The 121,653-nt window shown below is 41.4% G+C and overlaps 4 protein-coding genes and 2 pseudogenes across 6 annotated transcripts; 3 read left to right on the top strand and 3 right to left on the bottom strand.

Annotated features, from left to right (window-relative positions):
- The first annotated feature begins 4,613 nt into the window (after nucleotides 1–4,613).
- LOC137297795 (uncharacterized) lies at nucleotides 4,614–7,271 on the top strand. The gene is made up of 4 exons (XM_067829743.1): nucleotides 4,614–4,618; nucleotides 5,284–5,423; nucleotides 6,827–6,910; nucleotides 7,174–7,271. Exons 1-4 carry the CDS (start codon nucleotides 4,614–4,616, stop codon nucleotides 7,269–7,271), a joined length of 327 nt encoding a protein of 108 aa, XP_067685844.1.
- Nucleotides 7,272–8,839: 1,568 nt separating this feature from the next.
- Nucleotides 8,840–20,800, bottom strand: LOC137298232 (D-serine dehydratase-like). Its single transcript, XM_067830404.1, has 8 exons — nucleotides 20,636–20,800; nucleotides 16,444–16,581; nucleotides 16,207–16,349; nucleotides 15,628–15,808; nucleotides 15,322–15,443; nucleotides 13,311–13,500; nucleotides 10,459–10,564; nucleotides 8,840–9,173 (listed from the first exon to the last, which is right to left on the bottom strand). The coding sequence occupies exons 1-8, from the start codon at nucleotides 20,791–20,793 to the stop codon at nucleotides 9,084–9,086; spliced, it is 1,128 nt and encodes a 375-aa protein (XP_067686505.1). The 5' UTR covers nucleotides 20,794–20,800; the 3' UTR covers nucleotides 8,840–9,083.
- A 1,790-nt stretch (nucleotides 20,801–22,590) lies between these two features.
- On the bottom strand, nucleotides 22,591–46,288 carry LOC137298231 (D-serine dehydratase-like). Its single transcript, XM_067830403.1, has 9 exons — nucleotides 46,136–46,288; nucleotides 38,994–39,164; nucleotides 38,258–38,395; nucleotides 36,361–36,503; nucleotides 33,433–33,613; nucleotides 33,111–33,232; nucleotides 32,680–32,869; nucleotides 24,044–24,149; nucleotides 22,591–23,439 (listed from the first exon to the last, which is right to left on the bottom strand). The coding sequence occupies exons 2-9, from the start codon at nucleotides 39,149–39,151 to the stop codon at nucleotides 23,350–23,352; spliced, it is 1,128 nt and encodes a 375-aa protein (XP_067686504.1). The 5' UTR covers nucleotides 39,152–39,164; nucleotides 46,136–46,288; the 3' UTR covers nucleotides 22,591–23,349.
- Nucleotides 46,289–48,058: 1,770 nt separating this feature from the next.
- LOC137297794 (insulin-like growth factor-binding protein complex acid labile subunit) lies at nucleotides 48,059–49,093 on the top strand (annotated as a pseudogene).
- A 339-nt stretch (nucleotides 49,094–49,432) lies between these two features.
- On the top strand, nucleotides 49,433–50,057 carry LOC137297793 (toll-like receptor 2 type-2; annotated as a pseudogene).
- Nucleotides 50,058–55,950: 5,893 nt separating this feature from the next.
- LOC137298140 (uncharacterized) lies at nucleotides 55,951–90,569 on the bottom strand. Of its 3 annotated transcripts, XM_067830250.1 has the most exons (23): nucleotides 90,309–90,548; nucleotides 85,022–85,219; nucleotides 84,476–84,559; nucleotides 84,135–84,223; nucleotides 83,590–83,697; nucleotides 81,619–81,784; nucleotides 75,467–75,651; nucleotides 74,194–74,423; nucleotides 73,424–73,595; nucleotides 72,667–72,792; nucleotides 72,386–72,535; nucleotides 71,859–72,015; nucleotides 71,378–71,591; nucleotides 70,899–70,946; nucleotides 68,388–68,491; nucleotides 63,105–63,268; nucleotides 62,691–62,874; nucleotides 62,353–62,552; nucleotides 62,137–62,207; nucleotides 61,328–61,507; nucleotides 60,067–60,262; nucleotides 59,389–59,464; nucleotides 57,642–57,701 (listed from the first exon to the last, which is right to left on the bottom strand). In XM_067830250.1, coding segments are annotated over exons 2-23 (3,021 nt in total). In that variant the 5' UTR covers nucleotides 85,137–85,219; nucleotides 90,309–90,548; the 3' UTR covers nucleotides 57,642–57,699. The 3 variants fall into 3 exon arrangements, with proteins under 3 accessions (XP_067686349.1, XP_067686350.1, XP_067686351.1); XM_067830248.1 differs by lacking the exon at nucleotides 59,389–59,464 and having other exon boundaries at nucleotides 55,951–57,701; XM_067830249.1 differs by lacking the exons at nucleotides 59,389–59,464; nucleotides 70,899–70,946 and having other exon boundaries at nucleotides 55,951–57,701; nucleotides 90,309–90,569.
- Nucleotides 90,570–121,653: the final 31,084 nt, after the last annotated feature.

The raw sequence follows: 121,653 nt of genomic DNA, 5'->3' as shown, positions 1-121,653 counted from the left end.
CCACTGCTTGGCATGTTTTGTGGTGTGTTTAGGATCATTATCTTGCTGCAAAATCCAGTCATTTCCATAAAACACATGTGCACTTGGAAGGAGAAAATTATCTAATATGTTAGTGTAGCGTTGACTTGTCAGATTTCCCTCAAACACACACAGCGGGGTCGTTCCTAATAAGGATATCCCTCCCCATACATGAAACTTTGGGCTGTATTTAGGTCGTCGATACAACGGTGCTGACGCAGACTTTGTCCATATTTTCACATTATTGGGATATACCCATATTGAGCTTTCATCAGTAAAAATCACATTTTCCCAGTCAAAGTTTTCATGTGCCAAACACCACTCAACACGCCTGTCTTTATGTTCTTGTTTCATGAGAGGAGAAGGAATTCCAGTCTTTTTCTCCCATCCAAGATCAATCAAATTTCTTCTAACTGTAGATTTTGATAGAACTGTTGATCCCCTTTCTATCATTTCATACCTGATGTTGGAGATGCTTGCCCCTTGCTTTTTAGACGCTAAAATTCCCAGCCGGACGCGATCTGAGAAGTCCAATTTTCTGGGTCTCCCTGCTCCTTTCTGGTGCCCAAAATCCTTTCCCTCTCTAAAATTCTTCCTAATCCTATACACAGTAGAAAGAGGAGTTCCTGTTCTCTCTGCCAATGTATTTACATCATCAATTCCTTGATTACAAAACTCAAAAATCAACCTTCTTTTATCTTCAGCAGACAATGTTGACAGTGCTGAGGGAAATGACGTCGGCTACAAATTCAGGGGAGGTAACTCTAATTGTACTATACTCAGTAGGCCAAGATGAGTTACCTCCCTTATACCATTACTTAGTTTCAAGTATCAGTGAATCAGTTGAGGTGTTAGGATAGCTCAAAGTAAGAAGAAAAATTCTCAATAATTATGAACCAGACTATATGCACACACGTGCTAGCTATACATAGGCATGCATTGTATGTGTCTGATTTGTATTTTAGAAACATGCATGGTAAGTATATGCATTTCATGCATATGCATATTATCTATGTGATGAGCAAGTAATGTTTGATACAGTCATCATACAAACTTTAAGAAATAAAATTACATGTACCCATCAGCCACAGCAGGGTTGTAGTCGGAGAAAACACTCGCCAAATGTCTGTTTGTCAGGTATTTTTGCACAATTATTACATTTCCGACAAAACAGGATTACCTGAAATTACCAATGAAATGAAGCCATATGTAACTGAAAACAAGACAAGGAGCACCTATCAACTTAGGAGATAAACATCATGTGTTGGCCAATTTCCGGGTGTTATTGAGTATTTGAAGCACGGGAATGCATTTGGAACCGACGGCGTCAGCCGGAGGTTTCAAACGAAATATTCCCGTGCTTCAAATACTCAATAACACCCGGAAATTGGCCAACACATGATGTTTATCGACATTGTAAACACAAAAGTAAACCAAAGGGGTTTTAGTGTCTGCACTCGTTTAAATCGAATACGGACACAGCAGTGAAGTGTCATCAGATGGCCGTTTCAGCTGGTTCCCATGGTAGCATCTGGAGTTGCTCATTTGTGACGTCATTCTAACTTTACGTCACAATATGATTTGAATGACGTCACCACTGTTGATGACACAACAAAACAATTGTTTACGTGTCAATACGCGGTGAATAGTCTTTCAGTTTCCGGGAATCTAATACCATTTAATCATGTTTTTCAACCAATCAGAATACACAACACAGTAACTTTTGGTTTACAATATTTCATATGACTGCACTATTGTGGGGACATCATCACTGTCGTCACATGAAGACTGAGTGTTATTCATTTTTTTGAGTGGCATAACTTTAAGTCGCGTAAAAACTACTTTCACTGACAAACACTCATCTTTGAACCAAGTCTCTCCAACATCCAAAGGATTATACACGTGAGGTGTTCTCTGTCAACTTCCACCTGGTTTTGTTAAACTTTATTGACGCTTGTTTCTATGCATGAATGTCCAGTTTGACGCCAGTGTCTCTGGAGGAAGTGTGTGAGCTACTGATCCTAACAAATCTTGTCCTGCTAGAGTCGGGTGTTGAGGTGTATATACGAGATCAGGTGGAACATGTAACGTGAACGAAGTCCTGCTGAAACGTGGTATTGCTGACATGGATGAAGCAATTCACACTCACTACATAACACATGAAACGTAATCTTCCAAGATAAGTCAATAACATGTTCATGAAGGTAAGCCATATTCTGGATATACTGAGAGTTAAAACGTTTGCCTCTGAAAATCCTCTGGCCACCTTTACTGTGCTCTTGGTGCCCTGTTTGAAGAATATAGCATAAAGTAATAGGCCTTTATTAACTCAAAGCAACTATCAAGTAAACGGCGTATTGCCTGCATATTGTCCACTGTTTTCTTCCACTATTGGAAAAGCAAGCAAACTACTTTCTTATAGGGCTAATGACACCACAGTATTCTTAAATAGATGCATTCAGTTGATACATTATATTTACATCAACCAACCACAGATAACTGCCATGTTCGTCAACAAGATCACGAATTTGAGAGAAATTTTCTCATCAGTAACATTTCTATTATAAAATATATGATCAGACAAGAAATCATTATAATTATCAGGTTTAATTTTACTTAAAAAGCACAAAAGACATTGAAACAATCTAGAAGGGAATTCTTAGATTTCTGACAATCTTTTTCAAAACGTCTTTGCCATGCCTACCACGTTCACTACAGGTACAACATCTAGCACTTATAATATATTTCCAGTTGGGATCTGTAGTAACTAGCTTTCTCATCACATTCAAAGATATGACATACATTATTCAAATATATTAATCATACCCAGTCCACTCTCCTTAAGTAGTCTACACATTGTTTCTCTCTTTATCCTGTCACGTCTTTGATTCCATACAAATTAAATAACCTTTTGGTTATCTTCTTTAAGAAATATACCATGAGTACTAAGAAAGTGAAATCCCAGATATGACATATGTTGTATACCATGAGGATTAGGTAGAGTTGAACTAGGATAAGTATGTTTAGAAATAAGCAACGACTTGATCAAAGCAGCCTCTCCACCTTGGGCTGAGACTCTGATTATCCAGTTATGCATTATCTGTTTTAATTCAAAACGTTTTCACCTGAAATTAACCTGAACAATATATGAAATATTTGTGCTTAAAGTACAAAAATTGAAAAAGAACCACCAAAAAGAACATGACATGATTGAACAAACTGCAAATTTAAAAACTCAGTCTCAACTTCTCAAGATGTAGAAATTCTTGATGCTAAGAAAAAAGAGCTGGACTATAAAAAAGGTATTTTTGTAACTGAGAAAACAGAAATTGTGTCAGTAAGACTATGAATGGAATCTGGTGGATTTCGTATCGAGTAGTCGACACAAAGTAGTCTTTTCACGAACCGAGGACTCTGGGTCTAATTTAGACATTTGTGATGTGTTATGTAAGGATTTGCCTGTCTTGGACAGAGCTAGAAAGGTACAATAACTCGCTGACAAGTATTTTAAAACAACAACAACAACAACAACAAAAGTCCCGGTACAGATGGGTTTACTGAAGAATTCTTCAAGAAGTTTCGGATTGCTTTGGGTTATTTTGGGTTGCGGACAATCAATAGTGCTGTCGGCATTGATGACTTATCCATTCCTAAGGGAATCAACCTAAGCGTTTTCTTACACAATGGAGGCCCATTTCCTTGCTTAATGTAGTTTACAAAATGGCTTCTTGTATTGCAGAAATTCTGATAACAAAATTATTAGTGACAACACAGGAAATGGTTATGAGACGTTGGTTTTCACAGAATTGCTCACTATTCCAGGTATGTTAGTAAGAGTTGACTTTGCTAAAGCATTTGATTCTGTTTTATGGACATTTATACAGGTATCTGGTTTTGGTCTTGCGCCTCTCAAAAGGAAATGATTGAAGTATTTTTATAAATATATTATTAAATCTTGTATTACTGTAAATGGCAAAATGGCCACCTTTGAAGTTTGAAGGGGTTGTAGGCGGGGAGAACGCTTGTGCGTGAAAGCAAGGATATAAAGGATATAAACGCTCTTACATGTAGGCGATACAGAGTGTTTAGTTTCACAGTATGCAGATTGCACTGACTGTCTCCTTGACAGGAGCAAACGTTTTCTTGAAATGTTTTGTTCTGATACATCCCAGGTGATATAGATTGGCAGCATGAAAAACCGACATAAAACGATATTTATCTCATATAAAATTCAATGGAACTGTGTGCGTATCTGTATCCGTAAACTGTATACTTGAATCATACGATCAGGGATATTCCGTAGGAATGAATCCGGATCGATTGTCGGATTCTCGAAACTGTCAAACGAAATTTGGCTGTGAACTAAATTGAAAATACCCCTCTAAAAATCACTTATCTACTGCCAGATAAGTCGACAGCAGACCAAGTGTTCATAGAACTCCATGTTAATCAATAAAAGGTATGCAATAAAAAAGCGAACATGAGAATTTAGCTGTGACATAGCCCTGGAACCCCATCTAGCCTGTCAAAGTCATACTGCCGCCCCGATCAACAGATCCATTTATAGGTGACATAAGGTCACATGATACGTAAACATGACGTCAGAAAATTCAAGATTGTAAACATATGACGTTACTTGTCCTGGAATTTACTGTTATACTTGATACTGTAGGTTGGAAGCAGACTGTTCAAAGGTATGTCACCATAACAAAATCCAGTTTGAGGCTGGAATCACCTTGATGGCTGTGAGCTTGATTATCTCTGTATTTGAAGCCAAGATAAGACATGACTTTTTGCTACAGTAAACACCATTTCACGAACAAAGTCACCACCGTCTTATTGATGCCTGGTGCCACCTGGTGTATAATAAAATGAGTCCAGATATTTCTTCTCGCTAAAACTCCAAGATCTTCCGCCGTTCAACGGCTCCTCACGTGTACGATGGTAGGCCTACGGATTGGTGTGGTTCAGGTGTATTATGGTACTGGTTGGTGTGGTGGTTCAGGTGTACAATGGTACTGGTTGGTGTGGTTCAGGTGTACTATAGTACTGGTTGGTGTGGTGGTTCAGGTGTACAGAGATACTGGTTGGTGTGGTTCAGGTGTATTATGGTACTGGTTGGTGTGGTGGTTTAGTTGTACAATGGTACTGGTTGGTGTGGTTCAGGTGTATTATGGTACTGGTTGGTGTGGTGGTTCAGGTGTACAGAGGTACTGGTTGGTGTGGTTCAGGTGTACTATAGTACTGGTTGGTGTGGTGGTTCAGGTGTACAGAGATACTGGTTGGTGTGGTTCAGGTGTATTATGGTACTGGTTGGTGTGGTGGTTTAGTTGTACAATGGTACTGGTTGGTGTGGTTCAGGTGTATAAAGGTACTGGTTGGTGTGGTGGTTCAGGTGTACAGAGGTACTGGTTGGTGTGGTTCAGGTGTATTATGGTACTGGTTGGTGTGGTGGTTCAGGTGTACAGAGATACTGGTTGGTGTGGTTCAGGTGTATTATGGTATTGGTTGGTGGTTGGTAAGATTTTACATCCCACCGCTGCCACCAAAATGTCACATACTAGAGTAAAAACCAAACCCCAGATTTAAAAGTTAATGCCATTTATTAACTAAATATACCTGATTTACAATAAACCATCTAAGTTTGCCTTCACACCTGCATTATCACCTCATCAAACACCCTCGTACTCTTTCCCTGCATACTCACGCATGCCCATCATACTTCACTCAAATATACACACATACAGTCATACCAACACTCCCATCAACTCACAATATCACAACACTACAAATATCTTTAAGGAAATACAGCACAAATCATATACTTATATTATTCACACTAAAGATGGAATCGACAATAACCATTCATTGAAAGCACAAATCAGTCTATTATGGTTCACTGTTCCCATCACAATCGATGTTGTTGTCCTGTCACCATATGTAGGGGTTCAAACAGTTTAGGATATCGGTGGTATATTAGGGGTCCTTCCCCTGCGTGTTACTCTTCACACACTTGGTTGGCATGTCACTTTGATCCCTAATGATCAAACGGTGCAGCCTTACTGGCGGGGCACGGCACGCTCCCCAGACACCCAGGTCAGTTCAGCTATACACAGGCGGCATATCGATCTCTCACGATCGGCGAGACAGCCTTACGGGGTGTAACACCTACCCCGGACACTGAATACAAAAAGCACACCATGTACATGGTATCTTTACACATACACAACCTATGGGTTTTACACATACAAAATGTGTTTACAGGGCTGTTTTACAGCACTTAATATACCACACAATCACTGTACTTTACACATAACTGTTGTCTGAACATCATTATTACCCCATCATACTAGCTTAGGAACATTCTAAATGCTTTCATTATAAATCACAATTCTTTCACATTCCAAACTTCAACAATAATATGGCACATATTACATATTATAAGGTGAAAGCTAAACTTCAATACATATACAAACAATTCAATCACAAGATAACACAAAATCATAATACTCACACCAGCTGAATATATAGGGAAAACAGCCAATCTCACACACATACACTTTCCAACTGGTTGCCAACTCACAATCTTCAAATCAAACCTTATATACCCCCCAAGCTACATGATTGACCCCAAGCCTACTACCCAGCCACATACAATAGTCTTTCCTACTGCACACCTCAGATCCGAACAATAGCTCAACGCTTGCATCACTGCCCTCGCTCACAAGTCCTCACTCCACACTTATCACCCTTCAAATTTAACACTCAACATCTACTGTATACATTATAATAATTGTGATCTTGACAGGTGGTTCAGGTGTACAGAGGTACTGGTTGGTGTGGTTCAGGTGTATTATGGTACTGGTTGGTGTGGTGGTTCAGGTGTACAGAGGTACTGGTTGGTGTGGTTCAGGTGTATTATGGTACTGGTTGGTGTGGTGGTTCAGGTGTACAGAGGTACTGGTTGGTGTGGTTCAGGTGCATTATGGTACTGGTTGGTGTGGTGGTTTAGTTGTGCAATGGTACTGGTTGGTGTGGTTCAGGTGTATTATGGTACTGGTTGGTGTGGTGGTTCAGGTGTACAATGGTACTGGTTGGTGTGGTGGTTCAGGTTTCAGGTGTACCATGGTACTGTTTGGTGTGGTTCAGGTGTATAATGGTACTGGTTGGTGTGGTTCAGGTGTACCATGGTACTGGTTTGTGTGGTTCAGGTGTATAAAGGTACTGGTTGGTGTGGTGGTTCAGGTGTATAATGGTACTGGTTGGTGTGGTTCAGGTGTACAATGGTACTGGTTGGTGTGGTGGCTCAGGTGTACAATCTTGTGCAGATATACATACATGTACATGAAATATCTGGACTCATATTTTATATATCTATTGCTTATACACCTGCAGAAATCAATTATTACCTATTACTATTGACTTACCGTATGACCCCGTGGATACCTGATGCCAGTCATCTCTGATGTTTCAGTGAAATATTACTCTTCTGTTAATCACTAGCAATGGAATCGGTTTCAGTAGTTCATGGAGATCAGCTACTCTCGACATGTGTAGTGAGGTAATCTGTTAAGTTGATTACCAGTGTTCTCAGGCAGTTCAGTAGTTCATGGAGATCAGCTACTCTCGACATGTGTAGTGAGGTAATCTGTTAAGTTGATTACCAGTGTTCTCAGGCAGTTCAGTAGTTCATGGAGAACAGCTACTCTCGACATGTGTAGTGAGGTAATCTGTTAGGTTGATTACCAGTGTTCTCAGGCAGTTCAGTAGTTCATGGAGAACAGCTTCTCTCGACATGTGTAGTGAGGTAATCTGTTAGGTTGATTACCAGTGTTCTCAGGCAGTTCAGTAGTTCATGGAGATCAGCTACTCTCGACATGTGTAGTGAGGTAATCTGTTAGGTTGATTACCAGTGTTCTCAGTCAGTTCAGTAGTTCATGGAGAACAGCTTCTCTCGACATGTGTAGTGAGGTAATCTGTTAGGTTGATTACCAGTGTTCTCAGGCAGTTCAGTAGTTCATGGAGATCAGCTACTCTCGACATGTGTAGTGAGGTAATCTGTTAGGTTGATTACCTGTGACATAAACCACGAGTATTCATGAGCACTAGTAAAATGTTATAGATATTTCCAAGTTCACCTGGTGTCAGTGAAGAGGACACAGGTCCCAGGTCTTGGAATCCAAGTCTCATGTCCCCATCACCACTAGTTTCCCTATAAAGATATTATCCCTTTCAGTGAAGAAGGTTTTTTTTGTACATAACAGTTGAATTCTTAAAAAGCGAGGGACAAAACAAACGGCACTTCTCAAATGATTTTATCACTGGCTTCCTATGGAAAATATCTCGTTACATATTTACCCAACTGAACTGTTCTACATGGTTATAGGGGTTTAAAAATGTGATTTTAAACTCTCACAATTTGAAAGTATTTGCATATTACATGGTGTGGGTCATTTTGGGGGTACCTCGCTGTGCCCCCTGCCGTTGTTTGAAGGTGTGAATCACTTTTCATCAGTCTTCATGGAACCGGTATATTGTTTATACACAAAAGTGCCAATCTCGAGGTTTTGTTAACATCCTGTAGCGGGATGAACCATGGCTAAATACTGAGTAGATATATTTTTTTCACTACAAAATTTGAAATCATGTATGCAGTACAGGGCGTGTGTTTTAATCCAACAACGTACAGGTGTACCTGGATATCCAGCCGCCATCAAACTTAGGCCGGGATATACTATGTACATCATGGATGTTTACCCAGTGTATGCCTGCATGGCTTGTATGTCCGGCAGGTACAGATATTAATAACAAACAGTGGGAATTGTCATTAACTCATTTACTTTAATTTCTTTGAGTACAGTTTGTCTCAGTGTGTATGGTTCACAGGCTCATCCTGACCCATAAATGTGTATCCTGACCCATACTGTTCCCGCACGTTTCACCGGACCGGTACATTGTAAATATTGTCTGATCTGTTCATCCACACCCCTGATCTTCTCCATCATTCTTGCTAATTACCACCCCGGTCAGGACGACACACCCGTGATCTCCTCTGCTGCTGCTAATTACCACCCCCGGGTGGGGCGCCACATACCCACAATCTTCTCCCCAGAGTGGACATAATACACGGGGTGGTGGGCAGCTGTCACACACGACTGAAACATGGAATCGCATCTCAGATTTTGTGGAGTTACAACAACAGGCACTATACATCGTTAACGGTAGTGTATGGTACAGTCCCTCTGGATTCCGCGATTCCGCGGTTACAGAAAAAATAGCGGAATTTACTTTACATGCAGAAAACACGTCTGGTCCGCGGAAAACGCCTTTTCGTACAGAATCCGTGCAGAATTTGTCACTTTTCTGCCGCGGAATTTGCTTATCTTAAAACCTGAGTGAAAACTAACTGTCAGCCGAAACGAAAAGCAGAGTTAATGTCAAAAGTAGGATTGGTTACGCATAAAAAGCACTGCCATATTTGTTGTGACAACATTTTCAAAATAATCATGAATAAAGATACTTTGTTTATAAAGCAAGTTTTAGGCATCTTTCAAATAATATGAGATGAATTTGGCACTGCAATTACATTCTCAAAATCGATCATTTTGAAAATTGAAATTATTTCAGATTTCTGTTAGGTATAACATTGTTGTTTGCATGAAACCGTTAGTTGTTTGCATCAAAGTTACGACTGAGAGAGAAATTACTTTCAGCGAGTGTTTAATTGAATTTCTCAAACACAGAAAAAGGTGAGAATGCTTTGTCATCAAACTTACTCAAGATGTGATGTGTACTGTCGACTTAACTTTATATCTGTGTAATGTGTTTGTTGCTTTTTCCTAAATGTTTTAACCGGAGAAAGCTTTGCAGAATATTGAAAAATAGGGTGCAGAATTAGCTTAAATTTGCCGCGGAACTCTTAAAAATTTGCCGCGGAATCCAGGAGGGACTGATGGTAGTGGCCCACTCCTTGGTAAATGATTAAACATGTTGGAAACAGTAAGAAAGGATTATATTAACCTAGGACAGTCATGTATGCAGCAAAAACTTCCACGGCCATTACTTACAGAAGGCTGGCTATACTTCATTCAGTAAAGCTGCTTTACGAGAACCGTAATTATTAGCGTAGCTGGGTTTCACTCGGTTTCATTGGGTTTAACCCATATCTGTGCATCAAGGTCAGTTCTCACTTGGAACCTCGTTATGTGAGCTGATGTGTGGATTTAAAGCCACGTCGGTCTACAAACATATTCATCAAATGGGCTTCACAATGCTTTGATTCTCAGCATATATATGATACGTGATTTAGTGAATATTGGTAAACGCCGCCTGAGCAATGTTGCAGCTATTCGAGGCGATATATGTATCATACATAAAAGAATATGAGGTATTACACACACCGCAGACAAATGGTGCCACAGTTCTGTTTGCATCACTTACCTGGTACGGATACAGATAGAGCATAGTTCCTAGCGGGTGGTCATCGAAGTCAATATCGCCCGTGACAGGTTGGATCATGCCATGTTCTTGACACAACCTGACCAGTCTGGAACACAAGAGTCTTCCCTTCACTTCAACCTCATACACACCAGCATTAACTAAACATTACTGGTGTTGTCCAAACAGACAGAATGTGCTACCATCATAGCATACTTTCAAAATACACAAGTACCTCACATAAATGTCACATGGGCCAGACTTTTTGGCATGTAAGAGATGTCTTGTTGCAACATCTGTGACAACTCGACCATTACCACAAAGTTATTTGACGCCACGTGACCCGAAAGACCGAGGTAAATCATCATCATCATCATCATCTTTATTATGCATGAAGGGCACAGGTCCATATACATATCAATATGCACCTTCGAAACGGTTTGAAAAACAGGGAACAATTTCTTTAAAAAATTAGCATTTACCCATCTACCAGAGTAATTTTTCTTACACCCCCAATAAGAAATATCACTGTACATGCATAGCATTGTAAATCAATGACCGTGACAACGGAGTATGCCATTACGCAATCACGAGACTAGAATTGCGCAGGTAATGGGGAGAGGGAGTCAGACTCTCTCCACGGGTTCCGTCAGGTAATGGAGAGATGGAGTCAGACTCTCCACGGGTTACGTCAGGTAATGGGGAGAGGGAGTCAGACTCTCCACGGGTTCCGTCATGAATGGGGAGAGGGGAGTCAGACTCTCCATGGGTTCCGTCAGGTAAATGGGAGAGGGAGTCAGACTCTCCACGGGTTCCGTCAGGCAATGGGGAGAGGGAGTCAGGCTCTCCACGGGTTCCGTCAGGTAGTGGAGAGAGGGAGTCAGGGGTTCCGTCAGGTAATGGGGAGAGGGAGTCAGACTCTCCACGGGTTCCGTCAGGTAATGGAGAGAGGGAGTCATACTCTCCACGGGTTACGTCAGGTAATGGGGAGAGAGAGTCAGACTCTCCATGGGTTCCGTCAGGTAATGGGGAGAGGGAGTCAGACTCTCCACGGGTTCCGTCAGGTAATGGAGAGAGGGAGTCAGACTCTCCACGGGTTCCGTCAGGTAATGGGGAGAGAGAGTCAGACTCTCCATGGGTTCCGTCAGGTAATAGGGAGAGGGAGTCAGACTCTCCACGGGTTCCGTCAGGTAATGGAGAGAGGGAGTCAGGGGCTCCGTCAGGTAATGGGGAGAGGGAGTCAGACTCTCCACGGGTTCCGTCAGGTAATGGAGAGAGGGAGTCAGACTCTCCACGGGTTCCATTAGGTAGTGGAGAGAGGGAGTCTGGGGTTCCGTCAGGTAATAGAGAGAGGGAGTCAGACTCTCCACGGGTTCCGTCAGGCAATGAAAAGAGGGAGTCAGACTCTCCACGGGTTCCGTTGGGTAGTGGAGAGAGGGAGTCTGGGGTTCCGTCAGGTAATGGGGAGAGGGAGTCAGACTCTCCACGGGTTCCGTTGGGTAGTGGAGAGAGGGAGTTTGGGGTTCCGTCAGGTAATGGGGAGAGGGAGTCAGACTCTCCACGGGGTCCATCAAGCAATGAGGAGAGGGAGTCAGACTCTCCACGGGTTCCGTTAGGTAATGGAGAGAGGGAGTCTGGGGTTCCGTCAGGTAATGGGGAGAGGGAGTCAGACTCTCCACGGGTTCCATCGGGTAATGGAGAGAGGGAGTCAGACTCTCCACAGGTTCCGTCAGGTACTGGGGAGAGGGAGTCAGACTCTCCACGGGGTCCATCAGGCAATGAGGAGAGGGAGTCAGAGTCTCCACGGGTTCCGTTAGGTAGTGGAGAGAGGGAGTTTGGGGTTCCGTCAGGTAATGGGGAGAGGGAGTCAGACTCTCCACGGGTTCCATCGGGTAATGGAGAGAGGGAGTCAGACTCTCCACAGGTTCCGTCAGGCAATGGGGAGAGGGAGTCAGACTCTCCACGGGGTCCATCAGGCAATGAGGAGAGGGAGTCAGACTCTCCACGGGTTCCGTCAGGTAATGGAGAGAGGGAGTCTGGGGTTCCGTCAGGTAATGGGGAGAGGGAGTCAGACTCTCCACGGGTTCCATCGGGTAATGGAGAGAGGGAGTCAGACTCTCCACAGGTTCCGTCAGGTAATGGAGAGAGGGAGTCAGACTCTCCACGGGTTCCGTCAAGTAATGGAGAGAGGGAGTCAGACTCTCCACGGGTTCCATCGGGTAATGGAGAGAGGGAGTCAGACTCTCCACGGGTTCCGTCAGGCAATGGGGAGAGGGAGTCAGACTCTCCACGGGTTCCGTCAGGCAATGGAGAGAGGGAGTCATACTCTCCACGGGTTCCGTCAAGTAATGGAGAGAGGGAGTCAGACTCTCCACGGGTTCCGTCAGGTAATAGAAAGAGGGAGTCAGACTATCCACGGGTTCCGTTAGGTAGTGGAGAGAGGGAGTCAAACTCTCCACAGGCAATGGAGAGAGGGAGTGAGACTCTCCACGGATGACGTCAGAAGTAGACCGCTGGTCACAGGCTTCCCTTCCTCACAGAAAGGTACGCGGTGTTTGTGTGTTTGTTTTGTTGTGCTATTTATTTGTTTTATACCAATTTGCTTTACGTAAAGATATCTGTCTCAGGATCTCGACGTACAAACGTATATTGCCAATCGCCAGTCGGGGGAACAAACAACCATCATATTCAATACATTTGGGAAGGACGCGACAGGCGACCGTGCCCACTACACCAAGGCTGGTCACTGATTTATTGACCATACAGTGCCGGCCTGTGGTAAGGTAACTAACTCACCGTGACAAGGTATCCCCAAATCTTCACCCCCAGGGACTGGGACATATAACTGACTGTACCTTAGATTGGGGTGGCCTTGCACCACACAAAACTCGTCGCCGGCTTCTTTCTGCCCACAGTACGAGAGTGCTGTGTGGCCACAGTTGGTCACCAGCTGCTTCTTGGAGGGCTTGTGGCTGATGACACGGGTAGCTACACGTAGTGCCACGTCATCAAGGGTGCACGCCCCTATTCTCACTTGCTCGTTGTCTGAAACAATGGTCCACCCAAGAAGCGTTAAACATGTAGCAATACATGACAATTAATAGATGTTTTCGCCAACATGAACGGAACGAACGCATACTAGTAACTGTTCTGACTGCTTGACATTCTTTCGCATGCTTGAACGTGTTGTCGCAAATTCACATTATTCAAATAGTTCATCAGAAAATACCTGTTGTTCAAAATAAAATCATCTCCCAAATAACACATCTTTCACTGCAGGAAGCGCCGATCCACACATTTCAGTACTTTTTAAAGAGTGTAGGACCTATCCCCATCAGGACAATTCCCTACTGAGACAATTCCCCAGATGACATTTCCCCACTCCTGTTTTGTAACCAATGGGACAGTTCCCCACACCTGTTTTGTAACCAATGGGACAATTCCCCACACCCATCACAAATAATGAACAAACACAGGCCAAGACTGTATACGTCACAGTTTTAATTGTTTATACAATGTGTAGCACGGCACCCCTGGCACATTTCACAATTTTTGCCCCTAACAGGTTGCCATACAGATGAGCTGGCTGTGGCAGGTTCATCCTGAGATCTGGCACATGCTGCTCCAGCCGTCTGTGCACTTGCGGGATCGGGTGGTATGAAAACTGCATGTGCCACGTACCTGTCACACACCATGCTGGCAGTGGCAGCCCGGAATGTGATTTCATAACAGGTTTATGGCTCGCTCGCGTTTGTGCATGCCAAATAAACAAATGGGACACCAGGGCAGTGGTCGTGTTTTATACGTGCGACATATATTTTGTATTAATATAGTTAAGATGTTGACCGGATTTCATTGCGGGCCATGTTAGAGCTTACAGACGTTTTACCGCCAAAGGCCATCCTGTTGGAACACTCCCATCTGATACAAGTTGTTGTTTTCCTAGTTTAGCGCATAGTTTACATATACCTCTCGAAACAGACATTCAGACCTCCACAGTTATTTGGAATGAAGTCCATTTTAGAATTTGTGATCTCACAGTATTTTACCAGAATATTTATACATATTTCTAAATCTCATTTGATCTTGGAGAAAGTAATCTAGGAGAATGTTAAGAAAAATGCACAAAATCCATCTTTCTCAAATTGCTGTAAAACGTTTTAGTGCGTCCTTAACTTAATCCCATCGCCCCTAACAAGTGAATACACATAACGCACAGATTAGTTAATCCCATCGCCCCTAACAAGTGAATACACATAATGCACAGATTAATTAATCCTGTTGCAATTTTTGCACTACAGAACAGAACAGAACAGAACATTTTTGTTCTCTAAAAACCCATCCACGGAGGTACATGAGAATATAATGATATACAATTTAACATAAACACACAAGTAAGATGGCGGATACCAGATAAGTTAGACAAATTATTATTATCACAATTCGTTACACTTGCATTATATTTCACAAGGCGTTTAGAAATTTAGCGAGGTTTTTCAAATGTTTTGTTGTCTTGATTGAGAATAGCCGTTTAAACAGATTCGGCCATTCATAGAAATATTTTGGGATGTACAACGTGGAGAGCTTCACGTTTAAAAGGGTAGTGAAATTCGTCCCCAACAGACGGGGAATCACAAAGTTTACATCGCCAATAGAGTGCACTACAATTCTTCTGATTACAAAACAGGGGTGAGGAAATGTCAAGATGGGCAAATATCACGAAGGGAATTGTTCCGAGGGGGAATTGTCCGCACACCTTTTTCAAAATGTGATGGAACTGTAGGACGTTGAGGGGCTTAAAATTCTCTATTTCTGTGTTTGTATGCCTTTTGTATCATCCTATAGTGAAAACAGTGAATTCCCTACCATAGAAGAAGTAGGTTCCCGGATGGAACTCCGTCAGGGCGGCCATATTGTCTGCAGGATGACTGCAGGAAGGGGTGGAGCCCGTCCCAACTATCTCACAGGCGATGCCCGCCGACTGCAGCCTGGAGGATATTAACAGAGACGTCATATCACATGACAAGGGAAATTCGCAACTGGACTGCACAACAACAAATACGTGCGACAGATAAATGGGGCACCAAGATGAGTTCATCCTAGCTGTGGAGTTGTTTCATCCCCTCCGGTGTTTTGTTGATCCCTGAATGCCTCTTTAAGAGAGATACCTACTTGTCTCTTACAGTTGTCACTCTGTCTGTGTTGATAGCGCCAAACTCCTTCAGTTCTTCCACCCCCTTGCAGTCGTATGAACCCCCACAGTGGGCGTAGATGCCGCGGAACCTGACGTTGTCGGCATCAACCGCAGCTTTAGCGACGGTGACGACGTCATCACTATCCCACAACACTCCAGCTGAAACGTTTGAGAACATTGAAAAAGTATCTCAACAGAATAACTGAAACCTGTAGAGAAGAGACTGGAGTTGTTGCCGCCAATGCCATCGCCTTCATTTCACCAGTGAATATAAAAAATAAAAAATCCACATCACTAAGTCGAAATGTGAAGTTCAGACGGATCTTAATCCGAGCCTTGCTTGTCACTGTGGTTTGGCAGTACGCCGTCTCATCAAAAACTCTAACCATCGGCGATTTAATAAATGAGTCCTAAATAACACCAGATTCATCAAATGGCTGCTATATATGTAGATAAGTGTTGTCCAGAATAGCATGAGAAACTCATTACCAAACTAAGTACACGTAGTACTTTGTGTTCCCTATAGTTTATTCTGTCCTAAACAACTGGACACACACCTCGCCCATATCCCGTGTCAATCTTCAGGATCACTGACCACTGCTTGCCAGGGTTGAGCGGGGCGTCTTGTACCCACTGCATGGCTTCAGCGCTATCATACAGGATGTGGAACTCGGACAGCTGATTGGCCAGCCTCTGACACCTGTGGCCATAGAAACAAGAAAATGACACATCGAGTTGTGTCCTACAGGATCTCTACATGGACCCCGGATAGGTTTTAAGGCTAGTTATCTCACCTTGGGATTTTTTCCTTCGATATCGGGAAACCATATAGAATGTCATCGTAGCCATTGGCAGCGAAGAATTCCGCTTCATTCAGGGTGGAAACAACGATCTTCCTCCGGGTGCCGGCCGTGGCGATGTCCGCGCCTTCACTGAAGGATAAGGTGAATTATGTAGAGCACAGGGAAATAATACATTATTTACAACTGCCCATTTCTGCGTGAAATGTAAGGCTACTTTCATTGTACATGTAACTAACACTTTATCGGAACTTTGAAAGAAGCATTATGTTGTCCTTCGCAAATGTCAGAAAACAGATAACAATCATCTGTAATGACTGGTGATTGGTGAATAACTGGACATGTTGTGCCTAACTTAAAACCGTCTTCTGTCAGTTAATTTGAATGGATCGACGTTTCAACTTTCTATGTCAAACAATGGCTATGATAAAACCGATGCCACATTTGTTAAACAGATTTAGATATAATCCGTGGACATCTCTAACCATGACCACGCGACAGACCTTCGGAGTACAGCTGGTTTTAACGTAATAGCTATTTCCCGTTGTTAGTTACTCCCTTGGGCCAATGATGACTTGTGTTTTTAATTGAGAAACTGGAAGTACTTCGCTCTGCATACGTGTGAAGATTATGCCATCATTAGTTTGGTCACCGTCTTCCAATGTGGGACCGGAAATCGTGTATCACAGTGAAACCGGTATAAACCGCAAAATACGATTTCATATCGTTTTCTCTTACTGGAGCAAGAACACTTTCAGCTATCCTTGCCACATAATTGTGTAGGCTGTTCACCAAGTTTTAACATGCTAAATAATTATGTAGGCTGTTTACCAGGTATTAACATTCTAAATAATTGTGTAGGCTGTTTACCAAGTTTTAACATGCCCTGTTCAAATTCAAAATACGATTTCATTAAAATACTATTTCATATCACTTGGGTATCCTTGAACAAGAATTCTCTGAACCATGCATTTATGTGATTGTTACACTCGAGTATGCCAGCAAATATGAGTGGATTTCTTAATGAACAAAACAACTGTAGCGTGTACTAGAGGTTCAGCATCCAATAGTATTCTACAATCTGTCCACTGACTTAAAACTGTTGACGACACATTTTAATATATATATTGAAAAAGCAAAGTCATCAATGGTAATAAACATTGTTTAGATAAGGTACGCGCTGAGCACCTCCGAAACTAATTATTAACGATCTTTGTTCAAAGCGTTCTAAAGAGATGAGACGTGGAGTCTGAGTACATTTCAGTACAACACGAGACATTTTACTAGCATCTCACCATTTGGACAAAGTAAAAAAAAACTTAAAGAAGTATTTGAAAGATGACGTACAAACGCCACTTAGAGTGGGTTATGAGAAACAACTAAACAAAATATATTTGAAGTGGTAGAGACTAGGATTTGTGAAGCGATAAGAAATACATTATATATAAGCACAATGTGGTCAGCCAATTCTTCATTTAAAAGAAAATAAACCGTCATGCTGAATTATAATATATGCATTCACACAGATGGGAATATGGCATAAATGATTTTATTAATCTATAAAAATGATAGATAAATACATTGTAGAGCGTTTAAATATATATTAAAGTATCCTTGAAATGAAATATAAATAATCATTGTGATCCTTTATTACGTATAGAGGTTCATGTGGCCAACAGCACAGCGTGTACAACGGCTAGTAAGGTAACAACAGCCATTTGATGTCCACGGAGATTTTTTTGTTTCGATCGATTGATACACGTTTTAAAGAAACTTTAAAGATACAGAGTATTAAGTGTGTATGAACTGTTTCCTTCCCACTATTGTCACTGCACCTCTGAGCATCTCTATGGTGGATATTAAGCGCTCTATTAACATATTGTTATATATTCTTATCGCTTGTTCTAGTCAGTGGTATGGTTGTCATTTAAAGAAGGTTGATAGTTTCGTTTTACGTATATCTTCTTATGGGAGCTGTGGAGGACAAAATGGGTTTCATCTTCAACACAGTTTGGACAGAATTTACAAAATCGTTGATTTAATGGGATTTGAATTTGAGAGTTAAAAAGCCTACTGCTCTCGAAGCTGAATCACCAAGATCTGTGACGGGGTGACGTTGTTCAGGGTATCAACAATCCAGGATAATGGCACCTGTCTTGGTAGTCAAGTTATTTCTTTCTAATATCTGCGTATAGTGCGCATTCCAGCAAAACATGATATTCATCCTCACTGGCATTTACATTATACTTTTTGCAGTAGCTACACAGCCTTAGATGTCTGTCAGTATCAGTGTATCTTCCTGTTTGTATGGCTGAATGTTTTACAAACTTTTATAACAGTGTAGAAAGCAACATCAAGACGTTGTCACTACTTCGTTCTCCAACGTCCGATACATTCTGTTACAAATGGCACATTTTTATTCACATTGTGAATCTGGAAATCCACCGGCCACGTAATGTCAATGATTTGCACCGTCGTTCACTGCTCAGTCACCTGTTTGAAAGCGCAGTTCAAAATATCACATGCTTTACACTCGCTTGAAGAGGTCAGACTATTGGCCTTGCACTATATGAAAGGAAAGGGATGATTTTGGAAAAATGCCCGCTTTCTATATGCAGATGTTGCAATAGGTTTTTGGACCCGTGGAAAAGTGATGCCGATCGAAACTAGCCCTTGACAGGTGCTGTCAGCGTGACTGAAATTAATAAACAAATTTAAAAATTGAGTTTTCACTGTCTTGGGTGATCCATAATTTTGGTGTGGAATTGGGGAGGTAGCTATTTTCGAAGTCGTGGAATATACGGTAATATACACTCTAAAACAAGAAGCTGACAGGCGTTCTCAGCAGGTGATGTCGATATATTTGGACAGCAGTTGTCATTACGACATTTCCTATGTTTGAATCGTGTCGTGGTTGTGGTGTATTGCGTGAATGCGTTTGTAAAGTTGTGTTATAAAAATGAAAAGGGTACATGAAAAGTGCATGCAGAAACAGTTTATGTACGGGCACATGTTCGACGGACACATGGCTAGCGACATCGATATAACAGGCCAAACAAAATTCATAATTTCATTACGAAATCTACAACGTAAACGAAGATAAAAATGCGAAGAATGAATACTACCGACTACTGACGTTATACATGTGCACAGACCCATTTCATATATATATATGCCGTTCCGGTATCAGGCAGCATATTGCTTGCTCACATTTCCCGTAAAGATGCCAATAAAGAAATCGTCGCTCAGTGCGGCCTTTATCGGGGTAAGATAGAATTCCCTGTATTTTGAACGCTTAACGACATTTCTGACAACACTTAGCAATAACTACTTTTCTAACCGCCCAAGTATTTGAACTTGAGTTTACATCATTGGATAGGAAATATAATATTCGTCATTTCTGTGTAATTTCATTGAAGTAAGTAGTTCCGATACCTCGCGAACGAGTTTCTCAAATATTTCCAGTTCTTTTTAAAATGTACTTTAGGAATTACTCACGACTGTCTCCGAGATCTAATTGATAAGAGTCGATTAGTTCTGCACATGCTCATCAATTTCACCTGTGGGTTAAATGTAGGTAAAACGAGATATGTTCCGGATTGGGCTGTAATGGACTGTAATTGTAGAGTATCATACTCCATGAGGAACTGAAACTAATCGTGACAAGTTAATATTATGTCAATAATTAGTCAAACAAAAGGTACATTATACGTCAGGTCTGTATTACTTGCAAATAGGAATGATCATATTGTCACGTTGGCATTGGCTTTTTTTGACAATACAAATGCCAAGTACAATATCAGTGCAGATATTCTTTGTTGTTTGGATTCATCCCTGACTGTTACACTACCAAGACATGAGGCTGCCCTTGGGAAAACAACCTACTTCTTAATAGTACCCGCGGGTCATGCTTTACTGAACTCTTGCTTGCCGCGACGACTGATAAAGCCACTTGTCCGTGACTCGTATCACGGTTGTCGAGAGCTGCAATGTGGCCAGACTTCATTTAAGGTAATGTCCTGACTGAATATATCTAGCCTTTAAGGCTCATTTAGGTCTTTAACATTGCAGGACGGACTGGACAGAAAGGAAATACTGTCGTTTAGGCACTGACAATGTACTGAGTCGCCAGACAATGGCACAGGGTGGATACCGACTATATAAGTAAGATGGTGGTGTTACGTACATTGTCTTGTGAGTCTTGACGTGCGGCCTTAGCTGCACGCCCATGTTCCTGGCTGTGTCAAGCATTCTCTGACAGTTCCTCTTTATCTTGTCGATGTCTACCAGGAGACATGGAGTAGGGACGTCGGCAACGGTGGCGGGAAGTGCGGCGTCAGACATGGCACAATCTCAGCTGTAGACGATTGAAATGAAAGCTTAAGTCATGTCACATGGCTCAGTGCCACGTTACGATGCACTCCAACACACACGTTTCTCCGTTAAGGTTGAGTAGAGCTTTTCACGATCTGGGTACTGGCAAATCAAGGGTTATATCAACAGCTTTTGTCCATGTACAAAATATCTGCCTCCCCTAAAATATCTGTACAAAACAGCTGATCCCCCCTATATTCTGTGGACAAAATGAATGCCCCAAGTGATAAATAATGAACGGTCCCTAGGTAGGTAGGTAGGTAGGTAGATAGGTAGGTACGTACGTAGGTTAAATGTGTGACTGTAAGTCTCATGGGATGTGCTCAGAATAAAATGTTCACCGCATAATGCAATATGTCCAATAAAATCCGAGGCACGGTTTGTCAAAAGGGGAACTTGACATGGTTTATATTTCTCTTCCGAATTTTGATGACAATTGGTTCATATTTTTTTATCCTGCCATCACAATTATATATTTTGTTCAAAATAAATTGATTGTGTCATACAAAATAGGACGAGTAAAACGTGAAGTGTCGATAAATTGAACAGAAGACAGTACTGTTACTGTTGTTTGGTATAAGCACATATGCTCTCTGCCTTATAGCATTCATTCACATGAGGAAGGAGCGGGTAGTGGTCATGGTACCACGTGGCCATTAGCGATATTCCAGCAATATCACGTCCGGGGTCACCAGAAAGAGGTTTCACATATTGTACCATGGGTGGAAACGAACTCGGGTGTTCGCCGTCACGATGTAGGCTACACCATCGCCCCATCCACCACATGAAGGAGTCAGGACTGTGCTCCTCGTAGCTGACATCCATAAACTTTTCATGTGCATCTCTTCTTAATAGCATTCAAGAACCAGCACAAGTCGTTTGTTTGGTTCCTAGCGCCGTGTTGTGTCCGAGAAAATAACGGTATAATTGGTGAACCGTATCATGAGGATAATAATGTATGATGATAATCCAAAGTACACTGTCGCCAGTTCATAGATATAACATGTTCATGATCCATTGCTATTGAACAGCTATGTCTCAAAATGCTTCTTCAACTGTGAGAGCATTCAACTGCAGCACTATATGCAAAGGATCTGCCGCGAAATGTCTTGAGCTTGAAGTTGCGGACCTGAGTGAAGTTGCGGACCTCAGGCAGCATTTGATCGCTGGACCGGAGAGTTTTTGCCGGGACATAGTCTTCTATTATACCACACAGAAAACTTGGAGATGTATTTTAACGGCTTTCTCTAAGACTTCGGACAAAATAATGTCCTGTTTGATACCGGCCTGTAACTTTGTCACCTGTTGTGATCAAGATTAGGCGTTTTGATCAGTGATTTTAGAAACAACAGATTTCATGTAATTTGGAACTTATCCTGAAGTCAAACTAAGGCTTACGATATCTGTAATAATAGCAAGAGACAGTCAAGAACTTCCGGTAACAACTTAGTAGGTATGCGATCAAGCTGACAGGATGCTGGTTTTGAACTCTGGATCAACTTCAGTTCTTCACTGTAGTGCAATGGAGTGAATACACCCTTGATTGCTGGAGCTCTGTCTGTGTGAGGCAAAGGTTAGCAGCAAAAGAACAAAACCTCACAGGAGAGTTGACAGCAGACCAGACCACACTCCACTGTGCCCTAGACGACCCAGCACGTGCAGCATATGTATCATTGTAAACAACCACGTGACCTGTTTAACACCTCCAGACACGTGCTCAGGACCATTCAGTGGTTTGATTTGTACAGTGTAAAGACGAACACGCAATGTTTTTATATCAATTTTATTCCTATTTATGTGTCCCAAGGAAACCAAAGTATGTTTGTTTGTAAAGTTGAAATAAAGAACCCTAAATCGATGATCGATAAAATGCTATCCCATGGTAATATTCCATTGTTTCTCTTGTATCACGCGGTGTGTTCTAGTACCACCAGTCGAGCTGGGAGTAGTGATGTATTTTAAACAACCCATAAACAAAAATCAAAACATCATTGTGGTAAACGTTATTGTGGTTCATTTTAGTATTCGTTGGATATGCTTGAACAAGGCCTATAAATATACATCATTTAGAGAGTGGTTAAATGTAACATGTGCTATATATTGTGATTAAAAGCACAAAATCTAGTACTTTTATTAGGTTGAGCCTAATTGGTGATTCAAATCCACGCCCTCAGAGTACAGTACTTAATCGCCAGTACACAAAGTCAGCCATCTAACCCGCTCAGCCACCGCGGCTTCCGAGTGTTAGTGCAGCTGTACCAAGCGCTAGATTAGACTATCGGTCAGTCTCGGAATAGATATAGTGAAAAGGAGACCCAGGGAGACCAGAGATTCAGAAACTGAGGAAATCTAGACTTGCTTTATTGTGCGCTTTAGCTTTGCAGAGAGGGCTTGACAGCATGGACAATGTGGTTCAGGGGCTGAGAGACAGACGAGCCCTGGATATATATTAGTTCCCTAAATCGACCCCTAGTATGTATTTTAATCCCGGGTGGTACACAGACAGTGATCTTCTCCCCTCATTGACTACCATCCCCGGGTAGGACGCCACACCCCAACGATCTTCTCTCCAGAGTGCACGTAATAGAAAGGGTGGTTGTAGGCTGTGGAGCATGCCTGAAACAGAGTAGCAGGTGCTGGCAGTGCAGGTGGTAAAGCTGTAAACCTCCTACACCGAGCCCTTGAACCTCATCCCTCGCCCATCTTACCCCACATGGTCTTCTATTATTTTCAATGTATCCCTCTTACGAGTAACATTATGTAACCCGTTGGAAATGCCAGAAAATACATATGGAATTACCGATGTATGAAATTACCGATGTTTTGCGAATGCAAGTCGATGGAAGGGAGATAACTCTAAATGTATTTTTCTCTTCTTCAAACTCTATAGTGATGGCTACCAAACGTTTTGTACTCGTGCCTCAAACACTTCAAAATTAACACGGAGGTATTAAGTAAGACAAATTCGTTGTTCACTGGGGCTCATGGGTTCATGCATCCTCGATGTTTCAACCTATTCCCCCCCCCCAACCATCAATCAATCTATCTGCACCTCGACTCTCAAACAATACACAGGCGCACGTATATATGCGCATAAGGAATTGTTAATGAAATTTAAAAATATGTAGTAATAGTTTTATTGCGTACTTCTTTGATGACGATAGTTAATGTTGATTAAATAGATATAGGTTGTGGAGATCATACCGATAGGTCAACTTACATGGTATGGATACAGAAACAGCAGGCTTCCAAGTGGATAGTCTGTAAAGTCGATATCACCCGTGGCAGGCCGGATCTTTCCATGCTCCTGGCTCATCTCGACAAGTCTACAAGTAGAAGCCAGAGGCGTGTTCAGAACCGCGAGCGCTCGCATGGGTCCTCAGTGGATACATTAAACCAGTCGTGACCAACTTGTGTTATTATTAAGCCGAGTAGCTTTCCGTCTTCTTGTTTGAGGTTACGGAAAGATGATTGGTGACGATTGGCATTAAACATGTACATGACAAGATGCTATGGATGTCAACTTCGTCTTTATTGTTCACAGTATTTCGGTATTTATCCCTCGCCCCATCGTCAGGTGGATGATGACTAATGATGCTGATTTGATTTTTTTCATTAAGTATGGTCGCCATATTTGGTCGCTTGGCGAGGCAGCTGTGAGGCTACACTATATCAATATCACATGCTCCCCGAGCGAGGACTGTATGAACTCAAATGGACAGAGGCCCGTGACTGCTGTGATTGGATGAAACAGTGTAAGATGTTTATGTGTTTTAAAAGCACATCCAGCCTATTATTAAAACTGACCACAATTTTAAGCATTTAGTGTTGTCATTTTTACCACCATGGGTTATGCTTATGTGTGTACATATATTTTGAAGTAGGTGACATTTGGTGCGGAGATGGGGGTTGATGTGTTCCGCTTCCTGTGCTGGGAAAAATAGCAGGACAAGGTGGCCACAACTTTTGTTTTATTGTAGCTTAGAGGCCAGACTGTGCCCATGTGTGCATGGATTGGCTGTTGATAGCCTGTATGATTTTTAAGAAAATATAACGTTACAATAGAAGTCTATGGGAAAACATTTGGTGTCGTGTAACCGTGAGGATGGTTCACGGGCGCTCGCGGGTGCTCGTCCGGGCACAGGCGTTCAGGATCGGGCGTTTGTCGGCGCTCGCGATTCTGAACACGCTTCTGGACACTGTGTAACATAACAACCAAGCACGGCTATGTTATTGTATTCAAGTGTGGTTTCACTTGTCCTTGTCCACTGACCACTGACCACTTATCAACTACATGAGCCATGATGCTGACAACTCTCGGTCGAGAGGGAGGGTCTGGATCAGAGAAATGTCCTGGGACTTGACTAATCACCCCGCCTGAGATTAGCAGAATCGTGGCTGTGTCGCATGCAGTGACATATCACCTCATCCTGGACTATTCCAGGTCAACCACAGATACACTTGGTCAGTCAGTGGACAGGCGAGAGACAGGACATGTCGTATGCAGTGACATATCACCTCATCCTGGACTATTCCAGATCAACCACAGATACACTTGGTCAGTCAGTGGACAGGCGAGAGACAGGACATGTCGTATGCAGTGACATATCACCTCATCCTGGACTATTCCAGATCAACCACAGATACACTTGGTCAGTCAGTGGACAGGCGAGAGACAGGACATGTCGTATGCAGTGACATATCACCTCATCATGGATAATCCCGGATCAACTGCGGATACACTTGGTCAGTCAGTGTACAGGCAAAGGACAGAACAGATTAATGAGAATGTCACTAGCTCCCTTTAAAGGAGCAGGGGGACTGAGGGGAAGTCAGACTTGTTCTAAGCAGCACTCGGGACGCATCGAGTGTACAGCAAGCGGCCCAGGGAGGAGAGGGGTTGTATTGTACCTGTAATAAAGTCAGTATAACCAAGACCAACTCTCTGTCCTTTTCTGCTAAAGGCAAAGTGCTACACACTGTCATTACGTGAGGTGGTAGTCATAGCATCAAGCGGTCGTAACTTTGAGGTTATCGTTACTCTCATATGAAACACTTGTGGTTAGTCTTAAGCGGAACACCAAATTCATTCTTTAAAAAAATGCGGTTAATTAATAACTATAGGGATTAAAAGTTGTCAAAACGTTATCTGCTTCACTTTCCTATAAAGCTGTTATAGGGGATTATTGTCTGACGACTGATCCACTGTACACCTTCTCCGGATTCATAAACAAGTTGCAAACAAGTAACAAAACTTATCGCTTCAGCTTACGAGGGGATGTCAATAAGTTTTGAGCCTTGAGCATTTGTCATACCCAGGTGTCACAGCCTATGGTACGACATTGAACCGTGGGGTGTAGCTGATGTGATATATAAGTTTTGGTATCCTGCTCTCAGAAGTTATTGAACAGCTCACATTGACAGAAAGAGATCCCCCTCACGGCAGTGAAAATGAATAAAATTGAGTATAGAGCAGTAGTTAAGTTTTTAGTTCTTGAAGGAAACTCGGCGAAGAACATTGAAGAAAGGCTTTCAGCAGTTTATGGGAAGTCTTCCCCTTCATCTGCTACCATCAAACGATGTGTCAATGAATATAAGCATGGTAGAGAGAGTCTTGAAGATGACCCCCGTCCAGGTCGCCCAACAAGAAGCACAAGCCAGGAAAACATTGACAGAGTGCATAGAGTTGTGCTGGAAAATCGTCGAATCACACTCCACGAGTTAGAGGAGACCACAGGCATTTCACACGGATCCATCGAGACAATTCTTCATGAACATCTCGTCATGTCTAAGGTGTGCGCAAGATGGGTGCCAAGAATGCTTACAGATGAAATGAAGCAAACAAGGGTCACCATAAGCAACTCCATGCTAACCAGATACAACAAGAATCCAGAAGATTTTCACTTTAGGATAGTAACCTGTGATAAAACCTGGATCCACTATGATCCTGAGAGCAAACAAGAATCCATGGAATGGAAACATGTCACTTCTCCCAGGACCAAAACGTTCAAAGCCTCCAGATCAGTGCAGAAGGTAATGGCGACAGTCTTCTGGGATAGCAAGAAGGCGTCATCCACATAGATTACTTTCCAAAAGGAAGAACAATGAACGGGGAATGTTACGCTAACTTGTTGAGGCAAGTGCGACAGTCAATCAAGGAGAAGCACCGGGGCAATATCAGACGTGGTATTCTTCTATATCAAGACAATGCTCCAGTACACACCTCTCGCGTTGCAGCCGCTGCTGTCCAGGAATGCGGGTACGAAATCTTGCCGCATCCCCTTACTCTCCAGACCTGGCACCAAGTGATTACCATTTGTTCCCAAATCTCAAGAAACACTTGCGTGGTCGTAGATTTCAAGATGATAATGAGCTTATTGCTGCTACTGAGGCTTGGTTTTAGGACCAAAATGGCGCCTTTTACAGAGATGGCATCAGCGCCTGGCAGAAAAGATGGAACAAGTGTCTTGACTCACAAGGGGACTATGTTGAAAAATAAATGTGGTTCATACCAGTATTTTGTGTTTTTCTATGCAAGGCTCAAAACTTATTGACATCCCCTCGTATCTTTAGAACAAGATTATATATCTGTCTGCGTTGGAGATACACCAGGAACATGCATGGTCACTTATCGACATTGTCTTGTTGCCTAACGCCACACACCAGCATTATGAGCCTGGAGTGGATTAGACTCTCCAGTGATTGATGTTACGCTCAACGATCCATGCAAAGACAGTTGGACGTACTCTAACATGGAATGAGCATCCTAGAGAACACTCTGAGAACTATCACAAACTAATTATTTGACAGTATATGCGGGTTTTCAGTATAGGTCGCACTGATTTTTAAGACCATAAGAGTACATGAACCAGGTGCATCAGCTTGTAAACTGTGGAAAAGAAAACATTCATATAAGCTTCTCATGAGGTCCTTGCGTCATCATTTTATCACTGTCTAGTATTTACATATAGGGTTTTAAATGTTTGTTGGGAAAAAAAACAAAGTAGAAAACCTTTCCTTGAGAATACTCTCAAAAATGAGTTTGACCTCAGCAGTTCAGCCTGTTACAACTGCTAAGTCCCAGATATGAGTCAACCTAGCTTGGTATCAAACGGTAAATGTAAAATGGCTCGATCAACTCCTGAAAACACTTGCCGGAATCTCTTACTAAAACCTATATGACTATCTTCTCCTTGGCTTTTGACAAAATCGAAATTAACAATTAACAGTAAACGTACTGACTAGGGTTTAACACGACATTGAACAGGGCCCCGCTTCAACAAAGCTCTTGTAGCGCTACGAGTATCGTAAGTCAATGTTACAGTATAGGAAGTACGAACGCTTAGAGAAACATTGTGAGATCTTAGGCTTTCGAGAGTTTTGTGAAACCGGGCTCCAGAAAGTTACTTCACTGAGTGACAGTCTGTGGGACAAAAGCTCAATGCGTTGCAGATGTTTGGTGAAAGCTACAATCACATGCACGGTGCCACACACAGGATCGTGGCAAGTCGGAGTTCTATCCCACAAAAATAGATTGTTCAAGGGACGCAATTCTGCAGAGCAACAAACTTTAGATCACCTACCGTCCTTCCAACAAAAGTATATTAATCACACAGCCATGTAGGCAGGATTCAAAGATGTCGATGGACACAGTGAGAACAATAGTAACCATTGTGGATTCATAAACCGCTACTGTAAAAGTAGGTCCAGCGTTTGCCGAGCTCGTCACACCATAAAATTACACGGAATTTTGAGTGATTCCGACTGATCGCACCGCATCGCATCACACCATACGACATCGCATCACATCGCACCACATCACACCGCATCGCAAGTATCACATGCCATCTCATCATACCACAGAACAGCACACCACAGCACACATCGCATCGCATCACCTCGCATCACATCGCTCTACATCACTCCACATCACTCCACATCACACCACAAAGCATCACATCGCATCACATCACTCCACATCACACCACAAAGCATCACATCGTATCACACAGCATCACATCACATGGCATCACATTACATCAGACCTCATTGCACAACACCACAACACATCGCATCACATCAGACCACATGTCAACACATTGTACAACATCGCATCATATCCCATCGCATCGCACCACATCACACCACATTGCACCACATCGCCCCATATCACACCATATCGCATCACATCACACATCGCATCACATCACACCACATCACATCACTTCGCACCACATCACACCACATCGCAAAACATCACACCACATCGCATCAAATCGCAAGACATCGCATCACGACGCTGCTCATACTATCAGTCACTGGATTGTCTGGTCCAGTCTCAAGTTCGTGGCCACGCCACCGTGACTGAAGTGGGTTTGGAAGACCACGGCATTAAAAAACAAAATGAAAATGCTTTTTAATATCATGGAACATTTCTAAAAATGAGTTTAGTTTTACGCCGCACTCAGCAATATTCCAGCTATATGGCGATGGTCTGTAAATAATTGAGTCTGGACCAGACAATCCAGTGCATGAGCATCGATGAACCGAAGCAAGTCAGCGAGTCTGACCACCCGATCCTGTTAGTCGCCTCTCACGACAAACATGGTCGACCTTTATGGCAAACATGGGTTGCTGAAGACCTCTTCTACCCTGGACATTCATGGGTCAAATGTCAAAGGAAGACCAAAGCGTATTGATACTTTGTATCAATCTCTAGCACTGCACTACCCCATATCACTTGAATAAGAGGCTGAGAAACACGTATCTATATAAGTTGTGCCAGATAACACTGTGGTATATTTAAATGATAGTTTAATATTCTAAATCAGACTGCTGTATGGGGAGAGCAAAGGGACACAGAATGACGCAAACTGCATCATGATGACTCTCTCTCTCTCTCTCTCTCTCTCTCTCTCTCTCTATCTATCTATCTATCTAAACTCAGCAAAATCTTGACACTCATTATTTTTTAAATAGTGTTTGAAACTTTTCTTGAAAGAGTTCTTGTGATTATGGTTAAATGCATTTTCAAGGGCATTACGTCACACATTCATTCTACAGGTCGGGCCTATGTAGCAAGGGGGAAAATCACGTTTCCACGTGCCACAAGTTACGTTACCTATTGATACACATGCAACTGATCTCACGGTAGCAGAGAGAGTGTCATCTCAGAAAAACACGGTTTTATGGTTAATTATTCGTTAATTTGCAATGCCACAACTGTCAAACATTCAGCGTCAACGTGCCATCGACATGTTGAATACGCGAACGTCCGTCACTGATGTTGCGAAGGTTATGGGATGCAGTCGACAGACCATCCATAATCTCCAGTCACGTGTCCACCAAACTGGCACCACAGTTGATCGCCCCAATCTTGGTCGGCCACGTGTGACGTCACACGCAGAAGACCGACAAATTGTATGACGTCATTTGCGTAATCGGTTTGTCACTGCCACATCCACTAGGAATGTATTGTTTGGAGGTCGAGTGACTGTCCAAACCATTAGAAATCGCCTGCGCTCTGCTCGTCTTCATGCACGGCGACCATATCGTGTATGAATTCTAACCCGTTTCCATCGACGCCATCATCTCTGGGCACGACATCACTTGAGTTGGTCCCAACGAGATTGGAATAGGGTTGTGTTTAGTGATGAATCAAGGTTCACATTAACCTTTGCTGATGGAAGGGTTAGAGTTTGGAGAAGAAGAGGAGAACGCAATGCCCGATGTTGCGTACAGGAAGTGGATCGATTTTGTGGGGGGGGGGGGGGGGGGGGGGTTAGGGGGGGAAGCGTTATGGTTTTGGGTGTTATCAACGGTCATGCTCAATCCCGACTCATTGTCACCCAGGGAAACCTAAATGCGGCAGCATACAGGGATCAGGTGCTCGTTCCAGAGGTTTTGCCATTCATGACAGCTCATGGCCCAGGTCTGACTTTCCAACAGGATAACGCCAGACCTCATACGGCCAATTACCTCAGGAACGCTTTGTATCAATATCATAGAGTGGTCTTCAAGATCTCCCGACCTCAACCCTATAGAGCATGTGTGGGATGTGTTAGGCAGGCGGCTCTGTCAAGCAAGGAACCCTCCACAGAACTTGCAGGAGCTTGGTGCCATGTTGGTACAAATATGCCGGCGCATTCCTCAAGCTGTGTTCTGACGCATCATCCAATCCATGAGGAGACGTTGTATCGCAGTTGTGAACGCCCATGGAGGACACACCCGATATTGACATGATTTCATAAAGTTGTGACGCACAGTTTTTGATCATTGACATTGTAGTCGCATTTCCGGTGGAACCGATTCCATGACAAACATGACAAACGTGTGTGTGTGTGTGTGTGTGTTTAACTAATACGTGTTTCACTTAGTGTGTTTAATTGACGTAGAGATGTATTGGCATACTCATACACGTCACACCCCCAGCCCCTACATTTCAGCCCCCAGCCCCAACACGGGGCATCCCCCAGCCCCTACACGTCACACCCCCAGCCCCTACATTTCAGCCCCCAGCCCCAACACGGGGCACCCCCCAGCCCCTACACGTCACACCCCCAGCCCCTACATTTCAGCCCCCAGCCCCAACACGGGACATCCCCCAGCCCCTACACGTCACACCCCCAGCCCCTACATTTCACCCCCCAGCCCCAACACGGGGCATCCCCCAGCCCCTACACGTCACACCCCCAGCCCCTACATTTCAGCCCCCAGCCCCAACACGGGGCATCCCCCAGCCCCTACACGTCACACCCCCAGCCCCTACATTTCAGCCCCCAGCCCCAACACGTCACCCCCAGCCCCTACACGTCACACCCCAGCCCCAACACGGGGCATCCCCCAGCCCCTACACGTCACACCCCCAGCCCCTACATTTCAGCCCCCAGCCCCAACACGTCACCCCCAGCCCCTACACGTCACACCCCAGCCCCAACACGGGGCATCCCCCAGCCCCTACACGTCACACCCCCAGCCCCTACATTTTCACCCCCCAGCCCCAACACGGGGCATCCCCCAGCCCCTACACGTCACACCCCCAGCCCCTACATTTCAGCCCCCAGCCCCAACACGGGGCATCCCCCAGCCCCTACACGTCACACCCCCAGCCCCTACATTTCAGCCCCCAGCCCCAACACGGGGCACCCCCCAGCCCCTACACGTCACACCCCCAGCCCCTACATTTCAGCCCCCAGCCCCAACACGGGACATCCCCCAGCCCCTACACGTCACACCCCCAGCCCCTACATTTCACCCCCCAGCCCCAACACGGGGCATCCCCCAGCCCCTACACGTCACACCCCCAGCCCCTACACGTCACACCCCAGCCCCAACACGGGGCATCCCCCAGCCCCTACACGTCACACCCCCAGCCCCTACATTTCAGCCCCCAGCCCCAACACGGGGCACCCCCCAGCCCCTACACGTCACACCCCCAGCCCCTACATTTCAGCCCCCAGCCCCAACACGGGACATCCCCCAGCCCCTACACGTCACACCCCCAGCCCCTACATTTCACCCCCCAGGCCCAAGACGGGGCACTCCCCAGCCCCTACACATCACTCCCCAGCCTCAACATGTCACACCCCCAGCCCCTACACGTCACTCCCCATGACCGTACATGTCAAGCCCCCAGCCCCTACATCTCTCTCTCTCTCTCTCTCACACACACACACACACACACACACACACACACACACACACACACACACACACACACACACACACACACACACACACACACACACACACACACACACACACACACACACACACACACACACACACACACACACACACACACACACACACACACACACACACAGCCCCAAAGCTCCAGTAACAGCTCATCTGTACCTGAGATTAGGATGATCCTGGATCACACAGAACTCGTCGCCAACCTGTTTCAAACCATCCTGAGACATTGAAGTGAAGCCACTGTTGGTCACCAGCTGCTTCTTGGAGGGCTTGTGGCTGATGACACGGGTAGCTACACGTACTGCCACGTCATCAAGGGTGCACGCCCCTATTCTCACGTGTTCGTAGTCTGAAACAGTTCAAGTCACGTTGTCATGCCAGGTGTTGTATATTGTACAGCGAAAGCTTCTACATACACATTGGTGCATCATTTGTGCCCAACAACTTACGCTGGGATTTATCCACCAACGATGTGTGCGGATAACAAATGTTTGTGTGAGGACTACAGTTCATCAGTGGGCGTGTAATGCTTCCGGGAATATGGCTGCATCGGTGTCTTATAATGGAATTGTGAAAGCGTAAGCCCCTACCATAAAAAATGTAATTGCCCGGATGGAACTCTGTCAGGGCGGCCATGTTGTCTGCAGGTTTACTACAGGAAGGAGTGGAGCCTGTCCCCACTGTCTCACAGGCGATACCCGCCGACTTCAGCCTGGAAGCCATCAACATGCATGGTTTCATGAAACTGTGTCCTACATATTATTAGTACCGGAGGAACTTTATACCAAATGTTGTGAAGACACCCACCTGGGATCCTGTTACTCAACAATTAACATAGATATGCTTACGTATTTTGTAAACCATATTTAGTATTAAATCACCAATACAGGAACACTACTTGAAGACACCCACTTGTCTCTCACTGTGATCAGTCTGTCTGTGTTAGTGGTGCCAAACGTCTTAAGTTCTTCCACCCCGGTACAGTCGTAGGAGCTTCCGCAGTGGGTGTAGATGCCGTGGAACCTGACGTTGTCGGTGTCAACTGCCGCTTTAGCAACGGTGATGACGTCATCGCTGTCCCACACCACTCCAGCTGAAACATTAGTGAGGTAACCCAAATAGACGTAAATATAAAGTTTTACTCTGAAGTCATCAAAGAAAACTCTCAGATCCGCGTGCTCCCTTTAAACTCTCCATATCAACACGCCCCCTTTAAGCTCTCAGTATTTCAAGCTGTCTGTTTTTATACAGTTGCCGTTTTATACCAGCCATTCTTTAGAGCTTATACGTTGATCTACTATACGCTAGATATACACGAGCTAATTAAGCACCACCAAAAATAATTGCCGATTGTAACAAAAAGGGATCATAACAGAGAAGTCAACCAGTTATATCTAAATACACATGTAGTTAGATTGAAATTCACGTGCTGACTCAAATGCATGCTTTCATGTTAAAGTTCTGTCATGGTACAAACGACTGAGGGGTATAAAAAGGCGAAATGAAGTATTCTCATTGCTTTATTATCGACGCATCAATACGTGAACAGTGTTGAAATTGAACTTTTCTGGACGCACCGACGTGTAGGTTTTCTGAAAATACCAGATGGCAGATTATTGGTAAGCATGAAGCTGGTTTGTCCTGTCACAGCATTGGGCCAAGATTGAATATCATTCACACTGTCATTGGTCGCCTTGTAAGGAAACATGCGGCCACTGGTTACGTCAAGGGTCGTCCACGATCAGGAATGCCGAGAAAGACCACTCCCCGTGATGACCACGTGCCCTAGTTCGCCCAGTGAGACGCAGGCCCATGACCAATGCCTAAGATCACAGAGAACAATGGAGAGTGGGTGTTCGTCTCTCAACCAGCACCATCCCAAGGAGGCTCAGGTCCGATGGACTCCGTGCACGTCGTCCAATCAGACGTCCCTTATTCACTGAAAGACACATCGTTCCAGAGCTGTTATAGAATACTTGCAGAACAACGCAATTGACAGATTACCTTGACCTGCGAGAGCCCTGATATCAACCCAATTAAGCATTTGGGGCGTCAAGTTCAAGTAAGGGATCCACCTGTTCAAAATCTACAGGAATTAGCCCAGGCTCTTCATGAGGAATGGTAGAGGATTCCAATGATGCGCACTCGGCGTTTGATTTCCAGCATGAGGAGGAGGGTTGCAGCAGATATCTGTGCGAGGGGAGGATACACCAATTACTGATGTCACCATTACTGTTGGCTTAGGATTGAACAGTGAACTGTGTGTACATTGGACCACAGACATTGTCTGTGTGACCATAGTTTTGGACATGGTTACTGACAACGTTTTTAGTGCCCCCATATGACCGTCAATAAATTACAGCCGAAAGTAGTAGCTATGTTGGTAGTTGCTGGGTTGACACTTCAGATGATTCAGTTAACGAAATTATAACCATGTGTTTGGTTTCCTCATCATGAATGACCAGTGTGTTGTGGTAAACAAAACCGTATAGCATGAAAATGTGTGGTGCATAATTCATGCTCATGTGTATATTTTAGAGCTCTGCGAACGTCCAGCATTCGCTACCTATCTCATAGCTTTACGTAGGTCCACTACATGCTATCAAACAGCCGAGTCACACTGTTCCGATTAACTCTCCACACAACAAGCCCATATAAGCTCTCGATTTTGACATTCGTGAAGTTGTCGGTAAGAACTGATCTTCAGTAAACCATGCCTGTCGTAAAAGACGACTAACGGGATCGAGTGGCCATGTTCACTGTTTGGTTAACAAATGTCAAGAATTGCATAGTTCGATACTCATGGGTTCTTGTTCACTGGATTGTTCTTGTCCAGACTCAATTATTTACACACCCGACCATGGAAGCGTAATGGGTGAGTGCGGCGTAAATCTCCCTCCTCCCTTCATCATGGTGTTTACACAGATTACACGGTGATTAAAACGGACAACTCCATGCACACCTCGACATTATCCTGTGTTAACACACTGGCCATTTTTCTTGGAAGTGTTTTATCGGTATAACAGATTAACTGACCTAGGGGAAATGTTTCTACTAAAAAACATACAGTTGTACTAATTTTGATAAACTTCATCATGTCTGCAACATTACAGGCGTAATAAAACAAAATATACCCTTGTGGTGTAAGGTGTTTAATCACCCTCACTACGGTAGTTACTTAAATAAGGTCTGTTCAGAAAAGGCCCTCGTAAAGTGTATTTTCAATAACTACCGTAGTGAGGGTGATCGATGCATAACCTAGTTATTTTATGCAAAACAACTAGAAACACCTCGACATTATAAATTAATTGTTCCCTGTATTAAAGTGAAGTATAAAAAATAAAGATATCTCGACAAATTAAGTTAATTTAGTTATTTAATATACACAACATACACACACGCCTCGACATTATCCCGAGAAAACCTATATAGAGAATTTCACCCATGTGTCTACTGATATCAAATACATCAACACGAGTTGATAAAGTAACAAGGATACTTGCCGAGGATATTTTTACCTTTATCAACGAATGTTGATATAATTGATATTAGTAGACACGAGGATCAGATTCTACTTATCGTACGAAATCATTTGTAATTTGTTTTCAATGAAAAATGTACGTCTCTGAACACAGCGCTGGCATTAGATTTGCAGAGCAACGATGTCATAGCATTGTGACGTTATCAAGTTCATGACATCATAACATTGTCAGGGCATTGTGCAAAAACTACACTCAAAGCGATATCTCCTAGGAGATATCGTATGATCTCACACAAGCAATATCTCCTTTGGTTGATAAAGTTATTTCATGTACTCATAAAGTTATTTTCTCCACACACCTCGCCCATATCCCGTGTCAATCTTCAGGATCACTGACCACTGCTTGCCAGGGTTGAGCGGGGCGTCTTGTACCCACTGCATGGCTTCAGCGCTGTCATACAGGATGTGGAACTCGGACAGCTGATTGGCCAGCCTCTGACACCTGTACATTGGACCATCCAGACAAACACAGATCAGCTGGAGACAGCAATAGGTCAAAATCAACATATAGCATGGCGATCGGTCCGCAACAATAAGTGTTGTCCAGTATAAAGGATATTCTGGATGAATACATAAAAGCTTTGATTTTCGGAATTGTAATAGTAGCTCTGTGTTTTTAACATTATCGTATAGAAATCTAGGATTGTGTCATACATCCCAGGCAGACGTAATGCACGTACATATAGGTCAACCGTACGTTGCTAGTGTGACAAGTGCTCTGACATAAAAAAGCCTTAATTCGCCAGAGTATGTCGGTATATGATAAAATTTAAATTAGGTACATGTTATTTGCTATTTGTGGAGCTCGTTATCCCAAATTGAAGGGGTTTGTACGAACCCTGTTTCAGGATTCATAACGTGAACAATTCCGGGAAATATTTTCTGTGAAAAAAGATATAACAGAAGTAATCACCTTTGAATCAAAGAAGTGCAAAGATAATAATATTTGTTCATTATGTGTTACAGAGTAAACCAGGAAGAGAATTTGGGTTTTATAAGTAATTGTTTACTAATTTATGCAATTCTAATTGTGTTGTGTATTCTGTCCAGGGGGTTCTTTCACAAAGCTTTGAGGTGCTCGTAAGTCACTTAGGTGACCTTAGTGCAATGTTAAAGAATGGGAGTTGAGCTTAATCTTAGTGAAGGTTGCTTTGCGAAAGTTCTCCGTCCCTGACCCTAAAATCTTAATACGTGTTAGAAAGCGTGTCACAACAATGTAACGGGCACATTGAAACGTGTGCGGAATGCTGCCTAACCTGCATTTCGATGCAGCATAACATTTTTTGTGAAAGAGAACGTTGTACTGTCGTATTTTTAACGTAACAATGCAAGGTTCTGGTTTATACATGATAGTATACACAAACGTATGTGAGGACGGCTGCGTGGTAGCCTAGTGGTTAAAGCGTCTGTCCGTCACCCTGAACACCTGCATGGGTAAAACGTATATTGACACACGTGACCTTTGTCAGAAAGATAATAACTATTATGGCCGTTCACGACACGCATACGAGCCTGTGCCTAACGCGACCATGTGGTCTCAACAGGCTGCTGCGGCCACTTAGTGGGGGAGATACCGTGTTTATTAAACTCAGTTCGTGTATAAAGCAGATAATCACAAAGTAGTCGAGACTGGGCGTATTTTCCAAAACAGGGAATGGAGTGAATTCTGTATTCCTTACATTATTTTAAGCATGAAAGAGTTGGTTAAATATTTCTGGGAAAGTCTCTTACCGTACACTTAATGTGTTCGCAATAACATTGAAGATACAACACTGTTAGTGTCCAGTTGAAGTTTTCCTGTACCAGTTGTTAATTTTAAAGCATGAAATTCTCAAATTACCAGCTGAGGTAGTTTAGATACATCCGTGCATGTATACAGTGACACCTACTAGTATGTTATTAAATCTTGGACGTTAGTGTTTATCTACACATTGATCTATCCCGATTTATTGCAGCTGTCATTAGGTCTACAGCAGCTGCCAGCAACATATGTGTGTGGATGCTGGAGGGGAGGAGGTTCGCCATCCTTCATTAGTGTAGAATAACGACTTACCAATCACTAATCAATCTAGAATACAAAGAAACAAATCCAACCTTATTCCGGAAAGTAATGACTAAGAAATGTATTATGTGTAATCAACAATTCTTGGACTGACTGCTAGTCTTCTCTCATGTCTAGAGCCTAGTCACTCTCACCTTGGGATTTTTTCCTTCGATATCGGGAAACCATACAGAATGTCATCGTAGCCATTGGCAGCGAAGAATTCCGCTTCATTCAGAGTGGAGACAACGATCTTCCTCCGGGTGCCGGCCGTGCAGATGTCCGCGCCTTCACTGAAGTACAAACAAGGGCGAGTATTTACATGTCCTTAAACACTGAGAAAGAGGACCCGGGGTGTTGAGATCTTGTGGGTTTGGTTTTCCGCCGATTATTAGCAATATCCCAGCAACATCAAGGCGGGGGACACCAGGAATGGGCTCCAAACATTGTACCTATGTGGGGAATCGAACCTGGGCGGAATGCTGAGACGGCCGGTTGATTAAACTGCGTATTGTACTGTTTGAAACAGTATTGTGATGTAAGATTCATGTTTGACACACAATGTGGTTTTTCAAAATCAAAGGATCCAATTCTGAAATATCCCATTTCATAAACTAGCTTTTCCGACTCTGCACTTAGTCTGGATTTGAGATCATATATATATCGATTAGATCACGAAAACATTCCACATCAGTTTGATTGTTCGGGGCGGCGTGTTGCCTTAACAGAACAAGCACCCGGCGTCTTCTGTCGGTACCCGTCTGTCATTATCCTTGTTAAGATGATACAGAAGACCATGTCAGTCTAACTGCCAAGAAGTGCGATACTGACAAATCGCACACTCACCATGGTGGATACCGACTATGTAAGTAAGATGGTGGTGTTACGTACATTGTCTTGTGAGTCTTGACATGCGGCCTCAGCTGCACGCCCATGTTCCTGGCTGTGTCAGTCATTCTCTGACAGTTCCTCTTTACCTTGTCGATGTCTACCAGGAGACACGGGGTAGGGACGTCGGCAACGGTGGCGGGAAGTGCGGCGTCAGACATGGCACGATCTCAGCTGTATGCAGAGGGGAGTGTTGTTAGAGATGTCAGCATAGAGTTACGTCCCTTCAATATACACGCCCCCGTTCCGGGCAGCCGCATTGATAATACATTATAACGCAACTCCGCACCAAGGCACAACAGCCTTTTGTCCGTGGTCTGTCTGAGGCCGGGCTGGTACAGCTGGTGACAAATTGTGAATACACCCATGCAATGCACTGCAACAATCACGGAACACCTAGAAAGCTGTGTTGGAGAGTCGACTTCAATATGGAGGAGAGATAGAAGGGTAGGGGTGGCGGGTTGTGGGTTGTTGGGGGAGGGGGAGGGTTGGGAAGGGGTGGGGGAGGGTGGTTATAGGGTAAGGGTCTCGACATATACGATGAGAAATAAGAATCACGTCCAAGAGCTATCACGGATGAGAGGCAGTGTAATACAAATCCGGTTTTTGCATGCACGTCACACATAAATGCTATTCATTCTTTACTACTTAACACTTCACTCAGTGCACGGAGAGTATTATATTCCCCTGTTTCACTTATTCTGCTATCAGTTGGTTTGTTTAGTTCCAGAATATTTATTTTTAAAGTTTACAGTTCAGCCCACACTCCACACTCACTATTGTACATAAAACTGATTCAGTGAACCTCAGCAGTGATGTGAATTGAAAGTCCTATCAATAGTCCAGTGATTCTGTGCCTTCCGTGGAGCACCAGATAAAACCATCCTGATTTCCTTAGAGGCGACTATTTGGTATTTGGTAGCTCTTGAAATTATTCGGGATGTCGGGTGTATCTGGATGGCAGGTGTGTCTGGATGTCAGGTGTATCTGGATGGCAGGTATATCTGGATCGCAGGTATATCTGGATGGCAGGTGTATCTGGATGGCAGGTGTGTCTGGATGGTAGGTGTGTCTGGATGGCAGGCGTATCTGGATGGCAGGTATATCTGGATGGCAGGTGTATCTGGATGGTAGGTGTATCTGGATGGCAGGCGTATCTGGATGGCAGGTGTATCTGGATGGCAGGCGTATCTGGATGTCAGGTGTATCTGGATGGCAGGTGTATCTGATGGCATTTGTATCTGGATGGCAGGTGTATCTGGATGGTAGGTGTATCTGGATGGCAGGCGTATCTGGATGGCAGGTGTATCTGGATGTCAGGTGTATCTGATGGCAGGTGTATCTGGATGGCAGGTGTATCTGGATGGCAGGCGTATCTGGATGGCATGTATATCTGGATGGCAGGTGTATCTGGATGTCAGGTGTATCTGATGGCATTTGTATCTGGATGGCAGGTGTATCTGATGGCATTTGTATCTGGATGGCAGGTGTATCTGGATGGTAGGTGTATCTGGATGGCAGGTGTGTCTGGATGGTAGGTGTATCTGGATGGCAGGCGTATCTGGATGGCAGGTGTATCTGGATGGCAGGTGTATCTGGATGGCAGGTGTATCTGGATGTCAGGTGTATCTGATGGCATTTGTATCTGGATGGCAGGTGTATCTGGATGGTAGGTGTATCTGGATGGCAGGCGTATCTGGATGGCAGGTGTATCTGGATGTCAGGTGTATCTGATGGCAGGTGTATCTGGATGGCAGGTGTATCTGGATGGCAGGTGTATCTGGATGTCAGGTGTATCTGGATGGCAGGCGTATCTGGATGGCAGGTGTATCTGGATGGCAGGTGTATCTGATGGCATTTGTATCTGGATGGCAGGTGTATCTGGATGGCAGGTGTATCTGGATGGCAGGTGTATCTGGCATTCTTCGTTTACCTTGAGTAATACTACTAAATATAAACAAGGGTTAGAATTTGCCAAAGCCTCACCCGCAGTTGTACTAAACAGAATGTGTATGCTCGTCATAAAGTAAGTTGCATATTCCAGGTAGTACAGTGTTCCCAGAAATTATTGAGAAAATCTTTGTTTTTTTTCTAATGATGCTAAGAGTGGAAAAAGGGCTTTCACTATGCACTAAGCATACTAAATAAGGGAGACAACTCTTGAAGGCTTAGAAGGCAGCTCATTACGTCAAGAGTTATCTCCCTTGTCGGAGCAGACGGCTTCCTGTGTTGACATGGCAGAATTTACAGCAAGAGAGAAAAGAAAGCTCATTCTAGATGATTTTGAAAGGGGTGAGGCTGATGCTAAAGTGTTAGCTTGTAGACATGGTATTCCTCTGTCTACAGTATACAGAACTTTGAAGAATATTCAAACAGGAACCGGGATAGAGCACAAAGCAGGGGCAGGTCGGCTTAGGAAATTCAGTGTTGTGGATCGCCGAAGACTTGGGCAGATTGTGAGTAGGGGCAAATTGAAAAGTGTTGAGAACATCAGAAATGAAATGATTAGCAGCGGAAGTCCTCAGGTATGCAATGAAACAGTCAGGCAGGAATTACAGAGACTTAATTGGGTGAAAAAACGTGGAATTCCCTCGCCGTTGATGAAAGATGCACAAAAGGAAAAACGTTTAAACTGGTGTTGGGCTCATGAAAATCAAGATTGGGATAATGTTTTCTTTTCGGATGAAAGTTCTGTTTGGTTTTTCCCTAATTGTGTGAAAATTTGGACCAAAGATACTGTCAAACCTATCTACCAGCGACCAAAACATAGCCCGAAGTTTCACATGTGGGGTGGCATATCGGCTCGCGGAGTGACGCCATTGTGTGTTTTCACGGGAAACTTGACAAAAGAAAGATACGTTGACAATCTAAATGGTCACCTTCTTCCGACAGCACAAACATTGTATGAAGATGATTGGATTTTCCAACATGATAATGACCCAAAACACTGCGCGCTACACAAAACAGTGGTTGTCGGGCGAAAATGTTCAAGTTTTAGACTGGCCCAGTTACAGCCCAGACCTAAACCCAATTGAGAATGTGTGGGGAGTCATGAAGAACAGAATAAACCAAAAGGGACTGAGAAATATTGAAGATATGAAGGCCGAGGTGGTCCAATATTGGGATACCCTGTCACACGATTACCTACAAACTTTGATGGGTAGTGTGCCTAGGCGTATTCAGGCATGCATTGCTGAGCGAGGAGGTCGAACAAAGTACTAAAACAAGACTGAGACTGTAAAAGGGTGATGTTTTAACATGTTTATATAAGTAAAACGCCAGAAGTTAATAAACGTGATGAGTTACATGACGCAACATGATTCTCAATAATTTCTGGGAATACTATATTTCCCCGGCAGTAGGCTGTAGTTATATTTTTGTTTTCAGTGTGTACAAACGGAGGGGTGGCTGGCGCTTAGTGTGTACTCGTGCTGAGTCTTGCACTACAATATCACAAAGATCATATATTCATTTGGGGGATGGGGGGTAGGGGATGGGGGTGTGAATGATCAGCGATGCTGTGCTTTCAGCCATGATAATCATAGAGTTGACTGTATCTTGTCCTGTGATATAAAGTATTAATTGGGCAGTATATCTAATCAGTCCACCATACTAGAAAACCAGTACATTCGTTGTTTGACAGCGGGTGGTTAGTAGAAAAGGAACAAGCGCAGGCCCCCGTGTCTTCACGAGGATTAAAGATGTTAACCCCCTGGATGCCACAGGGACATATATGTCCTTCCTCTACATACCTCACTTGGAAGTCCAATAAAATTCTAGATATACCACGCATATATAAATACTACACAGTTTTGAATTCTGCGGAAAATTCCCAGTTTATTGATACCATCCACTATCATCTCAGACCAAGCTAAAGTGCTGAAAATCGCCTTTCAAAATAGGCTTCATCGTAAATGTCGCCATTTTTCAAACTGTACAAAATCGAGATTAACAGCGTTATTTGCAGTATGTTTTGAAATGTGAAAATCGGATAATTACTGGGAGTAATGAATTTCAAAAATAGCATATTAATGATCACTGATATCAAGTTTTCATGTAACCAGGAATGATAATTCTGAAACGTCACCGATGTACCCAGAATCGGTTGGGATGTTTTCGAAAATACACTTACACGAACGCCGAAGTGCGCTTTCCGCCATATTGGATAGTGTTTACAAAATCACGTTTCGAGAAGGCCGGTATTGAGAAGCCCATTACATCATGTATACTTCATAGTTAGCTGCGACAAATGCATCATTGAATTCCCCATATATCTTAGAATCAAATTACAAATGGTCTTTGTCACCAATACCAACTGTCTAGACAAAACGAAACGAAATATATTTAGTATGAAAACGAACGCTGTGCTCGAAAGACAGCGCTGGACTGAAATGTAAACAAAGAAAAATTCCAATTTTACACTGCGTAGCATTTTCGGATATTTCCCAACATCCAGCCCTCTAATCATTGCTTAAAATGGCTCAATACGCTTAGTATATTCAGGGGAAGAGTATCGTGGCAAAAAAATAGCAAATTGAAAATAGATACAAGGAAATAATTTGGTAATTCATAAGAAACTGTCAAACTTTTAGGGCAGCGTGACGCCATGACTGACGCAAAATCACGCAGAACGACAACGGTACTTATCGGCATTTCTGGCTTGTTCCGTCATTTACAATGTAAACGATAAGAACATATCACAATACACAAATAGTCAGAATAATTCTGATTACTTACATCTCACATTTATATACAAAAGATCCCTGAATCAAGCAAAACGTCGTCGCAAAATCCCGTGTACCCTTCTCAGCGAAGCCGCCATTTTGAAAGAAATCGGTCATCGGTAGTGATGTCACACGTCAACATTGTTGCACATATTAGGCAATTTCTTTGAGGTGAAGGTCGGTTGAACAAGAGTAAACACAATGCCCATACCATTCCGATTGCACTTATAGTATTGTGATGTATATTTTGCGCATCGTTCAGATATTTTTTCATGAAACTGATTTCAGTATCTATATATATCCATGTTCAGCACCATATCATGTGTGGATATAAGGTTTCCGTTTTTATTCTTTGAAAGCTTTTGATTGTTTGAATAATATCTACATGGGAAATTGACTCAGTAAGTGTATTATACCACATTTTAAGCCTCTACACAAGTGTTGGAAGATCACACGTAGCCATTACTGCAACATGTGCTTTAGTTCACGTGATGTGCAATATTCAATACGTTGGGACAAATATTGCAGTTACATATGAACAGGTTAATAAACAGCGATTTAATTCCAACTTAGAAGTAAAACGGATAATATTAACGAAAATGATTTGTACATTTTATCAAATGTAGGGGCACACATACTACTGTTTAAAGGATTTGTCTTGTTCATTGTATTGGTTTGTGTCGTTTTTATAGACAACACTATTATGAATATTAATTGACCAGGTGCGACTTTGTCAAAACGTTTCATGATTCATTATCATTGTTTTTCGATAATAAAGTCAATTCAAATGCGATTAAAATATATCTGATGGCAGAATGTCTAACTCAAACAATATTTATATGGAAATTGTTAAAAATATATACATCAGGTCAAGTCTGAATTTCGATAAGCATTACGTCCATTTTCTAATACTTCTTTACTGAAAAAGCGATCTCTTTGTACCTTTCATTGCATACTTATGAAGGGAACTGATTTCATAATCATGAGAAGAAAAGTCTTTTTCCTAAATGAATACTCAATGAATATTCAGGTGTTGTGAAATTTTCATTCAAGCTAAATTGATGCTAGGCAGGTGCGCGTGTTGCTCACAATAAGATATGTAGTAAAACCGTGTAATTGTTGATATATTCAGGACACTATTTCAGTGATAAAACCATTCATTTTATATTTTGGCTAAAAAGTGTTGAATTCTGACACAGAAGCCGATATCTTTTACACATTGAATGGAAATTAGGTTAGATATATACTAATCAGCAACCAGAGTAGTCTTTTTCCGACGTCACAAAATGTACAAAACATGCTGTGACGTCAACTAAAATGTCGCATTATTTTCAGTTATTTCATTACGTTTGAAAATGTGGCTGTTACTCCGTTAATAATGATGGAAAATTAATAAAAATACATATACACAAACAGGAGAATATGGGAATCTAAGAACTAAAATATGTATCGGATAGGGACATCCAAATCGCTATTGCCTGATTTTTGATGTAGTACATTTGCATCTTTTCTTACAAATTTTGAAACTACCAAAAGGTATCCTCTCACATTGGGGAAATTTGTATTGGAATAGTTTGGTTCACTGTGAACAAAACATCACGAAAATATACTGTCCATATCCACAGCAAATTCTCTCCATGTGATCGGAGTTACATTGACCTAATGTAAACCATAGCTGAGTTATGCCCCCTTATCTTTATACGTGCATGACCTCTCTGTCGACGTTTGACGTCATAGTAGAAAATCGATTTTTGACATTTATTGCGGTCATTTTTGATTTTGTGAGTATGACGTTATGCATTAGCACATACATCCATTTCATATACACTCATGTCGTTCAGATATCAAGCTGTATTTTCTTCGCTGACACTTCCCGTAAAGATGCCAAATTAAAAAATTCGTAGCAGAGTGCTTTTATTGGTGCACGATAAAAAACTGAGAAATTTACTGTTTTTGAACACACACAAAGGTTTTGAACAACTTTTAGCAGTGTCTATTTCTCAAACCCCTGAGGTAGCCGCAATTATATTTATACCAACGAATAGGAAATCAAATATTCTACATGTCTGTGCAATTTCATAGCCGTACGCAGAACCTGGGCCACGCGATCGCAAATCTCGCACAACGTTCACTTTTCAAACTTTATGAAAATGTGCGCCTGAAAAAAAACTCGGCATCCAGGGGGTTAAACAAATGTATTAAAGTTTGAGATGACCCTCTGCTCCCATTGCCTCACAGTACAATACATACTGATCTAAAATATTGTCCTGCAAAGCATAACGAGTCGGGGTCATCTAAAAAAATACACATTTTTTGTAACTTTTATTTTTTGCAAAGACACGAGGGCCTGTGAATGGGAACAAGTGCCAACAAATCAGTTTGCTGCTACTATAGTACCGATTATAAAATTAATCAACATACCGCTCGCCTCTAACTGTCACAAATCGTCACGCTACCAACACCACAACATCCTTGCGATGCCATGGCCTGCAATGGGCCCAGACCTTTCCCCCGGTGAATACGCTAAGGACATACTGAGGGCACGTGTGTAGGGTACACCCTACAGACTACTTTGTTGGAAGTTGACTTAGCGCTGGGAGAGGTGGGGTTAGTTTCCTTAAACCGCAAATGAGCCATATTGTCTGTAGTATACGTCGGCGAGTAAATGCGTGTCTGATACTTTATTTATACTTTAGTTATTTTAGACTGTCCAGTGGTGTATTTTAAGAGTATATTTCCTCCTAGCTCCAGTCTCTATAAACAGGGCAGCGAGTTAAAGCCTCAGGCAAACAGTTAAATACTGTTCGGTTTCATAGCCAGGTGATTACACAGGAGCTGACCTTGAATCTCGATGCATAAACTAGATCTTCCTACAAGGAAAACGATGCGTTACTGAAACTTAAAAATTGTCACTTTTGTTGCGAAAGGGTAAACTTGAATTGTCAGAAAATAAAGCTATGCAGATTCATGTAGTATTGAGGACGTTAGTTAGTGAATATCACTTATAGTGTTGAGGACGTCAGTTGGTGAATATCATGTATAGTGTTGAGGACGTTAGTTGGTGAATATCATGTATAGTGTTGAGGACGTCAGTTGGTGAATATCACTTATAGTGTTGAGGACGTCAGTTGGTGAATATCACTTATAGTGTTGAGGACGTTATTTGGTGAATATCACGTACAGTGTTGAGGACGTCAGTTGGTGAATATCACTTATAGTATTGAGGACGTTAGTTGGTGAATATCATGTATAGTGTTGAGGACGTCAGTTGGTGAATATCATGTATAGTATTGAGGACGTTAGTTGGTGAATATCATGTATAGTGTTGAGGACGTCAGTTGGTGAATATCATGTATAGTGTTGAGGACGTCAGTTGGTGAATATCATGTATAGTGTTGAGGACGTCAGTTGGTGAATATCACTTATAGTGTTGAGGACGTCAGTTGGTGAATATCACTTATAGTGTTGAGGACGTCAGTTGGTGAATATCACGTACAGTGTTGAGGACGTCAGTTGGTGAATATCATGTATAGTGTTGAGGACGTTAGTTGGTGAATATCATGTATAGTGTTGAGGACGTCAGTTGGTGAATATCATGTATAGTGTTGAGGACGTCAGTTGGTGAATATCATGTATAGTGTTGAGGACGGTAGTTGGTGAATATCATGTATAGTGTTGAGGACGTCAGTTGGTGAATATCACTTATAGTGTTGAGGACGTCAGTTGGTGAATATCATGTATAGTATTGAGGACGTCAGTTGATGAATACCATGTATAATATTGAGGACGTCAGTTGGTGAATATCACCTACAGTGTTGAGGATGAACATCCAAACATACAAGGTAAAGTCCATATGGATTGCATCACCGCGAGTGAATTTTGACACTGTTAAAAAAATTCAAACCGGATGTCTCTGACTCAATGTTATCATGGCAGTTAATTTTGTTGCACTTTCCATGTGGTTATCGACAGCTCATTCCATATTTTAGAATGAAGGGTATATTGTAAATGTATACTGGGGATTTCTGGAAACCAATTAGAACACAGGTGTATCTTGAAACAAGATGCAATTTCGGCCTGTACAGGATAGGCTACGAACTTCTTAAGCCCATTCTTAAGACTTTGGCTACGATCAAAGTTACGGATTCTTAGAGCTACGAACGTTTCGAGAAGACGGGTCCAGGTATTACTGACCACCACTGGATAAACCTGTGGTTTCCTGTAATGTTGTAATTCTAGCTGTTCCTTTTTCAGAAGCAGGAATGTAATGTGGGACCGAGAATGGTAGCAGTGCCGGGAGGTGCCAGCATGATCCTTTGGTGACTGTGTATTGGGATTCTGGTGATGTGTTTCGCTCTTCCGAAGGTTCCTGCAGGTCACGATACTCTGACTGAGGAGAGCCGGATGTCTCCATGCTGTTGTATATCAGACAGTAACCTTACCTATATCCCAGCAATTAACATAACACACCACTGCTTGAACTTCTCACACAATGCCTTACGAAATATAACGGTTACCGATGAAACATTCAACAATATAACCTTCATAAGAAAACTGATACCTAGTCATGATAACATTCGGAGTATATCTCGGCTTGCCTTCAAGAATCTTTCATCTTTAGAATACCTCGATCTTCAGTACAACTCCATCAATCCATATGACCTTGCGGGGGCATTCGAAGGTTTGCCCGAGAATATTCAAATCATCAATATGTCGGGAAACAGGCTTTTCTATTAGAGTGGATTGCCTCATTGACGCGCTTGTTGGATCAAACATTTCAACATTCACCCTGGAGAACTGTCTTATCGCAAACACCTTTAACTTTTCCAGACTGACATTGCATGAGCCACTACGTGTTTTATCGGTGGGATATAACCACCTGTACGGTACCAGGGCTTATGGCCCCTTACACCTGACCAGCATCTCTTTACGTGACATTTTAATAGACAGCTACCTAAATTCTGTAAAAATCACTGCAACGACTCCCACCTAAGATATATCGACTTATACAGCAACCGTATATCCCGAAGCAATATTAAATGTCTTACCAACCTCGAATATCTCTATATCACGAACAATCGAGTGGAATTGATTGATCCAACACGTTTACAGAACTTCCACGACTTACTGTAATCTACCTCAACAACGTCTTCGGAAATGTCAAAGGAACTGTTCATGCTTTTAATAGTAGTGCTATTGCCAACCTGAGTCTCAACAGCCTCAATGACAATGGTGTTTTCTCGGATCATATGGACCCTCACTGTTTAGGAGGGTGTCGGGGATTGCTGGAACTCTTTTTGTTCCGTAATGACATGTCGGATGCAAATAATACTCTTTTTGATAAACTTTTTGCTAGTCTCACTGCCCTCGAGACCTTGAAATTGGCCAACTGTCAGTTGTATTTTCGACCAAAGGTGATATGCAGTCTCTTCCGGTTGTCGAAACCTGACCTCCACGGAAACAGTATAGTGATGTTAGAAGCTGGGTTGTTTGTTAATTTGAATTTGAATTTGAATTTGAAGAATCTGAAAAACATCGATATTTCCAGAAATGCGTTGGAAATAGTGTCTGAATCGGTATTAAACATTCGAACCCAACTGGTAACAGTAAAATTAGAATACAATACTTACATGTGCACGTGCGTAAATCTGTGGTTTATTCAGTGGGTTTCCTTCTCCGGAACGTTTCCGTCTCCAATCGCGATTCATACAGGTGTGCATGCCAATCCAACCTGCAATCCCTCTCCATCTTCAACGCCGGCGTAACAGAACAACACTGCTGGATGTCCCCCCGATGATCCTCGGACTCTCGATAACAACATCCGTGCTACTGGTTCTCATCTCCCTTGCCTATAGGTGGCGCTGGCACATCCGGTATTATGTGTTTTTGTTACGATAGAAGCAGAAGAAGAATGAAAACGTGCATATGACCTTGACATTTGCCGCGTTTGTTCTGTATTGTGATGAAGACTCCAAGTGAGTCACACATCATCTTCTTCCAAGTATTGAAGCAGACGACCATCTGCATTCACGAGAGGAACTTCACGCCTGGCGCTACATTGTCGACAATATCATGGACAATATGAAAAAGAGCAGAAAGGTTGTCTTGGTGTTGTCGAACCACTTCAGCCAAAGTCCATGGTGTCAGTTTGAGTTGACCTTGGTCCAGACACGTGCCCTGGAGCGAGAATTCTACTTGGTCGTGATTGTTCTGGAAGAGATTGACGACCGCTACATGACCGGATCACTGTACGCTCTGCTTCAGACCACAACCTACATCAGGTGGCCGGAGGAGGAGGAACGCAGGTGCATGTTCTGGACTCAAACAGTGTCTCCAGCAGTGAACCCTTTTCTTCATCTGATATATGCCCCGTCTTTAGAGTATCTGGGCTACCTAGGTGTGGTATATTGGTCTTCGTGTGTAATATTTGAGGCTGCTAAGGTAGACTAGTGGTTAAAGCTTTCGCTCGTCACGCCGAAGACCCGCGTTCGATTCCTCACATGGGTACAATGTGTGAAGCCCATTTCAGGTCCCCCGCCGTGATAATGCTGGATTATTGCTAAAAGCTAAAAACGTAACTCGCTCACTCACTCACTCGTATCATGCAATGAAACATGACAACACTTGGCTAAGATATGTTTGCAGTGCGTCACTGGAAGGTTAAGACTGCGATATTGTGTATATTGATGTTACATGTCTGGGGCAATGTGGTAGCTGCATGTGAAGTTCATATCTTGCTGATTGTGTATCAGCAAAAAAGAAAATGATATAATCAGTGTGTTAGGGCTTTGAGCATGCTTGCATGGAGATTAGAGCATTATAAGACCACATTATTCTTATGTTTTACAGATTGAGATAGATATGCAGCAGAGAGGGTAGGGTGATCCTGGCACAGTCAGGCCGGTAAGGCTCATCATCAGCTCAGGGCCTTCGCCCCCTCTACACGCAGCCCAGACAGCGAGAGGGATTTTTCCCACTGCCTAGTCGAACCCACCAAGAACCTTCCGGAGAATATGAAGGCTCCCCAACACTGCAGCCTCCTACATTACCCAGATTGTCAGAAGGGCTGTGCTCCCGGTGGAGAACCCGGGCACTCTCCTGATCTACGCCATGAGATCAGGAGGTACCAAACCAAGGGCACCGAGAACAATGGGGAGCCTGACGACAGTGTACTTTGGATGCAAGCGAGACATTACAAAGGCTCGAACACATATTTATCATGCTTTTCCTGAATCTTGTCAATCACGTTGCTGTCAAAAGGGACAGAAAATTCGATGATATAAATAATTTTATTGGTTTTGTCAAAAAGGACAAGGTTTCTTGACTGGAATTTGTCTCAGAGAAGTTTAAAAGCATCATTTTCCAGGACGCCCTGGACATGTTCAGGGTCGTACCATGGGTGAACCTCGGGGTCAAAGCCACAGCATGGCGGAGACGATAGTAAAAGCAGCGAGCCATGCCATCATGTCTTTTAAGATATGCTGTTTGTGCCAAGGAAGGGCATCCACTAACAAGGTGTCGGACAGTTTCTGTAAATTCATTGCAAAGACGCCATTTCATGTTCACATTCTGGCGATTGCGAGTGGGAAGTGACTGGTCCTGAGCAGCAAAAAGGAAGCCCTCAGTTTCACATTTGAGACCAGCCGACTTCATCCAGGCAAAGGAGTCGGTTGGATTGCTATTCTGTTCCACACACTGCATGTACACACGATGCAATGGCTTCTCAGACAGCTTCTCTACAAAGGACCGACTCTGTGCAGACTTGGTAAAGGACTTCACCTGGTTTACTCCCATCGCTGTACCGTCCAGAAGTACATCGCCATCAACAATATCAAACTCAAATTTCAGATTGTGTCCAACACCCTTAGCACACTTCAAATAGCTGTGGAATTCCTTACTTTCATCGTGAGTCTTGACATTCATCACCAGTGGATCATTCGACAAATAAATATGTGCAAAAGTACACAACAAAATTCTATCATGAAGAACCTCCACATTAATCAAACCTCGACCTCCAGAATTGATTGGCATGTATAAACGATTAAGAGAGGAACGAGGGTGGTGTGCTCTGTTATCAGATATGATCCTTCTGGTCAGGCGGTCAAGACTCATGGATGTCATGTTTGGTCCAATCCACTACTCCAAAGGAATAGGAGAGGACTGGCATAGCAAACGTATTGGTGGCTCTGACCTTGTTTCGGGGCATTTAGCTCTGAACTCCAGATTTTCTTTAAACGAGATTTATACTCGGCCCGAAGTTTATCTTGAATCTTTGCATTATGGAGCTTTATCTATTATGTGTTACAATGTGTAACATCGGACAAATTGTAAATTCATTTTAGCAGTAGTTGATTTATTTCACAGTTTGACTGAAACGTGTTTCAGTATGTATTGTCAGTGTATAACAACTTTTAGAGAAAACCTAAGACATAGACAGTCCATGGACATCTCTTTAGATATGTAACAAAATATCAAACTGTAAAATACATTGGGTGACATTGTTTACTCAAGTTTTGTTCGCACAGTAGAGTCTTTCGTGGTACCTGCTGTTGCAGTTTAATGCAGTTTTAAACTACTTCCATTTGATGGTTGCACATAGCACTTAAAACAGCTGCCTTTTGTGAAACCCTGCACACAACATTTTGATTATCTTTGAACGGCCTGTCGTTGACCAATTTCCCTCTCACGAGAGAACGTCTGAAAGTGTGTAGGAAGGCAATGCCTAGCTGGACTACCCTGTTTGAGATGTACAGCCTAACAACTGCTTTGCTTACAGACACTGACACAACGTTACCGCTCAACAGGGAATATTTTGCAGTAGGAAATAAACTCCAGATCATGATAACAGTTTACTAGAAGTTCCTGCTGTGGGCATTGACGTAATGTAAACATCGATAACACTTGTATGATGGCGCTGGTTTCAGCAGTGTATCTGATAGCCTGGCTGGCTATTCTCGAAACGTTCGTATCACTACGAACTTCGTAAGCCCATTCTCAAGACATTGGCTACGATCAAATCAAAGTTAAGGATTCTTAGGGCTGCGAACGTTTCGAGAATAAGGCCCTGGGGGAAGTTATACACAGGGAATGCAGCAGGACGTTTACCGGGTCACCAGCATGTTGGTATAACTAGGCCACCACGCCATTAAAAACCAAGGATCACAGATCCCGCCAGCCAAGGGATACAACTCTACACATTACGTCGTGTCCATTTAGAACAATGGGACACTCTTCATCCAGCATATCTTTGTAGATATGGGCTGGTCAGTCACCTGAGGAACCATAACTAGTTGGTGTGAAAGAAACCTTTGAATGTGGGTTTCAAATCCAAGATTCAGCTTTGTTATGTTTCTATTGAGATTTGTTTTTTTTAATAATTTTATTATTTTTGTTTTTTGGTATATCTGCTTGTTTAGGAAAGGTAGGCAAGTCTGTTCTGGTAATAAACACACTGTTCCTGTAATACACGCTTGTCGTCTGAAGGTCTGTTGTTCGTAGGACAAACGCTTCAAAAACTTACACATACTCCATTATTACCTCTGACTCGTTCAGCTACACATCGGTTAAACTAAGACGTCCATACCCGCAGTGCTCAGCGCCCGTACTCTGGCTGAAGGAATACAGATGGTTTCAGATGGTGCCTATTTCACTACAGACATCCGCCCACACCTGCGATTCCACCCTCTAACAAACCTTGTACACGATGTGACCCCTAATCCTATAACTGATCTGGTATCCATGAGCAATCAAACACCTCCAATGAGGATTTTGTCCAAACTTTTGAAGGGTGATAAAACAGACTGCACGGTGTTGTCTGCTGCTGTTCGGCTACCACCAGTATTGTTGGCATAATGACATGACCCCACCAGCTGGTGACATAACTCCACTCCCAGGTAATGTTGTCTGTGTTGCAACACAGTAGAAAAATGTAATATAACACGAAAATGTGTATTGGATAAGTACTTAAGATTCTTTTTTGTTCAGAATATCAACTGCGAATGCAACATTGCTTTTATAACAAAGCGAAGTTACCGCGTAAAATTTTGTGTCTAATTAAAAATGTGTTTCTTTCTAAAACAGCATTGTCACCCTGTCGTCGGTACAGTAGAATTTGAGGTACTTGTTTCAGTGCTGATTTTCTAAAACCCGGCACTGCAAACACGGAACACAAAAACGAAAGCACTGGGCGAAAGATGACCGATGAAATGAAGATGACTAGAATTTGTCCTCATTTAATGCATTATTTCCTTATTTCACGTCGAGACGATTGGTGCAAGGGTTTAAAGTCTGTAAAGAAATACAATTCCACACGCCACGGGGTAAAGCTAAACACAGCTAACATATTATATTGTCAGATTACGCGTTCGTGACTGCTGTGGGTGTTTAATCTGAGGAGTATACACGTTGATGGGTATGATCAGTGGCGAATATGTCTAACTACGCGTGACCTGTAACTTCCGTCAAAAGAACAAAATGCTGTTTGCAGATATGAAATAGAAGGAAGTTAAAATGTATAATAACTAAGAAACCCAGCAGTCGTCAAACTCACGTCAGCCACCGCGATTCGGCCACGTAAACACACCGATGTTGTCGTAGGCGTCGCCAGAACTGGTGAAGACTTTGTCGAGGATGATGTTGACGCTTTGTTTGAACTCAAGATTGTAGACCCTGCGCAGAATACAACAACGGACACCTAAGTTCGTTTGTTCAGGAGTTCTGTTAGGTCTGGATTAGCAAACAAACAAACAAACACGTGACCTAATGTTGTTTCACTCTCCCTATCCAGCGCCAATAACGGAGGACCGTTTCTTACATCAACGACTGGGCAATGTGCTCGTCTGTACAAGGTCATGGGACTAGTTTAACACAGCTCTGAAACAGTAAACAACCGAGGTATTGAAGAACTGAATCAGTTGCCACTGTTTTGGTTGGGGCAGTTATTTGTGGAACGTAAATATATTAGGTATTAACATAAAGAAAAGCTGCTAAAGTTTCTTTGTTTGTTTTCGCAATGGCGCGCTGATGGCCAGCAAAAGGTGATTGATTAATTTTGGGTGAGAAAAAGATTGCGACTACATTCAGCAATTTCTATGTGGCGGTAAATAACAAACAAATCAGCAAAGGTTAAAGGCAGTGGTCTAGTCACCAAACCAGTGGACTTCTGTATCAGCTGGTTCCGACAACTGCTAAGATCCTGAAAGAATGGTGAACCCCCAGGTGCTAGTGCTGCCATGCCAAGTAAGCCACCCCGAACTAATAGTTCGTTCACAGCAAATGAATGCATAGGGAATACACACTGTCCATAATTTTATGGTTCCAGTATGTTACCATAGCGAAGGAACTTATCCTACCTGTTAAATTCAAACAATAATTACATGGCAAATCTAAATGCAAAAAGAACAGATCAGTAGTATTATTGATAAACACGATAAAATATTGACTCTCTGGTTACTGTAGTCGTATATATTTGCGGTAATTTTGAAGATTCTCAAGATCCTCAAGAAATCCCAATCCCAGCCCAGCCCTCATTGACTGTACACACGTTGAATCTGGCCTTGAGGCATAGGCTCCATTCTTGATGGAGGCGTTCTTGCATTAGATCACATTTTGTACAAATTTTGGGTTTTCTGGTGTACCCTGCAACCCAAACGTAGAATTCTATGGAACTGAGATCTCCTAGGTGGCCAAGGTAGATATGCTACCTCATCTTCACATAAGAAATCACCAACGGTGCACGATCTGGACACTATCTTCCACGAAGACCGTTCTGGACATTATCTTCCATGAAGACTGTTCTGGGGATGGCCATAGTAATGTGGTACAACACTGTCTAGCATGTCAGTGATGATGTACCATTGTCTGACGTTTGTGTCAGACCAGTTTTAAATCCGTAAATATAATGTTATTCATCATTGCATTCACAGGAGGGCGCCAGCTGAGTTGGGCTCCTGCACGAAGAATGCTGGACTTGTGTAATCGATGGTTCCACTCCAGGTTTGCTCAACATGAGCTACAAGACACATAGGTTCTGACTGAAGCTGTTACCTTCTGTAGGCTTTCCTCCATCCACGAGCTGATTCCACGTAATTACAACTCACTCACTCACACATACAGCAAACACCATGACATTCCCATGTCTTGTTAGTGTTGATGGGAGATGCCATTCTATTGTTAGTGTTGATGGGAGATGCCATTTCTGTTGTTAGGTACGTGGACAAACAAGAGAATACATGAACTGATCACTGCAAATATTTAATGTTATTATTTCAGATATAGATCTATCACAGATATTAACAGTATCACAGTCTTGTATACATGCAGTCTGGATGACCTGATGCTAACTCACTGGCTGAGGCAACTACGAGTCAAACGAGGGAAGTACATCACCTAACAGTTTCAATATCAGTGGCTTATGCAGATATAGTTTGTACTTACACTGAAGAGCTTATATCAGTTAAAGCAAGAAGTGCCTTTTTGTTACCATGGTAACATCACATGGTTTACATTTCAAATCTGGATAAGAAATTAGCAACAACCTGAACCTGGAAGTGAATTGGATTAAAAGTATTGTTTATTTGCAGGTACAAATCAGAAATGTGAAAATATGATCCAGTGTATTGTATGGATGTCTATATGTTGAAGGCTACATGTTGTTTTCCATGAGTTTCTCTTGCTATATCCAGGGAACCCTGAGATCCACATAATGTATTGCACGATGTTGTGACTGGTAACTGAATACCATACAGATTACTCATTACGTAATGTGAGGCATTATTGAAAACATTACCAGTGATGATATATTCAGAAGACTTAATATAGTGAACAAAATTTAAGGTTGAAATTCATGTTTATACCAATGGAGAATTAGCACATTCTTTCACTATAATTGTGAACACAATTTATATCATATCAAAATATCATAGCGAAACAGGCGAAACATGTGAATTTTGATATGACTAAAAATGTCAACAATTTGATTTAGCCCTAGCTGTCATCAATAAATATTTCAAAACACAAAGCTTCATTAAATTTTAACTTCTATCACGATTTGTCTCAAATGTGTGAATACAGAATGTAATTTTAGAAGGTTGTCAAATGTAACATATGTTCTCTCAAATCATTGAAAAATAATCATGATTTATGAAAAAAGTGTGAAATAATGATTATTAATCAAAAACAAACGGGAGGTAATGATTATCTGCAGTATCATGAAATTCTCATCGTATATCTCAATTAATTATGAAGTAATCATGCTTTTCTTAGCATATAAAATAGGACAGCAGCTCGAAAACTTGGAGAATGAACAATAAATAGTTCCTTGTTGAAACTAGTCACATTTACAGTATGGAAATATCAGTAGGAAAGCACAGCCTAAGGCACTGGGACTGAATCGGAGCGAAGTCTGTGGTCTGGTGGATACCCTCAGCAGTAGCACAGATCCTCCAGAAGTCCATCACAGCAACTACATAGGTTTCTTAATGCCTATCACACTTTCATTTCAGCTGATTGAATGGACTAGGAATTGACATTTGCAAGTAAACATGTATCCAAGCAACACAAAATGGTAAACTAATCACAATACATCTCCAAACTCTAAAGACTTCATCAAGTGCATGTATAAACCTCGTTTTTTCAACACAGATGAAAATATCAAATACAGGAATTTTGAGTGTGTAAAAAGATTCTGCTGAAGAAAACATTATACAGAAAAATATATTATACATGAAGGCAAGCCTGTATTGTGATACTTGTCACTGATAATTAGCTTTAGTAATTCTGCAACAAAACTGTAATAAATGATCAACACAAACTGTAGCAGGTCTGTAAAAGACTAGGCATCCACTTTGATGCAATCCATAAGCATCCCCAGCTGTAGGGGCGGTAAAGTTGCATGACGGACATATTTGGATTTGTTGAGACTAGGAAGGTGAAGGTCATGGAGGCTGGATCTTTGAGCTTCATATGGGAACTGACGCGGAGACTTGCTCTGGAAGAGATAGCCCAAAACATGTAACTGATGCACAAGCCTAGAGCATCATTCACAAACACAGATTATTAAAATACATATAAACTATTTCAAAATAAAGTTAATGATACTGTCAAGTGCATGTCTTTTGTTATCTGTTGTATACTGAAGAATACTGAGACACATATAGATCTTAATATTCTGTGGTAACAACATTTATGGAAACAATTCCCATCAAGAATATGGTATTGGGTTGACCTGCTGTGAGCATGGTCTGCATATCATGTTTGTCACTGGAAACAGTCACCATATATATGATCTCTGTTAGAGACAGCCAAACAAATTAACCCAGATGTTATATCTTCACTTTGACTTCCAATTATGCCTTCAGGATCACACCCTGCACACCCTACCCTCAAACCCCATGTACCAACCTTTACTGCAACCTCACCTAAAACATGTGCCAACCTTTATTGCACCCTGTTCTCAAATATTATGAGCCAGCCTTTATTAAACCCTGACCTCAAACATTATGTGCTAACCTTTATTGTGTCCTGACCTCGAACATTATGAGCCAGCTTTTATTGTGTCCTGACCTCAAACATTTTGTACCAATCTTTACTGCATCCTACTCTGAAACATTATGTACCAGCCTTCACTGCACCCTACCCTCAAACCCCATGTACCCATCTTCACTGCACCCTACCCTCAAACCCCATGTACCCACCTTCACTGAACCCTACCCTCAAACCCCATGTACCCATCTTCACTGCACCCTACCCTCAAGTCCCATGTACCCAACTTCACTGCACCCTACCCTCAAGCCCCATGTATCCACCTTCACTGAACCCTACCCTCAAACCCCATGTACCCATCTTCACTGCACCCTACCCTCAAACCCCATGTACCCACCTTCACTGCACCCTACCCTCAAGTCCCATGTATCCACCTTCACTGAACCCTACCCTCAAACCCCATGTATCCACCTTCACTGAACCCTACCCTCAAACCCCATGTATCCACCTTCACTGCATCCTACCCTCAAACCCCATGTATCCACCTTCACTGCATCCTACCCTCAAACCCCATGTACCCACCTTCACCGCACCCTACCCTCAAACCCCATGTATCCACCTTCACTGAACCCTACCCTCAAACCCCATGTATCCAGCTTCACTGAACCCTACCCTCAAACCCCATGTACCCACCTTCACTGCATCGTCTGACACTGTATGCTAAATAGCAGTCGAAAAAATGGGCCTCCATTTTAAAAAGCAAAATGAACAACCTGTTGTGGTGAAATAAAAGATACATACTACGAAAAGAATACTACGAAAAGGGAAGCTATGCTGCTAGAGAAAGTGTCGTCACACAGGTTAATATGGCATGCAGATGGTATGGGCGAGACAGTTGCCCTTCTAATGGAAACCATACAGGACAATTTGAAACTGTAGGTTGAAAAAGGAGTTGGGGTGGTCCACATGAATACATGTTCCGTCAAAGGGGTTGGGATGTTAGAATGTTAGAAATGGATGATTTCAAATGGAGTGTTGTGAGGTGTGTGGGTGGTGGTAACACTCCATGTCTCCATCACTAACAAGAGAAACAACAGGAATCACTCCAAGCTACAGTACAAACAAACAGTGAGTAAGAGAAAACTGAAATGCTATAAGACAGTACAACATCTCACTAGACGTACAGCACTCACATATAGCCATACCATTCCTGTTCATGGTTGGTAGTATATTTTCAGCTAAATCCACATTAGCTAAATACTTGGTTATCTTTTAGGTAAGCATTAAAAAAATCATTAAAACACATGTGAGTAAATGTTACATGTGACAATGATTCTCACTATTTCATCCCATCATGTAGTAATACAGGAGGTCAGCCTGCAACATGGTGGAACAACACTGAGTCGTGGAAATATTATTCCTGGCATTGCTAGAGAGTGAAGGAGTGAGATATAAACACAACAGTGTGTGGAACTGGTCTTGCTCATTATCTACCAGTGTTCTCAGATATTTCTAAGTAGCAAGCAAACCCTTCACTGTGTATGGGTGGACTATTTATACCAGGTGTTTATATGAGCTTAAGCAAATAGTGTTAAAGTAAACAAATGTCCATGTATTGGAAATTGATCTGATAATTTGAAGCATGAACTGTTCAAAACCTACAGACATCATTACAGTATGCCTCCTTACTGAACAGTAACAAAAATATTTCTTACTGAACTTAAATGCTGATTGTACATTCAAATATTAGTTTCTGTAAATATAAACACAATATTATTTTGTAAAATACTAATATGTCAGGTACGAAAACCTTGACATACAAGTGTATACATTCTGTAATCAATACAGAGTTACTTTCCATCAATACTTACAGATATGTAATGATGCAGCTTCTTCTTGGCTAGTTTGTAATGGCGACACATGTGGTCATGTGCAATCTTGCGGACAGGGGAGATCACTGTGCGAGACTTGGTAATGGGTGGAGGTGGCAGGGGCTTCTCCCAGACATAGTCACTCTCCACCGCCGACTGAACCATTGGGAACCTGGTCTCATCCATGTAGGACAAACTGGAACCAAGACCAACATCATTACGATTAGCTGTACATTAGCTGCAGAAACAACAGTCATCTCCAACGTGAGCCCTTGTTTATCTATCAGCAATTATTCAACTCCTAGGTTCCGTGGTCAGTTCTCACCCACCGTCCTCACAGGATGTCTAACTGTTACAGCTGCTGCAGCAAGAACTAAGCTGATCTGTCGGAATGAACACAAGAGCACAAGCAGAATCTCATCAGTGAAAAACAACATTGGAGCTGCTGGCCAAAATACAGATTACCACTGAATCCTTGATTCAAACATTATCAAGATGAACACAGTCACTGATGCAAACTTGAAGTCCAAACCATAACTGTAACACCCATAAAAACTAAACTTGCATGTTTTAGTAAACATCAAACAGGTATTTATATTGTTTTTGCCCATCAGTTAAATCCTATGCACTTGATATATATTTAGTGGTGATTGGGCAGAATGTGCAAATGTCAAACAGATCTATGACTAAATTATCTGTGGATTATATCCAAGAAATTAATAAAGGTCACCACATGAAACAACACTCCTTCACAAATATTCCAATCCATCTCACACTTGCTTGTTAACAATTGATTCCAAAATGCAGCCATACTTTCCCTGACATCTGCATCTGTGATTAAGTCACAGCCTTCTCCACTGATAAACCTCAACAATATCAATGGTTGGGCTACTTACTGCGGTCTATGTAGGACGTTCATGGACATGTCCACTGATACACCTCAACAATATCAATGATTGGGCTACTTACTGCGGTCTGTGTAGGATGTTCCCAGACTTGTCCACTGATAAACCTCAACAATATCAACAATTGGGCTACTTACTGGGGTTTGTGGTGGATGTTCCCAGACTTGTCCATTGATAAACCTCAACAATACCAACGACTGGGCTACTTACTGGGGTTTGTGGTGGATGTTCCTAGACATGTCCACTGATACACCTCAACAATATCAATGATTGGGCTACTTACTGGGGTCTGTGTAGGATGTTCCCAGACTTGTCCACTGATAAACCTCAACAATATCAACGATTGGGCTACTTACTGGGGTTTGTGGTGGATGTTCCCAGTTTTGTCCAGTGGAGGCAGGGTAAGGTCAGGGTTGTACGACCTTGTCATATGACTAGACTTCTTCCTGCGCTGACGACCACCAGACACAGGAACGACAGGAACATTGGTTGTCCATTGCATCTGAAGGACACCGAAATTACTTCTCCCAGAGTCTCTGGAACATATGAAGCAGTGTGGTGAACATCAGGCGTGTGTTGCATCCATTACTGAGATATTTCTGAGAGGATGCTTAACTTACTTCAGGTAGATACACACACCAGGATTAAAACATACTGAATACATTTATCTTACCTCAAACATAAATGTTGTTTTCTGACTCGCTGAGTGCTCTTCTATTATTTTTAATGTATCCCATGTACAAACGAGTAACATTTCAACCCACTGGGAAAGCCAAACTCATTTGGTACTTTGTGAAAGTAATTCTTTATCTTGAGTAACATTGAATCATGTATGAAATATGGAAATTACCGATGTTTCGCATATGTTTTACCGATGCTTTTCACAATTCAAAATTAACATTGAGGTGTTCTGTAAGATAAATACATTGTTCACTTGTCCCTCGGGCCCCATGGGTTAATGTACCCTCAATGTTTGTTTGTGTTCATATATATTTACAGACATACTGGATTAAGACATACTAAATATATATAATTATATTTTCATCAATGCTTTATAATCTCACTAACAAACATTCTGTCTCACTACGTTACATTTATTAAGTTGTTTTTATCTTATTCATGTTTGTGTGTACAGTCCCTTCTTTGGAACACCTCTTTCACTTACACGTTCTGCGTGTGGACACTGAGACGACCTGGAACTGCCTCCACCTTGTGCTTCTCGAAATCTGACTTGTCCTGAAAGATATGTACAACTTACTATCCGCAGTACAGTATTTATTCATGTTAAGCGTCAAACGAATCTTAAGTACTCTGATTATTCCGAAAAGTATGCATGTGGAAGTTTGAAAAACATTCCACTTTCGCCTGTAAGTCCACCCACCTTCTCTGCCACCCTGACAGTGTGGAGGAGCCGGAGACCAGCCTCCCCTGGGGATGTAGGGAGGTCAGAGCTGATGTAGGAGATGGGGGGTAGACTGGACATCTTCTTCATGTTGCCCTCCTCAAAGTCCTTCTTAACCATGCCCATCCTACGTCTCTCTACTGCAGATGGGGTCTCAAAGAATTCCTTCCAATCTTTTCCTATAACAGAACAATGAAATGGTTTCTTCCACAAAGCCTGTAAATGAATCCTGTAATAGTATAAAACAGAGTACATCCTAGATACTGTTCACAAACCACCAAGTGTGGTGCATCCAGGATACTTCTCCTAACTCTGACCTTTCTTAGGTGGGGGTGACGGCCCATTGGATGAAGACTTCACAGGTGACAGCTGCCGTTGGTTTACTTTTTTCTTGTATGATGCTACAGGGCCGATGTGGTTGCCCTGGGAAGAGGAGTCAGATATGTCCCTGCCGATGCCCGAGTCATAGAAGCTGAGCCCTTCCTGGGAATGAACCTCTGTCTACAACCATAGACACTAAGATATAGATGACTCCTATCAGGATATTCATAAACTAGACAAAATATGTATTTTGAAACAAATATTAGTGATAAACGATGGAGATATTTGTCATGTGACATCAAATATCAGTTGTGGCTGTTTGACAGGTTCAGGCAGTTTATATACACAATTCATTCAGTTTTGACCAGTTGCTGTGAACAGTGATATACTGTGTGAATATGCTGACTCACCTGCTGTGAGATGTCTGTGGGAATGACCACATCTTGATGATCTGAGCCAGCAGACATGGACATGGAATGAAGGTCAGAGTCTTTGTCTGAACTCATCCTGGCGTACTCTATCAGGCGCTTACTGAGCACCTGCCCAGAATCCCGCTTCCCAGAATGACCTTCACCTTTAAGAAAATATTAGTTTAGGTAGAATCAAATTTGTTGGAATGTCTAGTAAATCTATGACATCCTGTAATTAAGACATGGGTATGTGACTGGATGGCTGGGCTGTTGGTGCTGGATAACACTATCAGATGTCAGTGATTCACCTACTCTCTGGTCATGCTTTTAAAAGGTATAAGCAGAGCAAGAACATTAAACAGATGTTGCTGATCAGTTCATGTTCCCCTTTCACATTTGCATTACAATTTCTACTGTTCTTGTTTGTAAAAGTCTGCTATTGCAAGACATGATGTCTCTTGCCTAATGTCACAAGCTCTGTCACACACAAGGTCTTCAATAAACAAAGCGACACCTGCCAATCCCGCAATGTAGTCTACGTACTAACTTGCAAACACTGCAACAAACAATATAATGGCGAAACTATAAGATGTTTCAGAATCCAACTGTCAGATATGTATGATATCACACACAAACGTGATAAACCAGTTGCATCACATTTCAACTTGGAACATAATGGCAAATATGATCTAAAGTTTGACATGATCACACAACTCCGAACAAACCCCCCAAAAAAGAAGATCTCTTGAATTACGGTGGATTTTTAGCTACACACATGGACTCACATGGACTCAATGATAGGATTGTAGGCTGAAATATCCCTTTTAGCTTTCTGTTTCCTCATGTCACAAAGGTTCAGCATGTTAGTGATGCTACAGTTACAATGACTTATCTCAGTTATGGAAGGTATCAAGGCTACAACATTTGTAACAATCTGTTGATGAGGCTTCATCTGTCGTATGAGTGACCAGAGGCTTTTCAAATAGACATTCTGGACATTGGGTGTCCTTCATAGTAGGTCCATGGTTACTGTGACCACAGACTGATTATGTTTTGTTGGTGTCCAGTAAGGTGTATGAAATTTCAGAAGGAAAAGGCACAGTTTACAAATATCATGTGTTTTTCATATTCGTGTTGCCATTGTGCAGTAATCTGCATGTATTTCATCATTTTCTGTCAATTTCAAGTGATTTGATGAAAAAATACATACATAAAACACTATAAATAGACAAGTGTGTGCCTCCTCAGTAAGGTGAGGCAGAATGTACAGGTGTTACTGGTCAGTAAGTTGTTGGTGTTGGTCAGTTCTTACAGACCACAGGTGAGTAGTATTTGTCATGTGCATTATGCATTCCAATATACTTATAGATGTATATCAGCCTCTATACAGTACCCGACCGTCCCTGATGGTCTCATATTGTCCCCGAGTAGTCCAAGACAGACCAGTATGTGTTCCCTAATCCTTGCACACATGATGACAGTCACCATCCTACCAGACACACATTCTCCATGTGAATAACATTCCTCAACCCAAAATGTACAACAAATGTTTGCTGTACAAACATACTATGCACAAAAATCATGACTCATACACTTGGGTCTCAACAAACTTTCCATCTCCAAAAATATGATGATGAACAGCAGGGGTACGTGTTGGGTAAGTGAAACAGAACTGAATGTGTGTCCAACATCAGCCTGAATATATATTGCCATTAATGAGTAACAGTAAAGTCAACTGGTTCCAGACAAGTGGGTTGATTACTGTCTACAAAAAATGGTGTTTTCAAATTTACGCAAATTTATGCATTGAAAGTATATCTTATATTCTAATTCTTGGAAATTACTTCAAAGAAGTTCTAATTAGTGGAAGGCAAATAAAAAAACAAAAAGCACCTATAAAGAATCCAATTATCCTGTTTTGATGACGAGTCAGTGTCTATTTGACCAGGGTCTGCCATATATGCCAGAGGCGGATGTTGTGCTCAAGTGTGCACCACAGTAATAATGTGTATGTTGTATACCCAGAACACTGCCACACTACTTTAATACTGATGTACACAACATCAGTAATGTGCATATGTGGTCGTCACGTATAAAACAATACCTGCTGTAGTATCTACATCAGTGACATGTAAGTATGTAGTCATCACGTATAAAACAATACCTGCTGTAGTATCTACATCAGTGACATGTAAGTATGTAGTCATCACGTATAAAACAATACCTGCTGTAGTATCTACATCAGTGACATGTAAGTATGTAGTCGTCACGTATAAAACAATACCTGCTGTAGTATCTACATCAGTGACATGTAAGTATGTAGTCGTCACGTATAAAACAATACCTGCTGTAGTATCTACATCAGTGTCATGTAAGTATGTAGTCATCACGTATAAAACAATACCTGCTGTAGTATCTACATCAGTGACATGTAAGTATGTAGTCGTCACGTATAAAACAATACCTGCTGTAGTATCTACATCAGTGACATGTAAGTATGTAGTCGTCACGTATAAAACAATACCTGCTGTAGTATCTACATCAGTGACATGTAAGTATGTAGTCATCACGTATAAAACAATACCTGCTGTAGTATCTACATCAGTGACATGTAAGTATGTAGTCATCACGTATAAAACAATACCTGCTGTAGTATCTACATCAGTGACATGTAAGTATGTAGTCGTCACGTATAAAACAATACCTGCTGTAGTATCTACATCAGTGACATGTAAGTATGTAGTCATCACGTATAAAACAATACCTGCTGTAGTATCTACATCAGTGACATGTAAGTATGTAGTCGTCACGTATAAAACAATACCTGCTGTAGTATCTACATCAGTGACATGTAAGTATGTAGTCATCACGTATAAAACAATACCTGCTGTAGTATCTACATCAGTGTCATGTAAGTATGTAGTCGTCACGTATAAAACAATACCTGCTGTAGTATCTACATCAGTGTCATGTAAGTATGTAGTCGTCACGTATAAAACAATACCTGCTGTAGTATCTACATCAGTGACATGTAAGTATGTAGTCATCACTTATAAAACAATACCTGCTGTAGTATCTACATCAGTGACATGTAAGTATGTAGTCGTCACGTATAAAACAATACCTGCTGTAGTATCTACATCAGTGTCATGTAAGTATGTAGTCGTCACGTATAAAACAATACCTGCTGTAGTATCTACATCAGTGACCTGTAAGTATGTAGTCGTCACGTATAAAACAATACCTGCTGTAGTATCTACTTCAGTGACATGTAAGTATGTAGTCGTCACATATAAAACAATACCTGCTGTAGTATCTACATCAGTGACATGCAAGTATATAGAGATCATGTATAAAACAACCTACCTGCTTGTAACGGTGGCACAGTGTGAAGAACTATCAACTCTACTTGGCATTTAATTGAAATGGTCACTGTTTTCCCGACTGAGAAGTCACAGAGGGCAAATGCCTCTATGAGCACAGCTATCGACAAATCACAGACCTACTCTTTAGATGAGCAGTGGGCCAGCAGCGTGTTAGTGTACCTTGAAACTGCTGCCAATCACGACAGGCTCACAGAACAATGGCTGCCTGTTTAACCCTAGGTGACGATTTGGGAATGAAGATCTATATTTTGAAATTTGAGTCATAGGGCAGAACAGAGGCCGGTTGTGTGTGACTGATTCACACCTGACAGATATCAGGGTAACACAGGGTGAGTCTGGGGTGGCAGGAGCTGATGTCGACAGTCCACACACAGGTGGTCACATGCCAGGTACTCAACTCATGAAGTAAGATACAGACCCGGGTTATTACAGACATTGATACTGACTAGTAACTGATTACCATTCAATCAGGGAAATGTCGGTCAACGGAAATATCTGCTTTACAAACATCACCTGTACGTACACATGCATATTAGTGTTTGTACGTAATTTAACATAATGACATTTACTTAATGTTCATTCGATGTAAGTTATTTTTGGTAATATTACAACTAATGCTTCAATAATTCTATAAGAGCAGTCAGTTTTCTTTTCTGTTGAAAATGAACCTTAAAAAATACACAAACTAGTCATTCATGACAGCATTATTTCATTATAATTAAAATCAATAAAGAAGGCAACATTTAATTCCCCATTTATATATACACGATCAACACTTGATGCTCTATGAACTCAACTTGTACTCATCACACTGGGCCCAGAGCCAGGCAACCATAAGAAGACCTGAACAGTTAGGCAGAAAGGGTATTAGCCTACTGTTGATCTCTGAGACAACACAGATCCCACATCTCTGTTACTTAGCCTGGACTATGATACCTGTCTGACAACAAAGATATATATGTTCTGCCCTCCCATCCACCACACAGCCCGGGGTCTGGATCTCAGCATACAGCTAGGAGTTTAAGATAGACACTCCAAGATTAATGTGGATTAACTTAATCCTTGTAACCAAGAAAGGATCACCTGATTGATCATGTTACTGGGCTAGTTGGAGTGTGTGTGTTCTATTCCTCTAACAGCATGACAATTAGTCAAGCTCACTTGGTGGACGCAAGTACCGTGACATAGGTTTGTGATTAGACTGATCATTGTGACAAGTTTGCTTTAGTTATTGTACTGAGCTGGTTTGATATCAGGTATTGGTGTAAGGTCATTACAGCAGCAACATTGTGCTAAGTCTGAAATACTGCCAAGGATTTATCCATTAAGGGAAGATTCGACAATATACATTTAGGGCACATGTGTGTGTGAGCTGTCATTTCTTGGCAGTAGTGGAACAAACACAGGTGTTTAACATCTTTATATCTCTCACAGAATGGTATTAAGGTCATTAACATACACGTTACCATCACAGGCAAAATATGCTCGACAATACTACAAGAATCTCTTACAAACAAAAGAAGTTGTCATCCATAAAGTTTGTCCTATATCATCTTGTTTTAAGTGAGTGCCTAAACCATGGCCAGTGTCTGTGGTGGTTCATCATGATACCTGGAATAGGATCTTGACATGGTAATGGTCAGGGGAGAACTTATTTTTATGTCAAATTCATTTACTTACCTACAGACCAATATGTAAAGGACATGTTCACAAATCGCAACTTAGTGTTACAACTGGGAAGACAAAACAGGAATTAGGAAATGAAATGAATTGTCATGTGCCTTTGGTAACAACTGCAAAGTTGATTCATGACTTGTTTATTCAATAAAGCAGGCCATATGTCCTATTGTTCAGGCACAGTTACACGAAAATATATTATTTTGTAGCTGACTTTTACCTCTGTGAGTAGCTCTTCCACTGTCGGTGGGGTCATGACTCCGGCCAGACCCTTCAGTAAGGGGCTCTGGGTAGGGGTGTCCAGAACCTCCCTTGGGGCGGAACCTGATGGAATACAGACACATAAGTCATAGATACCTTCGGTGGAAGTCCATGTCCAAGTAACATATGAGAGTGACTCTAGAGACAGAGGGGAGGGGTGAGACAGGGGTAGGCTGAGGTAGTGAGGAGAGGTGAGACAGTTGAGAGACTTTGATAGAGCCATTGACTGAGATAGCAGGGAGGGGTGAGACAGTGGTAGGGTGAAATAGATTGTAGGTGTGACTGAGCGAAGGCGTCAGACAGAGTAAGGGTGGGATAGAGGGGAGGTGTGAGACAGGGGTAGGGTGAGATAGAAGGAAGGTATGAGACAGGGGTAGGGTGGGATAGAGGGAAGGTGTGAGACAGGGGTAGGGTGGGATAGAGGGAAGGTGTCAGACAGGGGTACGGTGGGATAGAAGGAAGGTGTGAGACAGGGGTAGGGTGAGACAGAGGGGAGGGGTGAGACAGTCGTAGGGTGAGATAGAGGGAGGTGAGACAAGGGTAGGGTGGGATAGAGGGAAGGTGTGAGACAGGGGTAGGGTGAGATAGAAGGAAGGTGTGAGACAGGGGTAGGGTGAGACAGAGGGAAGGTGTCAGACAGGGGTAGGGTGGGATAGAAGGAAGGTGTGAGACAGGGGTAGGGTGAGATAGAAGGAAGGTGTGAGACAGGGGTAGGGTGAGACAGAGGGGAGGGGTGAGACAGTCGTAGGGTGAGATGGAGGGTGAGACAGGGGTAGGGTGGGATAGAGGGAAGGTGTGAGACAGGGGTAGGGTGGGATAGAAGGAAGGTGTGAGACAGGGGTAGGGTGAGATAGAAGGAAGGTGTGAGACAGGGGTAGGGTGAGACAGAGGGGAGGGGTGAGACAGTCGTAGGGTGAGATGGAGGGTGAGACAGGGGTAGGGTGGGATAGAGGGAAGGTGTGAGACAGGGGTAGGGTGGGATAGAAGGAAGGTGTGAGACAGGGGTGGGGTGAGACAGAGGGGAGGGGTGAGACAGTCGTAGGGTGAGATAGAGGGAGGGTGAGACAGGGGTAGGGTGGGATAGAGGGAAGGTGTGAGACAGGGGTAGGGTGAGATAGAAGGAAGGTGTGAGACAGGGGTAGGGTGAGACAGAGGGGAGGGGTGAGACAGTCGTAGGGTGAGATAGAGGGAGGATGAGACAGGGGTAGGGTGGGATAGAGGGAAGGTGTAAGACAGGGGTAGGGTGAGACAGAGGGGAGGGTTGAGACAGTCGTAGGGTAAGATAGAGGGATGGTGAGACACTGGTAGGGAGGGATAGAGGGAAGGTGTGAGACAGGGGTAGGGTGAGACAGAGGGGAGGGGTGAGACAGTCATAGGGTGAGATAGAGGGAAGGTGAGACAGGGGTAGGGTGGGATAGAGGGAAGGTGTAAGACAGGGGTAGGGTGAGACAGAGGGGAGGGGTGAGACAATGGTAGGGTGAGATAGAGGGAGGGTGCGACAGTCGTAGGGTAAGATAGAGGGAAGGTGAGACAGGGGTAGGGAGGTGTGAGACAGGGATAGAGGGGAGGTGTGAGACAGGGGTAGGGTGAGATAGAGGGAAGGTGAGACAGAGGTAGGGTGAGATAGAGGGGAGGGTGAGAAAGTGGTAGGGTGAGATAGAGGGTAGGTGAGACAGAGGTAGGGTGATAGAGGGAGGGGTGAGACAGGGGTAGGGTGAGACAGAGGGCAGGTATGAGACGGGGGGAGGAGTGAGACAGGGGTAGGTGAGACAGAGGGGACGGGCGAGACAGTGGTATGGTGAAAATGAGTGGATTGGTGAGACAGGAGTAGGGTTAAATAGAGAGGATTGGTGAGACAGTGGTAGTGTGAGATAGAGGGGATGGGTGAGACAGTGGTAGGGTAAGACATAGGGGAGGTGTGTGAGAGCGATGGGGTGAGATAAAAGGGGAGAGGTGAGAAAGGGGTAAGGTGAAATAGAGGTGTGAGACAGTGGCAAGGGTGAAAGAGGTGTAATGTGAGATAGAGGGGAGGCGTTGGAGATGAAGTTGATGGGAGATGGTAGGGAGATATGACATGGGGAATGATTAGTTGAGGAAGAGTATCCATCACACCCAGACATAGCAGCAATCATTCTAGAACCCGTCTTTACCCTTTAGATAAATTAGATGACAGCTGATTAGTTAATAATCCATCTTAAACTACCTATGTCTGTTCTGACAGGTAGTATGAAAGGCCTTGACAGTTTGGGTCCTTTAATACAGCAATCCAACCATTTGGAGAATTCAACCATTACTGTTTGAAGTCTCAGTGCCACGCCATGGCCATCATCTATAACGCTTCACTGAGAAACAATAGGATTCCAACATGATAATAAATATATTAGTTGGGGGAACTTATGCTTCTACCAAGAAACACCAACCTTAACCAAACATAGTGGTTACTATGGCAACAGACTAACTGACCACACACCTTGACTCAACCCGAAGGAGGACAGCAGTCTCTGATGTCCAGGTTCCCCTGAAATATCACAGGACAGAGAGAGAAAGAGTAAGAGGAAGTGTGTGAGTGAGTGAGTGAGTGAGTTTAGGTTTACACCACGTTTAACAATATTTAAGAATTTCACAGCAGGCGACAGCAGAAATGGGTTTGACACATTGTACCCATTTGGGGAATTGAACATGGGTCTTCAGCATGATGAGCGGTGCTTTAACCACGAGACTTCCCCACCACCCTGAGAGAAAGAGAAAGAAAAAGAGGGTGACATAGTGAATGATGTTCTCTAATGACGTGATATCCAGTCATGGCAAGCAAACAGAAACAGACAACAGGCCATTTTATCTGAGAGACAGCAGGAATATGATGAATGATAAGGGAAATAACTCTGTCAAACTACACATCTAATCATGATTTGTTTCTTGTAGCCCATCTTCGTGGCTGGAAATACCAACCATGGTTTCTGGTCGTGACTGTAGGCTTCAGGTTCTGGGGTGTTACGGACGTAGGACTGAGGGGAGCGAGCACAGTGCTGTCCTCTTCCTCCTGACAACTGTTCTGATACTTTGGTGGGTTCTCTCCCTTGACGAGACTTGGGTGTGGTCTGTGTGGGTTCCTCAGTTACCTCAGGCTTCATCTCCTCCAGCACAGAGGAACTCTTGCCCCCAGCTTGAGAGGAACAATGGTGACATTCAATATGGACTTTAAATGAAGCTTGTTTTTTTTGCTCAAAATTACATTTATACAGCCAGCAGCTGTCTGAGAGATCAAGTAAATGCCATGTCTTGATGAGCATTTACAAAGTGTAACTTCATTAAATTTATGACTATTTTCAGTCAAATTCAAATCACAAAATTCAAATAAAAAACATCAGAAAGGTGCTTTCTAAGATGTCCTTTCAGGTATTTACGAAAAACACTGTTACCAACCACTCACGTTTAACAGATCTGCTTGGACGTCTCTTAGAGAAAGATTTCCTACGTTGTGAAGATGTGCTATTCCTTCTCTTCCTCTCCAGAGAGCTGTCTCGCCCTTCACTGTCAGGAGAAACAATCTTCACTCTCTTGGCTGTGCCTGCTTCCTCTTCACCTGCCTGTACAGACAACAGACATCATGGACATTAGAAGTTGACCTCAGCCAGTCTTGTGAAGAGATCAGCATTTCACTTCATTACTAAGGGACCCCTCTCATATAGCTGGAGTATTCCTGAATGGTTTGTAACAGTCTCTACTCCAATCATTTGATTGGATACATTATGAGAGATTACATACATAAAACTGTTCTAAATGAATCCAACGGTTGTATCAAGATCCCCTTGCCTAATCAGTGTTTAACTGAGGTCTCATGAAACTTTGATTTAGTCAAATTTTGGTAGTGGAACACTTTTGTAATCCAAAATGGAAATCAAATTGTAGGATCTGTAAATCAATTAAAGCAACATGGCCAGCTGAATCCATACTTACTATTACAGGTATGTATTCCTCTCCTTCAAACACACCTGGGATGGAACTGGACACCCAGTCGCTAACCCAGTCGTGGAAGCTTTCCATCACAGTAACACTCTGCTGTTTGGACAGACCAATCTTGTCTTTCAGAATCTTCAGGGCATTGTCCTAATGGGCAAAGGTAACTGTGTTGCAGTTCATATTGAAGAGTCTCTTTATTTATTACTTTATGAAGATGTAGTTAAGTGACATCACATTACTTCCATGTTATATAATGTGGGCGTTATCATGTATGTTACCTCATCCTCTGATGACAACAGTGGACGTGTGATCCCCAACTTGTTGAGGAGGTCAGCAAGACTTTCCTTGTCCTTCACATTGGTCAATTCTACCAAAGCAAGCACTGCCTCTTGTCGGACATCACGCTGGACAAACAATGTAGATTAGGTGACAGCTAAGATAAATTCACATGGAATATTGCCCAAATGTAATGAAGAAGGACTGTAAAAACCTATGTCAACAGTTATTTTAAACAGTTCCAACAGAGGAAACATGTAACTAAAATATACATGTAACAAGTGGATACTACAACTGTGTAAGTATCGCTCCTGTTAACATAAACACATGCCCCTACACTTCGGCACCCATGTACATTAGGTAGCTGGTCTAACATGTGCTGTAGACTCACTGGCCATCTCCACCAAACATCTGTGCCCCTACACTTCGGCACCCATGTACATTAGGCAGCTGGTCTAACATGTGCTGTAGACTCACTGGCCATCTCCACCAAACATCTGCCCCTACACTCCGGCACCCATGTACATTAGGTAGCTGGTCTAACATGTGCTGTAGACTCACTGTCCATCTCCACCAAACATCTGCCCCTACACTCCAGCACCCATGTACATTAGGTAGCTGGTCTAACATGTGCTGTAGACTCACTGGCCATCTCCACCAAACATCTGCCCCTACACTCCGGCACCCATGTACATAAGGCAGCAGGCCCAGTGTGTGCTATAGACTCAGTTGTCAGCTCAAGCACAGCTGTCTACTTACTGAAGGATCCACAAGTTTCGGGAGGATGGCGGTGATGATGTTGTTGGAGTCCATGCCTAGACCCCGGAGAGTGCGAACACAGTTGGAACGGATCTCATTCATCTCACACGTCAGCTGGTCAAGAAGACACTCTTGGAACTGTTTTACTGTTGGCTTTATCATGCCAGTTTGTCTGTGATAGATAACTGAGGGTTAGTGAGAGGCTAGATTAGGGGTGGGAAGAACTGGGGATGCAGTGTTGCTGGGTATGGGAGAGGTGGGGAGGTACTGGTAGGGGTGGGAATGTGGAGAGGGGTGAGTATAGGTGTTGTGGGAAGTGATTGGGGTGTGGAAACTGAGTATGTAGAGAAGTGTGCTTACACTGAAGTCATGGGGTTAGTGAGTGGTAGATTTATGGGACGTTTAGTAGTTGGGATTATAAATATATTCCCTCTACCATGTTCTTTCTTTTACATCACACAAGCCATGCTATTGTTGGGCTTTGTATATGAATTGTGACTTTTGTACATGACAGTCTGGACCATCTATAAAGGAAGTGTGAAGAATGTTGAAAGGTGACTTAAAAAATATTCTGGATATAAAGAAACACCAAAAGCCAAATATGTATGACTTTCATTAGAAATTACAAACACCACAAATGTTTAGGGTGAAGTGTTGATGACAAAGGCATCATCTCACAGATGACAAATGACATGACACCGATGCAATTCCTTGAGGGTCACATGAGCTGCACTGTCTACGGTACTTCATAAGAACCATTGTATTCTTACTCCTGTAGACTGACGATGTAGTCACAGATCTTGTGATGGACGGCTGGTGTCTTCCCAAATGATGATAGCATTTCCAGAAGCTTTTGGACAGCAGCACTGACCTCCAGCGGGGTGTCACTTGGGAACCAGTCTTCAGAAAGGAGGTGCTGAAGCAGGTCCATATCAACCCCTGCCATGGACTTTCGTGTCTTACGTTTGGGTGTGTCCTCCTTCTTGCTTGTGTCTCCAGGCTGCAATACAAACAGAAGACAGTAGGAGTCAGTATGTTGGCATTCACACATGAAGAACAGTCAAGTCAGGAATCTGGCATTAGTTGGTAAACTTGGAGCTCAAATTGTCAGTGACAAAGATGCTGAGCATGAGCTCCTTCACTGTGGAACTTTCTTCAAGCTGACATTAAGAACTCTTCTCCTTTCAGAGTTCAGGTCTAACTTAAACCTAACCACTATTTCTGACTTTATATCTATCCATCATGAGTGCTTTGAGCAGCCTGTTTGATGGAGTTTCCAACTTGAAAGATTATCTGATACTCATCTGTCAGTATTATAAGTTGTGTTATGGCATTTTTTCACAAATGTTTACTACAGTGGGTCAAATTCTGCACCATTCACAGCAGAGTCTGTCAGCCGTCTATCTGTGCATGACCACATGGGAGGGTATCATGGGAGGGTTGATATGCTGGATTTGGTTATCGCGCACAGTGTTGATATACTCCTGGAGTTGGTTATCATGCAGTGTTGATATATTGTGGGGTTGGGTTATCACACACAGTGTTGATATACTGCTGGATTTGGTTATCATGCAGTGTTGATATACTGTGGGGTTTTGTTATCATGCAGTGTTGATACACTGTGAGGTTTGGTTATCATGCAGTGTTGACACACTGTGGGGTTTTGTTATCATGCAGTGTTGATACACTGTGGGGTTTTGTTATCACGCACTGTTGATACACTGTGGGGTTTTGTTATCACGCACTGTTGATACACTGTGGGGTTTTGTTATCATGCACAGTGTTTATACACTGTGGGGTTTGGTTATCATGCACTGTTGATACACTGTGGGGTTTTGTTATCATGCAGTGTTGATACACTGTGAAAGTATAAACCACTATACAAAAACAGCAGTAATGGCATATTCCAATCAAAGCTAGCTGACAGAAGAGACAAACATTATGGCCACTTTTGTGCCATTTGAGAACAAGTATTTGACATCATGATCTGTTATCAAGCTTGTCTCCATCTTGGAGTAACTGGAGAAAAAAAAGCCTTTTCACCTTTGTTGGTGCCTGGATCTTTTCCACTTGTGAAACCTGTCTGTGGAATGTCTTCTGTTTGACGACTGCTGGTGCTGCCAAGACTTCTGGTGCCACTTTGGTTGAAAGTTTCTCAGACTTTTCTCTATCTTGTCTTTTGTCAAAGTTCCAGTCCACCTTGGTGATGCCATGGCTTGTGGGTTTATCTGGGATAAAGCATGCACAAACCTAACCATTGATTGAAGGAGAGACTGAAGAGAAGGAATATCAAATAAAAAATAATCTTATTAATTTTAGCTCTTTTACCACTGTTATGCTATGCCTCTCTCTCTGACGAGGCCACCTTAAGGAAATGTCAGATCTAAATGCAAAATACATTTGCTCCTGGGTGATCAGATATCTGCTTTCTGTAATAATGTCATTTGGTTTTTGTTATTTGTAGTCACACCAGACTACATTGCAGTGTCAGCATCATTGTACCGTTATGTGGAGGACTTCAAGAGTGTCTCCCGCACGGAGTCAGATCATCTCCCACTCACAACTATAATCTCATCCCTGTTCGATGTTGGCAGGCCAGCCGATGATAAGTATTTTCTTTGTATTAACAGATGTAAATTTAAATGGAATAATGAAAAATCACAATCATATCTTGATAACCTGCAAAATGCTGATACAAGTAATTTGTTCCAGGACTTTATGAACAGTCTACATGTCAACACTGATAAAGCAGTAAACATACTGCAGCGCATTCTGCAAAGCTGTGGGCGAGATATGGAATGTAAACATGCCAAAACCACTGACTCTAATCAACAGCCAAAATGGTTTGATCAACAGTGTCAGACTCTTAAACGTGAAAAGTACAAATTACTTAATATGTTTAGAAAAACAACAACATTTGACAATTTGAATAGATACAAAGACATTAGATCCAAGTTCAAACAGACCTGTAAAACCAAAAAAGATAGCTATAATCGTTCGATTACAAAGAAAATACATGATGCAGCTTGTTCTAGAGACTGCTCAGCATTTTGGAGACTTGTGAAAAAATATACCACAAACTGTGCCATGGAAGAACGTGTAACGCCATCAACATGGGCTGCATACTTTAAGGACTTGTTGAACCCGACGCTGCCAGAAGATGGCAACTTTTCAGAAGATGTCAAATCATACATTGATAAACATGACTTCAATACATGTGTTGACTGTATTAATGATGATGATATTCTATCATGTGACTTTACAGTTCAGGATGTACTAGATGCTATCAGACATCTGAAAGATAACAAATCCCCAGGCGATGATGGTATACCCGCAGAGTTTTTCAAATATTCTGAACATATAATTGTTCCTTATTTAGTATTACTGTTCAACAAAATTCTTTCATCCGGTGTTTGGCCAAATTCCTGGTCAGCTGGTATTATCATCCCACTATATAAGAAAGGTAGTAGATCTGACCCGAATAACTATAGGGGAATCTCTCTTCTAAATGTAATGAGCAAAATTTTTGTTTCGGTTCTAAACAAACGGTTGGAGTACTTCTTGGAACTTCATGAGATAATTGGAGAATATCAGGGTGGATTTAAGACTGACCATTTGACTGTGGACAGTATCTTTATTCTCCAGACAATCATTCAGAAATATTTAACACGCAAAAATGGGAAGATATACGTTGCATTCATAGATTTTCGTAAGGCCTTTGATATGGTGAATAGGTTTAAACTATTGTATGTTCTTTTGCACAATGGGATCCACGGTAAATTTTTCAAGTTGATTGAAAATATGTATATTAATGTCAAGGCCACTGTAATCTGTGAGTACGGTAAGAAATTAACTGAATATTTTGGTAGCGCCTGTGGGGTTCGGCAAGGCTGTGTCCTTAGTCCTGTACTATTCTCTTTATATATCAATGAACTTGTATCGATATTAGAAACCAAGTTTGATGATGGTATATTTATCTCTGAAAATATGTTGAATATCATTGCTCTCTTATTTGCAGATGATCTGGTTTTGATTGCCGATACTGTCGTGAGATTACAGCGTCGCCTTGACGCCTTACATATATATTCACATCAATGGGGCATGGATATTAATACTGATAAAAGTAAAATTATTGTCTTTAAAATGGGTGGCCCATTGTCCAAACATGAAAAATGGTTTTATAATGGTACCCAGATGGAAACTGTCAATATTTATAAGTATTTAGGACTTATGATAACTCCAAAACTGATTTGGACTAGGGCATGTAAAACATTATCCGACCAAGCTAATAAGGCACTGTGGCCGATCAAGTCATTTATAAGACGATACGACATGTCACCCTCAGAAGGATTGTACATCTTTGATAAAAAAATTGTACCAATTCTAACATATGGTGCCGAGATATGGGGTTTTAAAAAGAGAGAAAGTACTGAAATTATCCATCGAAAATTTTGCAAATTCTTACTTCAGATTAGTTACAGATCATCTAATGCTGTTGCATATGGGGAATGTGGGAGGGCACTCTTAAGCAATGTTTATTATGTCAAATGTATTAAATACTGGCTGAGATTATTAAGAATGCATCCAAGTAGATATCCATATCAATGTTATCAATTCCTATTATCTGTTGAATTCAGGAAACGTGCAACATGGGCTCGTCACATCAGTGATTTGTTATTTCATTATGGTTTTGGTACTGCTTGGATTTCCCAAGATGTTGGCGATACAAAAATGTTTCTATATATGTTTACCGAAAGAATTAACAACTGCTCCATGCAAGAGTGGCATCTTTCCCTAGATGCTCCTTCGCTGTCATTTTACAAATCACATAAATCGCTGCTGACTTGTGAAAAATATCTATCATTGAACATAAGTAATAAACTTAAACGTCTTTTCACGTTATTCAGATCAGGATCTAGTGCACTTGGTATCAAATATGCTAGACGAAGTATTGCCTCTTGCAATGACGACATTGTGTTATGCAAACACTGTAAAAGTATCGAGGATGAAATTCATATTGTTTATATTTGTAAACGCTATGAGGATATGCGTTGGCGTTACATTCCAAAAACAGTCCATGGATACTATTATTCCCTCCATAGCATATGTACATCATCAGACATTAATATCATAAATAACTTTGTCAAGTACTTAGAACATGTTTATTCTGCTCCTGTTAGCGTTGTTTAATGAAACTGGTAACCAAGTGTGTGTGTGTGTGTGTGAGAGAGATTGTGTGTGTGTGAATGAGTGTGAGTGTGTGTCTGTCTGTCTGTCTGTCTGTCCCACTGTGATACCATGTCAAGTCACATGGATAACCCATCTACTACGGGTGACAACAAGCACTGTATTGTAACACCATAATGTGAGCGTTCTGAGTGATTTGGTTGTTGTCAGTATCATTTCTGTCAGATTACAGATATCAGCGTCACATCACTTCCACAATTCACATACAGGACACAGACTGAATATCTGCTGGACACAGATGAAGGTACTGTTTAGAAGCTGTATGATAAAAGATAAGGTTGAGCTCGTATCTTTACATTTATGATAACTACACGTACAGATTTGGGCAAATGGTGTATTGGGGACTCTTCAAGTGCTGGAAGAAGGTCTCACTTTGTTGGCATATTTCTCTTTGAAGGAAGACCACAGATTCTAGACAAGATAAAAACTAAAAATAAAAAACGAAACAAGAAACCGAAACCCTTGTTTGAATAATGACAGGTTCACCAGCCTTTCACTGCAAAGCTGCACGAAATGGAAAATCTAGAAATCTATGGGAATTTGTAAAGGAATGCTTACAAAAGAGACATGAGTTTAATTGTGATTTACAGTGTTCACGAATGGTTTTTCAAAGTAACAGGGCATTGGGTCCGGTAAGTTTCAGATGTCTGTCTGACCAATCCAAAATTCACAGTACCTATAGAACAAAATATACACACATTTCAGATTTAACATTTCTTATAATTGGCATTGATAGTATTAACAAACATACGACTTACAAATGGTAAACAAGTATTACATGTCACATGTGACAACTTCAGTCTAAGTCATTGTGCAATATATAATCAGACACTGGGGCCGGGTTGTAGACCATTGGTGAATTCGCCAGATTTGTCAGAGGGTCAGACGCTATTTGTGAACACCAGATGTAAGTAAAGATGTCATTAACTACCTTCAACACAAGGCAGGTACAATACAATCTTCATCACAAAATTGTGTGCTGCCCTCGGGTGAAACTCTGGGACATCAATAAGGTATGTCCGTACATCAAAGTAAGTCTTACATAAACTCCAGCTTTCACTTTGCACTTGATATACGATTCACATGACACACAGCAGTGTCCCTGTAAACACTCTATACAGATATTACATGTTTTGTAAAAATAAATACATCACTTGCGTCATGGATTCCAAATGTGCCATGCAAGTCTATAACAGATGACCAGTCAGTATCTCTGCAGTGACAAGTTGAGAATCTCTGGCCCTTTTATTGTATTTTTAGTAAGATGATTCAACAAATTTGTCCAAAATATTTTTATTTTAAAGACAAAATGCTCATCTTACCATACCCTTGAATTATCTTCAGTTTCTTTTAGCTGTAAATGATATTTCCCCTTACATGTTGTCTGATTGATTCATTCCTTACTATTTACAAAGAGGTGACATCAAATGCAAAGAGTGAAATTAATATCTTTTGACAAAATTCTTAACGAAAAACGGATTCAAGCATTATGCCAGCTCAATATTTAGAATGTTTACAGCTTTCTGTCACACCCTCTGAACATATGACATGGCTGGCGACGCTGATTTGATCATATCTCTGGTGTGTCATAATTTCCATGACTTTATCAATACCAGGTGTGATTGACAACCTGCTGATTGTATGGCTGAAAAGTCCATCACAGACTCCATACAATCAGCGCTGGGGCGGGGTGTCTACCCACATGTATATTTCAATAGATATGTGATACGCTGTTCAGAGGGCCATGAGTGATAACGGACTGATTGAACTGACTGGCACTGACTTTTAATAAACCTGAAGATTAAATGAGATGTTATGATGGTAAAGTTGTAGTTAATAAATTGTAAACAAGAATGACCTTTTTCCAGCCATAAAATTGAATTGAAGACTTTTTTCACATTAATTTTAATAGTCTGTATTCTTACAAACATGAAATAATTTTTGAGAAAACATCCTGCAGGCAGATGTACATGTTTATAATTAATTACACCATGTAAGAGGCTGTGTGAGTGAGTGGGTGGGTAGGGGAGAGAGTGAGTGAGTGAGTGAGTGAGTTTGAGTGAGTGAGTGAGTGAGTGAGTGAGTGAGTGAGTGAGTGAGTGAGTGAGTGAGTGAGTGAGTCAGTCAGTCAGTCAGTCAGTCAGTGAGTCAGTCAGTCACTCAGTCAGTCAGTCACTCACTCAGTCAGTCAGTGGATGTCTGTTAAGCATTTATATAAGGTGCAAATCTGTTAAGCATTTATATAAGTTACTAAAAATTACAAAAACCCCAAAATATATTTGTTTCAAAAGAAGTAATTATATAAATCTGTCCAAAAAAGCATGGTACAGTGTTACAGACATTTTGTCCACGTCACTACCTGGGATGGGATGATTTTCACAAAGGAGTGAAACACTTCAGTTATACTTGTAAATAGCTGGTGCAGGGTGTAGAGGTGGAACAGGTTTGTAGCTGTATCAGGAGACTGTGTCAAAAGCAGGACATGGTAAGGGGAGGAGAAGTGTACTCACATGTGTGTTTGTAGCTGTATCAGGAGACTGTGTCAAAAGTAGGACATGGTAAGGAGAGGAGAAGTGTACTCACATGTGTGTATGTAGCTGTATCAGGAGACTGTGTCAAAAGCAGGACATGGTAAGGGGAGGAGAAGTGTACTCACATGTGTGTTTGTAGCTGTATCAGGAGACTGTGTCAAAAGCAGGACATGGTAAGGGGAGGAGAAGTGTACTCACATGTGTGTTTGTAGCTGTATCAGGAGACTGTGTCAAACGCAGGACATGGTAAGGGGAGGAGAAGTGTACTCACATGTGTGTTTGTAGCTGTATCAGGAGACTGTGTCAAAAGCAGGACATGGTAAGGGGAGGAGAAGTGTACTCACATGTGTGTTTGTAGCTGTATCAGGAGACTGTGTCAAAAGTAGGACATGGTAAGGAGAGGAGAAGTGTACTCACATGTGTGTATGTAGCTGTCTGCTGCTGCAGACTTGGTGTGGAGTTTGGTGGCGTGGCTGGTGAGAGAAAGGACGGGGGAGCTGGTGAATGTTGGGGATGGCGAGGATTTCAGCTCCCCATCCTCATCCTCATCGTCATCCTCGCCCCACAGGAATGGCTTCCTTGACTGCAACATAACTATGACATGAACACATGGTCATATCATTCCTATCTTTCCTATAAACCAACCCTTACAGTGTTTACTGTACAACATACATTCAGTGACTGCTATATCACAATCACCTCACCTGTAGGCAGTCCTACACATCATGTGTATACAGTGTTATACCTTGGCCCCTTCCAAACCTCACCCTGAAACACCACTCATCCCCTCATCACGATTCCCCTTTCACTGTCTAGACATGATGTGCAACTCATCACTATGCTATCCCTTGCCATTGTAAACCAAAAGTTACTGTGTTCTGTAATCTGATTGGCTGAAAAACATGATTAAATGGTATTAGATCCCCGGAAACTGAAAGACTATTCACCGCGTATTGACATGTAAACAATTGTTTTGTTGTGTCATCAACAGTGGTGACGTCATTCAAATCATATTGTGACGTAAAGTTAGAATGACGTCACAAATGAGCAACTCCAGATGCTACCATGAGAACCAGCTGAAACGGTCGGCTGAAGACACTTCACTGCTGTGTCCGTTTTCGATGTAAACGAGTGCAGACACTAAAACCCCTTTGGTTTACTTTTGTGTTTACAATGTCGATAAACATCATGTGTTGGCCAATTTCCGGGTGTTATTGAGTATTTGAAGCACGGGAATATTTCATTTGAAACCTCCGGCTGACGCCGTCGGTTCCAAATGCATTCCCGTGCTTCAAATACTCAATAACACCCGGAAATTGGCCAACACATGATGTTTATCTCCTAATTCATCACCTCTCCATGGTACTCCTCTCATCACCTGAAAATGCTACCCTACTCATCACCTAGACGTGGTACACCACTCATCACTATGAAGCTCCACTCATCAGTACGCTACCCATTCTCTCACTGTGTCTACAACAATCAATAGTGCTGAGGCAAGAAGCAATATCTATCAGTCACACATGCATTAAAAATGTAACCAGGTAAACGTGTTGAGACATCATTAAACGAGAATATTGATGAGACTACACATCTCTGAAGTCAGTTCTATATGTATGTCAGGAGGAGCTGTTTCATCCTTGAGACTCTATTCAGTGTATCTTGTGGAGGTGGAAACTCTTAGAATTCCACACCTGATAACATCAGTAATAATTGCGTAGATTGTATAGTTAATGACTGTTAATCCAAAATAACATATTCCAAGCTTTAATACTCAAGTCAATTAGGAATCAATAATTAATCCTCACTTGTAACGATTTTCAAGCTGGGACACTATAATGCTACACAGAGGTAAACACATTACTGGCTCCAGTCAACCCTTGCAGTCATTGGATATTCCATCATGAATAGTTGGAGCGACTGACAAACCTGACATGGATTTAGAAAACATTTCTTTCTAAGGTCACATTCTGGAGATATTCTACTGCTTCTACTCTTTATCACAGCATGAATTTGTTTGTTACTAGTGAGGTCTGAGTTTCATTTCTGATTGATCCAGTTTCTGATGACTTTTGACACTGTGAGTGTCATAAATACAATATGGCTACATACATATACAGGAAAACAGATAAAATTAGAAAATCAAATTCATAGTCATGGGCATAGCAAGATTATGAGGGAGGCTGCATGAAAAGGAAGTTAGATCACTCAGATATAGAGACCAAAGTCATGTGTTTAGAGAACAATGTCAAGTATGGAGAACAAAGTCATGTGTTTCGAGAACAAGGTCAATGTGAAGAACAAAGTCATGTGTTTTGAGAATAAGGTCAAGCATGTAGAGCAAGGTCAAGTATGAAGATGAAGGTCAAGTGTGAAGAGTGAGCTGACCTCAACTGATGACACAGATCCCTGGTTGTCTTCCTCCATCTCCTCCTCATAAGCACGAAGTCTCTCCTCCCACCCCGGGGGAAGGTGGCGGGGATCAGCTCTTGGTACCTGCAGCAACAATGAAGACATCATCACATCAGTGGACATCATCACATCAGCGGACATCATCACATCAGTGGACATCATCACATATCATCACATCAGTGGACATCATCACATCAGTGGACATCATCACATATCATCACATCAGTGGACATCATCACATCAGTGGACATCATCACATCAGTGGGTATGGTCACATCAAATGGAAATTCAACTATCCAACACAGAATAATCTTTTCTTGATTTTCTTGCTACCAAATGACATGAACTTTTGACTTCATCTGACAAAATCCATGAAACCTAGTCAAACGATGTACAACAACATTATTTGTATACTTGAATACTAGGGGTCATAGTAACCATCACCCAGTCAAGATCTGACATTGTGCAAAACTTTGCACAAATCTACACACAGAACTTCCTTTTGTTCAAGAATAACTTACTGGTTTTGGCTTCCATGGTGATGGAGTTCGTTGTTCCATGGCACGACCTTGTCCAAGAACTTTTCGTATCACAGAATTAGGGATGTGACCTGTCAATAGACAGAAACTGTGTCTCACATATAAACCACCTATTGGTACAAAATACTGGTCAATCTTGTCATCCTTTCAAACATACATCATTCAAACTATCGACCCACAGATCAAGGCCTCCATTTACTGTGTAGTGCTCTTGTGTCAATCTTCTGAGCAGTTTGGGGGAAAAGGTTTTAGTCAAAATTGGTAACACTGGAAGAGGGCAATGGCTGACCTTGAAAGTCTCAATTAATCTTGTACTGACTCACCATCAGGGGCAATGATAGGCCTCCGTTCCAGCAGCTCTCTCTCCGGTGCTGTCAAGCCACGGAATGGGTCATACACCTGGATCACTGTGAACAGACCAGTAACAAACGTCACGTGATACATGTTTATCTCATGACTGTACTGTTCAATTAAACAGTACATTCCACCATAGAAATCATCCTTCCTATTTGTCTGTCTCCCCAAATCTCTCCATTATACTCCTTACATGTCCCATTCTGAATCCTCTTTTAATTTCACTTACTATTGAATCAGAGCCCCTCTCACGATCCTCACATTCTACTTCTACCCCAGAGTCTCACTTTCCCAAAGACACATCTGCAACCTAAATAAAGTCTCTCTCTCCAAGGCACCATTTACCTCCAGCCGTAGCACCAAGCACCTGCACCCCCATGACATTTCCTCAAGTCCACTCTAGCTCAAGTCCCTGGTCTCTACTCCTGAAGCCTCACTTCCTCCTTGTCCTGTCTGTCCACCTCAAGCCCCACCTACCTCTAGCCCTAAGCGTCTCCTTTCCAAGCCCAATCTACCTTTAACCTCCTCCTCCAGTTCCTCCCCAATGCCTTCATCCTTTTCCTCTTCTTCTTCTTCTTCTGAATCCATCACCTCTCTTATCCTGATCAGCCTGTTCCTCCTTGCATCCATGACAACAGTTGCAAAGACTGCTAGTGCTCCTCGACGGCACCTTGAAGTATACACCACCTGAGACTGGCGTTGGAGGATGATTTCTAAGGAGACAAATGAAATTTGTTTGCCAGAAATACATTGTACATCATATGAGATATGATGTGTATATTGATGTCTTTTATAAAAGATTTTATTAGATCTCTAGCCTCAGGTATTGTTCTGTGTGTGAAAGACATTATGTCAGAAAGCAAACATTAAATCATCCAAATCATCAAAGATCATACAAGATCAAAGATCATACAGGGTTTTTCAAAATGCCAGTTTCCACTTGCAATGTTAACCTTTGAAACAACCAGTTCCCATTTTTCAAATGTTATTGTCAGTACCAAATAAGTAATGAGTCACTGTTTCAGTTTCAGGTATGGTATTAATTACAAATTCCTGAACTAGGCACAACAACTGATCTCAAAATCTCTTTTTAAAAGGATTCTTCCATGCATTCACTCTCAGACACTGAGCATGTTGTCAAGGGTGGAAATAACTACAAAATTGCTAGTGTACTCCGGTACAGTGGCACATGTAAAACCATTTGCCCTGATTTTTCCACTATGCCGATTTTCTTCTTGACTTTTAAAAATATATCACATAATTAACATTGGCAAGTCAAAACAGGACACCGCTAAACATACAAAGTTTTTTGCCTGAAAGAAAACAACACTGGAGTGGAACAATCTGCAATGGGTATTTCCCTCCTGGGTGTGGCCCTGGGACTAAAGTCTGGATTATCAAGCAGGAGGAGCTGTTTTCAGTCTAAGTAAACTTAGTCTCAGTAATATTTGTCACACTCCTACACTGAGTCTAACAAACCTGATTAGGAGGTTGCGTCAGGTAACCTTTGGGTGACCTATGACTGTCCAGTCAAATGCATGACAGCCAAATGCATTTAACCAGTCCCACAACAGCTACTTTTACGAGTTTGGAGGGACTTACAAAATTCCCCGATCACTGACGCTCATCTCTCAACAAAAGAAAATCCACATAAAACAAAGATATTTGACTTGCAATGCATACACTTTGATGTTTCCGTTGACATGGTTACTATTAGCTGAATGCTGCCAAAAAGCTATTTTCTGTGACTGTTTCCTCAGTCTTGTGGCATTCTCCATGGGTATCACTCGGAAGTGATAGTATGGAAAATAGCTTTTGGAATCATTCAGGTACAAACATTTTTGTGGTAAAAGTGCAAAAGATATGTGCGAATGTCAACTTTCGCTGTGTTCTGATTCGTCAGTCTCAAAGGTTACCTCCTTCTTGGGTTTGTTACACTCAGTAGGAGTCCAACAAATAATACTGAGACAAAGTTTGCTAAGGCTGGAGCTGTTTTCATCCCTAACATGGGTCCAACATGCAAAAGCCTGTCACTTGTGTTCTAACACATTACATTGCTTTCGATGACAATGCCAGACAATCCTCCTTCATGAGCAAACCTCCTCCACAGTGGGCCTCCCATTACTACAACAGGATGGACATGACTACCATGCTACATGGTGCTTCAATTTATCACTTTGTTTACTTTATCCATCTTCCTAACTACTGTTTCCACAGCCATCCATTATGTTCCTGTTGTCAAGAGACTTGAATGAGGTCAGTCATCATTATAACTAATCAATATATGCATGGTTAGCTCTGTCGGCAAGTTGACATGATAGATGACAGATGCTGTGAATGTTACAGCACTTGAAATACAGCTACAACACAGGGACAACATGCCACAGACACTGCCGCCACACTGCAGACATGTCACTGACAGTACAGACACACCACAGATGCACAGCAGATATACCACAGACATTACTAATGTATCAAAGACACGCCACAGACATATCATAGACATTACACATATGTCAAAGACACATCACAGACACACCACAAACATGTCACAGTGACAGTCACTGCAGTCACAGGCACTCTACAGGCACAGTCACTGCAGTCACAGGTGCTCTACAGCGACAGGCACTGCTTTTACAGGTACTCTAAGGCCACAGGCACTGGAGTCACTGCCACTGGCACTGCAGTCACAGACACAGGCGCTCTACAGTCATACATACTCTACAGCAACAGGCGCAGGCACACTACAGTCACAGGCACTGCAGTCATTGTCACAGGCATTCTACAACCACTAGCACTGCAGTCAGAGACACAGAGTCACAAGCACAACAGTCGCATGCACGTGCAGTTATAGTCACAGGTGCTTTATAGCAAGAGGCACTGTAGTCACAGTCACTCTGCAGCGACAGGCACTGCACAGGCACTCTGCAGTCACAAGCACAGGTACTCAGTACCACAAAAACATGGCGGATATACCACAGACACACTGCAGACATACCCCAGACACACTGCAGACATACTCCAGACACACTGCAGACATACCCCATACACATGACAGACATATCCCAGACATATGGCAGACATATCCCAGACACATGGCAGACATATCCCAGACACATGGCAGACATATCCTAGACACATGGCAAAGAGACACAGACTCATGCCAGACATGCCAGGCATACAACATACAAAGTCAGTCACTGTAGTTCGACCCTCAAGTAGTTCCAACAGCACACTATTTCATAGCACAGACATATGGCAGACATGCCAGGCATACAACATACAAAGTCAGTCATTGTAGTTCGACCCTCAAGTAGTTCCAACAGCACACTATTTCATAGCACAGACATATGGCAGACATGCCAGACATAGAACATACAAAGTCAGTCATTGTAGTTTGACCCTCAAGTAGTTCCAACAACACACCATTTCCTAGCACAGACGTAGCTTAGACTGAGATGGTGGAAGTTGCATGACAAGCTGCATCTGGGAGTTGGGGATTTAATTACTGTGCTGTGTTGTGTGTAATTAATCACTCAAGTCCATATTAGTCTTAGAAGTTAAGTGGTGCCAACACGAAACTATCTTCGAAAGCAACTTATGTACTTCCCAATGTGTGATTTTTTAAACTGTGTGCAACTTAATGGAAAAGTCACTTGAATTACGAGGTCAGCAACACATAAAGTACAGAGGGCAACACTTGACCACATCCCCTCAACTGTAGCAGCAGGTGTAACTTGGTAAATTGTGAAATGGTGAATTTTGATGCCTGCTGACTGTTGAAATATTAAATTCCGAAATGTTTAATGTTAATGCAAGCAGAAAATATACATTGTCAATGTTGAAATGTATGTGGTGAAGAAGATGAGTTGTAAGAACATTATTGATATCTATATTGCTATACTTCTGACATCTTATTGTTACATCACTGATATCTTTTGAATTATTATTGACATCTAATGCATATTATTATTGACATTTATTGACACAGTAGACATTTCTAAATATGTTTTACATCGATGGTTATATTATTGATATCGGTGGTTATATTATTGTTACTGATGTTATATTATTGACATCTAAAGTATATTATTGATATCACATGCCCAGAAAGCTCACATTTGGGACAAGATTCAGGGAAGAAAGGTTTGTCTGAAAAGATGTGTTTTAAGGCTTGTTTTGAAAGTTGATAGAGTCCCTGAGAGACAGATCATCTGAGGAAGACAGCTCTAGCATGAGTGGCAGCAAAGGTGAACTAACGTTAGTATATTACTGATATCTACTGGTATATTACTGATATCTACTGGTATATTACTGATATCTACTGGTATATTACTGATATCTACTGGTATATTACTGATATCTACTGGTATATTACTGATATCTACTGGTACATTATTGATATTTCTACTGGTATATTATTGATATCTATTAAGTATATTTTTTACATGTATGGTTACATCGTTGATATCTATTGTTATATTATTGATATCTATTGCTATATTATTGATATCTATTGGTACATTCTTTCAAATATGTAATATGAGCACTATAAGTACTGATTAAAATGTGTAACAGAAATAAAACAGTAACATCAGCTGTCAGTACTACAACATGTCCTAAATCTTATGACACTGTATTTTCATCTAAATTTGCTATGAATTGTAGGGAAGTTAGTTGTATTTAAGCCAGAATCATTCACAAGAAAGGAGTACAAGTACAAATTACAGTTTGTAAGCTTCTTTGTCAATGATGTAGTATCAAATCAAACTGATCATATATATCTCCTCCCAGTAAGACATAGAGCTGGAGCTGTAACCTACAGAATCATTTCTGGTATGGCAAATACAGAGGCTTAGAAAACTGGTTTGATTATCATTTAAATTTTTCTGTGAAATTGTCCACTTTAAGATACCTTCATTTCATAAATTTTCCATGAGGTCTACATTATACTTAGGTGGCAAATTTAGAAAAGTAAACTGTATCATATAGATATGACATTCATCTTATAATACACTGTCACTTGGGTGAAACGGTTTTCCGCTGTATGAGTAGAAGTGCAGTAGTCTGGGTTTGGATCAGGATACCGTAATGCCGTCCAAAAAAATTGTATTTTGGTTTTTCATATTGTCATTTTCATTTCTATCCCATCATAAATGACAGTTTTGTTCATTCAAGATAAGAAAGACTAAGGTTATTTCTTTCCATGTTATTAAACAATGTAAGTTTTGGCTCTTGCAAATTTTCTGCATTGTGATCATATCTCATATACCAAACTAAAACAGACAGAACCCAAGTTCTTGTACTGCAATATGTATTGTGCCGTGGTAAAGAACGTACTGTTTCATCTATAGTTGTCACTAGGTAATAAATGATCTTATGTCACTAAGCCCATTTGCCCACTCTAACAGAAACTTAAACAATTTAACTATCAACATTAAATTCTTCTCCCTAAATAAAGCTGCTCATAACTGAAGAGGAAACACAGACTGTATTGACTGTTATTCAGACTTATCCTTAAACATTAACTGGACCAAGAAAGGGTTTAAAGTATAGCTGGGGGAGCACTGACATGCACGGCACTATTCATCTCTAATTAACACTGTTTTGTCATCCATTTAATAGAAATGTGTTGAAAAAGCTGAAAATACCAGAATGTACATACTACAACACTAACCCTGTCACATTGACTTGACTTGACAGTACTTAAAATGAATGCGATCTGTTAATATGATAAAGGACAAAGTTTACAAACAGTAACTGGTTGCAGATGAACAAATCACAGTGACATTGTACAAATACCTGGTTGTATCAGAAATCCAAGCTGGGCAGAGTGATCGTCACGCCAACAGAACCATTGTCTGTGTATCAGTACTCTGTCTACTCAGGTAAGTATCCTACCACTTGACGATACTAACATCATCTGTATCAACAGCTGTCACAACATCAGCAACAGCACCACCAACAACAGTCTCAATCAATACCTCCTATTACCTTGGCCCACAGAATTCTTCAACAATTCACCATGTGTACATTTTAATTATTTAGGAAATAAGTGTTTGTGATCACTAAGGTAACCAGTGACGCAGACGCAGCGATGCACTGCTGAAGACAGTAATCAATAGCAGCAGCATCTACAGCGATTACCTCTCTATGTCTCAGGTGGTCAGTATGAGATACAGCATTCTGGTGGAGATATTGCTGATAGGGATGATGGCGGTGATTACAACACTTGGTGTACAGCTAACACATTTCAAAGATCTATGTTGGAATTGCTACAAATGGCAACAGTTTAATCAATACAAATCTATACAAGCATCACAGCACATGACGCTGAGCCATAATTATCACATGCTCCACTGAAGGTGGGCTATACAAGTTGAAATTCCACATGATTTGTGGCTTGGACTTGCTGTGTAGCATTCCTTCTGGAATCTCCTTGTAGCATTAAAAGGTCAGCATATTAGTAAAATGGTTTGAATTCATCTTAAAAGACACACTTTCTCAAACTTTATGTCACACGGACATTTTAGCGCTATTCCACCAAAATCATGGCAACAGACACAACACAGAGGCTCCACACACTGTATCCATTTGGGGAATCAAAAACTGGATCTTTGGCATGATAAGCAAAAGATTTAACTACTGGGCAATACTACGGCCCTGGGGATAACAAAGATGAGCATGACATTTCCTGAACTTTGATTTTGACTGGAACTGTACTCACTTTTTGTGATTTCTTCAGCAAACTTTGAATCTTCTGTCATAACAATCCTCATGGCACCATCAACCATCTGGAACCTTCCCCCTTCACCAAGGACAATCTGCACAACCTGATCCACTGCCCCACTGTCTGCAGATCCATCCGCTGTTCGAGCTTGTTGGCCATACATTAATCTCTTTTCCAGCTGCAGATAGTCTCGTGCCATTGACCTCGGGTCAAACCTATAGGGAGGTGGATGCTGAACACATGAAGTGGATATAATTCTGTTGCATTTAAATGGCTGACCAACAAACATATAAACCACTGATAACTTCTTTCACTGACACCTGATCAACAATGGAGACAGAAAATGTGAAAATGGATATACACATTATGCAAAAGGTTTTTCACCTTTATGAACATGCTGAAGTCCAGGATAGGGTATTTCAGTTGTATCACTATATGTCAGCTGGGTGTCAGAGAAAGAGTAGTATTACAATAGGGCATCTGGACCACGTGTCCTCAAGGGCTTATTTAGGCTTAATTTCGGTCACATCCCCTAGTCACCCAGGGTGGGTGTAGCTGGAGCCATCCTTGGGTGTGTCGCTGAGCTAGACCCCTTGGTTTAAAGGTAGCCGTAATATATGGTGACAGCTTGATGGAGTGGAGTGGGTCTTAGATGAATTCCTCACGAGGATGAGGGAGTAGGTGGCATTGCATTCTCAGGGCTTGAAGCTATAAGAGATTAACGTATCCATGAGGTGTTATAATCGTTTGGTGCCCATGAGACCTTAACTATCATGCACGTTTGCAAATTTCTCTCGACTAACAATGCAATGCAGGATGGTGTAAATATCAAGTCCATAAACATTCACCCCAACACATCTAAACAGTCGTTTCTTGATCAATCTTCATATTCTGATAATGAGAGACAGACACAAATCTTTAATAAGAAGGGGGCAATACCATGTGGCAAGGGATGATTTATAATTCCTCTCAGACAAATCCTCTACATGGTCCGTCTTGCAAGTGTACAAATTCGGTTCGCCGTCTTTGATGTCCACTTGGTCGATGTGGTATAATTTGATGGACCATATGACGTCTGTGGCGCAGTGTTTATCCCCCTCTTGAGTTCACCGGTACAGCTGGTACAGATACCTCAAGACCACCCACTCTGTTAGTTTTTTCTCACTGCCAACATGCGATGGTGCAGCCAATTTGGTTGTCACTGATTTCATTTGAATGGTTTTGAAGGGTCATTTATCAAGGAAGTGAGTGACTTCACTGTTGATCGTGGTAAGCACACCACCCATTCCGTGCTTCCATCTCTCGGGCATACTGATGTCCAAGTCTCGTACTTTGCTAACAGCTGCCACATGGCTCCCACGAACTCGCGTCTGGGATAGACTTGTAATTCAGTCAGGAAGGTCAAGTGACTGTGTTTGTAGATCTGTTCTAAGGCCTGCACGACTTGAATCTTTGTTTGTTAATGTTTCCGTGTCCTTATAGGGACTAGCCATGTCCATGATGGTCGGGCGTACTTATACGTTTTGGTTTTCACCCTGTGGTGTGAGAGAAACAGTAGACTGTGGATTGGATGTTGTGCAAGTGTCTGTGTTTCGCCATATGTCCATATGGCTGGTGCAGTACCATGTGGGGTCGAGTTGGTACTGTTTCAAAAAGTTAGTCCTGAAGGTCTTGAACACGTTGGCCAGCAGGATCACATCCATTCTTAAGTGCAGGTAGAGATAATCGCCTAAGGTATGACAGCCCAGTTTTTCCCACTCGTTCTGGGCATGGTTGTACTCGTCCTGGGAGATGGTGGAGTCGGTTAAGCCTCTGTAAAAGCAATTGATGGGTGGTAGTGGGGTTGAATTTGGACTGATGGTTCATGTACTGGTATTGATGTGTATGTGCCGTTTTGGAGCAGCAGAGACCGGGTTACCATGTTGGTGATGGCAAAGGTGTCATTGGCCTTGACCTAACGGTCGAGCAACGACAGGATAAACTGAGCGCTGCCGATGAATCTAGACTGTTGAGAAAGAACGAGATGTATTTCCCCATGTTGTTCTGAATGCATTTGATATCGCCTCTGACCTTCGAGATATTATGCATGATCTAGTGAAAATTCGTACCTTCTCAAATTGTGAAACACCATGGGGATGGGGATGGTTTGTAGTTTCAAACGCATTGTGAGTGGTGACTCCATACTGACCGGTGACATGACAATGACCTCAAATGACATACTCATTCAGGGGTTGGTTTGCACACGTGGCAATGTTGAACCTGCTTGTGAGTGAGTTTATCCTCTGGCGTCATGTGCATGGGAGCAGGATCTGATGGTTCTCTCTTTGCATTGTAAGGATGTCAGAAATGTGTCAGGACCTCGGTAGACCATGGGAGCATTGTTTACATGTCACATCAAAGATCATGTACCCATATCCTCAACCTCTGTGTCCTGTGTTTTGTTCGTGAAACTAATTCATGTCAGATGGCGCATTGTGGTCGTTCCTTTGGATGAGGACTCTGAAGTTGGCATACATGAATTTCAAGATGTTTTGATGTTCTCGAGGCATGTCGATTCAGATGGCTGTCTCTTCCATGCCTCAGCCATCCTCCCAGTGCGATTCCAGCAGGTCGGGTTGGGTCGGGTCGGGTTGGGTCGGGTCGCGTCGGGTCGCGTGAAACTGTACAGACATCATTTGCAGAAATGTTTCTTTTCTTTGGGCATCGCTTGGTCGTACAACAACCGACTCAGACTTGTAACCACCACATAGTGGTCGTCTTTCAGAAATGGATTGATTCTGCCAATGGTTTCATGTAGGACAGGACTTCCTATGTACGATAACCCTCTTCCCCTCGTGACCGGAGATGTTGATTGCCAAGAGTTTCTGTTCTTCCACTCAAGCGATTTGAGACATAGGTGTGGGCATGTCTATGCCCGTAAAAACACAGCAAGATTTCTCGATTGATCGGGGTAGCTGGAAAGTCGAATGGGATGATGACGGATGCAAGGAGGCTATGATTGCTACCCATAAACAATCATCACCTTTCCTTTATTTTTAGGGTTAACAAAGGCCTTTTTATCCCAGAAATACCTTTCAATGACACATAATTTGCTATGTCAAGATAAATGGTGTTTATGGTATCTACCACCCATCCAGAGCCCCTCTGGGTATATTTCTCCAACAATTCGATGCCGGTTGAGTTAGGACTTCCTGTTTGTCTTGGAAGTAAGGCAAGATGGACTCGTCATATCAAACATCAGTTGGTTTTGATTTTTTTTCAAATCATCCAACTCTTCGTGAAGTTTTCTATCGATTAAGGGCTTATGTTTATTGGTGTCAGTATTAGAATTGACCACCATTTTCCAGCCTCTCAGACACTTACCCACCACATGGTCTGCTGGCACAAATCTCAACTTGACAGGCTCGGTGTCTTCCAGCAAGGTGGCCAGTTGGGTTTTTCTCACGTGAGAGTAACCCTTCAACCCCTGATCTTTGACGCCTACTTTGAGCTCTCGCATGGTAAGGGGTTTGATATATGTCATGACAAGCAAGGTAAGCAACTGAGGTTTCCTCATGGGAGAATAACCTACCAATCCACGCTCTTTTGTCATCGCTTTGAGTTGGCCAATGGCCATCATGATTGCTATGTCAATGTGCAAAAAATTTTTTTTTTCAAAAGTAAATAATAATATTGAAATGCGAAGTCACATGTCTAATAGGTTAATATATTCCAATGTGAAGTCAAATATCTAAAAGGCTTTTTATTCTGAGGAGTCAGTTACGTTTGTTCAAATAATCTCTTTTGGTCAAGTAGATGAGATGACGTCAGACCTTGTCTGCTCAGTGGGCTTTGCAATGGCGATGATGACATTTCCCATCAATCCATCACACTTCGCATATGTAGTTGATGAATCCTTTTCTAATGGACATCATGTGGATGCTGCAGTAGTTGGTGGTGCATTTCCTGCTGCAGGTTTTGTTGTTTCCAAGAAGGACGTACTGACAATGAAATGGTCCATTGTTCCATCTTTATAAACAAGTAAATATATTTTATACACTAAAATAGATACTTCCGTCTAATTGCTTGGCAATGAAAACTGTCTCGGCTAAACCAACAGTGATGAAAATCAGCTCCCGATCTTGTGGACCCTTGGAAGGGGTGTAATACTGACAGTGGATGGACGGGTTCGTCATTGAAGGGAATTGCGCAGCCTGCAGTTGCTCTACAGCTTTGGTGGCCATTGCCAGGCCCATGTCGAACACGAGCAAGCCCATATCTTGCAGGTTGTAATCGAGTTTTGGTGCCAGTTGTTTGGTGATCATTTTGCTCAAGTGTGTGTAGCCTATGGCCAGTCCAGTGTTATTGATGAACGCTTTTCTGTCAGGGTTAGACATGGTATATGTCTATGTCTATGTCTAAGTATAAGTATATGCATAAGTATATGTATAAGTATATGTATAAGTATATGTATAAGTATATGTATAAGTATATGCATATGCATAAGTATATGTATAAGTATATGTATAAGTATAAGTATATGTATAAGTATATGTATAAGTATAAGTATAAGTATATGTATATGCATAAGTATATGTATAAGTATATGTATAAGTATATGTATAAGTATATGCATATGTATAAGTATATGTATAAGTATATGTATAAGTATATGTATAAGTATATGTATAAGTATATGTATAAGTATATGTATAAGTATATGTATAAGTATATGCATAAGTATAAGTATAAGTATATGCATATGTATAAGTATATGTATAAGTATATGTATAAGTATAAGTATATGCATAAGTATATGTATAAGTATATGTATAAGTATATGTATAAGTATATGCATATGCATAAGTATATGTATAAGTATATGTATAAGTATATGTATAAGTATATGTATAAGTATATGTATAAGTATATGCATATGTATAAGTATATGTATAAGTATATGCATATGTATAAGTATATGTATAAGTATATGTATAAGTATATGTATATGTCTATGTCTAAGTATATGTATAAGTATAAGTACATGTATAAGTATATGTATAAGTATATGTATAAGTACATGTATAAGTATAAGTATATGCATAAGTATATGTATATGTCTATGTCTAAGTATAAGTATATGTATAAGTATATGCATATGTATAAGTATATGTATAAGTATATGCATATGTATAAGTACATGTATAAGTATATGTATAAGTATATGTATATGTCTATGTCTAAGTATATGTATAAGTATATGCATATGTATAAGTATATGTATAAGTATATGTATATGTATAAGTATATGTATAAGTATATGTATAAGTATATGTATAAGTATATGTATAAGTATATGCATAAGTATAAGTATAAGTATATGCATATGTATAAGTATATGTATAAGTATATGTATAAGTATAAGTATATGCATAAGTATATGTATAAGTATATGTATAAGTATATGTATAAGTATATGCATATGCATAAGTATATGTATAAGTATATGTATAAGTATATGTATAAGTATATGTATAAGTATATGTATAAGTATATGTATAAGTATATGCATATGTATAAGTATATGTATAAGTATATGCATATGTATAAGTATATGTATAAGTATATGTATAAGTATATGTCTATGTCTAAGTATATGTATAAGTATAAGTACATGTATAAGTATATGTATAAGTATATGTATAAGTACATGTATAAGTATAAGTACATGTATAAGTATATGCATAAGTATATGTATATGTCTAAGTATATGTATAAGTATATGCATATGTATAAGTATATGTATAAGTATATGCATATGTATAAGTACATGTATAAGTATATGTATATGTCTATGTCTAAGTATAAGTATATGTATAAGTATATGCATATGTATAAGTATATGTATAAGTATATGCATATGTATAAGTACATGTATAAGTACATGTATAAGTATATGCATATGTCTAAGTATAAGTATATGTATAAGTATATGTATAAGTATATGTATAAGTATATGTATAAGTATATGTATAAGTATATGCATATGTATAAGTATATGTATAAGTATATGCATATGTATAAGTATATGTATAAGTATATGCATATGTATATGCATATGTATAAGTATATGTATAAGTATATGTATAAGTATATGCATAAGTATATGGATAAGTATATGCATAAGTATATGCATAAGTATATGTATAAGTATATGCATATGTATAAGTATATGCATATGTATAAGTATATGCATATGTATAAGTATATGTATAAGTATATGTATAAGTATATGCATAAGTATATGCATAAGTATATGTATAAGTGTATGTATAAGTATATGCATATGTATAAGTATATGCATATGTATAAGTATATGTATAAGTATATGCATATGTATAAGTATATGCATAAGTATATGCATAAGTATATGTATAAGTATATGTATAAGTATATGTATAAGTATATGCATAAGTATATGTATAAGTATATGTATAAGTATATGCATATGTATAAGTATATGTATAAGTATATGTATAAGTATTATGTATATGTATAAGTATATGCATATGTATAAGTATATGTATAAGTATATGTATAAGTATATGTATATGTATAAGTATATGTATAAGTATATGTATATGCATAAGTATATGTATAAGTATAAGTATATGTATATGTATATGTATATGTATATGTATATGTATAATTTTTGTTTCTTTTCAAATTATAACAGGATATGATTATGTACTTCAAATTGGGCTGCTGGTGCTACCAGTGCTGTTGTTTCCAGTTTGAATTTGTACAGCAATGCAGTCATGATGGCAATGCATGCTGCTGCTACAGGGTACAGGGCCCATTCACACTTGATTTTTTTTGCAACCTTTGCAACCAGCAGCTACTTTTTGGGGATTTCTTTTTTTCCTTAAATCGACAATGTACCACTATGATAATGGCCGTGGTCAGAGGAGCCAGCAGCATTGATGAAACATGTCGCAGTTGAAAGTGCTCAAAGCGCGGTCGATGACTGGATCTTTCTCAAGGTCTTCCCACATGTACAAACGATGGAAATATGATACGATGCTGAAGTAGATTTGCATCATGGTCGATCCAATCGTTTTCGTCACTTTGGCGCTGAGTCTTCATATCGCGCGTACAACTTGACAACGTCTCTAGTGAAAATTTTTATATTTTTCCAGACAGTGAGATCCAGGCCAAAGCATTGTTTGGCTTTGCCACCGACTGCCAGTAACACTACCCTCTCCAGCATGATGTCGTGTTTGTTCCCCATCATTTGCTTGGGCAGTTTGTTGCACTCCATCTTATAATACAGCAACCTGTTTTAAATTTAACAAAATAATATCCCACGTAGGCAAAGCACAGCGATAGGTAGGTCAGGTGACAAGCGAAGAAAATTTTGAACATGCGAGCTGTATTTTCGGCTTAAGTTTGCTTGAATGTTGCTTGAATGTTGCCTAAGTTTGCTTGAATGCTACTTAAAGTTTATTTGAATGTTTCTTGAATGTTGCTTAAATTTGCTTAAGCTAGAGGATTTTATATGCTACAGGTTGGTCTGTTTTCAGTAGGAGTTTTGCGTGTTTCGTTTGGCTAGCTGTTTGTCCGCACGGTCAGTTTCTTGTTTGCTCTGAAAATTGTCCTTTTCTCTTAAGCATTCCTCAAAAGAATCTCCGTCCTTGCAGTGAAACAGTTCCCTCAGGTCTTTGAGCACCAAGTTTAATTTTTGTGTCAGCACCCAAATGCTCTGTTCCATGTGCCAGCCCAAGAAGGCCAGGTGCTTTATGACAGCATGTCTCGTTTTTTGATCATGTCCTTGTTGGCACTACAGTCGTCTGGGACGGACATATGCAAACATACATACACAGACCCGGCATATTACAAATTTGTTTTCTAGGCATTTCAAATGCTATATTTAACCAATCCCCATAGTCAATCGATGAAGCAATGCAGCAAGTTATAACCCACTTTGAGATAGTCCAACATTCCTTCTAAACTCTGTTAAATGTTTGACAAAATACCCATGACAGTGAATTCACTTGTGAACCTGTCTAGGGCTGGTTGTCTCAGCAGCACATCCAAGGATAGCTCCAGTCACACCCTCCATGGGATGAATGGGGGATGGGACCCGAAATTAAGCCTACATAAGGCTTCAAGGTCATGTGGTCCAGAAGCCCCATTGTAATACAACTGAAAGTGTGGAGGAATGTCAGGTGAGTGGAATGGGGGAGGAATGCTCATTGTGTATACTGGTCACACACTCAGTACTTTGGGTTTTGAAGTAAAGGTACCCTCGACATAAAGTCACTGATGGCTTGAGTGATGGACAAGGTCATTCTAATGCTTCTAGTATAACTGCAACTAAATATATGCCTCTGTAATTGAAGGAGTTTGTCTACCTCTATCTCACTAACCTTTATCTCACTAACTATGCCTTGGCCTCACCCTCTAGCATTTCACCCTCCAGGATCTCATCAATCTGAGTGAGTGAGTGATCAACAGCATGAGCAGCGATCTGTGCAATTGGGAACCCATGACATGTCAAACAAGTCAGCGACACCTGATACTGCTAGTCGCCTCTTACGACAAGCATAGCCACCTTTCATGGCAAGCATGTGTTACTGAAGGCCTATTCTACCCCAGGCCTTCATGGGTCTCATTAATTTGGTTCTCCCCAAACTGGATCTCATTAATCCAGACCTCACATTGTTTAATCTCATAAACTCTCATATCTCTAAACTGGATCTCACAACCTCATGACACCTATCTGGATCTCACCATCTTGGATCTCACCTCCCTATGGAATGTACTGTGTGACTGACTACCTACCTGGCATCCACAGTACACAGAAGACCTTCTTGACACTGAGGCATTCACACACACAAATGTGCTGCTAGTTAACAGTGTGATTGTTTGCACCAAGTAGTTTAAACCTTGGATCAATCATAAACAGTATTGTTCAGGCCTTATCAGGGGACATAAACAAACTTAATGAATAACCCAGTGTAAATGTGAAGCCTTATGTGCTTACTGGTCACTAAGTCACCACAAACAGTGGAAACAGCTACTGGCTTGGAGAACTGTTGTACGTCTGGTGAAAATATGATCTATTTTGGAACAAGTAGCTTCTTCTTAATCATATCTCATCTTGACAGACAAGACAACTCAATTATTCTAATCATAAAAGGTGGGAACACTTCACAACCCTTTATGTTGTTTGCGACACGTTATGTCATAATTCAAGACAGAGTACACCTACTTGAAGCAGTCTACTGACCTAGACAGGCACAAGGTCATGTGACAGTGTCAGGCTCATGTTTTACTGCTCTTTCAATGCATTTTCGTGAATAGCGAACTATGGATATAACAAACTAATTTCAGTGGTCCCTTGTAGTTTGTTATAAAAGTAATTTACTGTATTTGTGAGTGAGTCAGTGAGTGATAATTTTTACACAGCTTTCTGCAATATTCATGTAAAGAAGCATCACCTATTGTACCCATGTGGGGAATCTAACTCAGACCCTCTACTATTTGTGGGTCTCCAACTACCCACAAATAGAAGAGATACCTGAGCACCAATAACAAAATTCCTGCAAAAATTCTTATAAAATAGGAAATGCTCATTCATGTTCATGTCTTTGAAGGCTGGATAGTTTTAAATATTACAGAGTGTAGAATCTATGACATCCCTTTAGTGTGTACAACACACATCCCAGCTTCCTCACCAGGGGTTGGCCAGATGGTTGTAGGTCAGAGGGGATTCTCTCTTGTCATCCTGGAACACCAACAGATAAAGTTACACTTCATCACAAAATTATTTCATAGTTTATGTTTCCAAAGCTGGCCCAAATTGTAAAATGTCTCAGCTATGACCACAATAAACACTGATTTTTAGCAAGTGATTACTGCATTCAGCATGATATTATATTTCACAGACTAGTTTCTCGTGTTTTCTGATGTGTAATTAGCCACTCGATAGCCACTTGACAAAGATGATGCCACGTTTGTATAAACATTCACTGTAAGAAGTTATTTATCTTTGATGTTTACATCTTCATGATAAAATATGATAAAATATAAAATTTGTTTGCAACAAAATATATGAGTTCAGTGTAGTAAACTAACATTAGTTCATATCCTACTCAAAGATGTTACACAGTGCACAATTCTTCCCTGTCACTATATTGAATCTGTCATGGCATGATAGCAATATGGAGGCATTGTTTGTTTTTCAACAAAATTGCCATTGCCCCTGACAACTTTTCGGTGGGCAGGGTATGGGTTGTGGTTAACCTCACCCTGATTTAATTCACAGTTAATGCACTTTCAAATTGCTTTTAGATATGATTTGTTTCATTAATAAACAGATCAGTTTATTGATTGAAGTGTCTGGAATGTTAAGAAGTCATACCATATCTTAACCGCTCTTGAGCAGTGTATTTAGTGTGACCAACCTGAAACATCATGCCAGCAACATGCTCCAGTTTGTCCAAGGGGAGATAATTCAGTATGGAGACTGACCTGTAAAAAGGTATAGTTGTACAACCCAAAATGAAATCAGTTGTAATTTAAAACAGAACATCTTTCGTGGTCTTCAGATATCTAAGTGTCTAAGGAATTTACAACATTACCTATAAGAAGATGCTAGATATGAAAGATACGTACACCACATGGTTCTCGAAACCAATGAGAATGTCTCCTCTCCTGTTGGCGAAACAGATGCCACTCAGTGGCCTTCCAAAGCTAAGCTCCCGGATCAGATTATTTTCGAAGTCCCAAATCTGAAGAAAACACATCAGTTACATGAAATGTTCCACTGAAATAAAACTTTATTCCAATAACACACTTGAGAATTAGCAGGTGAAACTTTCAGCAAAACAAATACATCTCTGCTACAGCAAAAGCAGCTAGGAACTGTAGCTTACCTTGAGATGTCTTCAAGACTAAAACATCAGAAGGAACTGCCACCCCAGCCAAGTGTTTTAACGTAATTAGTTTGACATGTTTTGCCAATGTTCTGCTTCTTTCATCATGTCACTAAAGATACTGACAAAGGATGATTCACAACAACTGTCAATATGCATTATTTTGGTCTGACTTGATACCTCTCCCAGGGCGGTGGGGTAGCCTAGTGGTTAAAGCATTCGCTCGTCACGCCAAAGACCCATGTTCGATTCCCCACATGGGTACAATGTGTGATGCCCATTTTCTGGTGTCCCCCGTCATGGCATTGCTGGAATATTGCTAAAAGTGGCGTAAAACTAAACTCACTCACTGATACCTCTCCCTGACAAACATGGAGCAAAGGCACTTTCGGTGAACTCTGACAGTCTTATGGATGAGGTGTAAGTGAGCTGAAATTGTCAGCACTGTAGCTCAATGTTTCAGATGCAAGTTTTGCCCCAATTCCAGTCACAACTTCACATTTACATTCACAGTCTATTAACACACGAATGATGTCTCTGCTTGTATCAGAATGTAGAAGTTTCCAAACATATGACAAAGTGCACATGATAAGACCTCAATCAAAGACTGGAAGATATCCTGACAGAGTGGATTATTAGCGCTGCACAGTCACAGATGTGATTCTGTGAGTGATCATCAAATGAAAGAGTCTGACCTTCACACATCCATCAGAGCTGGCTGTGGCAAATATCTGCACAGCAGGACACTGGTCAATGGTTGAAATCTCTGCTGTGTGGTCATAGTCTGATGAATGGTACTTTGGCACCAAGTAGAGTGATGTGTTCATTTGTTGACGACTGACACACTTCTTGATCTGGTACATCCGCAGTGAACTGCAACATTATCTCTCATATACCACAACACAGCAGATTGTTTCATTCTTGTGGTTAAAACAGAATGAGAATCAGGTATCAAATATTCTGTCTGACACCTTTAATGTATTAAAATAAAACTGTGCATACTGTTCACTGATCTCAATCCACAATCTACATGTAATGAAACAAATAATCCATCAGTATGGCTCACATTCAATAGCTGAACAATGTCATATGTTTTCAATGACAATGTCCTTGACCTTAACACTGACAGTTTTGTTAAGAAAAACCAAGACTTAATCAACAAAAGGCATGGTTCAAAATCAAATCAAAAGGTATCAAATATAGAGTAAACTGCCATTGCCAAAACCAGCTGAACTCACTCAGTGTGTGACCTTTGTTTGTTAGCCAATGACTAGTGAAAATACATGGGTTAGTAAATCTCCACAGACACCACCCCTGCAGGCTAGAGAATCTTCATGGGGGTTATTTTGTAAATATATCACTCTCTCCAACTCTTTCAAGTCATCCCGTGTCTACATTTACATTTCAGGCAAGTGAATTATTTTGTGGACAGTAACTTTCAGGCATAGCTAACCTGACTGGCTAACAAAATTTGGAAACTATTTTACACACTGCCACTCACTCACTCAGCCAGGTCCAAAAGATTCCATTGCAGTGTTTGTTCATAAACATGGAACATTCAGGTCTCTGTTAAATCCTCAACAGTGAAAATATTCCATACTGACATATTTGTTGGAAGTGTTTTCTAAAAATGACATTCAAACAAGTTGTTTTCTAAACATCGATTTAATGATTTAATCTTTATGTTTCATCATAAACATGATGAGAATGGTAGGATTATGTATAACAAATAAAGCAATTATACAATGCCTTGATCATGAATGCAATACATGAGTAAAATGTTAAAAAGCTGATTTCAGATGGCACTATCATGTTATTGCTACAGGTGTTATCCACCTGACTCATACTATATCGAATGCTGATTTTCAGAACTGATGAAGTAACAGAGTTAAAATAGGTGGCAACGCTACGATTGCTTTGTGGATTGCGTCCTAGACATCATTTTTCACTTCAGACCCACAGAAATTGTCAGCATCTGAAACAGACTTGGTGTGGGACAGTAAGCCCTGTCACTCATTCTGGTACCACCCAGTACTTCTGATGTCTCGGTGTGTCCAGGAATCACCACTGGTACACAACAGACTTTTAATATGGCATTGTAATTTTAACAATATTTAACATTCAAGAATTTTACTTCCATGTTCCTGTCTGATATTGGTGTACCTGGAACTGATGGTGAAGGTGGCACACAGTCGGTCCAGGGACAGGACAAGTTTGGTTGGGCTGCTGCTGAACTCAAACTGCAACAAACAGCAGGCATATATTATCTTTGATTAATGACTTTTATTATTCTGTTCTTCATAGTATCATAAAATAATGATATATACAAAAATTCATTATTACATTATAACCAGTAAAAAACAAGACATTAGCATTCAGATATTAGGAAAATATAAACAGGGAATATTAGTTCATCATGACTCCAGTCAAAAGTAGTAAATCTCATCTCACAAACATACCATTTAAAAAGGTATGAGTTATGACTACACAATTTCCCAGATGTTCTAGATAAATCCTAGTCTGAGGTGTTAAGGACTCAGCTGTTGAGACCAACCTTTCAGTAAAACAAGAGTTATCTCTGGATAACTGATTTAATGGGGTAAACATGACATCATCTATTTTAAGATGAACATTATGCAAACACCAAATTACGGATGTTAAGATCTAGCCTCGAGTAAGCAATCAAGCATCCAGTAAATATGCCAACAAAACCCTGTCACTTGCAACAGGATTAAAATATTAAATTCTACCCCTGTCTGATCGTTGAAATTGTTCTGGTAGGACACACCCCATTTATTCTGTAATTCATTGGCCATTGCAGGTTACACCCATTTTTCGTATCAGTCAACGAATAATAATCTCTTGTTTCAATTTTAGATAAATAGCCATTAACTCTATTTGTTCCTGAGTAGGGTTTAGACTCCCAATACAGGTTAGCTCTAGCCCTCAGCCCAGAGGGATGTACCAACTCTCTATGGTCACCCACGTTATTCCGGTGTTGTACATAAAATTGTGATTAGCTTCTTGTGACTTCGGACTCTTTGCCAAGTTAATTCACCCAAGCAAACAAGCAATCAAGCATACCCAGATAAGGGTTTCACCGGAACCCTCTCTTGGACCCAGGACCAAGATCATAATATATACTATCAACAAAAAAATAAGAGAACTAAGAAATTGAATGCAGCAAAGGTGGATGCGAAAGGGTGCGTTGCCGTAGTGTTGCACCTATGACAATGAAATTCCACATGATGCATTACCCAAACGTGGTGCACTTATAAACATATTGGAGAACTCACCATAATCACTAATGCAATAGTGTTGAACACAAGCTAGCTGGAGGTAGTATCTCAATGAACAAACAAAATGGAGAATTGTGATGTGGTTGCAATGAGACGTGGGTGTGATTGACAAAAATCAAAGACACCATGATGGACCTATGCAATAGGTTCAAATCAGCACCTGCTACTAATAGGGAATTCCGTACACTTACTGGCAACAAATTTCACTCTCAACCATAAAAAAACGGATCTATCAAACCAGTCTGAAAGCAAGATGGCCTTTCAAGGGTGTTATCCTTACAGCTCACCACAGGCGCCAAAGATTGGGATGGTCAAGACAGTGCGAGGGACGGGCTTTGCACCATTGATGTTACATCATGTTCTCAGATGAGTCAAGATTCAGAGATGGCAGAAAATGTTGTTGGCGCCATAGCGGTGAGCGGTATGCCAGAGCAGCAATTATTGACCATGATCGATATCGGGGTGGTAGTGTCATAGTGTGGGGTGGGGTTACACATTACAGGCGATCAGATCTGGCCATTGTTAATGGATCCTTGACTGGTCCTCAAAATTTTGCATCCTGTCATGGCTCTACTGACTAGAATCATTGGCAGGAATTTTGAATTCCAAGGCGATTGTAACCACCGGACTGCTGCAGAGACTGTGTCTGTTCAATGCTCTAAATCCTGGGTTTATGTGTGATTCATGTCCCTTGACAGGTCAACCAGGGGTCAGATATGTCATTGTTTCTCCCTGTTTATCTTGTGGCCTCTTTGTGGGCAAACTTTTGTTTGTCGCCCTATCTTTCACTGATGTTGTCACCAGCGGTTTATGAGGGTCTTCTGCTTGTTCTGCAAATTAGGAGGGTACTTCAAGAACCCTTTCAAGAGTCCTTCCCTGGTCATTCTGTGGTCACTCAGATGTAAATCACTCGGTGAGTAGTCAACTTGTTTGTTGTCCTGTCCCTTACTAGTCCCTGGCTGCTGCTGTCACTGGCCCAGGGTCCACAGGGCTGACTTTGTTGCGTGATAATGGCTGATCACATCGGGCCCAAACTGTCACAGCTTATCTCCAATGAGAGGGCATACAGACATCAGACTGGCCCTCTAAGTCCCCAGTCCTGTCCCCGATTGGACATTCCTTGTCGAAGGGTGTACGCCAGGGTTCCTGCACTCGTCAAACTGGACCAGCTTGGTGCAACTCTTCTTGAGGAATGGCAAGCAATACCACGGGCAACCATTCGGAAATTAATGACCAGTATGCCATCAAGGTGTCGAGAATATGTTGCCCAAGAAGGTGGACACACCTGATATTGAACTTCACGCCCAAATGTGATTTAATGAATCACATTTGTGATTCAGAGCAATTTCACATTCACTGCCAGTTCATCAGTTCCCTTATTTCTTGTTCATAGTATATATAATAGCCTCCAAGACTTTCTCTAGCATCCTAACTTAGATTATAGACAATTTTTTTATGCATGGAACTACAATAACATGCCCTGTTGTACAAGGAAACACAGTGCCCCATGCTACACTCACCTCATGTACAGTGAAACATGGTGCCCCATTCTACACTTACCTGATATAAAAGGAAATACAGGGCCCCATTCTACACTTACCTGATGTACAAGGAAACACGGTGCCCCAGGCCACACTGACTTCATGTACAAGGAAACACAGTGCCCCATTCTACACTTACCTGATATAAAAGGAAACACAGGGCCCCATTCTACACTCACCTGATATACAAGGAAACATGGTGCCCCATGCAACACTCACCTCATGTACAAGGAAACACAGTGCCCCAGGCCACACTTACCTGATATACAAGAAAACATGGTGCCCCATGCTACACTCACCTGATGTACAAGGAAACACGGTGCCCCAGGCCACACTTACCTGATGTACAAGGAAACACAGAGCCCCAGGCCACACTTACCTGATATACAAGAAAACATGGTGCCCCAAGCTACACTCACCTGATATACAAGGAAACATGGTGCTCCAGGCCACACTCACCTGATGTACAAGGAAACATGGTGCCCCATTCTACACTTACCTGATGTACGAAGAAACATGGTGCCCCAAGCTACACTTTCCTGATATACAAGGAAACATGGTGCCCCAAGCTACACTCACCTGACGTACAAGGAAACACAGTGCCCCATTCTACACTCACCTGATGTACCATGCTCAGACGAATGATGTCAGCTTGACGGTCGACAATTTTAACCATCCACAGACGAACAAGGTAATCAGTGCCCCCAGACAGGACATAAGCATGGTTCCTGTCCAGCCCAAGGGCATTGTGGGCTATGTTTGGGCATGCCTCCAGACAGAGTATGCGGCCATGGTGAGCCTGAGTGGACATCGGCATGTGATAGTGTCTAGCATCAAGCAGACAGATCTGGTCGACAAAAATCATCATGTTGTTAGTGTTTACAAGTATGAGAAACAATAAACACAGACAATGATTTGGTTTGTTACAGCTTTCACCAGCTCTTTCCATGATACTGTGTCATGTGAGTGAGTGAGTGAGTGAGTGAGTGAGTGAGAGAGAGAGAGAGAGAGAGAGAGAGAGAAAGAGAGAGAGAGAGAGAGAGAGAGAGAGAGAGAGAGAGAGAGTGAGAGTAAGTGAGTATGGTTTAGAACTTTGGTGAATTAAGATTCAGACAATAACAGGTTTTGGTCTGTCCAGTGGATGGTGGTCACTTCATCACCGTGGATAAAGCCATTGACATGACAAACAAGAATCACTTTTGGAGCAGAAATGATTCATTTTCAATTTGTGCTGTGATCAGACAAGGCACATTGTAATATATTCATATATATATGCATTGAAAAGTGTGATAACATCAAACATACCACAGTGTCTTGTGCTTCAAGGATTATGAATATTCTTGTCATTATGATTTCACTGACAAGAATTTATGGAACAAACCTGTCCATTTCTAAGACCTCCAAACACAAGTGCCTCCACAACACCACAGATTGTCTGAAAATGTAAAGGAAATCTTCACATATAACACAGCATTGTAAACATCAGGTCAGGAAAATTACTGTTTGACTAGAAAATGCCCCTATAAACTGCTAAGTATACTGAACAGCAAAAGGAAGGCAAGTTTTAAAAAACTGTTCATGTTTATGGAATGTTCAAGGAGTGCATTACCCTCTGAGTACCCTTTATAAAGGTTTGTGTCAAATAGCAGTTCAGTGTTGAGGCTAAGAGGTGTACACGCTACAGAAACGATGCCTAGACAAACGACTGAGCAGGGGGATATGGCCATCAGAAAGTTGAATGGAGGTAGTTATGCAACCATTGCAGCTAGACAATTGGGCTGTCATCTTACCACCATTATATGACTTGCTCAAAGTCATCAGCAATCCGGGGTTGTTTCTGACCGTCCCCATACTGGACAGCCACAAGTGATGGCTCATGCACAAGATTGGTTCATCTGGGTTTCTCATCTAAGGAACTGCACTTAAGCAGCAACAGTAACAGCAGCATTAGTTCATGGGTCAGGGGAAGCAGTGACAGTCGATTAGACATTGTCTTTGGGCTGCTGGAATCCACTGCAGACGGCTGTACGTGGGCCCAATTTCGACACATCAACAACGCCAAAGACATTAACAGCACTCACACATCAAGGATGTCGATGGATCATCTTGTCCAACATTAAGCTCTTCCATGGTTGTCTCTTTCCCCGGATATGACTCCCATTGAACATTCTGGGATGAAATTGGATGTAAGATTTCTGCGGGTAGAAAGCCACACACACTTTCTTGGGTTGAAAATAGATTGGTGTTTGAGTTGAACCAGTTGTCTCAGGCACTCTTTCAGACCCTTGTGAACTCAATGAGGCAACGTTTCACGGCCTGTGTGCAAGCCTGTGGCATATTGTGCTACTAAAGACACTGTCACTGTCACTTTCGCATTCAGGCGTATCTACTGTTGACAGACTGTGATCAGTTGGAACTTATTGCAATTCAATGTCAAAATCAATTTTCAGCTGGCAAATTGACACTGTTTTCTAGAGAATAAACGATTAGACATAATTCTGGTTGTCAGGTATTTAAAAACTAAAGACAAAAAGAGCCTGTATTTCTTTTGCTGTTCAGTATATATCAGTTTAGAATGGTAGTTAAAAATATTGATACATGTATGTTAATGAATAACGTAGACTAGGAACTGTCATGTATCATAGAAAAACTTGTTTGACAAACTATCATTATTATAAATATGATTATTGACAGCTGGCGTAAAGGGGCACATGGAAGCAATGGGAACAGACAGGTGTGGAGGGGACTGTCTCAAAACCTATTCTCAATCATCTGTGACTTTGTCATCTGTGGAATCACAGACAGAGCTGATGAAAATAATAAGCCTTGGAAGCACTTTTCATGTAACTATCGATGGCATTAAACGGCCTCCCCATTCATACACTTCAATTATCAACTCTATTGTGAACTTTATTTCATCATCAGCACACAGCAGTTATCATGAAATGCAAGTGCATCAGATGCTCCTGTCTATTCCCATTGCTGCAATGCCCCCACCTAACAAACTGAAGAATCAAGTTTATAATAATGATAGTTTGTTAAACAAATTTTTCTTTGATGAATGACAATTTCTGATAAATGAAAAGGTGTTTTGGTACAAGATAATCATGAACATCTTGATCATAATATTTATTACCTGTCTGTCTAATCTGATACTAATATATTAAGTAATTCATGCAGACTCTAAATTCCAGTCACACAGACTGGAACTACAACACAGTAACTGTTTAAGTGGGAGTCTAGAAAGTGGGAACTACAACACAGTAACTGTTTAATTGGGAGTCTAGAAAGTAGGAAGTATATTACTGCTTGTGGTTTATTGTATTCAGAGTGTAAAAATCTAGATTAATGCAATGCACCTAGTGGGACTCCATAAAATTGTATATTTTCTCTGCAACACAGTAAGCAAGTGAAAGATGTAAGCATGAGCACTGTTGGGAGCCTAAAGGACACAATAAGAAATTACCATGGGGGTGCAACCACACTAGTCATAATGTCTTGAGCTCTCATTTACACAAGATCTAAACTAAGTAACTGAAAGAAGGCTGTCAACACTGGCATCTGTCAAGTCTGGCAAGTTGCCAACACTGGCATAAAATCTCAGTCCCATCCGTGGATTGTACTTTTGTCACCAGTTCTTCAATCCGGCACATTGTTTAAACTGGATAATTTCGTCAGTCCCAGCGAGTGCAGTTTTAAACAGCTTCCAATGTATTTAGAAAACACAACATAAATATAAAAACAGTAGGATGTCATTTTTTTTCACTGTTCAGCTGAGTCACATTATGCCACAGAAGTGTGTACTGACCACATTGACCAGTGCCAGGTCCAGCACTTCACTGGGCTCCGCCTCCGGGCTGAGGATCCGCACAGCTTGACATGGGTTGCTGGAACACCCCAGCACCAGCACTGTGTGTGAATGGAACATGATCAATACATTACCTCAAATTCCAGTTTTCTGTTTCTCACTCACTGATTCTCCCATGTCAGGTGTTTCCCAGTCTCGAATTCTCTCATCCTTTCTGTTTCTCAAGCACTGATTCTCTCATCCATCTCGTTTCCCAATCACTGCTTCTCTCATCCTTTCCGTTTCATAATCACTTATTCTCTCATCCTGTCTGTTTCCCAGTCACCCATTCTCTCATCCTTTCAGTCTCCCAATCATTTATTCTCTCATCCTTTCAGTCTCCCAATCACCGATTTTCTCATCCTTTCAGTTTCCCAATCCCCGATTCTCTCATGGTTTCTATCCCTCTCTCACTCACCTTCCCCTCCTAACAGCAGTGTGTACAGAAGGTCGTCCTTCACATTGTACACAAAATTCCTCAACACCTGCATAACACAAACTTTGTAATTATATAAGGTTACATGTAATGAATGAATGAAATAACATGAAAAGATAACACGTCCTGAAAGAATGAAGTAACATGAAATGGTAAGAATAGTGACTGATTGATCAGAAGAGATAACTCACATCTTCACTTCTAGTACACCGGATCACCCAACTACATGACCAGGGGAGATAACTCACATATTTACATCCTTAACAGTGGATGGTACAACTACCTGATCATAGGACACAACTCACATCTTCACTTCCATATCAATGGATGACACAACTACCTGATCAGGGGAGATAACTCACATCTTCACTTCCATATCAATGGATGACACAACTACCTGATCAGGGAAGATAACTCACATCTTCACTTCCATATCAATGGATGACACAACTACCTGATCAGGGAAGATAACTCACATCTTCACTTCCATATCAATGGATGACACAACTACCTGATCAGGGGAGATAACTCACATCTTCACTTCCACATCAATGGATGACACAACTACCTGATCAGGGAAGATAACTCACATCTTCACTTCCATATCAATGGATGACACAACTACCTGATCAGGGGAGATAACTCACATCTTCACTTCCATATCAATGGATGACACAACTACCTGATCAGGGGAGATAACTCACATCTTCACTTCCATATCAATGGATGACACAACTACCTGATCAGGGAAGATAACTCACATCTTCACTTCCATATCAATGGATGACACAACTACCTGATCAGAGGAGATAACTCACATCTTCACTTCCATATCAATGGATGGTACAACTACCTGATCAGGGAAGATAACTCACATCTTCACTTCCATTACCCTGGGTAACAGAACTACCTGATCAGAGGAGATAACTCACATCTTCACTTCCATATCAATGGATGACACAACTACCTGATCAGGGAAGATAACTCACATCTTCACTTCCATTACCCTGGGTAACAGAACTACCTGATCAGAGGAGATAACTCACATCTTCACTTCCATATCAATGGATGACACAACTACCTGATCAGAGGAGATAACTCACATCTTCACTTCCATATCAATGGATGGTACAACTACCTGATCAGGGAAGATAACTCACATCTTCACTTCCATATCAATGGATGGTACAACTACCTGATCAGAGGACACAACTCACATCTTCACTTCCATATCAATGGATGACACAACTACCTGATCAGGGGAGATAACTCACATCTTCACTTCCATATCAATGGATGGTACAACTACCTGATCAGGGAAGATAACTCACATCTTCACTTCCATATCAATGGATGACACAACTACCTGATCAGGGAAGATAACTCACATCTTCACTTCCACATCAATGGATGACACAACTACCTGATCAGGGAAGATAACTCACATCTTCACTTCCATATCAATGGATGACACAACTACCTGATCAGGGAAGATAACTCACATCTTCACTTCCATATCAATGGATGACACAACTACCTGATCAGGGAAGATAACTCACATCTTCACTTCCACATCAATGGATGACACAACTACCTGATCAGAGGAGATAAATCACACCTCCATTACATTGGATGGTACAACTACCTGATCAGGGAAGATAACTCACATCTTCACTTCCATATCACTGGATGACACAACTACCTGATCAGGGGAGATAATCTTGATTAGACTTGATGTTCAGCAACCCATGCTTTTCAGGGGAAGACCTCTCTTAAGATTTCTCTTAAGAATGAGTGAGTTATATTTTGAACAACTGTTAGCGATATTCCTGCAATATCAGGGTGGGAACCTCATAATATGAGCATGATACATTATAGTCATGCTCTGAACCAGACCTGGGTCTTTATAGGCATTACAAGCAGATGCTTCAACTACTAGGCTACTTCGCTACCTCCCTATAATATAATCTATTCCTTACCTGGAACGTTGGCATGGGGTAGACAATGGTTATAGTGAGGCCATTGACAGGAGAGAAGAACCGCACACTGCCATCCTGCAATACAACATTAAAGAAAGGGAGATGGAATCTCCAAACATCCTGGTCTGTCTGATGACCAAAGGTTATGACTGCTGATGACTGATGCACAGACTACCATCCCTTCCCTATGACAAGCTGTAGAAACATCCATGATAATATCAATAAGGAAATATGAAAAGGAACTGGTTAATTTTGAAGCAATTCAAGAAATATCATGGACAGATTCATTCATTTTCACTTGGAAAGATTCTAAGACTTAAAAAATTGAAAGGCATTATTTTCACAAGAATATTGTCCAGTCCAAACTTGGATTTTATTATCAAGACTTGGTCATCTCAGGCAAAGAAACTTGAGAGATCTTGAGATGACAAATGACCAGTTTGATCTACAGCACGTGCAGTTGGTCTGAGTTTTCACTGACTATACTTGGTTCCTGTACTGTCCATTATACATCTTTGGGACGCCTCTATTCAAACGGAATGGATTCTTCCAATTTAGGCAGTGCACCAACCATTTAAAATGTTGAGTTCACCAGGTGTTTAGAGCTCTAACATAAGGCATGAGCAGGAACATGCTATATATCTGCCTCTGAGGAGCAACTACGTAGAAGTGAGAAAAAAGAAACAATACAAATTGTGTTGATATTGTCCTTCAATACAGACTGTATCCAGCTAACAGAGATGACCTTACCTGGCATGATGCCAAGATTCGTGAGGGTTTCCCACTGAGTCCGGGGAGGCACTGCAGAAAGTGAACTGTGGACTCCACGGGTGCAAACAGACTGAAGAACTGATGAAGGTTCAAATTGTACAGCTTTGACAAATTCAGATACTAACTAACTGGTTACATAGGTTACTCTATGTGTTCTGTCTTATTAAACAAAAGTAACATTGTATACTTTAGGAATCTCTTAGCTGTTATCAAATTTCTAATGATAATGAATCACTATCAAACTGTCATGGCTTTACTTCTTATATTTTACCTGATGTCTGTCACTCACCTGGTTCAAATTGTATAGCTTCATTTCTTTTTCAAGCTGACAAAATAAACGTGTCTCTCCCAGAAGTTTCATCGTGAAGATCGGCTCTCCCAGGTCCAGTCTCATGAACTGTAACAGGACACATGTAACAGATGTTTTAATGTAAATATATTTACTGTATGATATTTAGTGTTTGCATTTGGGTATCAAACATTTTCTTTTCTTTTGTCATATTCCACACCACCTCAGGAGTTTTTCTTCATGGGGCATGTTTGCCCTAAATCTAGCTACTGCTACTATAACAACTAGAGTTTTGACGATTAATCGATATGCAAGTTATCGCGATTCAAGAGCTGCACGATACGATACATCTATACGATTGTCGTGTATCGATTCAACACGATACTTACATACTTAGCAGTCTACGAAAACACCGTCTCCCCTTCTATTTAGATTTTCGTGGAAAATATTGCCATGGACATGCTCCGACTGAGATAATTTTCACAAATTTATTTTGTTATCTGTGCAAAAAAGCCAGTTGTGCAAATGTTGATCCCTGCTGTTCCACTTTTTGGGGAAAACACTACTTTATGTCTTTATGTCTTATGTCTTAAATGTCTTTCACGATGACATATTTTTCTTGGGAGAAGAATATCTTCCCTGAAATGATAACATAACAGCCCATTATTTCCAGTACTTTTATTTTTCTGTATACAAGGACAAAATATCCTTAGGATATCCAAGGATATACATATCGTATCGTATGTATCGGACTACCAGTATTGTGATATGTATCGTATTGTGGCATGGGCGTATCGTCACAACTCTAATAACAACTATAGAAAGGGAAAGAACTCTTGTCCCTACAATAGGAAAGGGTGACAACTTTTCATATACATGATAAGAAGGGGTGACAACTTTGTACTTGCTACATAGATATTAGCCAACATTGATATCTTTGGTCATAAACAGGACAGACAATTTGCGTATCACCTCACAAGAGAAGACAACTCACATTTCCTTTACAAACAAGGGAGGAGAAATAATTCACTTACTCTCTGGAAGTTGTCCATCCTCCAGATTTGCACGGAGCCATCCATTGAGCAGGAGAACAGCAGGGGGTCAATTCTGTGAGGCTGCAAGGCTGAAATGAAAACAGTTGGATCTCCAGGGACTAGATACAACCACTGCATGTCTCATAACCCCAAACAATAAAACATGAGACATTACTACAGTGAGGTGACTCACTGCTTGTATTCCTAAACAATGAAACTAACAAGATGAAATCAAGGTAATTACATGTGATGATGTTTGATGTGTTAATAAATAATAGATGTACAAACTGTTTTGAAATGGAGGTTCAGGAATAACTGACCGTCTGATTCACTGTCACAAAATAATATAGAGCCAGTCATATTGAAGAGTATGAAGAACTTACCTGTGATGGCGCCTCGGTGACCAGTAAATGCATGTACTTGTGTAAACACCACTGCATTCCACACCTGTAACGTAGTGACCTCATCACATATAGTAGACTCAGAACACAGTGATGTCATCACATATAGACTCAGAACATGGTGAAGTTAACACATATAGACTCAGAACATGGTGAAGTTATCACATATAGACTCAGAACATGGTGAAGTTATCACATATAGACTAAGAACATGGTGAAGTTATCACACATAGATTCAGAACATGGTGATGTTATCACATATAGACTCAGAACACGGTTGTTTTGCAGTGGAATTTACTAAACAAAACAAAATTCCATTTATACAACCCCAAATTTTATTTCCCCACAATTGTCTGTCTACAAGAAACTAACGAGTGTAAGACACCGCACACTGGCAATATCCCACTGAGGTCCGATTATGACCAACTAATTTCTAACATGTCAACTGTTCAACATCTAACACACAGACGTCACATAATCAGTGTCATAACACTCCTAACCTAACCCTAATACTGTTTTACAGAATCACAACCTGTCCTTATATCAGATGCATGCATGGAAATCTCGTGCAGAAGTCCTTTCCGCGAAGCGTGGTGCGTTTGTGAGCACAACACACTGTCCAAGAACTAAACATTCACTAACTAAACATGTCCGAATATGCATTCCACGAACCGTTCTTCAGTCCATTCCCCCCTCCATGATAGACTCCTGTCTATCAGAGGTTACGTAGATATCAAAGAATCATGAATCACACAACATGAAAATGTACATTTCACATACACAAATCCTCGGAAATAGTCCTTTTGTATCCTTATTTGAATCTTGAAAAGTCAATCCTCCATACAGAAGTCCATCGAATTTAGTTATCCACACGAACTTGAGCCATCATCCATGCTCCATCCTTGTCTTCAATGTGCCCATCCTCTTGAGATTTCTCCCGACGATGATGATTTATCCTCCAGACGAAGATCCATCCTGTTGATACCTCCAGACAACGACGATTAATCCCTTCTCCAGGCTACGTTCCATCGTCTCGATTCCTCTGCATCACTGATCGGCTTAATCTTCCTTGAAGTCCTCCTCCGAGCTCCATTCCAGTGGACATACCTTTGTCACCGGTCGCATCAGCGTAGTCTTCCCCATCTTCACTTGCATGACCCAAACATGTCCATCTTTGCCTGGATATGTGTTGACGATTCTCCCCAAAGGCCAACTTCCACGTGGAGAATCTGGTGATACTAAGATGACGACATCATTTACCTTCAGATTGCGATTAGTCTCTCTCCACTTCTTTCGGACTTGAAGAGTTGGTAGTAGTTCTCTCAACCACCTCCTCCAGAAGTGCCGCACAAGTTCTTGTACTCGTCTCCATCTTTTTCTGGGGTTGTATGGTGTTGTATCAACACTATCTGGCGCAAATGTCCCACCAACTTGTCCATGCATAAGATGATTTGGGGTTAAAGGTACATCATCTTGGCAGTTAGCACTTTGATAAGTCAGTGGACGAGAATTGATGAGTGCTTCGGCTGCAGTAAATGCTGTTGTTAGTTCTTCATCTGTGACGTCCCCTTTACCCAAAATGGGAAAGATAGCTTTTTTCGCCGATTTAATCATACATTCAAAGACACCACCAAAATGTGGTGCATGAGGAGGGTTGAATCTCCAGATGACTCCCTTGTTAGCCAAGGATGATCGAGCAGTCACATCAAGTTGTTTAACCAAATCCCGCAATTCCTTCACAGCACCTATAAAGTTAGTTCCATTATCGGATACTACCTCTTTAGGAATCCCTCTCCTATTTGTCATACGAAAGAAGGCATTCAAAAATGAGTCACTATCAAGACCATATGACATTTCCAGATGTACAGCCCTTGTGGACAAACAAGTAAAGAGACATAAATATCGTTTTTGTCTTTTCTTTGATCTTCCTTGGATAGTCAGAAAAGGCCCTGCATAGTCCACTCCAACATGAGTAAATGCTCTCAGTGAATAGCTAACTCTAAGCTTTGGAAGTGGAGCCATACTCTGAGGTCTAGGCTGAACCTTTTGTCTTCGACAAAAGGCACATTCTGTCTCCCAAGCTCGAATCTCTTCACGAGCAGCAATGACCCAGTATCTTGAGGAGAGAGCAGCCAAAGTTTGATTTGTACCTACTGCATGTTTACCTGCTTCGTGGTAATGTTTTACAATAAGTCTTGTCACCCAGTTTTCTCGAGGCAAGATTATTGGGACTCGTGCTTCCCAAGACAAGCAATCGGCATATTTCAGTCTGCCACTGCATCTAATGAGCCCCTCTTCATCGATTACTGGCTGAAGTTCATTGAGTTTGCTGTCTTTTGGAAGCTGTTTTCCATGTTGTAATGCATGAAACTCTTTTGCAAATTCCTGTTGTTGCATCTGACTAATGATTCTCATCTCAGCATCTTGGATTTCCTCTACCTCCAAATTACCCATGTGTCGCAATTTTGGTGAAATACGTGCATTGGTAATAAATCTGCATACCCATGCATATATTCTAGTCAACCTCTTCCAGTCAGAGTATCTGTATGGATGAAGATGCCATGTATTCCCCTCACCTTCAGTCAGTAGAGTAACAAGTTCCCTTTTTCTAGATGCTTTCTTCATTTCAGAAGTACTTTCACTATGAAATCTATCGGTTTGATCTGGCCATTCTGTGAAAGTCAGAAATCCTGGTCCTGTCAGCCATGTACTACTGGCTAGATTCTTCACTGATGTACCCCTGGTAAGTATGTCTGCAGGATTTAACTGAGATGGAACATATTTCCACTGATATGGACTGGTATGTTCCTGGATGTAACCAATGCGATTTGCCACAAATGACTTGTATTGTCTACTCTGGCTTTTTATTCAACATTACACATTGCTACTGTCACACCAAAAATGTGTGTTGACACTGGACAGTTCTAACACCTTTGCTGAAGCAACAAACAATTTTACCCCAAGAACTGCTGCCATCAGCTCCATTCTTGGAATGCTTACAGAGTGAAGAGGAGCAACCCTGCTTTTGGAGGTAACTAAACGACTCACCACTTCCCCACTCTGGTAAGTATAAACTGCATATATTGCTGCCCCATATGCATCTTGGGATGCATCTGTAAATACATGAAATGTTTTGCTTTCTATTTCAGATTTGGTTCTCAAGCACCGTGGTACTCTGATATGGCATAACTCTTTCACCTCATTCACCCATTTCAAAGTTCTAAGATTCAGATCCGGATCAAGCTGTTCATCCCATCCGACACCTGCTATCCACATCTCTTGTATCATCATTTTACCCACAATGGTGAAAGGTGTCAAGAGTCCAAGTGGATCAAAGATCCTTGCGATTTCACCAAGAAACATTCATTTGGTTATCGTCTTCAAATTGTCTTCAGGAACATTCATACAGAAACTGAACTCATCATCATTTGCAATCCACATAAGACCTAGTGGTTTCACTGACGGTAATTCATTTTTGTTGATGTTTACCTTCTCTGCCCTTGATTCTAATGGAATTCCATCGAGAACATCTAAAGAATTTGAAAGCCATTTTCTAGCGTTCATACCTGCTGTGCACCATAGCTTACTCAACTGATTGTACAACTCTGTCCCAGTCATCTCATCTTCAACTGAAACCATACTATCGTCCATGTATGTGAAGTTTACTACAGTGTCTGCAGCTAGTGGAAATTCAGTCTGATGTGCTTTTGCATGTTCTTTTGCAATTCAAGCCGAACAACACTCGTTTAAACTCATACACTTTTGGTTCTTCATTTAAATTGATGGATCGCCATAGAAACCTGAGGTATTTACGATCTTCAGGTTTCACCTCAATTTGTAGGTACATCTCTGAGATGTCACAAACAAGTGCTATGGGTTGCTTCCTAAAACGGAGCAAGATTTCAAAAAGGTCATTTTGCAATTTCGGTCCTGGATGTATTGTGTCATTGAGTGAAACTCCCTGACACTTTGCAGAAGCATCGAATACGATGCGTACTTTGTTGTAGTCCTGTCTGAACAAACTACAGGAAAATGAGGTAGTAACCATTGAATCTCACTTCCCTCTGACTGTACCTTACAAATGTATCCTTTTTGCACATACTGATCAAGAACTGAGCAATATGCTTCAGCAATCTCTTTGTACTTCGACAGTTTCTTCTCAGTGCTATGAAGACGACTGAAAGCCACGTTGTAATTGTCTGGTAATGTCTGTGTGTCTGTGTATACCTACTTGGTAATGGCCATTGTTGTACTGAAGTGTATGTTTAACTTTTTCAACTGCAGCCATTTCATCATCAGTGTAGTCATTCACTGAGCTACACGAAATGTTCTCCAATTCCCAGAACTTGTGCACTAAAGCATCGAGATTCTGCAGTTCAGTTCTATTGTTATCAACGAGAAAAGTACTTGCAAAATGTGTTTGGTTCTCACAGTGAACACGTCCTATGCATGTCCACCCAAGAGGTGTAAGTCTTGCAACCGGTTCTCCTGGACCACCACTTACCTCTTTATATGAACGATGAAGGTCGATGTAGTCAATGCCTATGAGGACATCAACCACAGTACAAGAAATCAATTTTGGAAATTTAATGTGATCCAAATGTTTCCATTTTTGTTCATGTTTCTCCCAATCTACTACTTGCATGTTGCCTGTAACCTTTGTAGTTGTGAGAGCTGACATTGATACATCAACTGAACCATCAATGCTTTCTAACCCAAAGTTAACAGTCATTGATTCAAAACTCTCCTTTCGGCCATTTAGAACATTCACTGACACCTTCTGGTAATGTCCTTGTAACCCAAGTTCTGCAGCTATATCTTCATTTATGTATGTCTGCGTGCTTGCATCATCTAAGAGAGCATTCACTGTAATCCTGCGATGTCCATTTTTGAGAACTACTGGAACAGTTCTCAGTGCTGTGTATGATATGTCACACTGAGAGGTAGACATTGTGGTTGGTTGCGTTTCATTCACAGGATTTAGGGGGTAACTTACCTTTGCCCCATCTGTCCAAGTCCTTACTTTCCTATCAGTGTGAAGTAAGCGATTGTGGTTAGCTAAACAACCACCTATTCCACATTCACTAAACCTAGTGCAACTCCTACCACAGTGGTTGGGACCTAAACAACAGAAGCAAAGATTCAACCTCTTTGCAACCTCCCACCTCTTACTAACGCTCAAGTCTTTGAACTTGGTGCACTTCCACATCTCATGATTTGCACCTGAGCACATTTGACATTGACCCGTTGTACTTTCTTTATTGCCGAAGAACAGAATCCATTCCCTAAGGACTTCGACAGATTCCTGTCTCTGTGTCTCAAATATCCACCTCTGATATTGTATTACCATGGCCTCTGTTAATTTCTGTAGCAATTGTGAGTACAAGGTTCCATTACCCAACTCTTCTAACTTATCTGATTCTCTAAGGTTTGCCACTAAAATATCAAGCAAGTCAGCAAACTTCTCCAAGTCCCTGGCATTACCTGACCTAATTGGTCTGAACTTTGTTATTTCTTCTAACTTCAAAGCGATGTTACGTCTTTTGCCACCATACTTACGTTCAAGGCGTTCTAATGCGATGTCATATGCAGCCGCACTATGACCTAAACTAGCTATTAATTTCAATGTTTGTCTGGTAAGACATTGTCTTAACTGTAACAGTTTGTATTCGGGGGTGGCTGGTGCCATGTCCACACAAGCTACAAATGCCGCTTGCCAATTCTCAAACATTTTAATGTCACCATTAAATGTGGGTATGGAGACTCTTTTGAGTTGCTTCCACATATCCCTTCCAAGCTCATGTCTAGTTGTAATAGGATCTGTTCTGTGAACATCACAATGTGCTCCAGAGGTTTCAAACACATTTAACTTGGGATCCAAACATTCGACTTTCTCCTCTT

Source organism: Haliotis asinina, chromosome 10, assembly GCF_037392515.1.
Source record: "Haliotis asinina isolate JCU_RB_2024 chromosome 10, JCU_Hal_asi_v2, whole genome shotgun sequence".
In the NCBI taxonomy this organism is placed as follows: domain Eukaryota; kingdom Metazoa; phylum Mollusca; class Gastropoda; order Lepetellida; family Haliotidae; genus Haliotis; species Haliotis asinina.
Note: the sequence above shows the minus strand (reverse complement) of the source record. Positions and strands in the feature narration are given on the sequence as shown.

What these genes read in the sequence shown, in the direction of transcription:
- LOC137297795 (XM_067829743.1), top strand. An exon ending in GGTGGTTCAGGTGTACAGAG is followed by an intron (nt 5,424 to 6,826) that starts GTACTGGTTGGT and finishes TGATCTTGACAG; the next exon opens with GTGGTTCAGGTGTACAGAGG. An exon ending in GGTGGTTCAGGTGTACAGAG is followed by an intron (nt 6,911 to 7,173) that starts GTACTGGTTGGT and finishes GTTCAGGTGTAT; the next exon opens with AATGGTACTGGTTGGTGTGG.
- LOC137298232 (XM_067830404.1), bottom strand. Translation starts at nt 20,793, where the DNA reads ATGTCTGACGCCGCACTTCCCGCCACCGTTGCCGACGTCCCTACTCCA. An exon ending in GGGAACCTACTTCTTCTATG is followed by an intron (nt 13,501 to 15,321) that starts GTAGGGAATTCA and finishes CCATTGTTTCAG; the next exon opens with ACAACGAGCAAGTGAGAATA. An exon ending in CAAGGCCACCCCAATCTAAG is followed by an intron (nt 10,565 to 13,310) that starts GTACAGTCAGTT and finishes CTTGTGTTCCAG; the next exon opens with ACTGGTCAGGTTGTGTCAAG.
- LOC137298231 (XM_067830403.1), bottom strand. Translation starts at nt 39,151, where the DNA reads ATGTCTGACGCCGCACTTCCCGCCACCGTTGCCGACGTCCCTACCCCG. An exon ending in TGACACGGGATATGGGCGAG is followed by an intron (nt 33,614 to 36,360) that starts GTGTGTGGAGAA and finishes CTAATGTTTCAG; the next exon opens with CTGGAGTGGTGTGGGACAGC. An exon ending in GGGCAATTACATTTTTTATG is followed by an intron (nt 32,870 to 33,110) that starts GTAGGGGCTTAC and finishes GAACTGTTTCAG; the next exon opens with ACTACGAACACGTGAGAATA.
- LOC137298140 (XM_067830248.1), bottom strand. Translation starts at nt 85,136, where the DNA reads ATGGATGCAAGGAGGAACAGGCTGATCAGGATAAGAGAGGTGATGGAT. An exon ending in CACCATGGAAGCCAAAACCA is followed by an intron (nt 83,698 to 84,134) that starts GTAAGTTATTCT and finishes TTGTTGCTGCAG; the next exon opens with GTACCAAGAGCTGATCCCCG. An exon ending in GTCACCCCCACCTAAGAAAG is followed by an intron (nt 62,553 to 62,690) that starts GTCAGAGTTAGG and finishes GTTCTGTTATAG; the next exon opens with GAAAAGATTGGAAGGAATTC.